A 144,179-nucleotide genomic window follows, 5' to 3' on the forward strand; every position below is an offset into this window, starting at 1 on the left:
ATCACAAGATGCTTTGTGTACATCTGGAGCAGGACCTGGAATCTGATTTTAGATCTTGACCTCAGGGAAAGAGTCACTGTAGTGCCAAGGAGTGGGAAATGACTAGTGGTTTTTATCACCAGTGGAATGGGAGAGTAAAATGTGGAGGCAGTCTAAGGAACTCAGGAAGCCACAGGAAAAAAACGACTGGATGCATCTAAATGGCTTAAGTTAAAAACACCCAGTTTTTACTTAAACTGGGTGTTTAAGTAAACACCCGGATAGTACTATCAGCACGGGGTGGGATTTTCAAATGAACCCAAAGGGAACAGCATTGCTTTTCCAGAAGTATTGCTTTTATAGGAGGTTACCAGTGTTTCCACACTAGTGCTTTTTCATGTAGCATATTATCACCTGCCTAATTGCAAATTCAAGAGAACAAATGGTTCATCTGAAAAGCAGATAGATGAAACTTATTATGTAACACCATTTGTGCAATGATCACACCCATAAAACACTGTATCAAAGGATACCCATACATTTAAAGACATATATTGAAAATATTGTGGGGTTGGATATTATGGAGGAAGGAGAAAATTAAAAAAAGAGAGGCCCTTGTACTGACTAAAGATGACAGTGCTGAGCAGTGAGGAACATTGAGGAATCTGGTTAACTAGACTCTCTGTATCCAATTTTCAAGAAAATTAAGAAAAAAAAAATGACTGTGAACAATAGAAAAGAAAGTACTCCAAATGAATCAGAGGTTCAGGCAAGTTTGGCCTTGGGGTGGCCCAGTCCTTATTCCACAGAGACAACAGAGGCCCAGTGAGAAGGAAAGTCCCTCTTGGAAAGTGCCATACTCTCCTCTATTCTCCCGCCACCTGCATTTTCTCTCCAGCCTATGTTTTCGTTTTTGTTTTCTTTTACTTTCTCATAGCTCTTGTTTTCTAATTTTTCATCACTGGCATGAAGCACTAAGCAGTAAGGTTGGCATTTGGTTTAAGAGAATGGCAGGAAGAGACCACATTGTTCTATTTTACAACATGTAGCATTGTCCTCTTTCTTGGATTTCTTGCCTTAGTAGTCAACATGCTTGGTACACAGGTTCATTTACTGTGTGCCAGGCACTGTGCCAAGTGCTTTACCTAAATCATCCCATTTAATCTGCATCAAAACCTCAGCGAAACCCATTCCTAATTTTTAAGTGACTAAATTTTGGAGAGGTTGTGTATCTTCTCTCACAACAGTGAACCATTAACATTCCATGGGTATTGCCACTCCAGTTGAGACTATCATGAATCATCAAACCAAAAGGATGTCTCTTTTATCAAAATGGGAGAAAATAAGAAAAATGCGCAAACTTTGGTTGCCATCCATGCAGACAGAACTAAATCAAGTTCTTTCCTCATGGAATGCCTGCAAAATATAACCATTCTTGTCTTTGGGATTGAGAATGTACTCAGACTCATAATTTAAATAGTCCTTCCATGGGACCACAATTGGGTACCACCCATTCCATCATTATTCCGGTGGAAATCCATGTCACTAAAATGTTGTTTTTAGAGAAATGGTGAGCAACAGGAGTGAGATGCTGGCAAGTCACTTCATGTCTCCTACTGTTGTTTCTGGCTAGCACTTTCATGTCTGTGAATGTGTGACTATATGATTGATTGACTGCTACCCAAGAATTACCTGCTCCTAAATGATTTCCATATTTTGTAGACTATAGTCTGTAAATATCTAACTGATGAGGCACCTGCCCATGAACCCAGTGAAAAATCTTGCATCTAAATGGCTTAAGTAAAAACACCCAACTGAGAGGTACTGTCAGCACAGGGTGGAATTTTCAAATGCAGCTAAAGGGAACAGCACTGGGTCTCCAGAAGCATTGCATTTACAGGAGGTCACCAGTGTTGCCACACTAGTGGCTTTGCATGTTGCATATATCACCTGCCTAATTTGAAATTCAAGAAGACAAAAGTCTTCACTTGAAAATAAATTAAGTCATGAGATACAGAGTAATCTTATAAATTAGCATTTTAAAAGAGAGTATATCTATGGCTCAGAATGTTTAATTCAACTTCCATGGCTTTGGTCTGTGGCCCGTCTTCCTCTTTTTTTCTTTTTTTTTCAATTGCTCTTTGCTCTTTGTTTGTTTGGTTCTTTTTTGCTTTATTATGCTGCTGCTTGATTAATTACAATACATGAATATACAAACACAACACAAATATATTCTCCCTGGCTAACTTCTAACTTTATATCTTTTATACCATGGTTACATTCTTCTAGAAGAAATGAATTATTGCTATTTGTCCCCTAGAATCCAATTAGGACATTCAATGAAATACCCTGTAAATATGTATATACTTGTGTGTATATGTGTATAAAACCCAATTCAAGAAAAAGTCTGGTTAATCTTCAGCTTGCAGACAAGGATTCATTTCAGAAATGTTGCACTCACAAAGTAGTTTCCAAACTTTGCATTCACTTTGTTTTTTCCTCTGATTTGTAGAATTCATTATGCGTAGCTAACGTCACAGTGATAAAAAAACTGAATTTTGACAACTGATGTACCATAAAATGGGAGCAAGTGTGAAAAAAAATCTTAGAAACACTAGATTCATGCTCTTGAATGTCCATCATGAAAGTTACCTCTAACCCAGTAGGATTTGTGGTTTCTATAATGCCAACATAGGGCTGTTGAAATCCTTCATGATTTGCCAGGCATTGCCCTAGGAGAAAGTTAAACCAAGACTTTCTGTAGGTAACATTCCACTGGTATGCATTATGGAAAAGGTGCCATGGTCTAGACTGCCCACCTTAAAAAGGTATGGGAATGTGTCGGGAATCTTGCTGTCTTTTCTGCAGTTGTTTTTATAGTTGTCAACCCCTTTCCATATGGAGTTTTAGGAAACTTGCCACTCAGAAAAGTCCTCCTATGAGATCTCATTGGAGACACTTCTTCCCTCTGAGCTTGGGTAGACATTAAACTACCTAGAAGTCCAGAAATTGTTTACACATTTTCCCAAAGGCTTTATCAAATGTCCTTCTGAAGAAAAGACTGATTTCCATAAGCCCACCAATGCAACCTTCCACTTAGCTGCTGGCAGATTGCCTAAACCCAGATTATAATAAGCCCATTAGGGTAGAGACATCATTTCTGTGTTTTCCCCTCCCAAAGTTAAATCATGTCTAATGACGTAATTATTAGCTAAGAGCAAAGAACCAGACCCCTCATTTACATCATGGCACTGGAATCTCAGCTGGCAATACCAAAATCAAAGATGACAGCCATGGAAACAACCAAAGTATCCTTTGATAGATGATTGGATAAAGAAGATGTGGTATATATACACAATGGAATACTATTCTGCCATAAGAAAAGATGAAATAGTGCCATTTGTGACAACATGGATGGATTTTGAGATTATTATGCTAAGCGAAGTAAGACAGAAAAAGTCGAGAACCTTTAATTTCACTGATATGTGGGATGTAAAATTGAAAGCAAAAAAGGAACAAGACAAAGAAACAAAGAAACAAAAACTGATAGACATAGACAATAGTTTAGGGGTTACCAGAGGATAAAGGGGGAGAGGAGTGGTAGATGAGGGTAAATGGTGATGGAAGAACTGACTCTGGAGGGTGAACACACAATGTGATGTATAGATGATGTATTACAGAATCGTACACCTGAAACCCATGTAACTTTACTAACCATTGTCACCCCAATAAACTTTAATTAAAACAACAACAAAATGACAGTCATTCAAGCTGCCTTATTCCTGGAGCACACAAGCACCCATGACTCAACACCTTTAAAGTTTTGATAGTTTTTTAAAAAGCTATTAACATTACACACATGATAATGATGGTAGTCCCTTAAAAAAAAAACTGAAAGCATTTTATAGCTAAACAATTTTATTGGCTTTTTGTGGAATAAAAAACACAAAACAAACCACCATGGTTAAAGGCCATAATCAGCGTCAACCAAATGAACCAGCCACTTGGTCACAGTAGCTGATAACAAACACTAGTGGATATTATTGCTTATAACCCAAGTTCATTTATATGTCCATTACTTTTTGGCAAGATTACAATCAAATGGGAGCTTTGGTTGTGTAAATTCAACTCTGACTACACACTGAAAACTCAACCTCTACCATTTTATGATGGGATATATGCTGATTCTTCCTGAATCTTGACATTTATTTTCTCAATCTTTCGCCTTTCTCCTTCCATTAATGACTTACAACCCTATTGACAAAAGAATTAAAGTACATGCATTTATAACCATCTGTCCCTACTCTACTGCTTCCCTCCCTTGTCATGAGAGGGTGATGCATTTCTGGGCCTCTGCAAACTCTTGTATCTCGTGTGTTTCCACTATTAGTAATAAATGCCCATCCATAATCTGGATAGATTTTCAAATGTATATGACTGTCAACATTGGAGTTGGGACTCAACTGTCTCTTTTCCAACTTCTGAAAGCTAGAAGAAAAAAAATCCACAACTTTTAGCATTAGTAAATTGACATCCCAACAGAACAAACCAGAGCCCCCAACATACAAGATCCCATGGTAGGTGTGGAGCTGTGGCCTTCAAATGCTCTGTATGAGTGCTGTAACGTTTCAATTTACAGAGAACAGGGATTGACTGCCTCTTGAAAGCTCCTCTGCTCAATACTTTCTATTTTAACACTGAAAACTCAAAATGACAAAGGGTCAGAATGAATTCACAATAGCACCATTTCCTAGACTCTTTGAATAAGATTCCTGTGTGTGGTGGAGAATGCAGGGACCCTAGACGACCCAGCCTCCAGCTTCATGCCTTCATAGGCCCCGCCAGATTTCAGCAGCAGTGGGTGGTCTGCCTTAGCCTAGTTCTGCAGCAACATGAATTTTCCCTGGGAAGAGTTAAAAATGTGTCTTATAAAGTGAAGTTGGCCACAGGTGAGAGACCTGAGGAAGCTTATTTCTGGTGGTGAGATGTAACAAGCCTACAGACGGTGGGATAGAGTTCAGGGACCCTTGCCCTTACCCATCTTGATTCAAGTCAGTGGAGAATCTGCATGCAGAAGCATGGCAAGATCAAGGAATAGGAGAGACAGAAACCCTAACACAGCCATCCAAACACCAATGCTCTTACGTTATCTTTTGTATTCAGGTCCACCAGTGAGTTTGCCCTGAATAATGCTGGGATTTAATAAGCCCTTCTAATGATTATAAAGATTATCCTCTTGAATCTAGACATTTGAAACAACAGAAGATTTGATATCACTATATTTTACATGGCACATATAACCATATAATTACTAGCACTTCCACGGCAAATATTGGAAATAAACATTCTTGGAGTTGACTTGGTAATTATTATACCAGTGTTATTCGGCAGAATAAAGATTAAACACTCCCTAACTTGCACTTTGGGGAATTTCATTCCAACTTTCTACTTCACAACAAAAGGTTATCGCTCTAATTATGTAATAATGCTCTGCGTTCATGTGGGCACAGAGAATCACAGGGTGTCTTCATGGTTAATTTGTGGCCTGTAAAATAAAGTAATACATAGTAGTTTCATTTCAACAAAATACAAGACACCGTATAAAAATATTTTTCAGTTTGGAATTTGAAACATGAAAGCTGGGTTTTCTTTTTTTCCTTTGTATAAAAAGAAATGAAATAATGAGTAAGGTTTATTAAGCCTTCTAACAAAAAAATATACATATAAGGAATGCAGTGAGCGTCAATTTCCCTTTTTGTCCAGGCTCATGGATGGTGAGCTTGTGCTTTGATCCCAACAAAGATAAATGCACAGAAGTGGAGGAAGATCAGTGCCTCAAACCTGAACTACATTTTATCTCTAATAATAAGACTAATTTTACAGTAGTGCTTTTAAAAGCGGTGTGTCGGATTACTGATCATTTTTTTTCTCTTCCTGCTCAAGCGACCGCTGGACTTGAATTCCAGAAGCACCACTTTCGTCTTGAGTAATGTTTATTTAGTGCAATATCTTCCTTCTCTCGTTCCCTTTTGACGCGCTGGTAGTGGTCTTCTTCTTTCAGGTACCACACAGGGGGCCAGCGGTGGCGCTCAAAGTATTCCTGGTTGGCTAGTGAAGGAAAGGGGTGGGTGATCACACCTGTTGTTCACTGATTGCCTCTATATGTTCTAGGTTCTGTGGTCAATGTTCACATAGATGATTATTATATATATCCTCTCAATGACCTGATGTGCAAGGACTATGATTAGGACCATTTGCAGATTGTGACAATGGAGTGTTGAGAGGTAGAGTTACTTGCCCGAAAGTCATGTAGCTGGGACAGAGAACCTGAACCCAGGGCCACCTGATTTAGAGTGTAAGCTTGCTCCTAAGCCTGCTTCCCCAGAAAAGCCTGAGCCATAACCTCAGCATATCTGTAGTAGGGCCTCCTGATCTCCACCCCACCCAAACCCCCAAGAGTGAAGTTCTCCAAAGAGAATTCCCAACCTACAACCCCTGTGTCATGTCATGGGAGGATGTGGCCAGCAGCCAGTCATCAGGACTTCTCCAGGAGCTTCTTATTGCCCATGTTCCTTCTCAAGGGCAAGGAGGGCAAACGCTTCAGTTAGGTGGTAAGCATTGGTGAATGGGGAGCCCCGCAGTCTCACCTGCAGATTTTGATTTGATTTCCTTGCGGAACTTGGAACAAACACTGTTGTAGTTGGTGCAGATGTGGTGCAAACACCAGGCAGCCAACTGGTGGGCGTTGTGAAACTGCAGAGAAGTGACCAAAAGTGGGTCAGACTCTATTATCTAAATTGGGGAAGCCACATAGAGGTGAGAAAATTAAGGGCCCATATACTAACTCAGTAAACATCTTGTTTTGACTTTGGCTATGGTTCTTATTCCAGCCAAGTATAGCATTTGGCACACCACTCCTTTATCCCTTGTGATAGGCGCACCAAAAATAATCACAGTAACAGATCAAGAGTTCGAAGTATGCCTTGCCCTCCCACCCTCCCCCGCCAGCTGGCCCTCTAGTGATAAGTGACTGTGGCCTCTGGAAGGCACCAGCCCACAGCAGAAAGCAGCGATGTCATCTCTGTTTAAGGAAGCCTGGGCAACGCAATACTCCGTGTCGCATGTCAGAGCTCAGCTTGCTGGGGCCAAAGATCTGAAAGGGGAGACTGTGGAATGTGTGCCTGTCCTATACCTGTCCTTTGGTTACATAAGCAGAGCAGGCAGTGTGGGCAGGGTGGGAGGGGTCTGAACACCCACCCCTCCTTTCTGAGCAGGTGTTCAGGGAGCTGGCTCTGATTCAGCTGTGACTGAAAAAGACCCAACGCTCAAATATTGACAACCCCCGTTCCTTCCCCAAATTTGGCAGGTCTCCTCATATCCCTCAGTCTTTTTGTCTGCATCCTTTCTCAGACATCCATTCTTTTGTTATTGCTCTTGAAGTTCCTTGGATCAGGCGCAACCCTGAAACTTACAGCCTGGCTTCCTCTGGAGCCCACATTGTCCTGAGTGAAGGCCAACGTCCTCAGAAACTAACCCAAGAAATTCTCTAAAAATCACAACTCCCATGTCACAGACAATTTTACCTGGTGCTTCAAACTTATTTTGATATTAGATTTCTCTATGAAATTAGGATTAGGGTAGTGGTGTACTGGAATTGGTTTGTACCTACCTGGTCAGGAGAGTCAACTGTGTGTGTGTATTCATTCCCTACTCTGAATTCAGGGACTTCACACTGTTAAAATTGGTCAGGTGGGAAATTTATACCATGGGAATTAGAAAATGCACAGGGACCCAGTTGTCCCCAAGCTGATTATTAAATACAAGGACACCACTGGGTTAGGGTCTTACAAATAAGCTAAGATATGGGAGACTCCATCCTAAACCCTTTCTCCCAAGGCCTGTCAGAGCTTAGTAGTAATCATATTATTTTCTTGCAGGGTTTATGTGTGGGCAGGGAGGGGAGGGGACAGCATGGGAACACAAAACAAACAGCCACAACTGCAAATGATTACCTGAAGAGGCCTGGCCCTATGTGAAATTCTGGATCATTTCATCTTCTATAGGAGGAATACTTACTGGAGAGAGCCCAAGTCACCAACTATCCCCCAGGCCTGTTTTGAAAGACCCCAAATTCCAAGTGTGGACAATCAATTTTGATGGGCGCTTACTGATCCTACGGCAATTGATGTCTCTTCTCAGTTTTTACTGTAACTGCTATCAGGTTGTTTTCATATTGGATTTTACTAATTGGTGCCTGTGTCTGTATAGCTCACTTGCCTTTAATTGCCACAAGGGCAGAGAATCCACCATTTGAATCTCATATTCTCTTGTCTAGGGCAGTACCTGGTACTCGGGGAGAAAATCTAAGCAATACTTGAAAGTTAAGTCAGACTGAACGGATTTCTGTCAAGTCATATTTCCCCTTTTTCTTTCTTGAATCTGAGCCATCGCCAATGGCCACAGTTGGAATGGCCTGAGTAACACCTGCTATGTGCCTCCCTCATTTCCCTGAGACTACCTCTTCCCCCTTGATTGAGAAATATCAATTTAAATGGGCTGACCTAAGACTTAGTAAACCACTGCCCTAACTGAGAGAGGGAACAAAGAAAGCCAAACCCAAAAGGCCAAATAAAAAACTGAAGAATTTGTTCTTAGTTCTTTCAGAGTGTAAACACATTGCCAATAAGTCTATGCCACGGACTAGATAATCCCACATATGAGTATGTGCCTTGCATTATGGGAGGGCTTCTACTCTTAAATGCTGTTTCTTGAACATTCTCTCCCACTTGATTCTCACAATAATCTATAAGGCTGATTGGGCATGAATCACCATCCCATTTCCTATGAATGAGGAAACTGAGGCAGAGTTTAGCTTTGTGCCTTGAGTAAGGTATTCAGTTACAAAGCTCAAGCTGCATCTTGGATGCTCTCTACAAGAACAGTGCAAGTGATATATTGGAATTATAGAATCACAATGTCAATATTAACAAAGACTGACTTTTGAAAACCCGAGGAGAGCTGCAGTGGGGCCTAACGGGACTTCATGGAATTCTAGAAACTGTCTGATCTTGGCCAACACATGCCTAAGAATTTAAAAGGGAGAGACAAAACCTTCCGCTAGGGTGCCCCATGTTGTTCTCCCACATCTGAAGCTGGTGCCTCAGGGGACAATGGGGCTGGTGTGGGGGTGAGGTCCTTGTTGTTTTTTCAAATGGACCGCGGCGGGGTGTATAGTGCATGAAACGTAAAACTCTCAGATCTTCTCAGTGTTCACAGGGGGCCTCTGTGACTCAGTGGTGACATCTTTATTTAGACAGATGCAACAGTGGCATGTTTTATCAGCATTAAATGAGCTGGTTGAATACACTTAAAAGGGAAAAAGCAAACTGTTACAAACCTGGGCCAACTCCAAATAAGAGAGCACTTCTCCATCAATGCCTATGCCACTCATGGCAGCCTTGGTCAGCTCCTGAACGGCGTGCTGCTCTGGGGAAGAGAGGGAGTAGGAGAAAGTCAAATTACCCTCTACAAGCCAGACATCTTGCCCTAAGAGTCTGGTCACCCAAGAGGAGAGAAAGTATGGGACATAGATCTGGCAGCCATCCAAATCGAATCGAAGGCCTGTTCTGATGTGTAATAGCCTTTCAGTACATAGAGTTTTGGTCTCCAGCCATTGCACCAACAGCTCTGGGGACACTTGGTAGCACTTCTGCAATAGCCAGAGTTCCCCAGATCTTCACTGTCCCTTATGGTAACTACCGGCCATATGAGACTATTTACTTAAGCGAATTTACACTTGAATAAAAATTCAGGTCCTTAGCCACAGTAGCAACCTTTAAGGGCCCAATAACCACGTTTGGACAAGGCAGACACAGAATGTTTCCATCATTGCAGAATGGTCTGTTGGACAGTACAGCCCTAGATGGTCTAGCACCTTCCTAGAATCCTCTAGACTCTCTAGTATCTTCCTGTTTGACAGTTTCCCCACTCACTTCACTCCAAATCTCAACACTCTCCGACAGTGGAGAGACTGAGTAACAGGAACGAATCCATATGGGAAATTAATAGTGTGAATGCATATGTCTATCTCAGCAGCTGCAGATGGGAGACATATTGTTCAACCTCTTAGATTCCAACAGTTGGGGAGACTGTCAGCCAGAAGTAACACAAATCCAGTTGAGAAAGCCATTTTTGCTTGGGAGCAGTGTCCAAGGCTTCTAAGCTGAATTTAAATTGTGGTTCTGAGACTGAGCTGTCTTTCCTCCATTTGGGCTGTCACCTGCCTCTGGGATTGACATGCATGGGTAGTCTAAGCCCAGCATTTCTAGCTCCTTTGAGTTGCTGTATTCTTTTTTCATCTCTATCATTGCACCTGTTCTTCTAATCCAATAAACTGTCCAAATCATACTTATTTCTGCTCTAGCTCTACACATTTGTTAGGCAATATGCCTCTAGCTGGTCAATAAGGTATCCAGATTTGAATGGTTTCTTTGGTAAATCCTTCCTCAGCTGGATTGACAAACAAGTGCTATTTGAAACTCAATTTCCCAGAAAAGTAATTGGGCTTTTTAATTTTAGGGAACTGCAATATTTCTTGATATTCATTCAACCCTTTGGCTTGCAAAGCATTTTCACCCCAGAAACTGATTTGTAAACACTATGTTCTGAACACTCTATACTTACACTAAATTGTACAAAGCAAACACTATAAATGATTAAAGTAATCATCTTAGGAAGCCATATATTAAATAATTATAACAGTTATAACAGCATTTAATAACACCAACATACAGAGAAATCTGTAGTTCACACAAGGCTTTTTTGGGTCAGTTTCTTCCATGCAGAAATCAGTCCCATGTTTTCATCACCATACTTAATATTTAAGCCAAAATGACACTACTTCGAGGTTGATCTCACACCTGTTCAACAACTTTGGCTCCAAATTACTTTTGACTATTTCAAAAAAGATCAAATTTATCCTCAAAGGACAAATACTTGTAAAAACCGTGAGTAGTCAAATGTTTTGGAACTGATACTTCTGGAAAAAGGAACTGCCCATTGTAGCCTCCTAGACGTACTGTTTAAAAGGCAATATATACTCATTTGGATCTATGACTTTAGGTGTATCAGTTAAAAACAGTTTTAAAAAAATCAGATGGCAATGCTTCAACTATCTCTTGCTATCTAGTCGCCGAAGGTGGCAGGTGAGGGGAGAACTTTGATTTCCTGTTGGTTGAGTAGAGTAGAAACTTGGAGAAATACATCTTTTTTCTGAAGACGTTGACAGAAAGTCAAGCACAGATGTGACTGGTTCGTTTGTTCATGCATTCATTTTAGTTTGTTTAATGATTCAGTGACTATTTACTGAGAACCTGATATGCTCATGTACTTTTTGTGTGCAGACGACAGGCCAGTGAACAAAACAGGCACTCTCTCTGCTTTCGCCATTAACAGGAGTCAACGCAACATAGCGATAAACACATAGATTGCTGATTGATACCACTGGTAAATGAGGCTGGAGGTTTAAATTAAAAAAAAAAAGTATTTGAATGCATATATTCTATTTAGACCTGCTTCAGCTTACCAACTGAACAAGTCTAGAAATGATGGTAAGATTTTATGAAGTTAAGCCAAGTGTCCCTTTTTGTAGTTTCTCCCAAAATGATCTTGACAATGTCAGAACATTTTCTAAAATAACTTTAAGAAAACCACTTACATAATGCTGACTACATGCCAGACACTGTTCTAGGAATATATATATATATATATATATATATATATATATATATATATATATATATATACATATATATTTATATATCTTAACTCTTTAGTCCTTATAACAGCTCTGTGATAGAATACTATTATCCCCATTTTAAAGAGAGTGAAAGTGGAGACACAGATGAGACACAGAGTGGTTAATTGAAGAGTGAGGTCATCCAGTTGGTAAATGGTGAAGTCAAAATTGGAACCCAAGCAATCTGACCGTGTAACCTGTGTTCTTAACCACTGCCTCCTATTGCCTCTTTCTCAAAGACTATGTCTGAGCACACATAATGGGGATCACGTGGACATGGTAGTTTTATTTCAAATTCCATGGTCCACACATAAGGCCGAGTGCATACAGCCTGGGCCCGCAGGGCCGGGTCCACGTATTACCCATCTTTATATTTGTATCACCTAACAGTGCCTACCACAAAGAAGGTGCTTAGGAAATATTTGTTGAATTGAATTGGGCTGTCGGATACATTTGATCTGTTCATATCATCCTGCACAAGACAGTCCTATATTGAGTGATAAAAAATTGATTTTTATTCCCTGGAACTCTTATTTTTGTTTAAATGGGATTTTGATCAATTGACAGTCAGACACTGCATGGCCCTGAGTCATCAGCCTTACCTGCAAGTGCGACCAAGTGTGGCAGGCAAAATCTGTTTGCCAAAGCAATTAATTCCAGTGGGTCCAGGTCCAAGTTAGGTGTCAACTGCTTGGTATAGAGATAATCCAATACCGCCTGCATTGACATCTTGTTTATGTTCGGGAGATACACCTGAAATGTTATTTGAAAAGCTAAGTTCTGATGAAGAAAGCAGTGGGCATATTTTCAGGCTATACTGCTTATAAATATTCCAACTGTGTGATTCAATATTGGTGAGTCTGGAACACCTGCTTTGAGACTGTGTATAGAAGCCATTCACTATTTATGGCTTTAAACCTAACAGTTTGATTTGTAGATGACAAAAGAGTGGGGCCGCCTGACAAAGCCTGATTTGGAATTTTTAAATGGCTATTTGGACTTATAAATCAGACAAATGGGCTGTAAATGTGTGATGACATTATAGTCCCTCCTTGCCAAGTACCTTATAATACTCTATTGTGGTGAAAGAAATCTCCTAGCAACATGACAGGTGTTAATGGGAGCAGCAAAGCACACTGTTGCTGACACATGATAGAGCCCAGCTCCCTAGGATGTCGAAACAGAGGACACATGGCCACCCTCGTTGCCACGGTGACTGGCTGGATCCCACCATTCTGTCAATATATGCGAATACGATATACACACTTCATCATTTTTCCTATGGCACAACCACATAGGTTCAGAAATACTGGAACACTATCAGGCATCAGTAGATTGAGAGAATCCAGAGAAGTCCCTTGCCTGGGACTTCGGGGGGAATAGTTGGTTGGCTATGGTGCACTCTCCCCTCATCTTCCTCCCGAGTACCTGTAGTGGTTGCTGGAATTTGCTAGAGAGCCAGGGAGTCCTGGCTGGCTGGGCGTGGATTCATGGGGATGTAAACTGTACAGCAGCTACTCTTCATTGTAGGTCTCCAACTACTCCCTGAAATGGGCCCTAATGTAGCATAGAATGCTGCCACTGGTGTTTGCTGTTGGAACGATGATGATTATAAAAACTAACATTAATTGAAAGCCTCCTATGTACATACAAGATACTGTGCTAAGCTTTCCGTACACATTATCTAGTAATTTGATCCTAGGGGGAAGTGATTAATTTTGCCACTTTACCGATAAGGAAATTGAGGTTCAGGGAGGTTAAGTTCCATATCCAAGGTCACACAGCTAGGCAGTAGTGACTGGGATTTGAACCCAGGGAGAATAATTCTAAAGCCTATGTTCAGAATTTCTGTGCAGTACTGTTAGGTTGGTGTAAAAGTTATTGCAGCTTTTGCAATTATTTTTAACATTTTAAACCGTATTTACTTTTGCGCCAATCTAATAGCAACCTTTCATGGGTAAGAAGCAAAGATTTGGCTTACAGTACAATAAAGCACCATATTTCATTAATAGTTTTTAAGAATTAGATTTCTAAGTTCAAAAGGATGAGCAGTTGTAAATTTCTTAATTCTGGTATTTGATAAACCTCTATACATCATATAAAGATATACATCTATAGTTATGTATGATTACATTTATATTATAAATCTAATCTCTCACGATATTTATATAAATCTATATATTTGTATCTATTATCTATCTATCATATATTTATCTATCACCTATCATCTATCTATCTATCTATCTATCTATCTATCATCTATCCATCCGTCCATCCATCCATAATACAGGGCTCATGGCCAATGCATTCTAGTGGTGTGGGTCCAGAATTGCTTAAGCTATAACAAATTTCTACACTATTCCCCTGCACAGCCACCAGCTACCTCAGACGGGCATATGCTTTCAGACAGAGCCTTCCCTTAATATATCAAAGGAAATGCCTAGAAAAATTCCTAGACATATTAAGAAAATTACTCCCCCTTCAGATATAGTCAACAAAAACAATGATGATTCCAGAAAGAAGGTGCATGAATTGTTACCATCAGTGATTTGACAAGTGTGGCCATTTCAAGTTTTTAGCACAACCTCTGCAATACATAGATAGAACTTAGCAAGTAAAAACTATTACTAAAATTATTTTAAAATAAAGAAGCCATTGTACTGTAATTAGTTGCTATTCCAGTGAATCTAACACTGATTGTATTTGTGCGTATGCTTCCCTACGTCTATGTTTATGTACACGTCCATTTATTTATAGAAACCCACATAAACTTGTTTCTATGTGTACGAGCACATGGCAAAACTTCATTTCCCCGGAATGGTGTTTGGATTGCTACAATTTTCTAGATAATCGAAGGTTAATTAAATTGTGAAAGTTTAAAATTCGAACAATTTTGATAGTGAAAGCACCGTGTACATTTTATAAAGTGCTATCAAGGGTCAATGATGATAAACATAAAAGTCCCAGAGCTTCCTGTGAACACCTGTTCTCTCAGAGATGGAGATGTCTGCTGTTTCTGAAAATAAGGGCTTCAAGGACAGGGCAAGAGGCTGGGGCAGGCCCAGGAATGTCACGAAAATGCTGTGTGACATTTGAAAAATCATTCACGCTCTATGACTCAGTTTCCTCATTTGTTACATGGGAGGGATTTGGAATAGATGACATTTAAAGCTTTTTCTTCTTGACTGAGATCATGGATTTTGATGACATTCAGATTACATTAGCATGTTTTGGTAAGAGTGTGTTCTAAATCATGGCAAAATGGACATTCTAAATTTAAAAAAAAAGTTGTTTTTAGCAGTAGGAGATGACGTATTCCAGCAAGCAAGCTCCACCCCAATACTCTCAATGTCTGGAGGGTTCTGACATTTGTAATCATTCGTGACCTGCTGCTTCCTTCTTGTTAACGATGCCAATATTTTTTTGAAGCAATGGCTCTTTTTGGCAAATAATGTTGGGACCTATAGAAGTAACGAGCAAATGAGAATAAACTAAAAACACTTTCAGAACATACTTATTTTTTCCCCATGTTTTTTTTTTTTAAATCTGTTTCTGTGATTTCACCATTCATAATTAACTGTATAACTATGGAGAGACAATTTTATAGAAGTTTTAAAAACATGATAAATAAAGCTACGTAAGAAATGGAATTAAGAATTTGCATCCTACCTGCTGGAAGTAGCTTAGGAAAAAAAAAAAGAGTAATAAAGGAGAATACAATGCTACCTAAACAACGTCCCATATTCCAATTTAGTTGGTTTAAAATTTTAATTGCCAAGATCAGCTCAGACTATTAGGCTTATAATTAGAGACGGTCTACCAGAGAATGAGAAAGGATTCTAGACCCAGAGCACAGCTTACTACAACCCCGGCATGCATTTTTAATGAACCACTTGCTGAGCACCTCTGGGGAGAGAATTATGCTTACTGCTATATAAAAAGTAATGAGAAAAATACAAGTGAAATAGTGTCTTCTTAAATATGAAATGATGACTAATGTTAAAGTAACATCAGTGGGCATATTTTATTCTTTTCTGGATATACGGGTGAATTTGATTAATGTGAAAATAAATAGGCTGAATTTTGTGGGGGAATCAGAGAAAATAGAGTTAAAATGTGGCTTAGAAAGGACAAAGCCCAAGTGCAAATATGGGCCTGGAGCATTTACTGAGTGATTGAGTGCTATTTCCTACCCCCGTAACCTCTTCTACCAAGCTTTGCAAGTTTGGGAAGGGAACTGGGGGCTTTGACTTAGGGCTTCCAGGGGACAAAGATCCTTAACTATTCATTGGAAAGAATTTAACAAGAGTCCTCTAGGATAATAGTCACTCACACTTCATGAACATTTCTGTGTTCTAGGCACCAAATTTGATGCCTTACACATGTACTTTCATGTCTTACGTGCCCTTTGAAGAAGGTTCTGTCATTATCCCCATTTTATAGATGAGGACACAGGTTTAGAGAGGGTCGGTCGCTTGCCCAAGGTCAAGCTGAAATTAGAGTTCAAAACTATAGAACTATTATAGTGTATACTGGAAATAAAGAGAAGGAGCAGGAGAGGGCAGGAATGTAAACTGCTCATGGCATTCTTCATATATTGGCTAGAGAAGTTTTGGCACAGACTTTCGGATGCTTGGTTCCAGGATCTTTGTCTATTGAGCTGGGTTGAATCTATACTTACCTATTATGAACCTTATCTACAGCTCTAAGTGGTGAGAGACCTTGTCTGTTATGGGGGAGTGCTCAACAGGGGGACACCTCCAGGAGAGGCTATTAAACACACACCTGTGCATTCACATTCGCTGCCAAGGTTTTTGTTTCGGTCATGTCTCCTGCACATTTTAATCTGGAGACAATTACAGTCCATTCTGGGAAGGGATAAAGGAGATTAGCATTTGCGAGGTCAGCTCTGACAGTGTCCCTTTGGGCCTGGGTTCCTGACCTTGATCAACTCCTCTCTGCTGGGTTAATCGCAGGGCCTCTGCAGTACCCTCAGCACACCTTTCAGTGAGCTGGAAAAAAGAAGAGCAGCAAGCCTCTGGGCTCTTTATCTTGAGATTATTGGAGTCAGTGAAATGCCATTTGCATGACGTTGTATTAATTGGTGGCTTCCTCACATTTTTTTTGGAAGTAAGAGGCAAAGAATATCATTAATACTGCCAACATTAAAATAAAGCTGACAGCCACCATTTATGTAATGTGTATGAGGTGCTTTGCAAGTACTGACTCTTACACCTCACAACCACACCGTGGGCAGTGATCGTGTTTTTCAGAAGGGGAAATGGGAATTCAGAAAGGTGGTCCCTTGCTCAAGCCACATAGATTGTATGTAGGAGAGCTGAGGGTTGAGCCCCAGCTGGACAGCCTTCACAAGCTGTAGTAGTCTCAGTGACAACTCTCCAAGACACCTTTGAGGACAGGAAAGACTACATTTGGTTAGAAGTGAGGACCTCCTGATTTAAAAGGCTGGTAGATACCAGAAGGGGTAATCAGGATATTTCCCACATCTTTTCCCCAAACAGCAGAAAGCTTTTTGCTGAGGGTTGGTTTAGGAGCAGCTGCAGTTTGTTCTGGAAGCAGGAGGGTGGCCTAGTGATCTCCACAGCTTTGGCCATCCCTGGCTTGTGATCCTAGGATTCCATTTCCCTCCTTGGGTATGCCAATGCAGACTGCTGGGTCACAATGGGAGTGCTCAGATTTCTGGTGTGAGCGCCCCTTTCGAAAAGTTAGCCATTGTTTTCTGTATTTCTCTTAAAAATTTGGAAAGGTGCTGAGATGAGCAAAATCAGCCTTCTAGGACAATAAACTTGATGGGGTGTCTCCATGGTTTTTTTCCCCCCAAAGATGGTCAAAAAATACTTGCAAAACTCAACGAAAATGCTGGTTCACCTCTACACTAAAGTTAGAAGTGCTTGAATGAAATTTTTCTTTTCTAACAGTTTATAAAAAGATGAAGATATAGGCTCTCCAAGATACAGCTTGCCCTGAACTGAGTATCCCTCTTTTGGAGACAAGTAACCCAGAGGCTTCCGGTAGACCTAAGCACTTTGAGAGGTGTGTTCAGAGGAGCAACCATTTGTTCCGTTACTGTATCCCCAACTGTTAACAAACCCTCAGAGAAGGCAAATTAGGACAGAGTCTCAGGGAGTGTTGTAGTTTAAGGGGACCTCAAGGGCAAACTAGTGCATCTCTCATCTTGCAGGTGAAGAAATTGAGGCACAAGGAGATGGCTTCTTAAGGTCCCACATCTGGTTAGGACCAGAGCTGAGCCTAGGATGTATGTGACTGAAGAAACATTTTGCTCTCTTCAACTCCTGGAAGATAGCCTCTGCCTCTCTTGTGTATGCTTTTGATAATATACATTTGCCCGGTGACATTTTTTAAAAGGTATAGCTGATCATGTTTTCAGAGAAGAGGAGAGCTGTGGGGATAAAAGGATACTCTACATGTAAAGCACTTAGGTTCTTACACATAACCAGTGAATAATAAATAAAGGCTCTTCATAATTGCAGCATTTAGAAGAGGGTGACCTGACACTCAAGCTATTTCATGGAAGTAGTTGAAGAATTGAAGTCATCTGGCTAATAAAACGCTTTATGCAAATACACAGACACATTTATAAAGATACCCCTTAGGCTTTTTAGAAGGCACATACCTCACTGTTGGCGCTTTCCACAAACGACCCCCCGAACATGGCAGCCATCCACTTGCAGCTACAGATCAGCAGCGGTTTGTGGGCACTGATGGCGCCATCATCCAACTTAAATGTCACATCTGCCCAAGGATTAAGGAAAGACCACCATGAGCAGCCTCGCCAAGAGTTCCACCTGTATTCATCAATCTACATCTTTTGTACTTTCTTTTCCATATCTTTACTTCCATATCTTTACTTAACTTGATTTTGTGTCAACTCCCACCCTGGCACACCCAATTCCCTCCATTTTCTCCAATAATTAAGCATTTAAAATTACACATGGGGTCACAACATAAATTCTCTGAACCACAACGTTCAGAGAAATATTTTCTTCTTCCTTATTGTGAATAATTTCAAACATACAGAACAGTGGAAAGAATACTACAATGATAGCTCATTTATCACATTGTTAATATTTTGTCATGTTTGCTTTAGCCATATATTTATATATGTGTAGACATTTTTTAACAGATCACATTGCACTTTATTCCTAGCTACTTTATTAAGAGTTTTCTAAAAATAAGAACATTCTCCTTGGTAACTATACCATAATTACTCCTAAGAAAATTAACAGTAATTCCCTAATATCATCCACTATCTAGTTTATATTAAAAAATTCCAATTATCCCTAAACTGTATTTTATAGCTTTTTTTTTTTCTTAAACAGAATCCAATTGCGGCTCTCACAGTGTATTTGGTTATCATGCTTCTGTAGTAAGGACAGGGAGATTTCATCAATTTAAGGTCCACTGTGTAGTTTGCTTCAGATTTGTATCGTTTTTTTCCATTAACTTTTAAGACTGCTTCTATACCATGATGGTCAATGTTTGGAGTAAATATTACTCATAAGCTTTAACATTTATGAACAGACTCAGTAACCACTTACTAAAGATGTATTACCATGCTAGGCATTAGGAAAGATAAAGACAAAAATAAAAGTATCCACATAAACAGAAGGCAAGAAGTCAAATTTTTATAATCACACACACACACACACACACACACACACACACACTCAGAGCACAACTTCAGAACAAAAATAGTACAAGCATGTAAGATAGTACAAGCATGGGTCTGTAACCTATCTTGGATATAGGCCAGCAGTGTGCTGAAGCAATTACGTAAGGATGCTGTGGGCAGCTTATGGCATAGTTATCAAAGACAAAGACAGAACAAGAAAAATATAGAAAGGCGTGTGAGAACAAAAAAGGAGAGGGGATGGAAAGAGAAAAGGCACCACTGATAGGAATGCAGAGGGTCACCAAAATTGCCTTAAGGATTTCAGTGGCTTCAGGACCTGAGGTCACAGATTTTTGTCATGGGTAATTGCTGAAGAGCCAGTGGACAACAGACTTGGTCAGGGAAGGGATCCCGAAGGGAACCTCTAAGCATTAAGCTGACTGGCTCAGGCTTGGGGGTAAGCTGACCTATCTTTGGAAGCACTGTGATACCATGGTACTTGAGGGGGAAGCCTGGGTTCAACTCCTGGCTCTCCCATTTACTGCCTGTGTAGCCATGCGCACATTACCTAACCTGTCTGTCCCTCAGTTTCCCCATCTGCAAAATAGAGATAATATTTAGCCCTTAAGTCTGATGAGAATTAAATACGTAAATACGTGTAACTTAAGTATATGGGAAAAATTAAGTACTTATACATGTTAGTGGCAGTTATCCTTTCCCTTGCTCATGTCTGCTAAGGTTTGATACAACACACCAAAGGTATCCATGACTTGGCAGTCAGACCCGCTCACCTGAGAACGTCCCCTTGCTGAGACACTCCTTTATCCGATTGGCCTTCCTGACGTGAAACGCTTTTGTAATCTCCTGGTTCATGAAAGCTTCCTTGTTCATAATGTTTTCTACCATCATCCTCAAGTCGAACATCTCCAGGAGTTCAGCGATCTGAGCCAAGCCCACCAAATCCTTTTCCTTTTCATCCAGCTGCCCGGTATAAAGAAACTGGAGCAGGGTCCGGAATGGGCCTGGCTGGACAGAGGCATCCATCTGGACCACAGTCACGGGGCCCACACGTTTTGAGATGGGATTGACTTGCATTTCCCTGTGCATGCCAACAAAGCCCTTACTCCAGCCTGACAAAGTCTGCATCTCTGCGCTGGAGCCCTCAGCTTCCAGCCCCAGCGTCTTCTGTTGGGATGGGTTCTGGCTTGAGGGCTCCCACAGATCAGCCTGAGGTGTCCTTGGGGTGCCTTCCTCCTTTTCCTCATCTGGGTCAACACTCAGTGCCTGCCCCTGGAAATCCCTGCTCTGCCTCTCCGTCTCACAAGCGCCTTCGCTCCAATTTGGGGTTTCTTCACATTCCAATAAGAAAAGATCATAAAATTTGGAAGAAGAGGTAGCGAGGTAAATTCGGTGTGCAAAGATGTGCTCCTGGTCCTGAAGGACGAACAGGACATCGGCACACAGAGGATTGTCCAGCAGGCAGGCAGCTTCGTTCGTCCCCGTGGAGGGACATTCTGGAACTTTGATGACCGGTGGAGGGGCCTTTGGAGGTAGGAATGGTGCCTGAAGCAAAGGTTTCTGAACTTTCTTTAAGTGAGATTTCCAGAACTGCAGGTGCCGGCGGGCAATCAGTGCTGCTCGGATTGCATTGTCAAACACATCCTTGACTCCAAACTGGTCAAATACGCTTGTTTCATAGTACGGTATGCCAAGTTCCTTTGCAACCTCACGGCCTTTTTCAGGGGGCAGAATATCCCCTCTCTTTATGGGCCTGAAATAAGATATTAAAACAATTATGATCAGCCTTATTTTAGGGAAAAAATAGTAACTGAGGTCTACCTAAATGCCTAATTGGCTTATACATTTAAAATCCTATTCAGGTTTTTAATAAGGCTCTTGAAAAATCTCCTACCAACCTCAAGTCTTTCAAATATAAAGGACTTATGACTACAGAAAAAATAAATGCTTTCAGTAGTAACCACAAACATCAGCCGTTTACTAGCTGTTTTGTCCTGGGCAAGATACTTAACCTCTTCAAGTCTCTGTTTTCACATCTGTGAAAGAGGAATAGCAATAATGAGTACCTATATCTTAAAGGACTGTTGGGAGGTTTAAATGTGATAATATGCTTAACATAGTACCTGACCCCCTATGCCTGATGCGTGTTAGCTCTTTTCATCAATACTGCCACGATCATTATCTTCTTTATTTTATGCTTAAATTTTGCTTTATGACTTTAAAATGAGTCCATGTTTGTTTTCTCATTTGAACCTCCCAATAACCCTATGGGTGTTATTTTTGTTCTACATTCTGAAGAAACTGAGGCAGAGAATATAAAGGGTTTGCCTAAGGTCACATTTGCAATTTGCTGAGAGACCCCTACTAAGCTGTTAAGAGTCTAGAACTCCCTTATTCTAGACTAGTTGAATGGTGCACATTGAATAGCTCAATAAACCTTCTTTATTAGATTCGTGAATCTTCTTTCATGTCTTCCCCCTTCTCTTTCACTGTCTTCAGTCAAAAACTCTTGACTGAAGAGTCAAGAGTCAAGAGTCAAGATCTTTTGCTTGGACTAGTGCATTAGCCCCTTAATGGGTCTTTCTTCAGAATGTCCACATTTTAGCCCATAGTTGTCACTGCTGCATGAAAAATCATTATATCACACAAGTGTGACTTAAACACAATTCTTTAAAAAAAATGTCCTCTGGTTCCACAAAGCTCACGGAATACTCTATATTCTTTAGGCTGGCACAAAAGGCCCATTTACAATCTAATCAAACCCAAGGAGTCCAAACCTTTGGAAGTAATACAAGCTGAATAGTGCTGTGATTATAATGCAACTAGGGTAAAGACACAGCAGATTCCTGAACATAGGTAAGATGTGCTCTGCTGTTACCCTCTTCACAAACACATACTTGATTCTAAAACATACTCTTAGGAATTGATCTTCCTAAGTATTTGGTTTTTAAGACCAAAGGTAATGTGCGTGACAGGCACTGGTCTTAGGAAAAATAATACTGAGTAGAATTCAGATTTGAAGACCTGAATTGAAAAGAGGAAAAACTGCAGAGCTTTACAAAGGTGGAAAGGAAATGTAGGGAAGAAAGTTTAACTTTCAAGGCTTGCTCCTGTGGGCATTTGGTGCTGCTCCTTGTTCCTGGGACTGACTTGAAAACCACTAACTGATGAAACTTTTCAAGGTTCAGCTCAAATACCACATCCTTTATGAACTCTCAGAACCCCTCTAGAGAAGGCCCTGCCCCCTCCACTGTCCTCTAGTGCTCTGTAACTCTCCTCCAGTCCCCCACGTGTCTATGATGGGGAGGCCTGATCATTTTAACCTATTCTTTCATACAGAAAGCTCTGAGGCCCAGGCTGGTCTCTCATTCACATATTCAATTCCTAGTCCATGTATTTAAGACTAGAAGGATCATGAAAACTGAACATGAAATGTTTCCAGAAAATGTATCCAAAACGTACCTAGAATCTCGTAAATTGTCTAAACAAAGTACCATTTGCTTGTGCTGTGAGAGTATAAAAAGTTGTAAAATTCTGCATCAAGCCTAGAGCAAACATTGAAGGAAGGTATCAATATCAGCATGCTTCTGAGCAAAACATGTAGTTAAACACATATAAAATTATTTTGAGGGAATATTGAGGGAGCATAGGTTTTTAAAACTTTTACTCCCCCTCTCCCAATCGGTATCCACATTTTATATAGGGTGAAAAAAAATCCTCCTTTGAGTTGAGTTTTAAACTTGTGACCCTTTAAAAATATAACCACTAGAGACATTTAAAAAACAATGGTGTTGTTTTGCAACTATAGATCTATATGAGTTTTTAAAGTAGGACATTGTCATTTTGGGAATGAAATACTCTCAGACATTGGATTGAGGAAAATGAGAAGATTAAAAACACTTGGATATGCGTGTTTGTAGGACCCTGATGTTCCTGGGGTCAAATATTGTGGTTGATCAGTATTGAATGTTAGTTAACATTATTATAACAATCATAATTGCAAGATGAGTTGCTAATGTTTTGTCTAATATTTTACAAGTTTCAGAGCCCTTTTCCACACACCATGTCATAGTTAGAGAATTCACTTCAAGCACTGGTCAACCATTTGGAAAAATGGGTCCCTACCTAAGAGGTGATGGTGAGCATGAGAAGCGTTCAGGACATACCCCCTCATGATGAATAAGCTAACTGAAAGCATATGGCAGGTTGATGGGGTCCCAGGACCATTGCAGAACAGAACTCTAGGCTACAGAGACATCTGCTATCTCTAAATTTTAATTTGGCCAGCACAGCTCAACACTGAGTCCCTTGGCTTACCTTGCTAAAGGGCGTCTGGCTCGATTAACAGCTTCGAGATCAGCATAGCGGAGATCTAGCTGGCAGCCAACTAGGACAACAGGTGTGCGCGGGCAAAAGTGTTTGATTTCTTGATACCACATGGTTTTCACATGATTTAGGGAATTGGGATTAGCAATTGAAAAACAGAGGACCACGACATCAGACCTAAAAGGGAATCGCAGAAAAAGCTATAATACCTTTTAATCTTTTTTATCATTATAGTTCCTCCCCTCTCCCATCCATCTAATGCCAATTATCATGTCACAATAAAAGAAAAAAAAAAGCCTAGCTATTAAAGTACATCTCAGAGTCATGCAAACAGCCTGATAAGTTCCCACATTCCAGCACCAACACAGCTTGAGTTCATTTTCATATTGCACTGCAGAATGCCTCTGCATTGAAAAGTTTCCAATGAAGCTATTTTACAGGATGGATGGTTACCCAAACTTGACTCAGTTCTGGAACCACAACATGCTGCACTATTTCTGTTCATCACGAGAAATAGTTCCAAGATAAAAGAAAATAATACAAACTGTCTTTTACCAGTTTAAACATGAAGGTGATGATGACTCAACCCAATGAGATAAAGTAAACAGTTTCAACATTACTGAAAATGTGACAGGTATTTGCTGTACAAGGTCGGCAAATACACAGAAGGATTTCTACCCTTCTTCCCACTTACGCACACATGTAGAGAGCACAACCACTTATCTGTTTCTGAATTTGCAGGAATTTTGACTCTTTACTAGGTATAAGACAAGAAGGTACTATTCAACATAAAACTAGCAAGAATTATATGGGTGGCTAATTAGATGAAAAAATGTTGGAAGCAGATTTCTTGAATGTTATTGATGACACATGGCAGGTATATGGGGAAAATAAAAATTGCTTTATAGTCAATTTTGACATAAAGATCTTCCATTTTTGTGTCATAACTTACCTTTCCAGAAGCCAAAGTACTGTTTTACAAAACAGTTGTTCAATTATGGTGTTTGACAGATAGCTGCTAAATGGTATCTTCAATCAGAATTATCAATCATGCTTCTAGGTTAAAATATGCTGAATGGTGACTTTGAAACATTGAGGCAGAAGAGTATAAAGAATAGGAAAAGTTATGCCCAAGGAGTCAAGACTATCTTGCAGTTAAATTCAGAAATAAACTCTTACGATTTTATTAGATGTTAATTTATTGCCTTTATTGTTTATGTAATGAGAAGAATCAAGTCGATGAATCAAAACACTTTCTTTTTAAATCATTAATGAGCTTTTCCCCTACATATCAATGAAGACAAACAAATATATCCAGGCAACCATAAAATTTCTAAAAATAATCATTTGCAATGCAGAAAACTGCAGGGTGCTTATATTAAATGTAATTCACAAGTTGAGTCTTTAAATTTATATATATATATATATATATATCAGACCACAGCCAATAGAGGGGAAAATCATGGGATTAAAATATTTACAAATCATAAAAGGAGGGCCTAGGACTCAAAGTAGATGAATGGATTAATCTGCATGTTGAGAATGTCCTTGAAATAAAGATATTAGCAAAGATCCTTGGACACTGGAAAATATAAAAATATAATATGTGTAAAGATATGCACAAATATATAAATGAAAGGGAAGCATGTCTTTGCAATTCTGATTTAGTTAGTAGACTATTCTGTGCACAGTCTTTACTTCTAATCAGCATAAATAACAGTACCCAGTAAAGCCAAGAATGCTTTGAATTTTACATTTTTTAGGAGCTGAGTTTTCTATTATTCATCATCCCATTTATATAGGATATCTGATGCAGCTCTGCTGTGAGCTTTGTCCTGATCATAAAATAAACCCACCATGAATTTCGGCACAGTGAGAATAATATGGCAAGATCTGAGGTTCTATATTATAGAGAAATAACTAAAGAAATGTATTCAGCACCTAAAAGTGGAATATTATGTATTTGTATAAAATGGTTCTAATTTGTGCCTTCTATTTCCATATTAAGGCACACAGCTATAAAGGAAATCATTCTCAGAGCTTAATTTATATGACAGACATGTAGCTAAATGTCAATTCCGTTATCTAATTTTATAATACAGCATGTGATGTTTTGAAATTAGAGCTAGCTCGGTTGCCAAGGTTACCATGATAACACTCCTGCCACTGAACACATACTAGCTACTCTCCAGATGACCTGTAAACAAGTACAGACAGGACCTTGGGGGGTTGGAAAAAATGGAATCTCCTGATGATAGTAGCACAATGCCATCACACAATACAGGACCGGAAGACCCGGCTTCTAACTATGTTGCATCAATATCTCAGTGTATGAAATGCTGTTGGAAAGCTAGAAAAATAATTCAGTGCTTTGTAAATGTTTTGTCTCAAAAGAATGATAGTTAAAGAGAAGAGATTGCACTACCTCTGAAACTAAAATAACTTACTGAGTCAAAATTCTATTTGTATCCTTGGAATAAAATTATTCTTTAATCTTAATGCACATTTAGGTGCTATGAGAATCTGTCCCCATTATTTTACATCGAAAGCATTAAAAAATATCATATTTGCTTAAATACCTTCGGTTTAACCCTTATTGATCTAAATATAAGTGCAAGTTAAGAAAACATTGTTGGGGGTGGCTGGTTAGCTCAGTTGGTTAGAGCATGGTGGTAATAACACCAAAGTTTCAGGTTCAATCCCCCCATGGGCTATGGTGAACAGCACCCTCCTTAAAAAAAAATTAAAAAGAAAAAGAAAATATTGTGTACAGATGATACAGAATCCTATCCTTTAGGCCTGAGTGTAGAACCTGGATGTTCTACCTGAATGTAGAACCTGGAACCTGATTTTAACCCAATGGCTGAGAGAAAATGGTTGTAGTGACAGGGACATAGAAAGATGCTGCTTTACCATGTTCTTCCTCATCTCAACATTCTTGTCTAATTTCTAATTCTCAACACATCTTTTGTGACACAAACACCTATAGAATCAAGTAACTTTTTTGAGAATGCCATTTACTCCCTGTAGATTTTGAGCCATTTTTCTATCCGGTCAAAGAAGGCACCAAACCTGCAGCTAAGAATATCTCCAGCTTTAGGCAGAATTCCAAGGAACTAGAGATATTAAATAACTTTTAATCAAAACATTCATTCTCGTGTGGAGACTGTTCAATGTCTGACAAAAGCTCATGTTTAAAAATGCCATTCCTACAAAAGATAAAAAGGCAAAAAGGAACTTCTATCGTTTTTACTTCTATGGCTCTGTTATAGTTTGTTTTGTTGTGTTTTTTTTTCACTTTGAAGAGATGAGTTTAAAAATAATTGGGAGGGGGAGGTGTGATGAGGACATTCTCACAGATTAGGCAGTAGGGTTAGTAGTGACCTCAGTGTTCCTATTTCAGCTGTAAAAAGAGTTTGATAGGATTTAAATGGAGTCCTACAGCTATTTGGAGTAGAAAGCACACAAATTTGAGAATGCAGAGACAAAGCATGGAATAGACTAAACGCTGAACTCCAGAACTTGAATGTTAAGAAGGGATAGGAAGAGGTTTGGATTACAAAGGATTTAAGAGTGTGTAGTCTTAGTTGCTTGCCTCTGAATGTTTATTTTTTGGAGAAAATGTGATTTCTGGTTCTAACTAGGGTACTAACACATCAAATAGTGCCCATAAAATAATGTTTTGATTAGTTAAGTAAAAAACAATCCAAAGTAAGTCTATGTGTTGAAATAATTGTTAATCTCCCATTTCATGGAGAGGTAGGAGGTGGGAAGGGGATTAGAGAAACCTAGTAATCCAAAAATGCTTGAGCTGATAAAGCCAACCTCAGTTGTATCAGTTTTTCTTCAGATATTAAACAAACAAAAAAACCACATTTTTTCCCAGTTATCTTTCAAGGAGAACACTGGCCAAAGATAGCATGTAAAAAAATTGGCGTAGATATTTGGATAACCTAAGGAGTGCATGCAAAGTTGGGACCAATTCTTGGAGGATTAAAGGAAAAAAATCTGAAAAAAGTGTATCTTATACACATATCTTGGCCCAAGCTAAATTTTAAACAGCAAATGCCACACATGTTCTCAAGGCCCGTCTTTATAATATCTACAATCAAATATAGCAAACTTGGTGGGAAAAGATCAGAGAAGCAACCAAGAGCTAAACTGTTTTCCAATCTGAAATACCAAATTCATCTTTTGAAGAAATGGTTAAAAAAGGGTAGATAATCAGTATCAAAAGTTGGTTATTAATAATGAGTTCTCTAAGTTCTTTCCTCTCACAAAGGTGCTGTCCACTTAGTTTGTCTTCCCTTTTTTAGTCCCATCTATTTTGTCACCATTGTCCAGCTAAGGAGCTGTGGGCCTTAGGTTTTCTTATCTGGTTAAGTGGAAAAAAAAAATTCCTAAATTCTCCTTTATCTAAGAACAAACCAATTTGATGGGCAATGTGAAGGATAGTAGCTTCCATCCAGTCAACCCAAGAGCTGTGAGTGGGACAGGCAAATGCTCGTCTCCAGGGTACCAGTTCTGATTGGGTGTCTTGCTGATGAACACTTGGTGACCAGGAATAAGCTAACAATTATACTGAATTGAGTCTTGCTTGGAAGTATGTCCTTTTTAAACAAATTTTAGGTCTTTTGTTCTATGATAGGATTTCACCTGTTTATATGTCACTACCACCTATCATCATTTTTTTTTTTTACCAGAGACTCCCATATCCTTTATATGGGTAGAGATCACGATCCCATTTTAATGGGTTTCTTTTCTTTGTCAACATATGTAAATCCCCTTATGGTGAAGTTTCATGAAGTCCCTGACCTCCACCTTTGGGGCTTCAAGCTTCCTTTCCCCCCCCCCCGCTGATAACCAAGGTAGGCTCTTTACAGAAACATTTTCAAAACTATTCATGTCAACAACACACCTTTCATGCACATAGTGTGACAGTGCTATGCAAACAGACAGATCGAAACAGCACAAAACAGCTGGGAGCATGGCAGAGGAAAGAGATGTGTCATGTGGCTTTGGGAATTTTTAGTAGGGGAGCAGCCCGGTGTGTATGAGATGCAGAGGGAGTGGTCAGTGATGGTGAACACAACCACCTGGAGAGGAATGGCTGTGTAAGCTCATACTCATGGAAGATGCAGAGGCCTGAAGGGCAGTGCCTGGCAGGGGTCTGCGGAGAGCAGGGCGGTACCATGCAGTGCCCTGAATGTGAGCAGACAAATCAAGTCAATACTTTACCAATAGCAGTGAGGCTTCTTAAGTACAGATGTTATGTGGGGAAAACTGTGAAAACACCCTGAAATATATCCAGATTTGGGAGTGATTAGCATGCGCAACTATTTCTTCCAAGCCCGTAACTGCATGTTTAGTAGGAAGCAACATTTTAAACCAGCCTTCCCCCACCCTCCCCAAATGGGACCAAAGCAATGAATGCTCTTAAGTGCAGGAAAGCCATAGCCACACCCCACCAATGCCACCAAACCCTAAGGTAGATAATACTCGAGTCTTAAAAATGGTTGGCCCTACCGTCATACAAATATAACAGGGGACAATGGCCCTACCCTAAAAGGTTGTTCGTTATCATCCAATGGAAACCCGCTATTTTTCACTTAGTGTTCTGTTTTCTGTACTTAGTAATCTACTTTCCCTTTAGCATATTTGTACACCTCACACAATCATCAGAAAAATTTAAATGCGTGTGAAATTGGGTGAAGTACAAGTAATTTGTTGGAAGAAATAGCATCAGCAATCTCATTTCATTCCTGGTCAATGGAAGCAGGAAGCATTAACATAAAGAAGGCTTACTTAACAGCAGAAGGTGAAATTGTGGTAATAAATTCCCTCCTTACTCCACCTTTCCTTCTCATTTCTCTTTGGCTTTCCCTGAAGCTAAATGACTGAGGAACTTCCTTCCTACACTGCTCGTGTTTTCCCCTGAGAGCTAGACTACTTGTAAATGTAAGGAAGACTCTGTCAGTTAGAATGTCAAATGGGAGCTCTCTGGAATTAACCTCCCTGACTCTTCTGAAACGAAACTGAATAAACCAGCAAGATCATTCTACCACAATAAGAAAGGGAGTTTAACCCAGACCTCTCAGCAATCCTATTTGAATCGATAAAGGTACAAGGACTTGCTAACTCCCTTATCCAGTGTCAGTAAGCAATCATTTGATCCTTTCTTCCAGAAATATGAACTGACGACCTACTGTGAATCAGGCACTCTTCTAGACATTGGGGGTACAGCAATTAGTTAAAGACACAAATTGCTGTCCTCATCGTGCTTATTCTCGTCCTCTTATATTGCAGAGGTAAACAGACAATAAGCAAGAAAAATATGTAAAATATATAGCATACTAGGTAGCGACAAGTGCTAAACAGGAAATAAAGCAGGAAAGGGGGTAGAAATATTGGAAAGCAGAAGTTGCTGTTGAAATGTGGCCATGGAGGGCCTTAATGAGAAAGTGATGTAAAGACCTAAAGGAAATGAGGGAGCTAACTTGCTGATATCTTGGGGGAGAATACAGTGGAAAAGGAAACAGTTAGTGCAAAGACCCTGAGGCAGGAGTGTGCCTGGGCTGTTTCCCTGAGGGAAAGGGGAGCAACAGGCTGGAGCTAATCTTAGAGGCAATGCTGGGCCAGGGCTAGGTACGGGGGTTTCAGGGGTGTCTAGCTCTTACTCTGAGTGAACTGATGATAGACCATTAGGGATTTTTGGAGCACAACGATATGATGTCATTTATGTTTCAGCAGGATCCCCCCACTGCTATAATGAGAACTGACTAAACGGTGGTGGGGAGAGGGTGGTCAGGTGGGATAAGGCAGAAGGAGGGGACCCGTTAAAATATAATAATCCAGAGGGAGATGATGGTGACTTTGGCCTGGGAGCAGATAGTAAGAAGGGGCTGCATTCTATATGTAAGTGGAAGGTCAACCAAACAGGATTTGCTGGTGGTCCAGGTGGGGGCGATGACCAAGGGGCATCAAGAATAATGCTCAAGTGCTGACGCTGAGCAATTCTTTCTTCCCTGTTCCTGGTATTGACATTTTTAGTTCAGCATTTCTAACACTGCTTAGCAAATAAAAAAGCCTTACAGATATTGGAGGATAAAAAATATAGATGCAAATATGTCTGCAGACTCGAAGTCTAAAAGAAATGAGGGTGGTACAGATATATTCTCTGTGTTTTAGATGATCTGGCATCACTGTAATCTTATGCTTAAATGCTTTAGTATGGAATCCATAAATTTCTGCCACTTCTAATTTTGTGAATTATTTGTATGCATTTACTCTAATGCATTTGTTTATTTATTTTGCACGAGCACAAAGCAGTAATAATTCACCTTCATTTGTTCACTTAATGCCCTCAACTATGGGCAAATGGATTTATATATTAATTTATATATGTGATTATTTTTTAAAATGATTCTTATAAAAATCTTGGAAATGATACCCAGAGAAGAAACAATCTATAGTTGGAAAAGTGTTATTATTGATACAAGTAATTCTCTGTTTAAGAATACTCACTCCAATAATACATTGCAAGAAAAGTTACAAATCCAAATATTTGGAGGAAAAAAGGAAGTTTTGGGGTTGTGGCTGATTGTGCCTCCCTCCTTTTTCTCCTGGTTTCACAGCTTATCTTTTCATTTGCTAATTCATTTAAAGAGAGGTTTGGCACCAGTGTTTCCCATTCATGTCACCTTCAGGTTGGCACTTGAATTGTTATTCTTACATTAAAAGAGCAAATATAAAATTCAACCCAGTGAAATAATTTGGAGTTTGTTATAATTTCTTTGTAAATGCCTTAGAAGATCCTGGCTTGTATAAGATCGATCATTAGATTCATGTGTTCCTTCAACTAACATTTATGAAGCTTCTACTATGTACCAGTCTGAGGCATTGGAGACACAGAGTAGACAAAAACCCTGTTCTAAAGATACTAAGAATAATAGGATAAGGGGAATGGATAAGAAGAAGACAAAGGAGCAATTTTCAAATAATGCAAACATGGCTGCAATAGAGATTTGCAAAGGTATTCTATGGGATCATAAAGGAGAGACACCTCACCTGGATTCTGAAGGTGACAGGCAGGGTGCGAAGAGTATGAAGTGGCCTAGAGTATGAAGAGGCTTCTGGGAATTTGTGACCCCCTTCTAAGTTCTTAGAATATTAGAGGTCATTAAGTAGGTAAAGAAAAGGTGGGCTAATGGCGGAATTTCTATACGGATGTAAAGCATGTTTGTGGCCTAGAGGCTACAGAGAACAGGGACCTATAAACATCTTGCTATGACTGGATCAAGAGATGGGGCTGGAAAGGCAGGCAGGGACTCAGTCAGAGAAACGAACAATCGCAGAGCCTCCTACCTTCGTGCAGCTGCCTAACCCAGTGAGGCAACACCTTGATCACTCCACTCTGCACCCAGTTCCCAACTACAGTGACGGGGTACCAAAGGGAGGAGGTCATTTATGTAGGTTAACGCCCGGAGGTTACCATTGCATTTTCTAGTTCCAGAGAAAACCCACTAAGGGAAACAAAATTGTTACTATTTGATGCCGACATTGAAAACTTTCACAGAATGTGGTGTTCTCTATTTGACTACCACAGGGTAGGTTGTCAGATGTATCTCCTTAGAAAAAGGTACAAACACGACCACAGCCAAAGATGTAGGCCACTTGGTCAGATTATGTTCCCCACATCTGAGGGTTCCATCTCTGGGAAAAGGAATCCCAGAGTCTGGGACAATTTGATAGTGTCCTATCATTAATTTTGAGGTTCTAGAACCCTCCCATTTCCCATATTCTGCTATTAAGAATCTGGTCCCATTTTTTTCGCCTAAATTCACACAAATGATTTATGTTTTCAGTGATAACTAACTTTAAATTCTTTAATTAAAACATATACTGTCTACCATGCAAATTTTCTCAATGTCATAGACCACTTTTGTTGCCATAAAAATATTTCTATGTAAAAAAACTTTATTGAGATACAATTGAAATACGCTTAACTTTGCATAGTGTTCAATTTGATTAGTTTTGATATACGTAAGAACCCCCGATATTATCATCCCAATCAAGATAATAAATATTTCCATCCTCCCAAAGTTTCCTTGTGTCCTTTTATAATTCATCCCTCCCTCCGCCCTCTTTCCCAGGCAACCAGTGATCTACTTTTTGTCACTATAGATCAGGTTGCATGTTGAAATAATTTTCTAGAAATGGAATCACACAGTTTGTGTTCCGTTGTTCCTGGTTTCCTTCACTCAAAAGCTCTTTCTCTAATCTTCAAGAGATTCCTCCCTTTTGGCTGAGGTTCCATGAAAAGCATCATGATAATTCCATGGCAGTGTTTACCGAAACATGGCCTGAGAACAACCTGTTTTATAATCATCCAGGTATTGGCTAAATTTTGCCGATTCACCTCTCTCTAGAGCTCTGACATCAGAATAGCCAGTGTGCTTAGGTATACTCCCATAGGAGTACTAGCAGTTTCAGTCTAACCTCTTAGGGAATAACTAGTCCTGTCCCTTGGTCCAACTAGCTGCTTTTCTTATGTCTTTCTACTGTTTTCTGTAACCTGAGCAAGTCTTAGTCCTTTCTGCCGTAGCAGTACAGAGGACAAAATATCTTTAACACATAAGTTGCAAGAATTTTCCTAGATCCCTTTGTACTACACATTTACAATGTGATTTGGATCACTTTTCCATAAAGGACATGCATTGCTAAATTTCCTCCCTTCGCTCCCTTGCTATCCATTTATAAAATCCCCCATCAAGGTCAGGTCTTGGGTGAAGAGAGTAAACACTTGTCTCAGGTGCTAAATTTAAAGAGGTGTCAAAAAACTCAGTAATACACATGAAAAATGTATTTTAGAAAAACAAAAACAAAATTAAAATGAAAAAAAAAATCCGTGATGAACAAAATACCAAAATTTTAAATAAAGTCGGGAACAATAACAGTGCTATACTGAGCCTGAGGCAGAAATAAAAAAAAATCAGTAATAGTGATCCCATCTTTTAAAAATTATTGTTATTTCTATTTTATTCCCAAGGTGAGTGCTTTACATGTATTCATCTCACCCTAATCCTGGCCCTGGTCCACCTCCCTTTGATATGTTTCTCTGCCCCCCAGGCTTTTTGCCATGCTGAAATAATCATGAGAATGTTACTTCTGGCTCAGGATTTAAAACGTACCCTGAACAATAAGAGATACTTCAAGACACTGTATCTAGATGCATTAGTTGTTTCTGGCTTTCCCCTCGCCATTAACCAAAAGAACAGCCAATCCCGGGCAAAGACAAAAACACTGGTCACCCATCGTCTTGAATTTTTTAAAGGGCCTCAACCAAGCATTCAAAATGGGACGTATTCATGTTGTATCTGATTACATGTGCCTTCAATGTGAAACTAGACCTGTCTTATCTAAATAGACGCACAGAAACCACAGCTCTGATTAATGTTATCATTTAAAACATGTACTGTACATGAGCTAAGAACATTTGAGAAAACTCAGGGTATAAGAATAATTTATATAATAAATGGATTCTAACTAGACTGAAAATATGCCCAGAAACTGTAGGGTGTAAGGGTAAGTTCAGTGGTTCCGCATGCTCACGTTCAATTTTGGGGAGAAAACATGCCACACAAAATATAGCTATCCCTTACTATCCACGGAGAACTGGTTCCAGGACCCCCATGGATACTAAAATCTGAGATGCTCAAGTTCCTTATGTAAAATGGTGTAATATTTCCATGTATCCTACACACATTCTTCTGTACACTTTAAATCATCTGGAGATTAGTTATAATACCTAACACAATGTAAATACTTATCAATAGTCCTCATACTGTATTGTTTAGGGAATGATGACAGGGAAAACAGTCTGTACATGTTCAGTACAGACGCAACCATAGTCGGCTCAACTACACAGTACAGCAAAACCATGTACATTTAAAAAAAATGTTTTTGGTCTGCACTTGGTTGAATGTGCAGATGTGGCGCCTGCAGATATGGAGGGCCAACTGTACTCAGGATTCCCACAAAATGTCAGGAAGTTCCCTTGAATGTATCATTTTTATTGAAAGGGAAGGGAGTCATGTTTCGCTACTTATAGATACATACAACGATTTATTTGCTGTGTATTAAAAACTTAAGAGAAACAATGGAACATTAGAGCTGCTGATAGGTGGTGAATGCTAATCTTCAGTGCCCACAAAGAACAGCTTACGAATTACCCTGCACCAGGAATAAATTTAAACTAAGTTTGTCATCAATCATCACTGGTGAAAGGGAAGAGAGAGACTTTGTAGGCAGACAAAACTAAAGGGAAAACTTCATTTCCATTCTCTCCTAGCTATCTGACCTTGGCCCCTTTCTGTGCCTGTTTGTTCAACTGTGAAATATGCCTACTTTGCAGGGTCATCACAGGAATGAAATGGGACAAGATTCACAGAGCACCTAGCCCAGGGCTGGCTCATAGGAGCCCTGAGGAAGTGGTCGCTGCTGTTATCACCACTACCTACGGCACTTTATTAAGTGTTTAAAGGCTTTATTGTTTGGAGGTTATCTGACCCTGAGATGGATCAATGATGGAGGTTTTTAAGGAAAGGAAACAATGTAATTTATAATTGTTTATATGTGGTGTGACGATAGGAGAAGAGTAGAGGGGCCCGGATGTCATACTGAAGGCAGAGCCCCTCCTATTTGCCTATATTTTCAGTGCCAGGTACCTATGCATGAACATTTCATTCTTATAATAGTTCCAGGGAAAAACTTTGAGTTGAGTGATTTCCCTTTAAAAAGAGTCTCTGTTCTTGCCAAAAAAAGAGCAGCTGATCACAGTCACGATTACTATGTACAGTTTCGTTCTTGACATTTTCAAAGATCCAGAAAAGAGCTTCAAAAGTTCATGCAAAAGTGGATAGAAAGTAGGTGGTGGAAAGAAAGGCTACAATAGCGTTGAAGTCATTCACTCGCTCCAGACAAGAAACAGTTTGACAGATTTGAAATGTGTTGTGTTAGGGTGCTGATGTTACTCTGCTACCTTTCATCTTCATTCACCTTCATAGAAAGACTGCTATCAATACTTTCTTATGGATGGAGAATTTCCCTTCCTGAAGAAAAGGGGTCCACCACATGACCCTTTGAAATCTCTTCTAGTTCTCAGCCTTTGTACACCTATGTAGCAAATAGACAGCCAGCTCATCAATGTGGGGTGGTTTTCCTGTTTAAAATGAGGTTGAGGAATCCTGGTATAGTGGAAAGAGTGGGAGCCAGGAGTCAGGTAGAGCTGGGTTTGAATCTGCCTCTGAAACTCACTATTGGGCAAATTATGGTCGGTGGTAAAAGAACACAACCATACTCAATGGCAGCATGGGGATAATCTCTGCCGCCTCGGGGTCCTGAAAGGCTTAACTAAAGTCATGTTGACAAAGCACCTAATATTTTGACTGACCTTTGATAAATCAGAGATATCCTTCTAGTTAGCTGAAAAAAAGGGGTTGAATAATTGACTTTAAAATCATGAAGAGAGCAATGACATTCAGGTTAGAGTTATTACCACGCTAGGAAAATTGCAAATTTAAGTTAGCAGACTGACACCCCCTTGGCCTACAGGATCCACTCTGCACACTAGAGCTTGTCCATGCCAAAGAATGTTTGAGGGGGAAAATTATTAACTAGCTAAGAAGCAGAGGAAACTGAAGGTGAGGTCTAAGGCATCTTGGTATGAATATGGTGTTTCTCACTGTCATCACAAGAATCAAATGAATTATTTCAAAAAGGTTCCAAAGTACATTTCCAAGTATAAGGAACACATCACACGCTACTGACTTGTAATTCACACCAAGTATAGCAAAAATATCAGTCAAAAAATAGGTTTGTAAACCGAACTGATTGTCAGAAACCATAATTAGGATTTTTCTCCTTTACAAATCATACGAAGGTAAAAATGGAAGTCATAAACAAATTAAACAGCTTTCACAGAGCAATGAAATGCTGTAGTCAGAGCCCAGTCCTGAATAAAAGAAGGAGTCTATTACTATCGGACTTTTCCACAAAACGCTAATTGTTTGGTGCTACATCAATAAAGTATTACATATTTAGCGTTTACAGAAAGATGCTGGAGTCCAAGACAGAATAGTTCTGGTTTTTGTGCTTTACCAGTGGTGGCGTCTGTGGCAGGACGCCTGGAGGCTGTGGAGAACTGGAAAAGACAGAGGAAATACAAGGTACAAACATGCGTATAAACGGAGGCCCATGGAGAGCTGGGCCAGAAACATGGGAGTGTTTCCTGAAGCCCCTCTGTGTCACTCCGACAATGAAACTTGGCTTGGAAAACGTGTCCTGTTTCCATCAAAGGGGGGAACTGGTTACAGTTGAGAGAACCAAACACTACAGACAAGGGAGCAGAACAATGCACTTTGAACTGATGGAATCACATGAAAGAGCAGCTTATTTTTGTTGGTGAACAAGCACAGGCATGACACAGAAAACGACTCCAGTTACATCAGGGAGCTGGATGAGGCCCAAGGTACATGCCTGTCAATATTAGATCTATGAAGGCCACTGTGCCATTAAATCAGTCCTAAGCAGGAATGTCATATGACAGCGAAGCAGCCCTTATATTACTGCAATACAAGTTTTACATTGTGAGCCCAAGTTAAAGTTCATTATTTCTAATGCACAGATTTCAAGTGGCAACAAACCTCTGAGCTGTTGAAACAGCCTATAGGAGAAGCTAAACCCAATATCTTAGTAAAATCATATTTCAGCCCATTGTTTTCACATCTTTTTAGAAGTGGGGGTAAAAATAGTCCTTTGAAATCTATTGTGTCTACCCTTATTTTGCTTAAAGTCATCATGTTATTATACTTCCTTAAAACCATAGATATTACAAATGTGACTGCGTAGTACTTACAAGCGTAGTCCTTACTTTTTTCCATGTTTGTGGAATAATTGGACAAAAGAAAAAACCAATATGGCAACTAAGATAAGAATCAAGAAATGGAAAGAGAAAAACCAACAAAGCAGGAAATTCAGGAGAAGAAAAGTATCTACGATGCTGACTATTACGTTCAAAAGTCCTTGTTAGCAAAAGTCCTTGTTATTATACATTAATATCAATGTTTGCCTTCCAGAGGCCTCTCTGAATCCCCTTGAACAAACTGGTCTAAATCACAGATTCTTTCAGTGTATGAACTACTTCTCAGGACGAGGGCAAACCCTTTCAGCCGTTTATTCAGTATTTGAGACCACATGGCTAAGTGCCAACAAAAGTCTGCACAGAGGCTTAAGAGAGCTACTGGCCTAAAGAAATAGAGGTACATTTCAGAAATGCTTATCTCAATACCAAGGCATAACTAATGTGTTTGGAGTAGCTAACTAATCCAATCCTGTGAGGTAACACGATGTTTGATGTTGTTAACCAGGGACCACTGAACCACGAGACCTAAATTCTAAACTTAAAATGCAATGTGGTGATTTACAATTAAGAGATAAGAAAATTTCTTTATCTGGAATTTAATAGCGATAACACAGTCCCTGAGAGAGACTTTGAGAGAGTTGGAGCCACGGAGACTATGTTGCAGTTATGGTGACGAGAAGTTCCAAGTATTTTAAGGCACTTGGACCATATTGCTATTCATATTAATGCTTCTAGATTAATCTTCCCTTTACTGGACTTTCCCTTCGTCATCCTTTTCTTTTTTTAATGCAAAATAGATATGAGTGCATCAGTTCATTTCATAAATATGCCTTCAGAGATATTTTTCTTTGTGTTTAAAAATGACCTTCAAATAAAAGTAATAGACTTTTTAGATAACAAAGCCCAGAGCAAATAACACCAGACTCCACAAATGTGGTCATGAAAAGACTGAAGAGACCTTCAGAAGTGGGGTGGACAAGTGCTAAAATAACTTAAAACACTTTAACAGAAGGCAAACAAAGCATCATTCAGGAAAAGAGCAATCAAAGCAGCCCATGGCTGAGGGCACAGGAGAATCCTCATCTAGTTAAGGTCCCAGTTTAACTCGCACTGGTTGTTTGAAGGAAAGTAATTCCTGGGAGGAACCTAGTGGCAAGGCAGACTGCTTTTCTTGACAACAGGAAATAGCACTGTTTTGGGAGCTCTTTTTCTTTTCTTAGACACAGTGCAGAACCCAACACATGTCAAGGCCATATGATGTGGTTGTTGTTGATCCATGAAGCAGCTGTGGATTTTGGAAAGGAAATTGTGCTCAAGTTCAACTGCAACGCAACAGTCTGGGTTTACCTGCCATATGCAAACCGCCTGTCTTTGTGATGGTCGCCAAAAGTGTCCCAAAGCCTGAGAGAAACACTCACTTCGTCAACCACATCCCGGGAACGCTCCAAGACCTGCAGGAAAGAGGGAGTATCCAAGCTCAGTATCATTCAGGAGAACAACGTCTGGGCCAGCACCCCTCACTGCCCACCTGACGCACTTCCATTCTCTCATTCCACCTAACAGGACTTGAGCTAAGTCCTAATTCTCTTCCTGGAATCACATGACTCAAACCCTCCTTGTTCAGGACACCACAGCCATACTCCCAAGTGTGCATTTTGCTTGTGTTTTCTCTTATGGCACTAAAAAGGTTCATTTTATTTCCAATGCACACATTATATCTCTTCCCTTTAAAAAGTCAGACTGGCAGTAGCAATGATGTACCCTGAAGGTTCTAAAGAAACTCTGCACATCCTACCTCCTGGCAGACCCGGTACTGGTCAATTGCCCACACGGTTGGGACATGGGTGGCCAGCAGCTGGTACTGCGTTAGCGTCGTGTTACATGCTCGGGCACAGATCAAGCGCGTCTTCCCCACGGCGTTGTCTCCCACCACCACGCACTTGATGGTTTCAACGTTGGGTCTTTCGTAGTCCATGTCAGTGTCCATTTATAAAGCTCTATAAGAGAGTGGACACCACATTAAAGATCCCCATGCTTTTCCAGAACAATCAAAGACATGAGGGGTTCAGGTTCAGTTTTCTCTTTGTCCAGGCACTTCTTCGGAGGTGCCCAAGCATAAGCATGAAGTCTGGAAGTTTATACTAAGCCTACGTGAAACTTGAGTTTTCTTTTTATATCTCACACAAGTACAAAAACACCGGATTGTTATTTTGACCCCAAACAGTTTATTCCAGTTAACATGTTATTTTCTCCTTGGTTTTCTCTAAACACAACCTGCCTACTGGAGATCCATCCAGATGAGTCAGGATGGGTGGCACACATTTATAGCTTACCCGCTACTCATGTTGACCAGTTAAAGAGAATCTTCACCTGCAGGCTTAACCTTAGACATTTGGGGCATAAGCTGCCTTGGCAACACTAACATCCATACCATCACAATCTTCCAATGACCCAATAGCTCTCATTGAAAAGCAGTTTTTTTATAGGTTCTAAGTTATCACGATGACTTAAGAGGAGATTCAAAAGTGCAAGCAGAAAGGACTACCTGACTTTAAAGAAGAGTAAACTGTAAGACTGAATTTTGATACATTAACAAAATTAACAATTGCTGTTTATTAATTTATTTTTATTTATCAAATTCACAAAAAAAATTTTTTCTCTGGAACGGCACCATAAAGCAATACATATTTTGTCATTCTCTTCCTTTCTGTGTTTTCATCAAGAAGTGTGGAGCAGTTGGTAAAGAATGATTTTACCAAGCTGAGGAACGACTTTGGAATCTTCCTGAAACCATCAAAAGAGGTTTAAAGGGGTTTTTGAGTGAGAAGTCAAGCGGAAGAAGGAAAGCTACTGCTAGCCCAGATAGGAATGTCCATAAACTGCAGAGCTTGTTGATTTGAGAAAAATGATCATTTGGATAACATGAGATTAAGAGTAGAGAGGGAGAGATAGAAGGAAGAATATTAAGAAGAATGCTTTTTCATAGTTAAGACCATCTGAACATGGAATTATCTTCTGTAACACCATCACATGAGGTGATAAACCAGAGGCTGGAGAACTATTTGACAGGAACGGAGTGGAGTGATTTAAGAAACAGATGTGTGGTGAGGCTAGGATCTTATCTGTGGTTTCTACACCATTGGAGAGGCTTAAAATAGGCAGATACTTGCCCACTACCTGGCAAATGCTGATTCTGAAGGGCTATCTTTCCAAAATCTTGCCTTAGGATTCTACGGTTTCACTAGTTCCCTATTTAATAGTATAATATGGCAAAAGCATGGCTTTGGCATTAGATGAATGGTTCCCAAGTACCCCCCAGAGAACATTTAGCAATGTCTGGAGATATTTCTGGTTGTCACAATGGGGTTGGGGGACTGCTACCTGCTTCTAGTGGGTAGAGGCCAGAAATGCTGCTAAACATAGTGGAATGCACAGGGCAGCCCCCCAACAAAATGTCAGTGCTGAAGTTGAGAAATCCCTGCTTTCAATTGATATGAGTTTGAATCTTAGTCTCCCCATTCTCTAGTCATTTGATTTTGAGCAAGTTATTTGTACTTCCTCATCTGTGAAGTGGGAATAATAGTACCAGTCTTCTATGGTTGTGAAGATTAGATGACCTGATGTTTTCAGTCCCTGCTGCCATACCTGACAAATGGATGACTTCAAAAATTATAATCACGATGCTGAAGGTGAATGGTTTCATTTCGTTTTTCAATTAAATTTATTGGGGTGACATTGGTTAATAGAATTATATAGGTTTCAAGTGAACAATTCTGTAATACATCATCTATATATTACATTGTGCGTTCACCACCCAAAGTCAAATCTCCTGCTGTCACCATATGTTTGAACCCCTTTACCCTTTTCTACCTCCCCCCTTATCCTCTGGTAGCCACTGTGCTGTTGTCTGTGTCTATGAGTGTTTTGTTTGTTTGTCCTGTTTGTTTGTTGCTTTCAGTTTTATATTGCATACATGAGTGAAATCATATGGTTCTTGACTTTTTCCATCCATGTTGTCACAAATGGCAGTATTTCATCCTTTCTTATGGCTGAGTAACATTCCATTGTCTATATGTACCACATCTTCTTTATCCAATCATCTACTGAAGGAAATTTCAGTTGTTTCCATGTTTTGGCCACCATGAATAATGCTGTAATGAACATAGGGATGACATATGTCTTTACGATAAATGTTTTCAAATTTTTCAGGTAGATACACAGAAGAGGGATTGCTTGGTCATATGATAATTCTTTTCTTAATTTTTTGAGGAATCTCTATACTATTTGATGGATGCCTTTAGATAACAATAAAATTGAGTCAGGTGGAAGACCAGACAGAATTAGATGCAAAATCATAGACTTAATAATCACAAAGATCTATAAAAGGGATACATTTTCGTAGAGCAATTAAAGGGTAATTCATTGAAAAACAAAGAGCTAAATACAAATGGAGCATAGCTGACTTTTTGCAAAAAAGGCAGAAAAAATTCTGGGTAGGGAGGAGCATATAGTTAACTAAATGATAACAGAGTTAGAAAGGTAGGTTAAACATTTTTTAGTGGGCATTTCTAGATTGTAAAATGAAAATGATAATGCTTCTTAATAGTCTTTGATAAGTTTCTGGTGATATTACCATGGGGTAGCCTGTGCCAGAGAAACAGGCTCCATTTGGAGCCTCACAACTCTGGAACCTGAGATACATTATTTCTAATGCTCTGGGTGGTGGAAAACCTTACTCTTCTGAGAATAAATTTTATTTTATTTTGTTTTGTTTTAGATAATTAAAAGTCACAGAGAGCCAATCCCTAAAACTTGAAGAATGTGTGAATGTAGTCAAAGTTGCGATGTAACACAAAAAATATAGAGTTGGTTTTCTTGTTGGCTTGCAAACTAGCTCTGATAGCAGCCCCCAAAGAGAGATAGTACCAAACAATTTGAATCATGGCATCATAGGAGGAATAGCTGTGTAGCTATTACAGGAGACTGTTTTAGAGGGACAAAAGCCTCCTACTTTTATATTAAGGCTACGAAAACAAAAGTATCATTATTTATTTATAGACACATCTCATGCTAAAAAGAATTTCTGTGTCAAAGGTGAGAATAACATCTCTGGGTCCTCTAATCTCTAGCAATCTGCTCAAAATGAAGTAACTGCCGAAGGTGGTGAAACTTGTGCTAAGGGGACAGCATGGAAGGAAAATAAAAGGCAGAGCAGAGTTAAATACTCATCACCAAGACCACTCACTTCAGACATGGACTTTTCAGGAAGGCTTTTCTGTATTTTCAAATACTGAAGGTCTTTCCTTTTGGGTAGAAATTAATTTTGTCATAATCAAAAAGCAATTTAAGGGTATGATTTCATACCCTTCACAGCCTAGGATGCAAATTCCTGTTACACGTGTATTATTGTAAACTGATTGTTCATCTGTTACACATAAATAAACATTAAATTATGGTAGTAATTATGAAAGTATGCAATTTTCTCATTCTTTACTTGTTACAGGCTCTAATTTATTCATATCTAGCACTCTTATGTTGAATGAGCTCTTGGGACCATCTGGATAATGACTATCTGGTTTCTGATTTTTTTTAGGCTGAGAGTAATAAATACTATTCATTGAATGCTGTTAATAAATTTCACCACCATAAATCCTGAAGATCTATGCAGATACCCTTTTGCCTTTAGATAAACATCTGAGGAGGCAAGGAAAGTATCAAAGAGAAAGCTAGAAAGAACTGGCACTGATAACCTATTACTATGGCAGATTTGTAGTCTTCTTACCCAAGGCTGACTTGAACTTCATATCATATCATACTGAACCTGCAGGATATAGTTGCTGACAGTTAAAATAACTGATGAAGCTACCTGCACACTTTGGAAGTCAGAAGTGGTAATTTTATTTAAAAATAGTCAAGTGAACGAGACAATGTGGAGGCTGGGAAGTGAAGGACCTGGAGAGGTAGTGCAGGGTGGCTGCAGCTCTGAGTGCTGGTGCCTGCCGTGTAAGGCTGACTTAGAACTGTGGCCATGGTCTTCTGGCCGTCAAGTGACCCCATCTGGCTTGATTGGCCCATATCTGCCCATGCTGTCATTACTATCATCTCCTGGACTTGAGGTCCCATTCCCCACCAACTCAGCTTTCTCGTTGTGTACACAGGATGATGTATCCCACACCCTAGGCTCACAGTTTCTTCCCCTCTTCAATGCTAGTGACCTCTGCCACACTCTACTTGGGCCACTCATGCTTTTGGTCATGTGCTGGATATTGCTGTCATCCAGAAACATTTTACCTCCTAAATTTCAAATTTCAAAATCCTACCATCTTTATAGCTTATCCTAGATGAAATATGGCCACTGCAGCACCGCTGATCAGGAGATGGAATCTATTTCCCTTCTGCTTGAATTTGAGCTAGGCTTGTGACTGCTTGGCCCAACCCAAAAGAACGTGGCGGTGATGCTCTGTGAGTCCAGAGGCCCTGCACCTCCACTTTCATGCTATTGGGAGGCTGTCCTGATGTCATCATCTAAGGAAGCTGGGCTAGCCTAGCAGAGGATGAGAATTCACAGTGAGAACACCTGAGGCAGCCCTGCGGATGGTCTCACCAAATGCCATATAGTGTGAGGCCATCTTGGATCTTGTAACTCAGCCAACTCTCCAGCTGAATGTAACTTTATGAGGGAGCCCAGGTGAAACCAGGCCAGGAATCACCTAGCCAAATCTTACAAAATCATGAGAATAGATTGTTCTTTTAAGCCACCAAGTTTTGGGGTGATTTGTTGTACAGCAGTAATTAACTGAAACATACCTTATGAAAATCTCCAGCACCTTGACTCCTCCATTTGAAAAAAAAAATATCAGCTTGTAGACCCCATATGGATGGATGATCTTTTCCACCAAGTGTTGATGGATCATGCCACTTTCCTCATAATCACCTTTAACACCGTGGACTACATGTTTGGTAGGCACAATAAGGGTCCCTCAAAGATGTCCATGCCCTTATTTCTGGGATCTATGAATATGTTCTGTTATATGCCATGGGGCAATTAGGGTAGCAGATGGAATTAAGGTTGCTAATCAGCTGACCTTACTAAGAGGAGAGTATCTTATTTATCTGGGTAGGTGCAATATAATCACAAGGGCCCTTTGCACGTGGAAGGAGGCAGAAGGTCAGAGTCAGAGAGAAATTTGAAGACGCTACACTGCTGGCTTTGAAGATGGAGGAAAGGGCCAAAAGCCAAAATGCAGGTGACCTCTAGAAGCTGGAAAAGGTAAGAAACAGATTCTCCTCTAGAGTTTCCAGAAAGAACACAGCCTGCTAAGACCTTGACTTTAGCCCAAGGAGACCCTTTCAGATTTTTGACCTCTAGAACTGTAAGAATAAATTTGTGTTGCTTTAAGCCACTAAATTTTTGGTAATTTGTTACAGCAGCAATAGGAACTCAATATTGCATGATTTAGCCAAAAAAACAGCTTCCCAATTTCTAGATGTTGTTTGCTACCTCAATGTCTTTATACATAGCATTCCCTCTGCCAACTCTCTACCATTCCTTGTCTGCATGGCAAATTCTATTCAGATGTTACCTCCTTTAAAAAGTTTTTCTAACAGCCCTGCTTCCATGCAGACTAATTTACTTTCTTCTCTGTACCAATAAATGGTTATAGGAGAAGCAATCAGAAAGACAAACCACATACAGACTCATACTATCCTATATTAGCAAATCATGGAATGGAAGTTTGTGAACTTTTTATTTTTCCTTCAAAGTGCCCATTTTATGCACTTAATAAATCATCAAGTTTTCTGGGGTGTTGCTATGTACTGACATGTTTGGTATATACGACTAAGCTTTCTCTGACTACCCACCCTGGTCCATAGGTCCCCTCATTAGTGGCTCTCTGCTAGGGCCAACCATGGGCAAAACACTGACATAGCCAGATGTGACCTTAGCTGCCCTGGCCTCCTCTTCAAATCATTTCCCTTCCTACGGTGGTATCCCACCCCCACATTTAGTCCTTGACAAAATGGCCTTCATGATGTCCTGTTCCTCTCTTAAGAAAGAGGCTCGCAGGAAGTGTCTCGTACACTCACTCCTTCAATGGCACTGTGGCTACATAATGGTCAAAGAGTCTTGCCCCTATAATTCAATAATTCAGGGGCACTGTGGCTGATGAAACAAGATATTCCTGCTTGCTCCGGAGAGGAGCACTTTAGTATAGGAACATTATTTGAATTCAGGTGAGGGTGCGAGTCTCTTCTAACATTAGAAATTCAGGTATTAGGGAGGGTGGGCAGATTAATTGCCTCCTAATTGCTCTGAAATCACCCCACCATCGAACTATGCCACTCCTTACCATCATTTTGGCTTTGTTTCTTGTTATGTTTGCTGTTTTAATCAAGGCATGGTGAACAATCTGCTTAAAGACGAAAATCTAAGACAAGGGGCCTTTGCACTTTTAGCCCCATTTGGCTGTTCATAGGGAGATTGAACAATGTTACTGCACAGCCACTAAATCTTCTTGTCCTTTAGAAAAGTATATAATCTGAACATTAAGAAATAATTTAACTTGGTCATTAAAAATACTAGTGGAACCAATTTTAGTGTATTTGAAGAGTTAGCTCTGAAAGAAAAACTGAGAAGTTTATATTATGGACAGACACAAAAGGGAAATGTTAAGAGTTGCATAATAACTATAGTCAACAGCCAAGTTTCAAATGTGCAGATTTCATTATCCTGAGCTCTTAATCACCAGTCCTAGGCAGGCAGGAACTGCTTTATGCATAATACAAACATCTCAGCTGCAATGGGGAATGGGTCCAGAGCTGGGAGAGACATGGGCTGGGCTCCCCGAAATCAAAACTTCACAGAAATACAGTTCAAGGATAAAACCGCCTTTCATCATTCAAATCAACACTTTTTTTGTTTTCAACTGAACGTCTTGATTAAAACAGAAAAGAGAAGAGATTAAGTAACAGAAAGGACTCTGCATAGAAGCTCAGGAATACAAATAATACAGAGGTACTTTTTTTAAACATCCAGTCATTCTCCTGCCAGAGCCCTGTGATAATGGAAACCTACACAAGATCATGTTCTCTCTCTCTCTTTTTTTTTAAACTCAGGGTCAGTAGGGGAGGTGAGCCAGGATTAGAAATAAACTTGCTATCTATCCACTGCCCTGAATAAACGCTGCCCCAGTTGAAAAATAAAGAACAGATAAAACATTATCTTAAAATATGCATAAAAATTCTAGAATGGTTTCAAAACCATCACAAGTAAACTGTGTGCTATGTTCTGAACACACTGGTCTACTTCCGGCTACATATATGCCATGTGACCTCTCCTTTGACTTTGCTTTTGCCATTACTTCAAACAATCTCATGCCCCTGATCCAGCAGCTGGAATTGTCCTCCATTTTTAGGACTCAGGCAGTTTTAATTAGTCAAAGAAATATAGCCTGAATGCTTAATGAGTGCCAGGCCTTCGGGTGTACAGTAGTAAACAAGCCAGGTAATGGTCTTGCCCTCATGCACCTCACAGTCAAGTGGGGAGAGACAACTAAACAGGTAGTTAGTACTACATTTGGTAAGTTCCTTGAAGAAAAATGAAAGGTGTTAGGAGAGAAAATAATGGGCGGGAGGCTTGCAGGGAAGACAAGGGAGGCCTCTCTGAGGAAGCCCCATTTTCCTGCTCTCTGAACAATGAGAAGGGCCCAGTCATGAAATGGGAAAGCAAGTAGGCTGGGAAAAGATAGCATCAGGGAAACTGGTGAGGGGGAAGTTTAGAAAGGCAGGCAGGGGCCAGATCATACATGACCTTTTAGGCCACAGTCAGGGCTTTGGGTTTTATTCTAAATGAGAAAAAAATGCATATAAATAAATGGCTTTATTCTCACTTCAGTGAGAAGCCACTGAAGTAGGCAGAGGAGTACCAGGTTCTGATTTGCTTTGTAAAACTATCAGTGATATCCCCGAGATTGCTGTGTGGAGAACATGCTGTAGGAAATGTGAGCGATGTCAGAAGGACCAGTTAGAAGGATCCCACCTTCTCTGGGAGAGAAAGGGTGGAAGCTTGGACCAGGGTGGAATCAGCAGAGATGGAGCAAGTAGACAGAACGCAAGGGACATTTTTGGGAGAAGGTGCAGTGAAAATATGCTTCCTTTATACTGTCTCCTAGGGTTTGTATCAAATTTTGATTTGTAATATTGACAATTATGCATATATGAATATCACTTTCATGTCACCAGGATTATAAATTTTTGACAACAGAGAATGTTATTCATCTTTAAATCCTCAAGCTTTTCACAGTGCCTTGGCCATACGCGGCTTTCAATAGATATTTGTTAAAGAGAATATGAAAGTATAGCCGTTCCACCTTCCTTAGGAAAACATCTACCTGGGGCTGGCAGAGAACTTACACTCGGCTATCTCTGATGACTGATCATTAAGTCCATGGCCTCGAAAGCAGCAGCATGTGCTAAGCCTGCAGTCGGTGAGAGGAACACCTTGAGGGACATCTGTGTGGCTCATCATGGGAGCGGTGTTTGACAGATGGCATCACACCAGCCATGGCTCCCCATCAGGAAGAGCATCAGTAACTATGAGAACCACCAGGGACTAAGGACGAGGCCCCTCCACCAAACAGGAGGGTGGGGGATGGGGAGAGCCCTAATATACACAGACAGGAGTGGTTAGGGCCAGATTTGATTTAGAAAAATAAAAAAAAGAATGTGATCATTTATTGTACTCTAGCACCTAGAGCCAATTTATGAATCTTAACAATATTTACATATAAGGGTCTCATAAAGTTCTCATACACTTTTAAAATTTAATGTCCTAATTCAAGGGATTCCTAGCCCTTTTTGATGAATCATGACTTGGCTGGAAAAGAAGGGGAGAAGGGAGGTATATGTCCCCACTAAATATAGAGAACAATTTATAATTGAAATGACAGTGAGTCTTGAATGAGGGATTTCAATCTATGCCTAAATAGAATCACATCACAGGAGGCAATTAGCTGGACTTCAAGGCAAGACAGCATTGAAAGAACAGATGTCTTGGATCCCCCTCTACCCACGTCTCACTAAAATTAACCTTGTTCTACACAGATAGCAGACTCCAAGACAATACCAGAAGCTAAGGATAAGGAGTAACCATACACTAAAAATTGGGAGGATTTCTGCCAAAGTGACTTCTATGGAGCCAAGTGAAAAAGGCTCTGAAGACCAGCAGACTGACCATTTCCACACAGAACAGAGTTTGCCTGGGAAATAAGCAGGATGCCCTTTAGCACAGATGCCGGTGATATGCAGTGAGGAGAGCTGGCCTGGCTTGGGATAAGGGTAGGTTGTGGAACCACTGGAAAGCCCTTAGTAAACCAGCAAACTGGTGTGAGCAAGGAGTAGCCCCAGTGACTGCCCCTTGCTTAGGAGGGACCAGATAGACATCACCGAGCACGGACAAGACTCTTTGTTTTGTTTTTGTTTATTCCAGCCTGCTCAAGCAGCCCGTTTCAGTTTTGACTCTACAGTAGGAGTGACATTGCTGTGAGAGGGAGTGGGGTAACAGGGTGCGATCTCTAAGACTGAGCACTAGTACGTGTGCAGTGATGACATTCCTCAACATTGTCCTGATCTTACCTTCCAAAGTTCTCAACCCGTACTATAATGAATAGTTTTGCTTGTCCACTCAGGAACTGGGTGGGTTCCTGGGTCATTATAGAGCTCTCTATCTTGGTTTTTGACAGAGCCTAAGGTTAGCCAAGCATTTGGAATATACTTCAATTTTTTTGGCCAGCATGAATCCTTTTCATATGAATGGAGTAAGCATAGACCGTGCAACATACGGTCTATTAAAAACCCTGATACATAGAAAGGACAGCAATTAGCTAAAGACATAAAGGAAAGGTCTACTGAAGTAGATATCCTATAAGAAACAGCAGAAGAAAAATTAAAGAAAAAATGTGCTCCATTTACTTGATCATGCAAGAAAAGATAGTTTGAGTATAAAAACTAACAGCAGATGAGGCTATAAGTAGGCAGATTACTTACTCTCTCTAAGCCTCTATTTCCTTTCTCTGTAAACGGGATAGTTTCTTCCCACACTGGGTTGTTGTGAAGATTAAATTAGATAATGCTTGTAAAATACTTTAGTCACTGTGCCTGCCATCAAGTAGATGCTCAATAAGTCGTACCTATTAAGATTGTCAATATTTAAAATTATGTTTACGTTGAGCTTGTAATAATATAGAGAAATGCTAATGTTACACTACTAAGGGGAAAGTGCAGGATAGTAATCTGAAATATAATTGATGAAAACTACATAAAATAAACAAATATGTGTAACTCGAATAAAATTGGGCCTTCCTCAGTCTCACACTTGAAGTACCATCTTAGCACAATGACACATCTGACTTTTAGAAAACCCTGAAAACCATACGGGTATTTAACAATAGAGAGGTATGGTTTACATAATGTCTCAGTATCTTGCAGCAAAACTCCTAAGAAGAGTTCCACCTCTCGTGGCAACCGCTCATATCTGTCTGACTCTCAGGACCCCACAGCTTTTCCCTTCAGCTGCTCCTTCCCCTCTTACAGTACCAGCCAGTTGCTCTCTGCTTCTCTTAGTTGCATTTCTATCCATTGTTCCCCTCCACCAACTAAATGGCTCTTCCTTGGGACCCACCCCTTTTTTTTCTGGGAGGGGGGAATGGGTGAGCATCAATATGTAAATGTTTACAATTTAATAATTTTGTCTCTGTCATCTGAAGAGAAGCAACAGCAATCTTTTCCTCCTGCAACAATATATGGAGAAAAAATGGAAGAAAGACACAAAACGAATAACAGTGATTGTTGCTGGGTAATGGGGCTATAACTAGTTGCCATTTTTCTACTTTCCTTTGGTTTCCAAATTTTTTACAGTGAAACTATATTATCTTTCTTTGGAAAATTGAGATACAATTCACATGCCATAAAACTCACCTTTTTAAAGTGTACAGTTCAGGAGGGGTTTATTATTATATTTACAAAGTTGTACAACCATTTCCACTATCTAACTCTAGAACATTTTCATTATCCAAAAAAAGAAACCTTGTGCCCGTTAGCAATCATTTCCAATCCCTCCACCTCCCATCTCTGGAGGCCACTCATTTACTTTCTGTCTCTATGGATTTGCCAATTCTGGACATTTCTTATAAATGGAATCATACAATATGTAGCCTGTTGTGTCTGTCTTCTACTCAGCCTGCGTTCAAGTTCATCTACATTGCACATATATTAGTACTTCATTACTTTTAAGAATGTTTATGGCTGAACATTCTTAGATGTATTATTTCTATAATGGGAAAAATATTTTATCATTTAAAAAGAGTAATGAGTGTGTAAGAATAACCCCTACTTGTTATTTCTCCTGAGTACACTGATGTAATCCAATAATAATAAATGACTTTGATAATCTATAAATTATTTTTAAGAACCATATATTTACAAAGTATAGTTAGCTTATTAAACCTGTCTTTTTCTTACTCAAACTCTCAACTGGAAAACAACAACATAGGAATCTAAACGATACCTTGCTGAGTATCAGACAGAAATTGAACCAGGTAGAAAGACAGCTGTGGATACACAGGGTACACACATACAATTTTATCTCAAACAGAAGATGAAAAATTCTTGGCTTTTACATTTTGAGTGTTCAAAGGGAATCCTTATAATAACTGAAATGAGAAATTTTAAGAAATCATTTGGAAACATAGCACATGAATTATCCTGTGGCAATCAATTATGGTTAAGACATTTTAAGCTTGGATCAATATAGTATAATTCAGCTTTACATTCATTAAGAAGAAAGAAATTCCAAATTTGCCTGTGTGCATACCGTATATGTATATGTGTACCTACCAGTGACAAACACATAAATGTTGATGCACATTCAGTGCAGGAATTTATGTTATAATCTTTACTTGGAAAGGCAGAGTCTACATAATTTCCGTTACAAGGGAGATAGGTTGATCAAAGCTGACTGGAACTAACTCGTGTAAAGTAAGGGTTCAGTGAAAAATCAAATTCTATAAATGAATGACTTACCTAGGGCATAACATTTGAAGCATTTCAAACACACTGAAGGTACAGTGGGTAGTGAACAGAAGCAGAGGGTTTGTGGTATTCTTGATCTAGGTGCTAGTCACAGCTATGCTGTTTGCAAAACTTCAGCAGACTGCGCACTTGTGATCTTTACACATTTCTCTATGTATGTGATACTTCAATAATTTTTTTAAAGTTAAAAAAAATAAAGCAACAAAAGACCCTACACATTGATTTTGGAGGGCCTGTAGTCCTCACGTGGGTAAGCCCTAGCTAAGGGCTAGATCAGGAATTAATAATTAAAATATTTGTCAAGTCTGTAAAGAGTCAAAGTTGTAAGTGCTTGTTTGAGAAAGCTAATAACTAGTCTGCTGAATAGACATGCTTAAAAATCCATCCTTATGAATAAAAGTCTCTATAGTGTTTTGTAGCAACTTGTACATTGAAAGCATTCTCTGAAGATGTCAATGGGTCAGCTTTTGTAGTACCAGAGAGACCACTTGCTGTGAAACCTTCAGATATGATGGCAATCAAACAATTGCATTTAATCATTTATGGGACTATAATATGCCAGGTAGGATTAGGTTATGCTCTGACTGAGGCAAATGAAGAAAGCTGTTTCCCCCCTTCAGGATGCTTAGCGAAGTTAGACCATCAATGCAAAAGTGCTGGTGGACAAAAACCAGACTTTAAAATCTCATATTTTATTTAAGCTTACTGCCTGACATCAATATATAGATTCTAGCTAATATTTTCAGGACAGGTTCCTATACCTTCCAACTCTAGGTAGAAGTTATTACATGAAAGAGTGTACATTTTTAAAAAGCGGGATGAGGAGCTATTTATGGGAATGTAAAATAATGCCATTATTCTGGAGTGCAACAGGCACTTAAAGCGCTTTAAAATATCCATAAATTTCATCCACTTATAAGACTTTATTCCTAGAAAAATAATTAGGGTATACAGAAAGATTCCATTAAAAAATGTTTATCATATCACTGTGGAAACAAAATACTGGAAACAATTTTAGAAATACAACCACTACAGATTGGTTAAACAACAACAACAACAATAAATGTCCATATAATGGGAGAGTGTGTACCCATGAAAAATGATTTATAGGAGTACATTTATTGTTATAGTTAGATGTTCATGGGAAATCATTAAAGAAAAAAGATTACCAAAAAAATTACAGAGCAATACCATTCCTTAAAAATTATGTGCCTAAATATACACAGAAACATTTGGCACAGATACATTAAAATATTAATGCCAACTAGGATTATAACTGATTTTAATTTTTTTTCTGATCTACATATTCCATCTTTTCTATAATGAACACATGTTCTTTTATAACAAATAAGTTTTTACAAAAAAGTGAGAGAGGGGAAGTAGGAAAACCAAGGAGTAGAATATTCTTCTTTCATTATGTGGAATTAATGTCTACTCTTGACCTTCTCTCTGCATACCCTGAGAGCTTTATGTGAAGTGCCTTTCATATGGTAGGAAAAAGCCCTGCTGCTTCTGGAAGTTTTCTTTCAATTCTGAGCAGCCATCCCACTCATCATCAATATCATCTTGGAGCCCGGGGTCATTCAGCTTCCTTGACTTCCATCAAAGACTCTAATATCTCAATGGGCACAAACACAAAAAACTACACAGCCACTTGACCTAGAACAATGCAGCAAGGATACACCTGCTGAACACTAGATGTAGGAACAAGCCAATGGGAATACCTCTCACTAATCTTTTTAGATCAAGTCATCAAACTTTCACAGATTTCAATTCCTTTTCAGAAGAGAGTCCCTGGTCTACTTCAGACAAATAGATTTTTAAGATTAGAATCTGAAATATTCTAAGGGTTCACTGTTGATTTTTGTTTGATACACACAAAGGGAAACAATTCTCCTTCCTTGAAGTCTCTTTCCAAGAGCTTTAATGATCTGCTGCCAAATTTAGCCTTGGCTGAATCTCTACCATGTCTATTATTCCTCCATGCTACTGATGTGAGGCCACATCTCGCCCCCATTTAGAGTGCACAAGAGCAAATGTCTTGATAAAAGGGCATTGGTGGACCTACACCGAAAAGAGCCAGGAGAACATACTGTATTTACTACATGGAAGCACTTACTTTCATGGCTTATTGATTCACACAAAAGCATCAATAGTGTTGGTCATACGATGCGAGAAATAGAAAAAAGGAGAAGTTGTAAAGAAGGCAGTCAAAAGACCAGCTGCTTATTAGAATCGCTGGGGGATTTATTTTGTTGTGTCTTTTGCTGTCTGTACAAGAATGTTTTTGGCAGCATTATTCAGAATAGCCAATAACTGGAAACAACCCGTCAATAGCAGAAATGATAAATGAAAAAGAAATTGGGGTTTATTTATACAGGAATACTATGTGAGGAATACTACACAGCACTAAAAATGAATGGACTACTGCTACATACATCTCACAAACATAATATTGTGGGGGAAAAGCCAGACACAAAAGAGATTTCATTTACATAACAGCTCAAAATCAGGCAAAACTAATCTATGGTATTAGAAGTCAAGATAGCGGTGACTTTGGTTGTGTAGTAACTGGACAGGGACTTAATAAGAACTTTCTGGGTGTTGGTGATGTTCTGTTTCTGTATGTAAGTGTTGGTTATATGGGTATGCTCAGATCATGAAAGTTCCTTAAGTCATATACTTATGATTTGTGGGTTTCGTTTACAAAAGATTCACTTCAAGCAAATGTTTTAAATTCAGATTCCTGGGTCCTAATGCAGACCTACTGGGACGGTAGGCTATACATTTCCTGGGGTGTTCCAATGTATAGCAAAGGTTGGGAATCATGGACCAGTGATCTGTATCTAGTGATGTGCTGGAGCGAGTCCTGATCAGCCCGTGAGAACCAACCGTTAAATTTCTAGGGTTTTTGCATGCCTGTTAAAATAGAGTTAATATTAAAAATTAGATTATATAAAGTTTTGATTAAATAAATTATACTAAAAGCAAAGGTACAAAACTCATAATTTTCTATGTATTTTCCTACATTTTACCGTTATCTACATTTTTGAGGTTATTGATGCCAATTTTCTCTGTATGGTGGAACTACTACATAGTAGTGTGTTATGGTGTGTTACTGTGCCAGCTCTTCCCAGCTTTATGCTCAGTCACAAGGAGAGCTTGAAACTGGCAATAGTGGGAGTATTTACACCACACAAATTGTCAACCACTACACAATAGTTTCATCGTTCTGTTAATTATCTTGACCTACGAAAATGATTAAAAATATTAATAATGTAGATTAAATTTAAAAGCATGTTATGTGTGTAGCTGTTACATTGTGAAAAGTACACTTAAGGAAATCTACTTACAGTATTTGAAAGTTATTATCTGGTTCAGCAAAGCAGTCATTTATATCTTTGATACATGAATGCAGTTCTGACGTATGTCTTTTCTGGTTCACTTTTGTCTTACTCATTAACATAAAGGAAAACATCAGCCAACATTTATATGGGAATTAACCCCTTCATCAATTGTGACATAGGTAGGCTATGGATAGAAGAGTTCAGCAAAAAGCAGCAAGCATTCTGTGAAACCCAATTGGCTATATGGGATTTACAATAAAGAGTATTATATATTTTATTATTATTTGTAAATTGTATGCTACACACATTCCTTATGTCAGTAAAATTTCTAATCAACCTATGTATGCACATAAATGCATTCTTTTTTTCCAGAGAGCTAGTTGATTAGCCAGTACAACTCTGTCTACATTCCTTCCATGTTTAAGATTCCATGAGTCTCTATTAAGAAACAAGCAAACAAAATAAGGTGGGAGTCTTATGGCCTATAAGACATGAGTGTCAGCATAGGATATAGTAACACCTTTCCTTTAGAACCTCACCATGCAAAATGTGGTCGTCAGACCAGTGGTGGGGGCATCAATGGTGCAGCTTGTGAGAAATGCATAATTACAGGTTTTACCCCTGAACTCCTGAGTCAGAATTTGCATTTTATCAAGATGCCCATGTGATTTGTATACACATTAAAGTTTGAGAAGCACTGCTTTAGAAGTAAACTCCTTGGTAGGAACTGAAACTTATTGAACCAATTTGAGATTAGTAATAAGGTTAGGGACAATCTAGCAATGCATGATCTTTAAGCATTTCAAACCAGTTTAGCCACTTCATAGCACAGGGGAAAATATATAATCGCTACTCCTACACCTTAAAGATATATAATTAAATATATAATTGCTACCCCGAGACCTTAAAGAAAAGGACACATATTTCGCAATTTGCATTTGTCAAATATTGAAAGGGAAACTGGACCCCTAGGAAAATAAAGGCTATTCTAGGCCACTTGGATTAATAATTTAAAAAGGGAAACAATGCACAAGAAAGAAAATAAATCACAAAAGTAGCTTTCCTCTATGTCTGTGATGAACAGGACATGTTGCCAAAGACTTAGTTCCAAAAATTCAAAGCAGAGCAGCAAGTGCCACATGACAAAGTGTGGCAGCTGGGGAGAGCAGTGTGACGAAACACTTCCCAGAGATGTAATTTAGCCCAGGGTAGTTATCAAGTGCTGAGGGTGAAAGGGGGAAATTGTAGTGCTTATGCTTTTCCTACCAACATACCAGTCAGAACAACAGGACAAAAAGAAAAGACAGCTGGTGCATGGAAAATACTCAATGCTAGAGTTAATTGAAATGATGGTAGGAAAAGTGTCTCATATTTTGAAATTGAAAGCAAAAAGGTTCTACTGGCAATAATATTCTCTGGAAATATTTCTTAGTTATTTGGTTGAATATATTGTAGTTGCTCTGAGATGCAAAGGTCTATGTGGAAAATACGTCAGATACTTAGTGTCCTGATGGAAATAAGAGCTGCAGATCTGCAAAAGGAGCTTGGTTTTTGTTTGTGGCAGAAACTGGAACAGTAAGATAATTGAAGTAAACTTTGGTAACCCCAGAATGTGAAGAAAACAAATGTAATTGCGACCGGGCCACTGGTACCCAGCAAGACTATCGGGCCTGTTTTAGCTAAAGAAAAAAGTTTACTATAACTACCCCTTGCAATATCAGAATTTAAATGACTCTAGTACTTTCAGAGGCAAAATGATATGACTGTCCTAATGTGTTTTAACATTTTCCCTTGAAATAACCTAGGAAAGCTAAGAAGAGAATGAACCTTTATTGAGCACCTACTACAGTGTTTCCCTGAAAATAAGACCTAACCGGAAAATAAGCCCTAGCATGATTTTTCAGGATGACATCCCCTGAACATAAGCCCTAACGAGTCTTTTGGAGCAAACCTTAATATAAGACCTGGCCATATTTTCAGGGAAACACGGTATGGGCTTGACATGTGTGATTTTATAACGTCCTCATAATTCTCTGGGAGAGGTGATACTGCCCCCTTTTACAGATTAGCAAAATGAAGTGCAAAGAAGTATTTCACCATGTAACATAGGTTAAGAAAAAGCTGGAACTCCACAGACAAAATTAAAAAGCTTCCTACTTGATTAAAAGAGATTACTCAACAAAAACAGCTTGGAAGGGATCAGAGTACGGGGTTGTTATGTTCTGAAGGAGAGGGAAGGCCTGTTGTATATCAGGGTCAATGAAAATAAGTGAAGCTTCTCCTAGTACCCAACTTATCTTTACAGAGCTGGATCCTCTTATCACCCATTTCTGGATGTATCTTAGGTTTTAGAAGTATTTCATACTTGATAGTTATAATTGTGGCAAAGTTGGAGGGGTTAGAAGACTTGGCACTTTTCAGGCAGTGTTATGTAATACAACCGAGCTGTGGGCTGAGAATTGGAAACCTGGGTTCAGTTCCAGATGTGTCACTTATAAACTATGAGAGTGGGTGAGTTATACCACTTCTCTAGATGGCAGGTTTTTTTAACCTACATGAGGCTGGATTAAGTATCCTTAAGAACCTTTCTGGACACATGATTCAACCTTCCATGACTCAATGGTTTAAGATTGTGACTTCCATCAAAATATATTAGAAATGACCTGAAGCGTTAACAAATCTGTCCAGGCAGGCCTGCTATGTGGTTCAAGTTACGTGAAAACTTTTTTTAAATCACAAGAATAATTATTTAACTCCTATACTCTACCATCTGCAAGAATAACCTGGAATGAAATGACATAGTGTGTTTTTTTCCCTAGGCATTCCTTTAAAACAAATATACATGTGTGTACACACACACACACACACACACACACACACACACACAAGTTCTTAGACAGATTTCGGTGCAAACCCAAGCTCTGACTCCTATTAACTTTTTGACTTAACATATCTGAGTTCCATTTTTCGCTTCTGTAGTATTGGAATTGATAATGAATATTAGCCATAATGCAGTAAAGTGTCTGCATCTAGTAGGAATTGGTCATTGTTATTCCAGCGGTCATTAGGAATTTAAACTATGATTGGTTAACAGTTCAAAGGATATTTCTCCAGAGGGATGGAACCTGAGATGGTAACCTCATTAGCACTGGGAACTTGTCATTAACCGTGCCTATGCAATAAATAAACTCAGGTGCAGAATGGAGAAATGTAATTGCTTTTTCTGGACCTATAGGCATCTCTCTCTTTCTTTACAAAACTTTCTAATTCACGGCTTAGTGGATAAAACCTTATGAAAGACATGCCAACGTACTTGACAGGATAGTTGGAGGGACTATTTGAGGACCAGAGTGTCCCTGGACATTTGGAAAGAGTGGCTATCATACCCACATTTCATGTCAGTGTTTTTATTTGTCCGTTGCCCATTTTTCTGCCCTATGTGCACAGGAACAAAAGATTCTAGGAAGAGGAGGAGGTGAACTTTCTTTGTTTATAAACTAAAAAAAACAAACAATTCTGTTGCTGACATATAAATAACCAATCCATATATATCCCATTCATGTGAGTGACTGCTTTTTGTCCTCTCCACCAAAGCTTTCCCTTTCTCTCTGCTCATTACCCACTACTCACACTCTTCCACTTCTTGCCCCTTTCTACATACACTACTTTTTGTGACTTATTTTTTCTTCCTTTTCCAAGTTTGTTTTTTTTATGTGTGTTGTGAGGTTGGTAGGAAGCCTGGGTGGAGAAAAGAAGCTGAACTTTACACAATAGCCAAGATATGGAAACAACCAAAATGCCCATCGGTAGATGACTGGATTAAGAAGCTGTGGTACATTTATACAATGGAGTATTACGCAGCCATAAAGAAGAAAGAAATCTTATCATTTGCAGCAACATGGATGGATCTAGAGAACATTATGTTAAGTGAAATAAGTCAGAAAGAGAAAGACAAGTACCAGATGATCTCACTTATATATGGAATCTAAAGAAAAAACTATGTGAATGAACTAATCAGAGACAGTTTTGGGGACGCAGAGAAAATACCGAGAGTGGTTAGATGGGTGTGTGGGAGGGGGTTGGGGATAAGGGGAAAGGTGAAGGGATTTGGAAGCAGCTGGTAACCACAAGATGGCCTCAGGGTTTTTTTTTGAAAATTAATTTGGGGAAGGTATTCTATAATGTTGTAAAGATTTTGTTGGGTATCCGATGGACATGCGTCCTATTTGGGAGACCACCTCAGGGATACTGTGGATACCTGATCATGGCATTGTACATCAGAAGCTAAACATTAATGAATGCCAACTATAATTTTATATATATAATGTGATGGTTCAGTGTGAGGTCGGAGGGATAGTGGATGGGGGGAGGGGGGTTCACAGTATGAGGGATATAAATGATGAACGTCTAAGTATTACCTTGTTTTGTACACCTGAAACTAATAAATAAATAAATTAATTTAAAAAAAAAAAAAAGAAAAGAAGCTGAACACCTGTACTCTTTGAAACCTATTTCTGAAACCCACGTGAGGCCTTCAAATAATGAGATTGAACTGCCTATTTTCTAAAAGGAAGACCAACAGAAAGATTAAAAAAAAAAAAAAATCCTACTTTCTACAGGTAAATTTCCTGAGCAAAAAAACAGTGAAATTTTAAATGTTTCCAGCCATGTTTTGAGAGAGTCAAGTATATCAACCAATGCCTTCTGAAGTTTAAAAGAGCAAGGAAGTGACTGCTAATTAAAATATTATTAGAGATATCATATGGATTCTAAGGTCTGTTTGGTGCTAACATGATGTGATTCAGAGTATAATTTTACTCATTAAGTAATTACAGGCTGTAGTTGCTATATTGACACACTTACGACATACCATTTTCACAGCTAACCAAATATCAGTTAATGCTGAGCTCTTAATCTGTAATGGGCTCTTCCGAGTATCACAGTTCTCTTATGATCTGTTTTGTAACGAATGATACACCATATAACAACTTTTACTGGACAAAGCTGTGCTAGGGAAGCTTATAACAACCCCTTAAATGCTTAAAAGTATCTCAACTAATTAAACTTTTAGGGCCATTAGCTGGAGTTGATGGTATCAGTACATTAAAAAAAAAGACACATTAAGCTTTTCTTTAGTAATCTGTTCTCCATTTTACTTTTTATAATAATTATCTCTTTGTATAATACTCCCGAGAAGGATTAACAACTCTTACAAATTCTACAAAAAGTAAAGAAGAGAAGGAAGAATAGCTATCGACCCAGGCCAAAAAAAAAAACAAAAAACAAACAAACAAACAAAAAAAAATGTCCTAGTCTTTAACTATTGGCCACTTTCAAGACTTTGGCTGAGATTTATCTATTATGTATCCAAATCTATTACATGGCACATTTCAGACAAATTGAGTTTCCAAAAGGAATACAGTACTTTTAAGCATACTGCCAGATCATAATGCTTTCTCAAAGATGCTGTGCGGATTCAAATAGCTCACAATTTTGTTACAATCCTTTTGAAGCAATAACACTTTTGAGTTTGAGATACTGTAATTTAGTGGTTCAAGATGACTGCATAATCTCTCCCTGTTCCTTGAAATTCTACATTCGGTCCTTTCTTTAATTCTTACCCATTTATCACCTATTCAGATAAAATATGTACTGAAAATTGTTTTTCCATGCATACATGGAATTACAAAGTAATCCCACAGAGTGGAAAATGCTGAACTTCTCCTAAATGCATCATTGACCTCCCATTCAGCCTTTTGGTATGTATGATCTTGATTTATTTGCCAATTTTTCACACATGGATATTTACTATCTTGTCTTTTAAATCTATTTGTAAGATCCTTAAGACCAGAGAGCCGTCTGACAAAACCTTTCTTAAATCTTTGACCATGTCATGCTAGAAAGTACACATGAATACATATTATGTCAGAGTTTTACTTAAAATAAAATTTATTCTTTGGCAACAGCTGGGTAATTGAATGCTATTACATGAGCTGTAATTACCAAGTTATCTTTGGTAAATCACTTAACCTTTCTTGGCCCATTTCCCTACTGGAGAAGAATTTGTCAACTAGTGATTTTAGGTTTTAGAGTAAGATAGAACTATTTTTTTTTAAAAAATCCTATTTCTTCCACTTACTAGAACTAAGAATTGAACATAATATCTTACCTCTCTGAATTTCCAATTCCTCATCTGTTGTTTGGGGGATCAAGAGAGTGGTTTTATCTCACAGAGTTTTTTTTTTTTTTTTTTTTTTTTTTTTTAGATACAGAATGAGAACATAAATAAATGTAAAGAATGCAGCACATTACCTGAACTTTGGTTCATGCTCAAAAATGTCAACTATTATTATGTTAAGTTTTTTCTAGCTCTAGAGTGCTAAGATTAAGATAGAAATAAAACTTTAATTATCAAGTACCCAGATCTCCAGTATCCTCAGCTTTTCAGGTACCAATTTGAGCCCCTCCCCCCAAAAAAAGTCTTATAAAGGACAAACTGATTCAAGATCCATTTTAGTGCCCTTTTACCAAATAGAGTAAATAGAATAATTTTAATAATCATGGAACGTATGAGCTTCATAATTAAGTCCATAAAAAATGACAAAGACAAATTGTGTTAAGACAAATGACTATGAAACCTATTCTAAAATGCATGCTCAGAATTCGACATAAGATGTCATTAACTTGTGGTCATGGGTTTGCGTAAAGACACTAACCTGGCTTCCTGGAAGTGAAGAACAGAATACACTGCTCACAGTTGGACTTACCTACATAAAAGAAAGAAATACTTGTAAATCCTGCTGCTTGCCAGAAGCACACGGGGAGCTAGTAACATTTTCAACATATATTGTTTTCAATCTGCTTTACTTTTGCTAAGTGCTAGTGCTAGATTGGCATTTCTTCGGGTCAAATAAATTCTGAAATAGCTAGGTTAACATTTTGTAGCATTTGTGAAAATACATGTCTGAGCATTTGGGATGTTACCGAAAAAAAAAAAGGATTTGGCCACAAACCCAAGGATGGGAACAAGGAAAATCTTAAAGGCATTTTATAATACAGCAGCCATAGAAGCAGACATGCTATTCCTCCAAAATAACATTTTTATACAATATTATCATAAGCAAAAGACCAAACGATTCTGTTTTATTTTCTATTAAAGTGTATTTGAAAAGTTCATACGTTGTCATTGAATCAATGACATCAAACTACCTGCGATTCTATTTCTACCTCTTGATCACACACAACCTTATGTAGTTTAATTTACATTACCTTCAAAATTTGGGAAAATAACAATCAACGGGCAATTTTAGAAGACTACCGACCATGATTTCATTGCTTCCTAATGCTTTTTTGGTCTTCCACATTGGGACAAACTGGTTAAACCCCTTTCCCCCTAATATGTCCAAATATAATCAGGAATCTCAGAGGAAACCTTGTTTAGTATCATCATTTACTGCCCACTCCACCTGCAGAGTAGTATGCAGACATTATTTATATTGAAAAGAACTTGTGTTTATTTTCCAGCAACCAGTGACTCTCTGAGGCATATACAAAGTTATTGGAAATGAAACATAATTCCAAATTTCTAGAGTGTTGTAAACAAAGTTAGTGTTTGTTTGGAAAAACTTAGAACTTGCCTGAGAGCAAACAAACACAGCCTATTGACTATTTATATCTGCTGATAGTGAGAGAACATTATACAAAGATGAAAACTACTGATAACAGTATTTTTGCAGTTTAGAGAGGATACACAACACAGTGTAGAATATGCAGCACAGCCGGGTTGGGGTGGGGGGAACCCCAAACTAGTGAAACTTCAAGTTGAGCATCTGGCTGGAGTCCAACAGCTGTGTGAACAGCACAGGTTGGGGGAAGTTCAAAGTCAAAGCACCTCTTCTGGTCTTCCTAGATCTTCCTAGGAAGGTCTGGGTGGCTTTGTGTACATATCAACCTTCATGCATTTCCCCCACCAGCAAATGTGTACAGTCAGCTCAAAAGGCACAGCTTGTGTGCTGACGTGCAAAGCCAAGTCAAAACCCTGTGCTTGGCGCTCCCTTCTAACTTTCTGGCTTGTCCAAGTCTAAATATTGACATTGCTCCTCAGTTGAGATGTTTGATACTGCTGAGGATAGAAACAGCACAGCTAACAGTAGGATCTAATATATTTTTACATAGTTGTGCCTTCCTTCCACTTCTTTTTTTGGAGACGAGGTTGGATTCCCTTGTCTGCACACCTCCCCCCTCCCCCCACCCCACTGTTCTCCCCCAAAACTGAGCACACGGAGACAAGGTAAGGTGTTTTGCAAGCCCCTCACGGCAGCTCCTACTGTTGCCACAGCAACTCACAACAGACTCCGTAGACACTAGGTTGGGGGTGGGAAGCGCCAAACTGTGGGTTGACCAGTCAACTCTCATGAGGGTGCAAGCGCCAAGGGGACTAGCGTATCCCCCCCACCCCCCTTCAGGGCCTCCGGCTCCCTGCTGCTGTCCTTGCAAAGAATATAGCCCTCTTGTCAGCGCAGCACCACCCCCTCCCTGGAGCAGCCAGCCCGCTAAGGGTGCCTGTTGTTCGTTTTCTCAGCTCCAAGTTAGGGGTGCGGCTGGGCGGGCGCTCCTAGAAATCTCTTCTGTTTGCCTCTGATGTGAGGGTTCCCGGCCTTGCGGAGAGGCGAGGGCGCCTCCTACGGTACTGGTAACTCTCTCTCGGGACGCTGCTGGCCGCGTGGCGCGGTCGGGGCCCCCACATGCCACCCGCGGGGGCTGGGGCTGTGGGGGCCCCGCGGAGGCTCTTCCGAGAAGAAGTTTCATACCATAGCGCACTCACGACACAGAACCTACCCTGAAGCCAAGCGAGACGCGAGCTCTCTCCGCCTTCAAGGGCTGGGGGGAGCGGGGGGGCCCCCCGCCACTCAGCAGCAGCCACGACTGCGCGCGGTCGCGGGTGTGCGGGGCCCCTGAGCGCGGCGTGCCGCCCGCCGCCCAACTTTGCACAAAGGCAGCATGGCACTGCCTCGCCTGGCGGGCTCGCCCGGCGCCGCGGACGCTCTTTCCTGTACGGGGCGAGAGGGGCTCGCCCCTTTTCATCCCCCAGCCCTCCCCTTCTCCTCCGGCCCCCACCCTGCTCCCAGGCGGGCCAGCTTGGCGGAACGGAGCGCCCGGCACCGAGCTCCGCCGCGGTGGCGGCTGCAGCGCGCACTGTGACGTTAGCAGCCTTCGAGGCTATTTATATCCCCACGATTGGATTTCATTCATGAAACCAGGGCCTGGTGTGTCTGCGCGTTGGGGAGCTGGTGGCGATGGTGGCTCAGCTTTAAGCAGATCCGCGGGGCCGCGGCTGGGGGGGCGGATTGTCCGGGACAAACATGCGCAGGGCACAGGAGACCCCGGCCCTTCTCCCGAAGGGCTGGGAGGGGAGGGTCGGGGCGATTTGTGTCTCAGCCCCATCCCTGGCGTTCCACCCATTCCCCTACAACTGCTGGCCCTTTGTCCTCTGGAAAACTAAGTTGGGGCACTAACCGGCTGGGCAGCCCGGCTTTCTTCCCCCTAGATGCTGACCGGCCGCGGACTCCGAAGGAGGACCTTGGCTTTTGTTTCAAAAGCGAGCCCAGCTGCTGACTAAGGGCTGCGCTAGCCCAGCCTCCTTCTCCGCCGGGTGGCTGCACGTGCTGGCTGGCTCCCCCTCTGAGTTACCTTCTTCTGTGACTTGGCTTTTGGGATCCTCCTCAGAAGGCGTAGGACTCCCCCGCTGCCCTCCACGGAGTAAGGAAGCGATTTTCAACCTCCACATGGCTGAGAGAGGAAGTGAAATGGACTTCTGGCCGCTCATGGGTGGTCATAATCCTTATAGCAGCACTACAGTCCATTCCTCCTCTGTGCCAGGATGGGGTAGTTTTCACGATTCACATAACAAATACTTAGAATACCTGCAGTACGTCAGGTACCCTGTCAAGTTCTGAGAAGGTGACACTGAACACAACCAAACAGGGCCCAGCTCTCAAGGAGCTTTCAGTCTGCCTGCTAATATTAGTGTGCCATAAATCTCCTCACTGCCAGCCTATAAAGAGGCAACTGGGGAATAATGGTATCAATGTGCTCAGCTACCTTACGAATTTATTCATTCGATAAACCTTCACTGAGGAGGCTGTGTACCAAGGGCTGGAGATACAAAGATGGTGACAATGGGTCCTTAGTCCGCAGGGAGTTCTCAGGTAATAGTGCTGGGGAAAAGGTATTGAAGTGCTGGGGAAAAGGGAGCCAAATTTTATTGCTCCATATTTTATATCTCTTTTTGCCATATCCCTCAAGAAATGGAACATCGGGAAAACTAAAACAAACAAACCCCTCTGTCCCTCAGTTTCTTCCAGGAAACCATCTTCCATTTCCCAGATGGAATACTTACTTTCCCTTCCCAGGCTCCCCAGATGAGTTTTAGTTCACTGAATATCCCTACTCTTCCGGGCAAGTTTATATTCCCTTCAGAGTTAAAGGCTTGCTTGGTGCTCTCTGAATCCCCCAGAACATAGTGAAATTCATTGTTTTTACAAGGAAAGGTATTAAGGGCGATCTGCTTTGTTTAAGCCATCCTCATTGAACTGTCTTTGGAAGTGGAGTTATCAGTCCCTAATCTTTGATACCTGGAAGAAAAGATAGTAAAAAATCAAGTACAGGGGTCCATTCTAAGAACTTCCAGACAGTTACATGAGAGGGTGATCGTTCACGTGTCACAAAACTGTCTTCTCTTACTCTATTTAAAAGTGTTGGTGTTTTGAAAGGGTTAATCAATATACATTCTTTTCAGGAACACATTTCTTGCGAAAAGTTTATTAACCCTGTTCGCTCCTAGTAATCATTCCTCTTCATTGCAAGCTATTTCTTCTCAAACTACCCTGGGAACAAACAAATAGGGTAGAAACTCCAAAGAAATGGGAATCAACATGTATTGCAGCCATCATATGTGGCAGGCAATGGGCTAGGATGTTTAAAACATATTCCCTCAATCTTTACAACTGTTGGGGTAGATGCTATTATTAGCATAATAATTTTGTAGAGGAGGCAACTGAGGCATGTAGAAGTAAGCAGTTTTCTGAGATTCTGACAGTTGCATTTGCACCTGGGTCAGCCTGTGCAAAGGCCTTATTTTATCACTAACCTGCTTTTTGACATCCTGCTTTTCCTGAGTTTCTTTCATTTTCTCAGTTATAAATTTTAAAAAAGTTAAGCGGCATGTTTAAGAGAGGCAAGTAGTAGGACCAGGAGGACACATATACAAAGACCCCAGTAATCAGACTACCATTCAGATGTTGCCTACCACCTCTAGGGGGCACTGAGGCTCAGAGGCCTTCCAAAGGATACTTGTATTACAGGAGTGAACAACAAACAATCATCATGGAATTGTCCAGTTGGATGCCTAAATCTGAGGGAAACTGACCAGAAATACTTTCCGGAAAAGGAATTGGTATAAGTGGTAATTTAGATATGGCAGAGGAAAAGTCACTGTTTTAACAAGTCCTTCTGAACTAGGTCAGTGATTTGAGAAAAAGATTGCCACAATGGTAATATGTAGCTCCCAAATTTTACACATGAAATCCTCGATTCTGGAAAAATTGGAGAAACTGCAGCAAGGAGTACAAGCTCTATTTTGCCAATAAGAAAGGAGAGAACAGGAATAATAGCAAATGATCTCCAGATCACTGCCATGAATTTACACCAGTTCTTGTTATTACTGCAAAATAACCGACATTTGTATGCTACAGTTTTGCTTGCTAATAAAAACAATACCATTTGCTTTTAATAAATATAAAATTGGTATTTTGGCTTAATTAAACCAACACTGTTTGTTTAAACACTTTTAGGATTATATTACACAAAGGTGGGTATAAAAACTTTTGACTAGCTTTAATGATAAATGTTTACCAAAGGTATAGGATTAAAAAAAATTCCCATAATCAAGATAGCGAACTGTTCCATTTACACAAAAGCAGTTCATCATGCTACCTCTTTGTATTTTTATTCCCCCACCAACCATTCATCTGTTCTTCATCTCTAGAGTTTTGTCATTCTGGGACTTGTGTTAATGGAAATATACAATATGTAATGTTTTGAGATTGATTTTTTTTTTTTACTAAGCATAATGCCCTTGAGGTTCATCCAGGATGTTGCATGTATCAGTAGTTCATTCCTTTTTACTGCTAAGTAAATTTCTATTGTACCAGAGGATGTCCATCCATTTACCCATTGAAGGACACATGAGTAATTTCCAGTATTTTGCTATTATGAGTCAACTTCTGTAAACGTTTGTATACAGGTATTTGTGTGAACATAAGTTTTTATTGCTTTGGGATGAATGCCCAAGAATGCAATTGCTGGGTCATATGCTGAGAAACTGTCAAACTATGTTCCAGAGTGGCTGTACCATTTTACATTCCCACCAGTAATGTAGGAGAGATTTAGTTTCTTCCCATTCTCACTGGCATTTGGTATTATCATTTTTTCCCCCTTAATTTCAATTGTTCAATAGGTTTGTTGGTGTGTTAATTTGCATTTCTCTAATTGCTAATGATGTTGAACATCTTTTCACATGATTATTCGCCATCCATATTTCTGCGAAAACATCTAGTCATGTCTTTGGCCTGTGTTATAATGGGATTGCTTATATTTTTATTATTGAGTTTTGAGAGGTTTTTCAAAAATAAATTGTATAGAATTTTCAAATTGCAGATTAAATATTAATACTACCTCAAGATAACTATTTTCAATTCCATCACTGTAGTTCAACCTTTCTGTTGCCATCAGTGTTATAGAGAATATTCTCAGGTGCTTAGGTAAAGCATACTTAAATACTTAACGTAAAACTCCTATAGATAGGGTCTTTCCGGTATTATTTTATAAACTTGCATTTCCCTGGTGGGTAATCAACACTCAGATAATAGTTAACACGTGGCGGCAGCCCCAGGAGTCGAGGTCGGGCCTCTGCGCAGGTGCGGGCGCCTCACCCAGCAGCCAGCTTGCTGGTGACTCAGGGTGCTCGTGACTCAGGTACTGCAGCAACCTTCTCCTGAGAAGAAGCCCGCTTTGTGTAGTCCATCTCTTCCCCCTTGGATTCCCTCACTGGCTATTCAGAGGATATTATCCTAGGTGGTCAGTGCAGGTGTTACAGAGAATTTCATGGACAACTACTACTAGGGTTTGAAGACAGAGAAGAGAAGAAGCTCACCCTTGCACGTATTTTTAAGACTAGAGGTGTCTGGTAGCAAGATATTGAAAAGCAGCTGTTGGAGCGGATTCTGAGACTGAACCTAGCAGCTTTCACAAGAGCCAACAATTTTAACGGTACTCTAAAGATGAAGTGGCTGGTGATACAGTCGACATGCTGGCTCACATTTTTGGATTTGCTGGCTTTTCAAGAAACATTTCTGCACGACAGAGCAGAATAAGGCCTCTGGGCGCTGAACTTAAACGGTGGTTTAGTGGCGACTTCCTCGTACAGATCATCTTGCACGCCAGCTTTCCAGAAGAACTGGATGGAGCTCCAGCTCCCACTCCCACGCAGTGGTCTGGACAGCGCAGGTCCCTCACTAAGGCTGGGTGCGGCTTGAGCCAACGGTGACAGAAAGGTAAGACTGAACCTATTCTGGGGCTTCTCATTTAAGCTAAGGATTGAAGTATCAAAAAGAAAGTGACCTGACCCTCCTGGGACCTCTGTTTCTCCAGAAACACTCTCTTGTATTCAGGAACTCGAGTACTTCCACCAGAGCTACTCTCAGCTCTTAGACAATTCTGCGGGGGGGAGGATGTCCGCCATTTCATCTGGGGCCCCTTCCCCAGCTTTCATGTCGTTGCTATAGCAACAACATGGCATAACCGACCATCATGAATCCTTTCTGTTCCAAATACCACAGGCAGGCTTTGCATGAACTTTTGTTAATAGATCTTTCAGTTGGGTAAGAATGAAAACCCTTCAGCCCAAGTGTCTCAGCTGTGTGGGGTTTTGACTACTTAGGAATTTATCTCAGGTGTTACTCAAACCAGCTCTTTGAGATCTCTGAAGCGCCTATTTTCTGTCCACTGTTCTGGGGTAATTGAATGATTCTTGGCTGTGAAATCAACTGAAAGAGATGTTTTTTACCTAAAAATTAAAAGTGGTCTTGGGTTTGTAGTCAAGTTATCACTGTCCATTCTGATATAGCTTCTAGGAGAAGTTTTCAAAAAGATCTTTAAAAGAATTTATCGTAAAAAATATATTTCAATGGGGCTTATATGTATGTATAGATGAATACATGAATACTCAAGCGAATCTAATGGATCCAATCCTAGAATTTCCATGATTATCCATTTAAAGATAGAAGCATTAAATACTGTGTGCTTTTTAGTTATTAGTTCTATGGAGGCAAAATGCTTTTTACTTTGGAGTTCCTTTTTACTGAGTACCAATGGATATGGGCTATGAACTGGAAATAGACAAAAAGGTATCCTTTCCTTATAGCATGTGAAATATATTTGTGCAGGTTTGCATAAAATCCTTTCTGTATGGATTCATTCATTAGGTTTTCTTTTGGGGTGGGGAAAGTTTTGTAAAAATGTGATTTTGCAAGCTCCACAATTCTAACTACATTCCTCTTCCTGTCAAAATCTCTTATCGAGATGGTGTTCCACTAGTCCAGCTTAGTATGCGTAAAAGTGTAGCAAACCGCGTCTATGGTCATCTGTCTGGCTTTGTTTAGCATGGTGTCCCTAATTGGAAAACGTGTGTCACAACAGCCTAATACACATTGTGTATCTTTGATGTTTTTAAAGTAAAAACATTCTATACTGGGAAAAAATCTGTATGTTAGAGGGAAATGTGTTCCACGAATGAGCTACGATCCTAATATTTGCAAAATGCTAGACTTCAAATTCACCTAGTTGAAAATAAATGACAAGATTTATGTGTCATAGCATGTTTAAGGCTATCTTGCCTGACCAAATGTTTCATATAAAAAACACAAGCCTGTGTTTCTCTTCATGAAACAAGTGAAAACAAACAAACAAACAAACAAACAAACAAACAAACATTGAGAGAGCATAGAGTAGTGGAAAGAACAGGAAAATGGGATTGTATTTTGGCCATCCCACTAACTAGCCATGTAATTCTGTGCTACCATGTTTCCTTGAAAATAAGACTTAGCCGGATGATTAACTCTAATACATCTTTGGAGCAAAAATTAATGTAAGACCTGGTCTTATTTCACTATAATATGAGACTGCGTCTTATATAATATAAGACTGGGTCTATAATATAATATAATATAATATAATATAATATAATACCCAGTCTTATATTAATTTTTGCTCCAAAAGATGCATTAGAGCTGATTGTCCGGCTAGGTTTTATTTTCGGGGAAACAGGGTAGTTTAGTCCATAGCATCTCAAAGTTCCATATATAAAATGAGGACAAGAATAATAACTTTCTAAAAAATTCTTAAGAGCACTAAATGAAATGATGTTTGTGGAAAATAAGTCTTGTGAAATGTGAAGCTTTATACACACTGATGAATGTAAAAATGGATTCATTATGAGGCCACTTAAAAATACTGTGCATCACAAGGTATCATTTGATTTGGGAGTCCCAAAGATCAATCATATAGGAACTATATCATACCTGCAACTCATCCCCCAAATGCTGACTCTAAGCATTATACATAATAGACTCCATCAAATTTTATCTATAAAAAAGTTTAGTGTTTGAGATTTGAGGTTTTTGCTCTGCCAGTGGCTTGCAATTTCTGCATTTTCTCCCATCTATAGAAGTGGGCTAAACTACATGCAGAAACTAGAAAAATAACCCTCACACACACACTCACACATATACACAAAGCTCATTTCAGAAAAATAATTACATCTATGTTTATATCATGTTTTTCTGCTTACCAAACATCTCTAATATACACGTCACTTAACCTTCATGATAACCTTGGTAAGTATTATCTCAAATATGAGGGATGGGGAAATGAAGTTTTCCAGAGGGTAAGTGACTTGCTCTCTGTTAGCAGAGGGGGCCCAGAATTCTACTTAACCCAGCATTCTAACCCTGATCTTCTGATCATGTGGAAGTAAATATTCTGAAGTAATTTAAGGCACAGTACAGTAACTCATGTATAGGTACCACTTCAAAAGTAGTACACATTTTTTTAGAAACTCCAATGTCCTGGAAGGAGGCCTACCATTCAGTCCCCAGAAAACTCAATTGTAAGGCTTTTCCTTAATTGACATCACTCCTCCTTTCATAATGGTTCCTTATCTAAAAGCACAGAGCACCTGACTTAAGAACATCTGATACAATGCACACTATTGTAGTCTCTCCTTAGCTCTGTAAATATTTATATTTACCTTAATATTTCACATGACCTGTAATTTACCACTTGGTAAACTCCCCTGTATGGACAAGTAGTTGACTGCATCACTAGTGAGTGATAAAAGCAGTTAAACACGTTAGATTAATGTTGAAGGAACATAATCCTTTAGATTGTGAACATCAGCTGATGACTCCTACTTCCCGTCACAGCACCAGTCTCAGAGGAAACTGAAGTTTTGCTGAAAGACATGGAAGTGTCATTGTGTTTTCATCCCCACCGTGCCTTGAACAACAGTATGGGCAAGAAAGCCCCTAGGAAATGGTTTTAATAATGGCAAATGATAAAACCTTCATAAGACACCTTCGTTATAACTTCTTCTAGTTGCTCATGTATATAGGCCATCTATGTGGCTTACGACAGAACTGCAATTTTAAGGTAAAACTAGGCTTCATGATTGTATTTGTTCCACTGTAGTCACTGCCAACATTACACTGACCATCCATGAAAAGGCACTTTGAGATCACGAAAATGTTTTGCAAAAATTAAAGTGTAATAACCAGGAAAGGTACCTAGTGTGCATGGATAATAGTAATAAACACCAAGATCACCACCTGACTTAATCTATAAGTATACTAGTTAATATTTAGTAAACACCCACAATGTGTGGGACAGGATGCTAAATGCTTTCACTCTCACATTAACTCATCACGATTACTGGAAAGTACCACTTGAGGAGGCAGAGGACCAGAAAGGTCAAGTCACTTGCCAGAGCTCAAATATCTATCTAAATATTATTTGTAGGGAGCTCCTCCATAGGGAAGGATTCTAGTTAGCACTTCATGTTTACCACTGCTTGTTCATTCAGTTAAACTAATGCTGATTACAATGCATGATATCACATTGTGTAATTGGAAGATTGATGGGTTATGGCTCCTCTTAAATTCTGATATCAGACTCAGATATACTTTATATTTCAGAAACCTCAGGTAAGTTAAACGTCAAGTAGAATTGAAGATCGCTCATTTTTATGAGATGACAACTTCAGCATTCTCAGGTCCTTGACAAGCTGGTTAACTAACACCTGTGGGTCATTTGTCTCTGAGTGATATTACCTCACCACTACAATGTCACAGAAAACTAATAATGTATGGAAAAATGTACAATGCAATTTCTAATTCACTCCTTGATATTTCCTTAAGAAATTAAATTATTGCTTCACTTCCTAATGAAACAAGTGGTATACTACAATGCTTTCACCTTGTGCCATCAATGTCAGGTTGATGAGATAAGAGGGGAAGGATATGCAGAAAAAAATAACTCATTTTAACAGATGATGTGATTCTGAAGTATGATTTAAATATGTGTATATGGGTAAGGCAGGGACTTAGGCTCATACTGAGTGTATCATTCCCAATTACTCAAAGAATATTCTTCAGTGCTTAAATATCCACATTTATCTATAAGGGAACAAGCTAGACACATATGAACTCATTCATTAAAAAAGGGATGCTTCTTTCTTTTTAATTCTTGGTCAATCTGAATCCTTGTTGAAGACCATGGGTCCCTCACTCCTTTCTCTAAGTTACATGGTATCTGAAGGGGCAATGGTATTTGTGTGAGATGGATATTAAATATGACACTGAATAAAAAGCTGTACCTAAGTGACTTTTTCTTAGCAGTGTTCAATACTCCAATCCAAACAGTACCTATTTTTAATAGTAAAGGTGATATAACATTACTGTGAATATAAATACTTCTTCTGCTTTCTATAAAAAGGAACCTATCACAGCTGTTGATCTCATGAGGAGTGCTGCTTTTCCTGTGTGAATATTGCTGGGCTTGGTGTTTCTTCTCAATAACACATTTGAGGTGGCTAATGCATTAAAAAAAGCATATATATCCTGAACAATAGTTTATAAATAGAAGCACATAGGCACACAAAAGGCAGTCTGGAGTTCTCTTTAAATTTGTACTCTTGAATAGTATATATTAATTAAGGCACTGGAAAATACTGAAGTTCCTTCCGAAGGATAAATGAAATATTAACTTATATCCAGTATAATTTAAATTTGTTTTAATGTGTTTTATTTTATTGTGATTTCATTAATTAAAATGGTAAAGTTACCTAACTCTATAATTTAGAACACCAGTGCATCACTTCTTCTTCTTTTTTTTTTTTTTTTTTTGAAATTGGTATTTTCTGGCTCTACCAAATATGGTAAGCAACAATAAAGTCAGCCTGGTTGTGAGTCTAGAGTCTAGACCATTGAGTTAGGTAATGAGTTAGTTAACGAGACCTCAAGACTGACTTTTACCAACTCCTTGTGGGGAAATTTCCTCAGGCAAATCAAGTCACTTCTTTTTAAGGTTCAGTTTCCTCGTCTGTAAAATGAAAGCACTCAGACAGGAATAAAAAAATGTTTATTTCAGTCTAGAGTTCCAGAGGGATTATACTATTTATGTTGAAATTATTATAAAAAGACCAAAGATACAGGGGTCCCAAAAAGCTCTTCACAGTTGTGTTACTGTGAAAGATTCAAAAAACACATTCAATAAGCATCAAATGAATTCTTTCCATGTACTTATTACTATGCATAAAATAAGTTGAGTTTCATTAATTACTTACCACTGGCTTCCATTTGGCTTGGGGTTAAGGCTGCCAAATGAAGTACAGGACACCCAGTTACATTCAAATGTCCCATGTAATATTTGGGACATAGTTATATTAAAAAATGTTCATTGTTTGTCTGAAATTCAAATGTACTGGGTATCCTGTATTTTTATTTGCTAAATCTGGCAACCTGGTTGGAAAGGGTCAGGAGAGGGGAGAAAAACTGGATGGAAACAGGAAAAAAGCATCTTTGGAATTACTAAATAGTGAATTTTCTCAATAGAAAAATATAAAATAAATTAGTCAAAGAGCATTTCCCAAAATATATTGTGTGGGACCAGTCCTGGGTGAAACTCTGTTAATAAAGGGGGATCCTCCTTTATTTATTCATAAATGGTCAAGTAAGTTTGGGAAATGCTTTGTTGTTTTAATCCTCTTCTTAAAGTTATGTTTCGTATTGAAAGATTACTCAGGGCATGTATATGTGAAAGGAAATTATGCATTTATAAGAAGGAAATAGTATTGTGTTGAGCTGCCCTTATTTATTTGATTAAGTAACCCTTGTCTGTGATCTTAGAATACTCATCAATAATCCACAGTGTTCCACTGAACACACTGTGAACATCAGAGTAAATAATACAGAAATGGTGTACTGATGGATCAGTCACTTCTAACAACTTAACATGGAGGCTTTGTTCTGATTGGATAGCCATGTGGGTCTTTGTGGTCAATTATTCAAGGAGTAGTTGCCACAGATAATTGCCAGCTATACCAAACTACAGATAATTGCCAGCTATCATTACATAGCACAAATACATTCATTTAAATTGCCAGTCCAGTACATACCAGCAATGCTGATTATAAAATAGTGTAATTAGTTAGAGTAGCATAGAAGCAGTGACCTAGTATTAGAAAGCATACTCTTAGTCTAAATTTGTGGTCTACAACTTGTCAGTGGTAGACTCAATATATTGAGTCCAGTGTTTGACGCAAAGGAAACATGAACCCATATGTGCACCACACTTGTTTGTTGTTTGAAAAAGAGTGTCAATATTTTGAAAATTAAGTGTGTGCTAACATGGTTGATGAGGTATTTTTTATTTGAACATGTTATTAAATTCATAACAGTTTTTAGCCACCCACTAATTTTCTCCATGAACAATAACGAGTTGTCATGTGGGATTCTACAGAAGTTTTACAGTTGGGCCTCATTTTGTAATAAGTTGGTAATACTCTTCTGAGTGACATTAACTGTTCCCAGACAGTTTTGTACAGTGGTGTAACCACTGCTAAGTCTTAGGAGTCAACTGCCATTCCTTTCTTTTACTAGCCTCAAAACCAACCCGAATCAAATGCTGATTGATACTGAGAATGCTGAAAGGCAGGTCCCAAATAAGTAAGTGTGTGTGTGTGTGTGTGTGTGTGTGTGTGTGTGTGTGTTTGGGGAGGAACCCAATGTTTTGGGATAATTGCAGATTTAGTGGTCTACTTCTGAATGACAGAAAGAGTTCAAGTATTGTTAATAATTTGTCCAATGGTAACAACAATAACAATATTTACTGTTTACTCTATGGCTAACACCTTGCTTTGCATGCTTTGTGTCATTTACTCCTCATGGCAGCCTCATGAGATACTGTTGTATTCTCCATTGTACAGATGAGGAAGCTGAGGTATTAGGGAGGTTAAGTCACTTGTGCAGTATTCCATTCTTAGGAAGAGGAGTTGAAGGACAAACATTCCAAGTCTAAACTCAAACCCATGTTCATAATCACCATACAATACTGCTGCAAAGTGGAAGGAGTAGACACCACTGAGAGTAGACACCACTTGTGAATATACTCTCTGTGCTTTGACAAAACAGACACAGACCCCACTCTTAATTGGGTTACAAAATCAGTAATTAGGTCCTCAGAACATGTGGTTAAAAGACTCCGTACAGGGAACAACAGGGCTAATGCTAAACTAAAGGCGGAGGAAAAGTGAAGCACCTCTGAAGGAAGAAGTCACAGGGAACTTGACTTGATTCTATTTTTATATGCATAAGGTTGAAGCCTGAAAACATTTAGTTTTGTGCACAGTGTGTTATAAAGAATGCAAATGCAGTCCTAAGTTTTCTGAAAAAATATCCAGTATAGAAATGTTAGGCTCTCATTTCTTTTAGAAACCAAAGTTTCTCAGCTGGCCCTCTCGCAAAAGAAACTCAGCTGGTTTTAGTTTTTAAAAGAGATTGGGACCTTGATATTGCAGAGGAGCTCATATTTTTTTTTCTTTTTATTTGATGAGTAAGCATACTTGGAGCTATAAGGCAAAACTTTGAATTACATCATTGTGTAGAAATGAATTTCCAAATGTTTTTGTTTAGGAAAATCACAAAATACCAATCACAAACTACATCTTCAACAGAGAGGACAGAGTAGAAATTTAAAAAACAAAAAGACTTGATTTTTACAATTAATATGGAAATATCATCACCATGGTAGAATGTTACATTGGTGGCCCTCAATGAATCAGGCCTCCCAGAGTTCCTGCCTGTGGGTGGTCCTTCCTTGGAGAGACTGGCCCTATGACTTGCTTTAGCCAATACAATGTGGTTGAAGAAAAGCTGTACCAGGTCTGGCCCAAGCCTTAAGAAGGCCTGGCAGTTTTTGCTATGCACTCCTGAGGAAGCCACCCACTGTGTAAGAAGTTGACTATGCTGAGACTGTCATTCTTAAGTCTAGGTAGGTTAGGATTCTCTTATGGAGAGACCCTGTGGATGAGAAGCCAAGCCTCAGAAACCAGCCTCAGCTGAGCTCCCAGCTGACAGCCAGCACTAACTTGCCAACCAGATAAGTGAACCCATCTTGGAAATGGCTGCACCAGTCCCAGCTGAACCAGCCCAAGTTGATGGCATGTGGAACAGATGGGCTGTCTCCACAGAGCCCTGCCTACGTAGTAGAATTCGGAGCAAATAAGTGAAATGGTTGTCATTTTAAGCCTCCGCGTTTTGGGTTAATTTGTTATACAGCAATACATAAACATAATTATACTAGATCTTTCCCCCTCCCCAAAATTTGTTTGGGAGGAGGCATTCATTTATTTATTCATTTTATAAAATGCCAATAACTTTACCATCTTCCCTTTCCCCCAATTTTGCATTGGTAGAAGCATTCATTCCTTCAACAAATGTTCGCCAAGTACTCCTGATGGGTGCTGTTGGACCCTAGATACCCAAAGATGAGAAAGAGACTCAGAAGAGCTCTCAGTCTAACAGAGGAGACAGAAATACTGACACACAAGATCTGTCTTGTGTGCTAGAACATTGTGTGATGAGCGCAATGACAGTACAGATAAAGAATCAACTCATTTTGATGGTGTTTGGGGAGGGAGTCCGAATCTTTCAGGAAATGTACTAGAAGGGACATAATTTGTGTTGAGCCTCAAGGGGTGAAAGGAATTCTTTCAGGTGGAGAAAGAGAGGCATGAAGGAAGTCATTCTGTGGTGAAGGAGAGCATTAGCCAAGTTCTGACAGTAGAAAAGAACACAATAGTTTAAGGTAACTAAAAGTGGTCTTGTATGGCCATGTACATAACAGAGATTATCCCCTCTCCAAGCAGACAGAAGCCTTGAATGCCATTTTAATGAATTTGGCTTGAGGGCAAGGTGAAGCCATCTGAATGATTTTTAAAAATTGTACCTAAATGAAATGTAACTTACCTACAGTAAAATGTCTAACATCTTAAGTTCAGTGACTTTTAATGTATGTAACTACCTTTGTGACCATGACCTGGATCACGATGAGGCTAGTATAACACCCACGACAAAACCTGACAAGGACATCCTGAGCCTAGACCCACATATCCTAAACAAAGAGTCACAAATAAAAATACTGTTCGCAAAGCTTGCAATCTAACACCTCAAGGCGAGTGATTAGGAAGGAAAAGTTGGTCTAATGTTTAAAAATCATCAAAAAAAAAAAAAAAAAAAAAAAATCAATAGCATAAATCACTATATTAGTAGAATAGAAAACCATATGATTATCTCAATAGATAAAGATAAAGCGATTGATAAAATTCAATACCCATTCATGATAAAAACCAAAACAAAACTTTTATCTGAGTGTTTAAAGCAAGCTGAAGGCATGACCAGATCACTGCTGTTTAGTATAGAAGACTCTTTATGAAGGAGTGACAGTTCTTGGAATAGGGGGCTACAGTATGACATTCTCTGGGAAAAGTTTCCAGAGATATGGGAGAAAGTAAAATCCGCAGAAATCCAACACTACCATTTGAGGAACTAGGCCAAATGCTGACTGCCAAGTAAGCAATAGGTTCACTCCAGACCTCTTTAAGAGCTACACAGATAAGCAAGGACTTGGGGTCCATTAAAAATGTGATTGCTCTATACATCACAGGCAGCAATGATAATGGACACTGCTTACATGTCTCGGCTGCTTTATGCTGAAATGGAAATGAAACAAGATAAAAAGTTGAATAGTTTAGGCCTATGGTGATGGCTCATGGCAGTAAAGATAACAGGTAGAAACCTGAGCTCTGGTTTTGTCTGGGCACACAATTATCCAGCTGTGTGTGTGCCCTTTGGAAAGACAGGTTATCCCTCTGAGCTTGTTTCTGTATTTACAAAATAAGTGGATTAGAAGAGATGGGCCTTGGAATGAGTCAGACCTGGGTTTCAATCCTGGCTCTGTGCTTTACCATCTATGGGACCAGTGCTTTACTTTCTACATTTGTACAGTGGAAAGAAACCTCAAAGTGTTTCTCTGAGATTAAATAAGATCATGTAAGTGGAATGTTGAACACATTCACTGCACATATTGAACACTCAATAAAGGTAGATGTGATTAATGTTTTTAAGAATTAGCTAAGGCTCTAAAATGCCATAACGATAAGCTGTAGACTGGAAATACTAATTTGTTCTGACATGGAGATTGGTAGGTGTTGTGGAAAGCTTTGAAATTCGGCATACTCTGCCTGTCATCACAGGTGGTACTATAAGAAGCTTGATAATTTTAGCAGGAAGGAAAACAGAAGGGTAGATATTCCTTCATGATTTAATCTTGGTAATGTACCAATGATTTCATTACCATGTGCAAAAAAAAATCTATGATGACATTTCTCATACTCTGATAAGTACTAAGTGAAAATTTTAATTAAATGATGTGTCCATAGAATTTCCATAGAATGTAATTAATGTGACAGCCAGAGCCTCCTATTGATTGCGCTGGTAAATTTAATCAAATAGTAAGTTTATCTAAATAATCCAACAGAGTCTGACGTCTACAGTCAGACATGTGGTTTTGCCAGTTGTAAATAAGCTGCTCACACGAACAAAGTACACCGTTAGAGAACGGGAAATTTAATCACCTGCATTTGCAACAGAGCATATTGTATCGGATAAATGACTGCTTTTTCGGAAAGTCATACTTATAGTACAGACTTTGAACATTTGGTTCCACCGAATATTTAAATTGGAAATGCTTACAAGAGAGGTTTAAGTGATAGTAATTTTGTGTCATGCCCCCACCATCTAACGCTTTCTTGTTTGTGGGGAATCATAGCCCAAGTCACAAAGAACTTGTAAGGACTGCCGTTGGATTACATCTTCTGTGGCCTTTTGGGCAGTACTGGCAGCGTGGCTACCCCCACGGGCCTGGGTCCTTTGGTGCCTGTGGCCGCTACTCCATTGCTTCCCACATCTAATACTTAGGAAGCTGTCATTACCCCTTCAGGAAGATGCCGTGTCATGGTCATGTTCACAGGGCTGAGAGCAGGATTGTGGAGTCTTTCTAAAACTTCTTCCCCTAGTTCTTCCTTATTTATTAACTTGAGCTTGGGTTTGTGGGTAGGGGACTCTGTCCTGTATTCAAAGAGTGAAGAGTGTTTTGACACAGGCCCTCTTTTTCTTCTACCTTTCAGCCAACCAAAGGAAGAAAGGAAGGGTGGCCCTCATTCTCAGAGCACCCTGGGGTTTCCTGGTTACTTCAGTAGGTCTTCCAGTGATGTTCAAAAGAGACTGCCCTGCCATGCCAATTATACTCAAAACAGAGAGCTCACACCCCCATTGGGAGCATGTAGAAAACCTTGTATCCGATGAAAACACACAACGGTGAGGCAAAAGCCAGCACAGCCATGGGGTAGTTATAAAACAAAATAAAATAAAAATTAGGGGCGTGAAAGCCCATTGTAGAACAAAGGCACAGTCTAGAGACGTACTGGCGAGAAAGTGCATTTCTGACAGGCAGTGTGGCTTTGGAGCTAGACACGCCTGGGTCAGAACCCTGGCTCTACTGCTCACGTGTGTACTCCGTGATTCTGGAGGCATTATTTAGTTGCACTGGGGCTCTGCTTCCTCCTCTGCAAAACAAGAACCCGTACATTGAGTACATTGCCTGGTAATGTCCATAATAATAGCACCACTGTGCATATGTTCCATCAACACACAAGTCGACTGCTTCGTATAATAAAATGAATGCAACGACGTGGTAAAGACAGCCTCACTAGCATGTTGGGTAGATCTAGACTCAGAGTGAGGAGACCTTCTCTGAGACCGATTTTGGCACTTTTCAAGCTGTGGGACCTTGGGGAGCTCCCCTAGGCTCGCTAGTTCTCAGAAATATCTGGAATGGGCTTAACTACGCCCACCTAGGATCAGCATTGCTGCGTGTGGAAGTGCTTTTACAAGCTATGCATTCTAAGTGAGGTAGCTTATTATTCTATTAATATGTTATTTCAATGCTATGTAGTGATTGCTTGTAATGTTTTTTAAAGAAACTGGCCATTTTCCTGCCCTTTTATTATAGATCCATTGGTAGGACTGGCATGAGTGGAAACTTTCAAAATGAGCCGCGTGATGAAAAATTCCTGCTGATAATAAAGGTTATATGCAGTTAGTGGTCTGCAGTTCTTTGTTGGAACCAACATTAAAATCATCTCATTATCTGTGACCTCCAATATAACTCTTCCCCAACAGAAAAAGAGAAACTTTCCTACAAAAGGTAATATATCCAAATATACACAATTGTTATATTTTCCTTTTAAATATAGCTCTCAGAAATGGCAGAGGAATGATTAATGTTTGACAGTAGCCATTTTTATGGGCTCATCTCAAACTGCAAATGCAAAATAAAGTCAGGAGTCCAAATTGACTCTTATACTTACTCTTTCAACAAACATTTTTTTCCTTTTTTTTGCCTTTTAAGGGGAATTTCAATACCTTCAGGAAGGAGCACATTATATAGTGTGTTTTTTTTCTTCCCCTCATAAAACGTCTTGTGTAAATGTCTAGGTCTTTTTCAAACAGTCATAATTTCCTGTTTTCTTTTAAAGACGTTTTCAACTTGACCAGCACTTAGAAGCTTATCTGTCCTTTGATAAAGTCTAAAGATGATTTACGGAAGCCCTGGAACTAACAGTGGGCTTATTCCTATCTGGGCAAATAGAAAATAAAAAATACTAGTTTGAAAAATCCAACTGTAACAGTTTTCTTCCCTTCCTAGATTGGTCCTGGCTTTATAAATATTAACTTGTACCCTGACAATACTGATTCTGCTACTTTAATTCTTTAAAGCAATGTCACTTAAAATATCCACCAGTTTCAACAGACTTAAACAAACATGTCATTCCTAATCTAGAGTAAGACAGTCATAAATGATTACCAGTCATATTGTTAGGACTGAAAGTCCATTTTCTAACATTCCAATAAAATCTTGATTGCAGTGCAGACCACAGCTACAGATATGATGGGCAGAATTCCCCCAGGGAGTATCGCAAATGTGTATAATTTCCAGCCCAAGCCATCTGCATAAACAAGCAATCACATCAAAAAAACCGTACCATTTGGTTTGACCAAAAGTTATCGCAGCAATGTGTTCTCAGAGCCACTCATGTATATTATCCTCTGCTGCATACAGAAAACCCAAATGGCTCAGCAAATATTGACTGAATTATAATTCTGACATCATTAATCTTTTTCTTCACATATTTGAGGTTTGCATCTTTCCCCCAATTTCACAAGATGAAAATGAATAAAGAAGTTTAATCAGCAAATAATCCAAATACCGTAAAAGAGATCCCAGAAGATAAATTCACAGGTATTATAAGAGGCTTTTAGGGCAGCTTTACCAAAAAAAACGCTCTTTTGAAAATTGCACCCTTTGCATAAAAATGTGTGGGAGCAGAATAAAATATTTAAATAGCAACATTAACTAAAAAAAGAAAACCTCAGCATTAGAAAAGCACACATTTCCTATTTAGGAAGCTTCCTGCGGTTTGTCATCATCTTTAAAATATAAAGTTATGTGTTCTGTTGGAGCGGGACAAGGATTTTGGGCCTCCAAAAGAACTCCATGACATTTGTAAAAGGAGTAAAGGTTTTTGTTACTTTGCTACCAACATTTGCAACTAGTTGGAAACATCCTTATATTGAGCAATTTAGTATCACTTTCTTAATTATAAGCTCCCTGCAGTGGTTTCTTTGTTCCTCACATTACCAAATGTGCCTTGGAATACAATGGTTCTTATACATTAGGTAACTAGTGAATGACTAAGTGAATAAATTAATAGGGATTCAGTAATACTTTGGATTGTTTCGAACCAACTAAAGGAAAACAATAACTGATTTATTTTGCCTTGACACATCTTATCTTTTCCCAGCTGTCTCACATCATTTTCTACTTCAAAATGCATGAAAAATGAGTGAAAAGAATCTAACTACTGTGTGTGTGTGTGTGTGTGTGTGTATTAAGGGATATACACAAACATAAAATATAATCTTCATATAATGTTCTTTCAATCTCTGTAAAAATATACTTCATGTATGTTCTTTTCTAATATTTAGTAATTTTTCTAGTTAGGTACTCAGAAACAAACATACCACTGCCAACTTGTTTATGGAAGACAGGTCTGTGAGAAATGGTGAAGGGACTGGAGTGAAGGTTGACTCCAGAGAGGACTCAAAGTTAACGGAAAATCCTTTCCTGTGTTTTGGGCCATCACTGCCCTCTAGGGGACACAAGGCAAATAAGCAAAGTCTCTCAAGCTTCTGTCAGAAATTTGACAAGACTTTGGAAAATTATCTGGTCTATCCAACTTCTATTAAGAAAGACAAACACTAATTAAAATTACTTCAGGGTTAGCTGTATAATACTACAAAAATATTTTTAAAATAAATTTTATTGGGGAATATTGGGGGACAGTGTGTTTCTCCAAAGCCCATCAGCTCCAAGTCGTTGTCCTTCAATCTAGTTGTGGAGGGCACAGCTCAGCTCCAAGTCCAATCGCGGTTTTCAATATTTAGTTGCAGGGGGCGCAGCCCATGCGGGAATTAAACCGGGGAACCTTGCTGTTAAGAGCTCCTGCTCTAACCAACTGAGCCATCCGACTGCCCCTCCAAAAATCTTTATATTGCAAACTTTTCTAGGGTCACCTAATTTAGACTCTCTCAGCAGAAAAAGTTCTTTGTTTTGTTTATCCTAATGTTCCTGCAGCATTTTTCACATGTTATTTCTTGTCCTATTAAGGAACAGCTGCTTCCTATGACTAATATGTTAGTCACTGTTTAATACTTTCAGGTTTTAGCTTTTAATGTTCCAGAAACCAGAAACCCCAGCTTCGTCAGTCTTTCTTTATACAGTCAATTTGTACAGAGGAAAATATACAAACATTTCCAAAGCTGCCAAATTGTTATTTATTTTTGGACAAAGAAGCTCCACTAATGTGAAGATCAACTTGTGTTTTTTCCGCAGTACATTCAATTTGAAATCCCCTTAGGTCATTCAATCTTCTTTTTTATGTATAAAACTTGGAAAATGAAGATAATATTGTACTCCTACTGTATAGGGAGAAATTAATTTGCTCTTTCATTTCTAAAATTTTAAAGAATTTAAATTATTAATACTAAAATGAAGTTTCTGGAAGTAAATATTCTACCTTAAGAGAAAATTTCATGATTTTAGAGTGATATTATGGAAGAGTTATTTATAAAATCTCTATTTGTTTATGTAACATTTGCTGAGTATTCCATTACTCATAAGCTACTACATTAGCGTTCCAGGTGTTCAATGCAACTTGCCATAGGTATTTCAGTGTTACATTTTGCCCTATATTTAATTTTATTCAAGTATTATTAAAATGCTTAGTTTTCATGTATATTATCTATTAGACTTAAGTATCTTGAAAATAGGGAATTTATTTTGCTCATCTTTGTATTACCAGTATCTTGGATGATTTAATTTCTCAAGCCTAATAGTGAGAAGTCCTATAGTTGTGTGTTATTACTCTCAGTTTATAGATAAAATAAATTATCAGCAATTTATAAGCTAGCATGTAGTAGAGCTTAAACCCAAGTGTGTCTGTATCATCAATATTATGATTTCTCTATGCTATAGTGCGTAGCATAGTACTTGGCGCGTAGTAGGCGTTCAATAAATATTTGCAAATCAATTAATTGGTGTGCTTTTCCCAAGTAGTGTATTCTTTGCTTTCATTTTCATATCTCAAGTGTTTCATAAAGTGTTTGGCATATAAGAGGTCCTCAATAATTAATTATTGAATGAATGAATGAATGGATATCTTAGGATGTCTCTTTTAAATATTTTTCATTACCTTAGTTCTAAGTATATATTCATAATGGTAGAATAAAATCTTAATACTAAATGAGACAAGTGTCTTATGAACTACAGTCTTGAGAGTGGTCTCTAACAATGGTCCTGGAATTCATTTTCCACTAACTTTAGAACCTCTGATAGGTGATGGATCTGCCTTGGTAGCAATTTCATTGTCCAAAAATTTGAGGAAATAAATAGGGGAACTGATATTGCAAAAAAATCAAATTCTTACTCACAAGGGTGAACTGGTTGTCCATGTGTCAGTAACAGAGATTTTATAGAACACAAAAATTTAGTTTAAAAACTGTGATGGGGATAGGAGGTCTGAAAAATATCAGACAAAGATGGAAAATTTATGAGAACAGATTTTTAGAAGTTCAGGGAACAGATTAGAAGAATTATGTAGCATGAAAATTTGAAAGGGAAAATGCCTTGGAAAGATTGAGAAGTTTGCACAAATTCTAAATGTACTCCCAAACCGCTTAATATCTGTTTTCTCTGATATTAGGATTGTGAGTAAGTTCTTTGAAATGTTATCTTCGTATATATTTAACTTGTCTATAAAGTGGTTTTCAGATGATCAAAGCAATTCTGATTATATTATCATCTAAAAAATTAAACAAAAGTTACTTTAAAACAAGCAATTTTTACCACATAGCTGCACGTAACTCTGATGTGAAAGAAAGTTGGAAACTATAAAAAAGAAACCACTGTGGTGGTTTTTATATTACTTTCTTTCCAGTTTCAGTGCAGCTCTGCTTCAAGTAACCCATTTATTGCTTCATTCATTGAGTGTATGTTTACTGAGGAACTTCTAGGAAGCAGCACTGTTCCAGGCACTGGGGACACCAATGTGAACTAGACAAGGTCCTTGTCATTAGGGGGCTTATGTTATAGCAGGGGAGAAAGAGAGCCAGCAATTAAACAAGGCATATCTGTAATTCCAGGCAGCAGTGGTGCTTTTAAGAAAAATAAAGCAGGGTCAGAGGACAGGGGGGAGCAATGTGAAATGGTAGCTTCACACAGGTGGTCTCAAAATCCTCCTTGAGAAGGCAGTGGTGCTTCATCAGAGACTGGCATGCTATGGATTGGCTTTGGGAAGATCCAGGTGAGGAGCTATCCAGGCAAGAGGATAGCAAGTATAAAGGAAAATCCCCAAATGATCTGAGATCAATTAAAGAAAAAAAATCTCTGGATACATGCTTTTGTTTGTCTGCTTTTTAAGGTCAAGGAGTACGATAATCCAATAAAAGATGGACCTGCAACGTAAAGGTGATGGTGACGTTGATAGATGAGAGAGAGAACAGAATTGTAAGACTTCTATTTTCTTTGTATACGTCGAGAGAATGATGTCTGGAATGGAAATGATAGACTACTATTGCTAAAAGGGAAGAGAAGATGAATGGAATAGAGAGTGTAAGAAGATGCCTACATTCTAGATGCTTTCAAGGGTTCTGGTCGGTAGGAGCTGTGTCCCTGGCACCCTTTTTTTCATTCCTTAGAAATGATTGCAGTCCTGGTACTAAGAGACAATGCTGGTGTTTTTATAATTATTTTGAGTAATCTCAATACATTACAAGATTTAATGACATGTAAGATTTGGTCACCACCTCCTACTTGTTATCTTTAGAAGTTGTTCCACCTGAAATTCCCCTGTCCTTCTGGCTTACAGTTTCTGAAGGAGGCTGATGAAGGAAGAGGTGCAGATTATATTATGCTAGTGGAAGAGGGGCTAGGTCCTAAGAGAATTTGGCCCTGGAGGAAAAACTAGGAAGCAAAGGGACTCCATCCTAGGGGCACAGAGGGATGAGGCCTCCAGGGACTGGACTGGAAACCTCGCCTCTTTCTACTCCTCCAAAGCACTATCACCTTCCTCTGAGGTTCTTTAATGCTCCCACACTTTTCTCTCCTTCCTCCCTGTATCAAACAATTCAAATATGGCTCCATCGGAGCCTCAACAAGAAAATTAGTGCCTAAACTGTCTCTGAGTGTAACGCAAATAATCTTTCTGGAAATCTGGGGAACGTTATTTACAACCACAGAAGATAACTTGGAAGGATGCTCAGTAGGTGTGGCATGGGGCCAGGTGTGGGAGTGCTCCTTTGCGAGGACATATGCGAGTATAATTCCTATTGCAGAGTATTAAAATATGAATATAACCACCAAAATATCAAGTTTTATGTGTTTTGATTCTTAAAAAGAGCCGGATACCTCTTATGTTTTAGACATGGCTAGGTTCTAGGGACCATGAGTAAGCTGAGGTTCCTGCTGCAAATGAAACCTACTGAACCACTGCTGAACATGTTTGAGGAATTGCGGAATGCAGGAGAGGTGTCTATGAGCAGAGGATTGGCAGATGTGGATGCGATTTTAAAAGTGGGGAGGGAGGCAGTTTCTCTAAGCCTACCTATCAGTGAACCTCAAATCAATGATGTAAGGCTCACACTGGGCTCCAGGTGATTCACCAAGGAACAGATCCTATAGATGAGCACCATCTCCTTCTCTGAAGGGGTTGCGGAGCTAACCAATGGGGGTAGTTAGCACATCTGGACTTCTCCAGGATATCTGCCAGGGCATCACATAGCATCCTAGTGGCTAAGGGGGAAAAAATAGGAGCTAGAAATCAAGGGTATTGGCAACTTGTTGAATTACCATACCCAGAGGACAGCCATGAATGATCAATGGCTGTCTGGAAGGACATTTCTAATGGTGATGCCTCAGTTCTATTATTGTCAACATTTTTTAAAAAATCAGGCATTAGAATAAATACAAAGTATCCTAGTCAGATTTACCCATGATGCAAGTTAGGATTTCACTTAATGGTTAAGTGACATGACAGAATTAGAATACACTCCCCATTCCAAATTGAAAAAAAAAAATGGATGGGATGGAACACATTTAATGATGTAACATTAATGGGAATAAAATAAATGTGAAGTTTATGGAGTTCCAAAACAAAAAGCTAAAAACCCACCTATGCAGGTATAGGATGTGGTACATGTGACTTGGCTTAGATATTTAAGAAGCACTTAGGAATTTCAAGTGTCACCCTGATATAGTTGCCCCAAAAGGAAATTTAGTGTTTGGAGAAAGGCAGTGCTTGGAATAAGGATATTGCTAATTGTGTTTTATCCTGTGCAAGTCAGATTATACTCTCAGTTTGAATTAAAAGAATTGGAGCACATTCAGAGGAGCTTGACTAGGGCGTTGAAGGAAGGAAACCAAAAAGAATGAAGGAGCATTGGAAAGGAGATTGTTAGTATCAAAGAGAAAGTAAACATTTCATTAGTCCAAATGTTTACTTCTAGGACCAATAAGTGGAATTTGCAGGGAGACATAGTTTGATTTAAGGACTTCCTATCAACTACAACAGTCTGATGTTGGGAGACCGAGGGATTCCTATTATCAGCAGGGTTTCAGTGTCACTTCAGTCATCATAAAAGTGTAGGATGGGATGGTCATTCATTAACTTTAAGTCCCCATTCAACCTTGAGAGTCTTTAGTTCTAGAGTTGTTTACTAATCATTATTGTACAATGACATTGACTTACCTTTTCTGGGTCACGTTTAGGCTGTGCTTTTAGGAATTGTGGAAACAGAGCAATAGGGACCTTACAATCTCTTCCTCTACCCACTGTGAAAGCCCTAGAGAGCAGATTACAGCACTTCATATTTTCCCACGTCAGTTCTTGATATCAGCAAGGAAAGAATAGGCAAACTGGGGCGACTGTTTAGTTAATACATACAAGGCCAACTGGCTAACCCCATCATGTGAAAACTGCATTTCCCGTGTGGTCTCCAATTCTGTGTGGTCCAGGGCTCATTCAGTGCTGTGACTGAAGCTTGTTGTCTATCTGTGCTGTCATTCAACAGAATGCCATTATGATCAGTGATCATTTGGCTGTAATAGTCAATATCAACCTTTCTCTCGGTGCTATAATAAAAAATAGGTGGTGGTCATTGACAATTCTAATGACTCCATTGCATGAAAAATGTTTCCCAGTTTTGAGTACAGTGAAGTTTAGGTGATGTGAGTGATAATCACAGTTTATACAGAGGGTGCCAAAAAAATGTATACACATTTTAAGAAAGGAAAAAACTGTATTAGAATTGTAATACAATTCATTTGATTAACGCCATCTTTTGAGCGAATGTCATACTATACATTGCTACCGTAATTCAATTCAATTCAACTTCGAAAAGTAATACATAGATAACATCTCTTAACATGTGTACATTTTTTTTGGCTCCCCCGGTATTTGGCACAATAAAATGCTACCTTCTTTAGGTATGTAAACCCATTATTTCAACCATAACATATTCAATAGACAAGGAATATTAATAGTAACATGTTTTCTTTTTCTTTGCAGTGCCTTATAGCAAATATTTTCTGATCAGTATAATTCAGATCTATATTGAATATTAATTCTATATTTCATGGCTCTTGGTAATTTTCTTAAGTTCAATGGTGCACATTTACCTAAGGAACTAATAAATTTTTGATAAAAATAGTTCACTATGGAACTTCAGAGTCATTTTTGACCCTAGAATAATTCTTTTTGCACTTACAGTACACACAATAGAAAAGCTACCAAACAACATGAATTAAATGTTTTCTAATAATACTAAGCTCAGAAAAGAGCTTACGTAGCATTTTTTCTGCTTGCTTTACATTTATATTTGTGTCACAATACAAATAGTGCTTTTACCGTCCAAGATTAATGCTATGGTTTTGTATGTTCATTCTGTATCATCCAACCTGCAGTTGGACCAAACAACAACAAAAATAATCAACTGAATTTTGAACAACTCATTGTAAAAATATTCATGAACACTCAAAGTCAATATCAAAAAATGTCCCAGAATACGTTTATAAGTAGCTCACCATTTTTATTTTGATAAAACTTCAGAGAACTGTTGTGATGATTCAATATAAATAATATACATAAAGCTCTGTTGGAGATTAGCTCAAAGTACGAGTAGCTAGTTTTTATGGGACACTGTTATCGCCATTATTAGTAGCAATTAATAACAATATTAGCACCTGAATCTAGAGTCAAGCACAGCCTCCATTTGGTAAACGAGAAGTCTGTTTTTCACTTTTTATCTAAAATTTTCCACTGGTTCAAAAACAGCTGATTAAAAGGTAATGAAAACTAATAACCTAATTGTGCCTCCAACTATCGTTATTGGCTTAGTACACAAAATCAGTAGTGGTGGTTTAAACTTCAAGCTCAAGGACTGCTTAATCTACTGCTAATCGTCATCAAACAGCCTTGTCAGATGTAATTTGCTCTTTGAGGACCCTCCTCAGAAGGTAGCCTCATTTGGAAGTAAAATGTCCACTGATGTTAACAAAGCTCTCCTGTTAAAATAAAAACAATCATGGTATAGAAAGCGAGAAGGATTTTTAGGTTTAAGAAAGTAGAGTTCATGAGTCCTTTAACCATGCCAATAGGAGTAAATGTTTCTAATGCAGAGCAACAAAGGCAAACCTCAAGAAATAAATTGCATATTGTTACAAGTATGTCTGCTAATTTTTCTTTTATGATTTTCTTTGGATTTTATGATTCAATATGCGCTGCCTCGAATATAAATGTAAGCGATTGTTAAGAAATTACTTCCAAGAAAACAAGCAGAGTCTGTCCTCCATTAAAAGGTTTTTGTGTGTTAAACGCTCTCATATCTTAAGGCAGATTTGATTTTGGTGTTTGGAGAAAATGAGATGCTAGTAGCTAAGATTATCACAAAATCACAGGGCTGGGGGATCATCGAGAGGTCATTTAGTTCATCTTCCTGTCTCCATTCAAAATAGCATCCAACGGAGAAAACTGTTCTTCCTTTTCTTGAGAATTTTCAGCATAAACTGCTTTTGAGCCTTATCTCAGCTAGCCCGACTTCATTTTTGAAGGAATTTTGAAAAAAAATCATTTGGGGTTGTATCGTACAAACATTGGAGCTACAATGAGGAGGGCAACAGCCTTTGGGTTTGATAGTCAAAAGAAACAACCCTGACACCTGCAAACATGTAGGGCACACTGAGAAACACTGACCTGGAAGAAACCTGGAGACCTGGGAGAATGGGGAAAAGAATATCAATTCAAACCAAGCATTAAAAGAATGAAAATCAAAAAATAAGAAAAATTGTTTAATATGACATTACTTGCAGAGGAGAAAGTTTGGGACATTTTGGATGACACATTAGAAAGAATTTGTCCAAAGTGAGAAGGTATGCTGAACACTGAAATTAATTCCTGTTTAGGGGATACAGGGTCAGTCTCCAGCGGTAACTTTTTCTTAAAGAAAAGCTTCTCATGTTTTAACTAGTTTAGGCAAAATGGTTTACTGGAAGATGGAAGGATGACCTCATTAATCTAAATGACTTAATAAATGCCATTTGATACCTATAATTCTTTAAGATGAAAAAATAATCTCCAGAATTTTTTATATCTCATGAAGTGTAGTACTCCTAACATCTAACATACGTAGTCAAAATCTAGAGTATTTTATCTGTACATCACTAAATTTATAACTAGTTAGGAGTGCCCTCACCCCTATTCTAAACAGCTCCAGTTAAATAGACTTCAGACCTTTCCAGATTACTTTTAGGTAAATGATGTAAATGTATATACTTGGAAACAATTAAAACTGTATTTCAAGTAACAAAATGTAATCAAGGGAACTTGGTTCATAACTAATTCTACAGCTAGACCAAATAAAGGGATGTAAATAGACTAAAAATCAAATGAAACTGATTGATAAAATAACTATATATTTTTTGCTTTTCCAATTGCCTGATAAGGAGTATACATTGAATTCTTAAGTTCACGACCAACAAATGTCTTTGTGTTGCATTCATTTAAAAATCAGACTCCAAAATATATGTATTGCTAAATTACCGGACAAGGTTTCTCCACATGTTGGTGGACGTAAGAGTGCCAGTTACAGAACATCCATTTCCTGGGCGTCAGATTTGGGTTTTGAATTGTTGAGAAGAAATAGCCAATAGGACTGGTGTTTATTTTCCAGCAGCCAGGGAACTTTTCCCTGCTTCTCCTAGTCAGGGCCTGTGTTGCTTGTAGTAGATTCAAAGACAAGACACAGTTTAACTGAAAGGATATCTGTCAGACCTGAGTTTTACTCTCATCTCTGTAACTTGGCTTGGTGAACCTGAACAAGTAAATTTGTTTCTCTGAGGACAGTGTAAGGCCATCATTTGTTAGAAGCACCAGTCCCCTTTCCCATGGGTTGAGGAAGGCGCTGTGATAGCACTTATGGAGTGGCTGTATTTTATAAGCAAATATAGATGAGAAATAACTCTCTAGTCCCATGTTACAGAAATGGAACTTCTATCTCTGTATGTATGGCTGAGTTTTATCACTTCAAAATTATCTCACTGGCTATATTTACATTAATTACAAAGGTTTCTTATAGTAGAATGCCAATATATTAATTGACAATAAGAAATCATCCATTGAGCTAATGAGTTATATTGACTGCTGTATTTTCTCCCTATAAATACAGATATGTAGATATAAATATAAGTATACGGGGAGAAGAATTATAATCAATGAACTGATTACCAAGTGAATCTGAGTTCAAAATCTGGGAAGCAAGTTAGAAAGTGTAAATGGCTAATGTTTCAAAACCGAGATAACCTATTGGAGTATTCTATCTCAGGGTTACATTTGCTAGATGGTCTGGAGACCTCTGTTCTTGGGCCAGGATCGTTTTACCTTATCAGGACTGGAAAGACCCATATTTGCCTCTTTGAAATTTCCTTTTCTGAGCAACTTCTGCTGGACAAGAATACTTGCTTGTAACAGTTTTTTTTTTTGTGTGTGTGTAAGAGTTTTAAAGTTATATGTAGACTCAAAGCTGAAATTTTAAGCTGAAATATTTTTTATTAGTTAGCATGGAAATACTAGGTAATAATTGTGTAAATGCTGTACTGACTTTGTCTGGAAGTGAGATTGAGTTTCAGCAACTTCTCCATATGCAGTTCTGAAAAATGAGGAGTACTTGATTTTATGTAAGTTCTTTCTTTAAAAAGAATGCAGTGTTTTTACTTAGTATGAACATTATTTTTCAGTTTTTCCATATAAGAATCCCTCCTTGAAATGTTTCTTTGGCAAAAGCTAACAGAATTTATAACAAGATGACAATCAATGAAAACAGAAACACCATAATAATGGATTCTGGGATTACAAGACTGAGAACCTGGGACTCAAGCCCAGTGCAATGTTTGCAATAATGGGACGTTCACTTGTATCTCATGTTCTATGAGGGACGGTGGGAAATGAGGAAGTGTAAAGGAGTCGTATCTGGTTCTCTGCCCATTTAGTTCCTTGTTATACCAGAAAGTGATATAAATTCAGTTTTCCTATAAGGCTGTGTAAGGACCTGGAGTTCTCAGGAGAAAATGATATTTCCAATTTAGAAGCTGCAATATGGGACAAATAAATGTGAATGGGAATAATAAATGCTGTAGAAAAAGTGTTGGACTGGGAAAAACCCTGGTGTATTAGCTATTGGAACAATGGCATTTAAAAAAGCTGCAATAGCATTAAAATTGGGTATTTTATTGAAAGGATTTTTAAAAGGATGAAATTTGTATTATTTCATGTACTTAATTTACACTCTGATGTGTGAAATGTTTTTCTTTATGTATTTTTTTCTATTTTTATAACAGAGAATAAGATGTCTCAAATCTCCCAATTTATATTTAAGGTATATACATATCCTGTTTCCCAGAAAATAAGGCCTAGCTGGACAATCAGTTCTAATGCATCTTTTGGAGCAAAAATTAATATTAGACCCGGCATTGCATTATATTATATTATTATATAATATTATAATTATATTAATATTATACCTGGTCTTATATTATAGTAAAGTAAGACCGGGTCTTACATTAATTTTTGCTCCAAAAGACGTATTAGAGCTGATTGTCCGGCTAGGTCTTATTTTCGGGGAAACACGGTACATATCTATATCTGTCTTCATTATGTGAAAATAATCCACAGTGCCCATTTAAGGGTCAAGAATATATAACTCTGAGTAAGAAAATTTGCACACTGAAATGCTGATTCCTTTTGTAACTGATCTCTAAGCTAGAAGCCTGAGGAGAATTTTTCAGTGACATTCCTCTGTAGTGATGCTCCTTGTTTTAAAAAATTCATTTTGAAAACTTCTATGCCCTAAATAGATACCATGTAACAGATCCCATAGTAAATCATGCAAATTAAGACTACTCTTTCATGGTGTCTTACTGGTAGATCTGATGTAATGGAGTTTATGTTTCAGTATGTACAACATTTTTAATAAAATTATTTTCATAAAATTCTTGTCATAGCACTTCCTGGATCTTTAAGTATTCTCCTGATTTCAAAAATATATTTTAATTTTGAAAGAGCTAATTTCTGGATTCTGGAAGAGTTTAAATACACACACGATGTGTTTTAACTCATCTGCCTTTGACAGCTAACATCAATATTTAAACAGTATCAGAAACTTTTGCATGTGAAATTAGGTCAGGAACTCTCTGCAATGATTTTTTGTTGTTGTTAGAGGCCCACTTTAATCAGAAATAGCATCAAGATGAATAAAATCCAACCATTTGATTTGCATTCAGAAATTCAATTGTTTAAAATACTGTCTAATAGAAAATTGTGTGTTCAAGTGAGGTTATGGTAGAAAAAGAAATTGTTTTAATATCTGCTTGATTGTTTTCATAATGGAAATAATGTTTAAGCTAGAAAATAATGGATCAAATGACTGTTAGTATTTTAAAAATTCAGATAATCTGGAGAGTTGCAAAGAAAATAAAACCATCCATTATCCTGCCACTATTCACATTTTTGATCAGTGCATGTCGCTATGTAGCTATTCTTTTTGTAGAAATGAGATCATACTAGATCTACTGTTTTATAATTTGGGTTTTTAAACAATGTAACATTATATTATGGTAACTAGATGTCAATAAACAATTCTACATTGTACATTTAAATGGCTGCACAGTACCCTAGCATGTCATTTATTATATATATATAAATATTAAACACCTACTTCATAGCAGGCATAGTGCTACGCACTGTCGGACACTCATCACCCACTCACCCTCACGGTCCCTGCCTTCATGTGTCTTACAGTCTAGTGGAGGAGACAGATACTAAATTATCATAAAAATAAAAATATAATTTCACTTAAACAGGAGGAAACAGGATGCCATGAGAGCATCTAATGGAGGTTTCTGAGCCTGCCTGAGAGGATCAGGAAATGGATGTACTGTCATTTAACCAATTCCCCATTGATAACATCTGGAGAATTATAGGACGAATGATATGATGTAAAAATTTCCCCCTCACTTAAAGAATATGCAAACTGAGAGAACAGGAGTCCTGCAATAAGTATGTAATACATCTTTGGTTCAAGATATTCTTTACACTTGCAAATAACCCTTGAGCTGTCTATTCTACCCCAACCCCCTGCCGTTACCATCTTCTCTTTAGACTCAGCCATGCAATGAATTTTTTAAAAAATCTTAGTTTTATTGGTTAAATTTAAGAGTCTTGCAATCAATGTTAATGAAGGAGAATTATGCATAATAAATTATCATGAAAAGAAAGCACATTTCTAATTAATTTAAAAAATTGACTTCTAAAATGACTGAACTTTTTGGTGCTCTGTCCTCTAAGTTACAGGATTAGAGCAGTAAAATGATGTTAGGAGTATTTGAGAACCTTGGATTTGAAGTGCCAAACACATTGAAAGAGGCAGTTTTATTTACAGCTCCATAGAGTGCAATATACAGAAATATTGCAAACGATAAGTTTGCAAGGGATGGTGCCCTTTTTATTAAACCTTAATATATCACTTATGTGTGGTTAGTTATACCTCTCCACACAAGCAGTCACAACAATTACCTTACTGATGCAAAAATTGATAAAGAAAACAAAAGAAATAAATGAAAGCAAAGAAAAAAAAAAAGGAAAGAAAAAGAAAAAGAAAGAAGGAAACAGGCAAGACAGAAGCCCCACAATCCCAAGTTATTCTGTGGGCAGATATAAATGATCACAGTTGTTTATCCTTCCACTCTAGCCAAATGTAATTATAAACTTTTTGGTTCTTTATTTTACAATTAAGATTTTAAACTCTGAAAATCTCAACACGTCTTTTTAGTATCACTGGACGGGTGCCACTTGGTCATTTAATAGAAAAACCATTTCTCACCCACATAAGAGGGGGGTGATGAAAGAGGGATGGTTGATTTAAATACCGTAACTCGGAATTCACTGTGATTTAAAATCTCTGACTTAATGTTGCATTAACTACTGGTGGCTGCTTTACTGCCTTTAAAACATGCATATATAATTGGATACTGTAATGCTTTGCGGGTAAAATAAATACCAACTCACACTAAAATAAATACTTTGCATGATAAAGTTCATGTAGACATAAATTAATCATTTACCAGTTAACCAATATGCACAGGAAAGAAATAGATCACTTATTAAAGGTTGCCTCATCTATAACAGGGGAAAAATAAAATGCTGATATATTTTACTGTGTTGCTGTGAGGGAAGATATATAAAATTATTGCTAGCAGTTTATAAACCATAAAATGCAGTATGAACATTAAATTAATAATATTTGTACTAATTCACATTCAACACTGTCTGCATTAAATATTTCTTCCCCCCCATTGAAGCATACAGATCACCAAGCTGAGGCCTTTTACTTAATTTTTAATGGTGTCTTCGGAATTCTGCCAAACATCACAGAAGTTACCGGTTATGGTAAAAACTTTTCAGTGGCTCACTCCCACGATTTCTAAGAAAAAGTTCTTGGTTGTTCACATGCCCAGTCCCATTTTTAAAGTCTTCTCCTCACTGGGCTTTATGTCTTTCCCTTGTATAGGCATAATAGTTATGAAGGGAACATGGGTTTGAAATTTTTAATCAGGCAGAAGTTATTAACATGCTCTGTGCTTGGGTTTCTTCTAAATTATATGTTGAAATGGGGAAATAATGGTAAATTGGGGGTGGGGGGTGCGTTGGGTCTCTGCATATTGCATCAAACTGATCTGCAGGGTAAATTGTCTGTGTCCGGACAGCAACCTGGCTTGAAGCAGCGAGTCTCAAGGCCATCATGCTGCTCACAATGTCACAGGCTTTACAAATAAATCAAGCTTCTGTTTCTAAACCCACATCCAGAAACATTGTTCAAGGGCACAAGGTAGAAATAAGCAACCTAGAACATAGTGCCGATAGTAGTCTACTACTACGTGTGTTTTGTTTTTTTAAGGGAGTCTTATTATTTAGAAGACCAACTTGTACAAAACCTGTATTCCACTCAGCACATTTTTAACATTGTCAATGTCCCTTTGACTCTCAGTGATAAAACACATCAGATGTTTCTCCACTTCTTTTTATAGGGGCTGTTAATATAGAAATGCCTCCTCATTTCCCACTATGAAATGATAAATGACTGACTGGAGATGTCTGAAATATTGCCAGATCTCCTCTATGTATCATGTGTCGCCAGTAATAATAAACAGTGACTAATCTTTGGTCATGAACTATATTTATGGCTTTCTTGTCATCAGGAGGTAGGTATTTCTTGAATCAGGTTTAAGGCTCTAATATTTATGCTAGGAACATGTGTGCTAGAAAAAAGTATTCCTAGGTACATGGGAAAACAATCCTCTCATTTTCTTTCATTTAACTATTTATAGAGCTTGGCATTTCCATGTATATCTGTCTCTCTGTAGGGTTCACCTAGGAGTGTTTTGATCAGGAATCTAATTTATCCCAATCAGTTTACCATTTGGGTGATAACAGTCTCCTTGTCTAATAAGAAAACTAATAGGGAAAGGACTGTACCTAAAAATGCAAATTTATCACAGTTAAACCTTATCAGTGATCAAAAGGAAACACAGTGTAATTGTTTCCTTTATCTCCTAAATCCAACTGGGGGTGGGAGGAATAAAAGTTTTCCTAAAGGAACTATAATGGCAGAACACCAGAAGATAAAACTAATATAAGACAAATTAAGGCTTTGAGGGAAATGAAATAGGGTCGATAAGGGTGTAATTCTATGTAATTCAATTCAGTTTAACGGAATAGGAAACAGCAAGTGCAAAGGCCCTGAGGCAGGAACATGCCTGGTATGCTGGCAGAATTGTAATGAAGTTAGAGTGATTGAAGTAGAGTGAATGTAGGGGTTAGAAGGGGATATGGTGGTCTTGGTGGGCTGGATGATATATGACCTTGAGGACCACTGTTAGACTATAGGTTTTACTCTGATTGTTGCAGGAGCCGCTGGAGGATTTTGAGTCAAGGAGCAGAATGTTCTGACCTATACTTTATTTGAAATAGACTGTTAGCACGGTAGGGGGAGAGGGGTGGGGTGAAAGCAAGGAGATAAATTAATTAAAACGAAAAGTTCAGCTTTTCTCTCTGCATAAGTTTAATGAATACAAGCCAGAAATTAATAGGAGACAATAGCTCAAAATCACATGCAAACACAATGAAGTTATAACTACACAAAACTAAAACGGGTTGGAAGATAGAATTCAATAAAGCAATCAATTTCATTACACAGCACCAAATGGTAAGTGTGAAACATTTCAAACTAAGGTCATGAACAATCAGTGCTTAAAAGAAATGACTATTAAGGTTTTGGAACTTTGAACATCTATGATTTAGGAATAGGTGAAAAATCTCCCTCTTTTATGTGGTGTGGGTTGTGGAATTAAACAAGTGCCTATTGTGAAGTTGAGATGGTCGTCTCAGGTACCTTTCAATCCTTTGCTTCTCAGAAGTTGGAAGTTGGGGAAACTTGAGGAGTTAAAAAGAAAGCAAACCAGGAAAAATGAAAGGAGCCATAGCTTGGATTAATCATGTTTTTTTGGTCAAATTTAAAATTTTGAATGATGGGAAGATTAAAAAAACGTTGAGTCTTCTCTGGGGAACAAAAAAATGGAAAAATAAAAATACTGACAAAATGTGAATTTAGCCTTATAGTCAGCCTTCCTGGCATTCAGAATTATTAGGTTATGAAATAAGAGCTCTCTCCATTTCTCCATGGCCATTTAAGTTTAGAGCAAATTGGACCTGAAAAAGTGTCAAAATTCACAGTAGGAGTGCCCACTCAGAGTGCCATTTCTTTCTCTGAAGTAGGTTACTACATTCACCTAGGGAAATTTGTATTGAATTATAATTAGGTGGCTAATTAAAAAGTGGATTATCAACTATATTAAAATATGCCAGAGAGATGTGCACATCATTCATTCTTTAATTTAGGAAATCCACCTTTTCCTTAAAAAAAAAAAAAAATTCTCACTGGAAAGTTTCATGTATAATATGCACATTTTCTTTTTTCTTCTTAAGTCAATTTTATTAAAGTAAGTCTAAGATTTTTTTTTTATTGAGGGGATGGATGTAATTTGAACCTCTACTGCTAATAAAAATTCCTACACATCATAGTTATTCTTTATAGTGAGAACTCATGGCCAGGATAATGACCCCAAGGTGATGCAAGGTCTCCAGAAGAAATAATACTAAAAATAAAAATAATAACTGCTACCATTTATTCACTGCCAATGTATGTCAAATGCTACCTGCCTCATTTAATTCTCTCAGTAACCCAATGAGGTAATGTTATGTCTATTAAACAGATGAGGAAACTGAGCTTAGAGAAGGCAGGAAAATTATTCAAAGTCACACAGCTTGAAGGTTATAAAGCTGCAATTCAAACTCAGGTCAGTTTGACCTCACAAATTTTGTGTTAAGCATTTTCTATCCTTAAAATGTTTTGACGTTAAGCTAAAACTTTATTGTTGCATTGAACTGGTTTTGAAATTGATAGTATTCATGTACCATATAAGCAGTTAGTCAGAATCTTATGTTAACTGGACCATATTTCCTAGCCACGTATCCAAATACGTTTGTTTTATAAAGCTGATGATCTTCAGGCAATTCCTGAGCCATTACTAACAGCAGAAGTTAAAAAGTAACAGTCATTTGATGCCATAAGTTACTTTTTATTTGTCTTTTCCTATTTTCTTCTAATTTCTGAGAAGGTACAGATTAAATGATAGCCCATGAACTTTGGTATGATCCTATCTCTGAGCCTTCTAGACTAGTCAAGTATTAAATGTTTCAGTCCATCCCGAACTTAAAAATTGGCCACCCCAAGTAGATGACTTAGCAGGTAGGCATGACCACGCTGATATGGGCTTACTGAATTGCGTATATGGTAGTACTCAGTTCTGATAGCATATGGGTGATTTGGAGTTCCTTTTCAAATAAATGATGACAACAATAAAAATGTCATTAGACTAATATTTTTTGAGGGCCTACTGTGTATCAGATACTGTGCTCATTACATGTGTTATTTCATTTTACTCCAGGGTTTCTCAGTTTTTGGTCCTATTGGCCTATTGGGCCAGAGACTCTTTGTTGTGGGGGGCTGTCCTGTGCATTCTAGGAAGATGAGCAACATTTCTGGCCTCTGCTCCCCAGTGGTGATAGCCCATACTATCTTCAGACATGACCAAATGTCTCCTGGTGGGCAAAATCGCCCCCAGTTGAGAAACTGTTTTATTTCCTCAACAATGCGAGGGGTCAGTACTATTAGACTAATAACATTACTAATGAGGAAACTGTGGCTCCAAGAGGTTTAAGTACAATGCCTACGGTGTCACAGTAAATTACAGAACTGGAATGTGCACAGATGCCTGCCTCTTGAATGCTTTTGTTCTTGGGGTTGAAACTCACAACTGAAGATCTACCCTCTTTCCCACCCTCTTTACTAGTGTGTCTCATCAGACGGGTGGAGTGGTAGGAAGGAAGACAGGGTGCTTATGATGTAATGCACAGAACTTTTATTCTATTATGGTGTTTTCTTTGACAGATTAATTCCATTTTTAATTGGAGTTCTGGAAACTAATGAAAAAAAATTACAAGTGTTAGATGGTCTATTCTCAGGGTTTTGAATCTGTCTGATTTAATTCTAACCAATTAGCATGCCATTATGGAGGAGTATTACATTGAGAATCAATATTACACTAAACACTAATATTTTATTCAGTATTAAAAATTTATATAAATGGTAATACAAGTGCTTTATTCCTACTTTCTTTAAATGAGGAGAAGTGCTTCCTCAGGGCGATTCCAGCTACAAAGAAAATGATATCTTCTTAGGAGACTATTGGTATTATGCTTTACATAGATCATTGCTTAAATGAATCAATAAGATATAATTGAATGAAATTTGTTTATTATAAAGTATATGAGTTTTTCAGCATATCAAAAATTGTTTTCCATTTTATACCTATATCTCATGTTAAGATGATAACAAAAGTACTTTATTGTCCAATACTGCTAAAAAGGATGAAACAACTGTGATACTTATCTTTATTTTAGGACATCACCCCTCCCTTTCCAATCCAAGAATCCAATCTTTCTCTCTCTCTCCACTCCTTCCCTCTCCTTTTCTGCCTCCCTCTTTTTTTTTTTTTTTTTTTTTTTTTTTTCCCATTTGGTTACTCTACTTTCTTTTGATTCAGAGATAATCTTAGGGTGGAATTTGAACCTAAACATATCCAGACTCTGCATTTTATGACTTCTTTGCAAAAGAGGAACTAATAAGTTTAGATAAACTAAACTAGATAAACATCTAATAACCACCTAGAAATAGTTCAGTTAGGCATGACTTCAAAACTGCATTTTATATCTACTTTCCAAATAGTGCCCTGTGTGCCTTTCCCAGCATCTGGCCTTGCTATGCTTTTTGATTTTAGACTCTGGGCCCACTGCAATGGATCCTCCTTACTGGCCCCTCCCTCCATCTAGCCCATTCCCCTGCTTCCACTCTTCTAACTTCAGTAGCTTTTCCAAGCTTCAGAGCTAAGGTAGCACAGAAAGATTTCCATAGTTTTGATCTAATGAAGCACTTAACCATTTCTATCACTTAGGCACTTTATTTCCCAACTTCTCAAATATTTGAAAACTATGAGAAAACTATACCTTTTATAACATCTCTAGCTTTGTGAATTGTTATACTCTGTTCCTCAGTATTAGAAGCATTTTGTTCCATATTTTAGAGATCTCCCAATTAGGTTGGCCAGATCAATCAGTTAATATGCACATACCTTGAAAATGCTACTCTTGGAAAAAGGTTGCTTAAAATTCTAAAGGCATTATTGGAAGTTAAAAATTGCCATGCAAAATCAAAGCAAAAATAATTATTGAATAAATTAAACTAACTGAAAAATTAGAAATTGGAGATATGTTCAGCATAGCAATCAACATTACAAATAGGAAAATTTAAAGTTAAAAAAATAACATTTAATGGGTTGACTTTTCTAACATATTGATTGGATTTAATTAATAAGCATTTTATGCATATGGCTATTCTGAAAGTTCCTTTAAAAATGAAAGACTACTGCCTTAATGAGAGGTATTATTACATGAATATATTTGAATCTGTCTTATGAAAAATAGAACTTGAGAATTTAAAATGTGTGCATAAAATGCAAATGGATTTAATTAACTGAAAAACCCATAAGACAGAACTTCTTCAAATAAGCAATTACTTTGGGGACTAATAGTGTAAATAGGATCCTGATTCATTAGCAAAAATACCCACATGAGGAAAGGAGCAGCAAATTTTATCCTTTAAGTTATTTATGCACACATGGTAATATCTCCTTAATTTAGGGCTTCAGTAAATTTAGAATCTGTTGATAATTTGTTTATGGGCTGGGCTGAAATTTACCTTTGCTTTGCAAATACATTTATTTATCGGTAGATAATATATGGTGTTTTAAACATTTATTTTCAATCTTATGTACACTTTTGAGATGCAGAATAAACTATTTTCAGTGAACCTGAGGCACTATACAAACTCCTACATACATCCAATCTATATGCTAATAACAAAATGTTCATATGATTTATTATAACAGGTTTCCTTAAGGATTTCCTCTTTGTAATGTTTTGTTGAAGTTAGTATATGTAGTTTAAAGTAATAAAAGCCACATTTGTTTATAAGTTATCTATAATTCAGCCTTCTCCCAAATTCAGATATACTCAGCTTCCTAATTCTTTGGAATAAAGGAAATTTTTATAATACTCCCAGCTACAAATATAGAGAGAATTCTTGTTTTAAATATGTGTTAAAACATACAAAGAAAAATAAAATGCAATAAAGAGTGAAAATAACAAGTGTTTTGTGGGTGGACAAAAGAAGGTGAACTGTCTCAAATCATTTCAAGTCCTTTAGGCACAATACCCTGGTGAAAGAGCTCAATAATGTGGAACCTCAGTTATGTGGCCCTTTCTTAAAAAGCTAATGGTGCTTTCTTGGGAATGACTCAGTTCTAATCACTTGAAAAGTGATAGTAAGTTTTTCCAATTAAAGACAGACAGTGCCCAGGCCAAAAGGGGTGGATTCTCCAAACTACGGCATCTGGGACAAAGAGACATGCCACCACACAGCAATCTGGTATTTCTAAATCATCCTTCTATGTGGCCGTGACTTTTAAGAGTCTACATGTCAATTGTCTGCACAGGTTGCTACTGGGAAAATTAAAAAAAGGGAAACCTCAGGTAAAAAGGAGTCAGGAGGCCAGAAGGGGGAGCCCTCAGGCACTACTGCTCTATGTCAGGGACGGACCCCAACAGGAAAACTTGTCAATTCCAGACCTCAATAGGAGTAGACATATGTACCTTGCAAATCCATACTGTTTTACAACTCCAGCAGGAAGAAGGAAGATGTCCTACCTTGCCCAGCAACTCACCCAATAAGAAACGGTCATCACCCTGAACTCTTCGCTTTCCTCCAATTGTCTTTCATGCAAAACGACCCCCTCATAGTCCTCCTTTTTCTCCATAAAATAATGTTCCTCTCCTTCACTTGTTGAATGTGCCTGTAGTTTTTGCTGTAGCATGCTTGTCCTGAATTGCAATACCTGCTATTCCCAAATAAATCCACTTTACTGGTAAAATAACTGTCTGTTTATTTTTTAGGACCACATTACTCTCCAAAGAATTTAAAATATATATATAAAATGGGTAGAAGAGTTATGTTATTTTAATGACCAAAACCCACATGTAGGTCAAAATGACTCCAATTCTAAACCAGGTAAAAGACATTAAGCTAGAATTTTTAAAAAACACAATTGAACTAAAAAATGGAGTATACCCTTTATTAATGAAACATTCTGAAGAAAAATTTGGATATTATTCATAAGTCATGCCATCTTCACATAAGAAGCATTTCCATTTCTTTTATAAATATTGTGAGAAAATTAGATGGAGGGGAAAGTAAATTGTTACCCAAATTAGTAGTTACTTACCACACGAAGGAGGAACAGAAGCTTCAGTTCCATTTTCATAACTTAAGAATACTTGATGAAAGAGGCTTCTTTCATGTGCTTCTTGATTGTTATAAAACCTGGAGATACAAACATAGACTGTTTCATCATCAAGAAGAAAACTGCTCAAACAACACTAGTTTCTTATGTCAATGACTGTTTCTCATTTGAATGAGAGCTGTCTTAGCCAACCATATGCCATTTACCAATCAACCAGTTGCCCACAAAAATTGGAGCAAGAAAGGCTAAAATGACTACTTCTACTAGAGAAAGAAGTCCTGGGGTTGCATCCCACTCAGTATTTTTCTGAGTGGACTTTAAGTCTTTAACGCCATTGAGGTTCAGTTCCGTCTTTTCTTGGGTGGGAGTGATAATACCAGTTATTCAGTGGACTGTTCTGACGATGAAAGGAGATGACATGTAGAAAGACATTTAGTTAACAGTAAAAATATTTAATTTATTAAATATTTAATTTTAATAAATAAATTTAATTTATTTATGCCCTGTTTCTCTTAAGAATTGGAGGCAGCATCCAAAAGAAAACATAATGAAATGGGAATAAAAATAAGGGAATAAGATTGAGAGTAAAAAAGGAGGAAGTACATATGGTACTATGTTGGTCAGCAGTTGAAATAATTGAAGTTACAATTTGGATTTGAATTTCTTGATAATTTAGGTAAAGGGAAAACATAATTTCCTCGATAACTCCTAGTATTTGGAGAAAATATATTACTTCTCCCAAAGTCACCAAGTATTTTATTTTTGATATTAAATTCACAGAAAAATATTTTCATGTAAAACATGACATAGAGAAATTGAGATAGAATGGACTATCCTATTTAACAAGAGTAGGCCTGACTACCTACTTTAAAAACTGAAGGACCTGACAATACATTTGCTTGGCGGTAGTTCTTATTGCTAAAAAACTTCTAGAGACAAACCTGAAGCTTGAATTAGTGAAATCCTAAGTATAAACCTACTAATTCCCAATTACAAATTATCCAGCTCTCTTCTCTTGTTTTGCCTTCCTAACAAACACACAAGGGGCTTCTTTATTTAAGTCATGTTCTCAATAGAGGAGGAATTTCTGAAGTAAGTCACTGATTGCTGGTGATTCTAGTCAAGTTGTTAGTCATTAATAAATAGGGGGCAGAGCTGTAAATATGAAGTGTGGTATAGTACTGATGTGATGCAGTACTGATGTGATGCAGTACCGATATGATACAATAGTGATGTGATGCAGTACCGATGTGATGCAGTACTGATGTGATACAGTAGTGATGTGATGCAGTACTGATGTGATGCAGTACTGATGTGATACAGTAGTGATGTGATGCAGTACCGATGTGATACAATAGTGATGTGATGCAGTACCGATGTGATGCAGTACTGATGTGATACAGTAGTGATGTGATGCAGTACTGATGTGATGCAGTACTGATGTGATGCAGTACCAATATGATACAATAGTGATGTGATGCAGTACCGATGTGATGCAGTACTGATGTGATACAGTAGTGATGTGATGCAGTACTGATGTGATGCAGTACTGATGTGATGCAGTACTGATGTGATGCAGTACTGATGTGATACAGTAGTGATGTGATGCAGTACTGATGTGATGCAGTACTGATGTGATGCAGTACCGATGTGATACAGTAGTGATGTGATACAGTTCTGATGTGATGCAGTACTGATGTGATGCAGTACTGATGTGATGCAGTACTGATGTGATGCAGTACCGATGTGATACAATAGTGATATGATGCAGTACTGATGTGATGCAGTACTGATGTGTTGCAGTACTGATGTGATACAGTAGTGATGTGATACAGTTCTGATGTGATGCAGTACTGATGTGATACAGTAGTGATGTGATACAGTTCTGATGTGATGCAGTACCGATGTGATGCAGTACTGATGTGATACAGTAGTGATGTGATATAGTAGTGATGTGATACAGTACTGATGTGATGCAGTACTGATGTGATACAATAGTGATATGATGCAGTACTGATGTGATGTAGTACTGATATGGTGTGATACAGTACAGATGTGATGCAGTACTGACAGCTGCACTGCCCAATTCATGGTACAATTCCAAAAGGGAAAGGAGGACAAAGGGAAAAGATACAACTAAATGATTATATAAACTAAACAAATCACAACACAAAGACTCTTCCTTGAAATGTCATTCCAATCTCACAAGACGCTCCTCTCAACTTTCTTCTCTGGTTCTTCTTTCTCTACCTCTCCTTATACGTGAGCTTTCCTCAAGGTTCTTCACTTGGCAACAATTTCATTCACAGATATAACTTAAATAATATCTTTTTAAATATTTTTCTAGATAGGTGCTCATCTCCATCCTCTCCTGAATTTGCTTTTCTTTCCATACATAAAATCTCTCTGACTTGAATGCTTCTTCTCCATCATTGTTCCTCCCCACAACATACACACACATCCAACTGATTATGGCCACTTTGCCCACACAAAGCTTTATTCCCCTTTTACATTTCCAAGGCCATTGTCGTATCAGAAATGTACCATCTATCATTGACCAGTGAGGCAATGGCCTCCCATTTCATGTCCTCCCTGCTTCTAATCTTCATAATTTCCCAGCTTTTCTGATGATCCCAGTTTTCTTCATGAACCTCACGTTTCTCCACTTTCTTGCAAACTTCCAACAGTCTCTGTAGGGCCAAACTTCCTCCAGTCTCTGTAGGGTCAAGTCTAAAACTTCTCAGCACAGCTTTCTAAGATCTGAGACCAATATATTTACCATTTTCCATGTGACCTCTTTAGTCATACTAAACCATTTCTCCTCACTGTCTCTCCTCCCTCCAAAAGCTGTTTCCTGCCTCCATGACTTTGGTTACTAGTCTTCTGCTGTCTGAAAAGCTGATTTTTTTAACACCCAGTTCAAATACCACCTCTTTGAGGGATCTTCCTGAATTCTTGAGTAAGAATTTGTTGTACCCCCCTCTACATACCCAGGGACGCTTAACTCTACCCTTGGTACAAAAAAAATCACATTTACAGCACTCTGGCTTTATTTTGTACAGCTGTATACAGCAGTGCCAAGAGCACTCAGAAAGTTTATAATCTAGCTACGGAAGCCCTGCTGCATTTACATTTCTGACTTCCACAGCATAATATCAATGTTTGAATTTTATGGATGCTCTATAAATAATTGAAGTTTAGGAGATTTTAAAGACACCATTCTAGAAAATGCTTCTGAATAAGTGACAATATCAAGACTAAGACTGTTCACATTTAAAACACAAAAGGAATGAAAGGAAAGAGGATGAGAGAAAAACCAAGTACAGGTGGATGTGTTATTTTTCTCTTTGATTTGAACAGAAATTTGATCATTTTATAGAAAATTAAGTAAGGGTTTATATCTGAGGAAACATGTTGCATTTGTTTTAATGAAATAGACCACAAAATACTTAGTCACTCTGCATTTGAAATTATCACATGAAATACAAGATCTCGCATTAGAGATGGAACATGCCTTCCGGAGCCTGTCCCAGTACCTGTCACATGTAAGGTTGTGTAATATTTGTTGAATGAGTAAGTGCTTACTCATCCACTAATCTCTCTCCCAGCTGTGCCCCCCAATCTCTCTCTTCCTCTTTGTAGCCAAACGAAGGCAAGTAATCCCCGTTGCGTCACTCTCGTCTTTCTTTTCTTACCTCCCTTTCACAGCTCATACCCCATTAATCAGACCTCTGCCTTATCACATCGCTGACTGTGCTGAGATACTAACTTCCACTCTGTCACCCTGGGTGGACTCAAACTACTGTAGTGTAGTGGATGCAGGGAGACAAACTAAGGATGCAGTTCACCTCCCAGAAGTCACTACGTAAGAATGTGCTCTGAGACATTACAGGCCATGGCCTTCTTCCTCCACACAGTGACGTCAGCACGTGGGTGAGGCCAGTCCACACTGCTTTGTGAACCTTTGGTTTATTTGCCCTGGTCATGAGAGTACCAGGGTGGAGGAACAGGCAGCACTGTGCTCATGAAATTTCTTAGTGTCAGGTTCCCATTTTCTTCCCATGTTAGAATTCAGAACCTCAGACTGTTCTATGCTTAAATTCCACTCTAGTTCCACTCTTCCTCGTGGTCACCTCGTGGTCATGTCGAAATGACTTTCCTCTCTATCATGCATGCTCCCCACGTATCTTCTTGAGATCTATGTGAGATGTGAACTTGTGAACTATTCTCAAACAGGCATAAGCACAGATAACACTAGTTACAACTCTATGTCCTGTACATTTCACTTAGTGATTTCTCTGTAATTCAAAACAGTTCTCTCCGGATCAGGGCTCTCCATTCTTGCTAAATAAAATGATCTTCTACATTCAAGCCAACTGACCACTGTTACCTACCTGAAATGAAATCCTTGTGTCCCTGTCCCCGATGGCCCAGCGACCTCCTATTTCTGTTTTCTATATTTCCTTTTATTTCTCTTGCTGCTCGTTTCATCCTTTGCAAGCTCATCCCTCACTATTTTATGGATTCGAAGTCCTCAAGACTTTGGTCCTAGTGTTCTACTCTACCACTCACTTTACCCTTTCTCTAGGCAATCAGATCCATCTGGGGATCATACCAGTTATATCCAGACCTGTGAATGTGAACATGAGTCAAAAGTTGATAACCAAACCTCAGAGCTCTCTGACAAGCTCCACACCCATCGTCAAACATCTGCTTGCTCTGTCTTGTGGTGCATCTAAGACTTTTAAACTCAACACGTCCCACACTGAATTTAGCATCTGTCTTTGCAAAGCTGTTCCTCTTCCAGTAATCCCTGACACTTTCTTAGAAGATGGACCATCAGTTATATCCCCTGTACATCTCTCTAATCCACTTACTTTTTAGAAATCACCAACATCTCATCCTTCCTCCCCTAAGGCAAGCTACCAGTATCTCTGCTTAAAAATTTCAACTGGTCTATGTAACTTTTGCCCCTTGCCAACCAATAGTCCACCATGTAGCCAGAAATATATATATATTTGTATTTTTTTAAATTAAAGTTTATTGGGGTGACAATTGTTAGTAAAGTTACATAGATTTCAGGTGTACAATTCTGTAATACATCATCTATAAATCTCATTGTGTGTTCACCACCCAGACTCAGTTCTCCTTCTATCACCATATATTTGATCCCCCTTACCCTCACCTACCACACCCCTCCCCCCTTACCCTCTGTTAACCACTAAACTATTGTCTGTGTCTATGAGTTTCTGTTTCTCATTTGTTTGTCTTGTTCTTTTGTTGTTTTTGGTTTATATACCACCTATCAGTGAAATCATAGGGTTCCCTGTTTTTTCTGTCTGACTTATTTTGCTTAGCATTATACTCTCAAGATCCATCCATGTTGTCACAAATGTTCCTATTTCATCTTTCCTTACCGCCGAATATTTCTTTGGAGATACAAAATTGATGATGTAACTAACTACACCCCTCCCCCCAAAAACACACACAACAAAAACAAACCTACCTTGTCTTTCTTATTGGTCCTAGGATAAAGACACGTTCTTTGATATGGATAAAAAGCTTTTCATGGCAGTGGCCCTGATTACATCTCCATACTCAAGCTGTTTGCTCTGTTCCTGGTACTCCAGCTGCTCGGCTCTCCTTTCCTTTCCATTAACTCTGTTATCTTCTGCTTTCCATACATCATGGCTTTCCCATACATTATGCCTTCTGCCTGTACTCCTTGTCTAGTGGGCTGCTATATAGCATTTAGATCCCATTTTCTAGAACCTTGTATTTCTGTTTTGTAGCCTTTAGAACAGTTTAATTTTCATACTTATTTATGCCGTTCTTTTATTGTCTGTCTTCCCCATCAGCATGGAGGCCAAATGAGGGCAGAGAATACCTGAAGCCATTCATTGTATCCTAACAATGTCTGGCGCATAATGAGTTCTCAGAAAGATGACTTTACTGGAAGCCTGAGTGTATGAAATGAATATGAAAATAAACATATAAATTTAGTGAGAAAAATGTACTCTGAGCCTAGATTTAAAAAATTCTAAAGATAAGCATAGTATTGAGATCAGTAACAAGAGCATTGAGAGCTTTTAATGGATTTAAGAAAGTCAGAGAACTTCCTTTCTCACCCAGAATCAGCAGTGCCTTGACGGGAATAATACTGATTTTTTTAAATAAAAAATTTCACCTGGGCTGAAGCAACTGATTTTTGCATGTAAGAAATATGCTACAACAGGAAGGCAGTAGTTTTCACCCCTATTCTTGCCTTTTTTGCCACTGTATGTATTGAACAAGAGTCACTGCAAGGAGACGTAGAGAGGATTAGAACCAAAGACATGCTGGGTAGGCAAAGCAGAGAATAAATTTAAAAACTAAACATTTAAGTTTCTGGATTGTAGATGTTCTGCCAGGTATGCTTTTTGATATCCTTGCCTCTAAAATCCATGTCATTACATGAAATATAATAGTTTCTGCTTCCATATGGTGACTGAATTCTAGCAACTGTATCAGGATCTCAACAGATAGATGAAACGAAAATTGTGCATAAGTGTTTTTCCCTCAGTTACATTTCAAATACAGACACCCCCACCCCAAATAATGAAACACAAATTTTGCAAATTAGAATAGTGTCAGTTATAAATGTACTTTTGCAATTATGAGAGTAAAAACATTCTACATTGAAATAAGAAATGCCATCTGATTTCGATTTAACACAAAGGGGGAAAACCACATTCCATTTAAGAATGACAAATAAAGCTGTCAATGTGATCCATTTATAGCACCTCAGAGAATGCCACAATTCCACATAATGTTCTGAGAAGCTGGTTATTGTATTTGCTCTCTCAAATAGAGAAGGCGGACAAGTCCCCGATGGACAGCTATCTAAGGAAACTAAGGTTAGCTGGAATAACTTGCATTAGTCAACGTCCTAGGTGCACAGCCCCCTTCAAGGGGAGAATGAGAGCTTCAGACATTTTATTTAAATAGTATGCAAACATAGAAAGAGCGGAATGCTACAGGGACTGGTGGGGGGGGGGTGAAAAAATTGGGGAAAAACCTTTGTGTTCCTAGTACATCTCCTCAACCCTCCTCCCCTGACTTTTGGAAGGCTTTACTGACCTAATGAGGCCTCTTTCTGCAAGGCATACTGCTAACAAAAATTACAGAGAGCCTGAAAATCTTCATTATAAACATCCAAAGTGTTAGTTATTTTTGAACATTTTATTATGGGTTATTGCAGGCTTAGGTACAAGGGCACTTGCCAAAAGCAAACATTGTAAATATAACCTCTATTCCTTATTACTATACTCCAGCTTCTTTCTTTTAAGAAATAGTTTGCTATATATATATATATATATATATATATATATATATATGTATATGTATATATATATGTATATATATATGTATATATATATGTATATATATATGCACATACATATATATATATATACATATATATATATACTACATATATTCATATATCAGTATATATAAAATATGACCCTCTACAAGGCATAACTGATTTTTTCTCCTCATTGGCTACTAAAATCTGAGAACAAAATTTGTTACTATCTTCTAGCAAGAGTGTTGAATTTCATGGCATACATTTTGAGTATGAATCTTTTTCCTGGCCCCATCTTATGATCTTAGCCTTATTTTTTTTCCTTTGACTCATTTCCCTTACTTATTTGAAATATATTTTATATTGCTAAGCAGTATATATTTTTATTAGCCTTTTTCTATGAGCCTAAATCTTTTCCAGCATATAAATAAAATATACAACATTTATATATAGCCTTTCTTTTTCCTTTGGAGGGTTGCAAAATATTCCCAAGGCAACATATAATTTATTACCATAAATGTATGAACATCAAGACACTGGTGTTCATAGTAATTAGTTTTTCTTTGTGATATTTAGCTCAATATTTCAGTCAGATTTTTTCACTGTTTACACATACACCTTTAGGGCTAGGTTTCCTAGCCTGAGGTCTCTGGACTGAAAAAATTTTTTTGCATGTAAATTTTTATTGAGGAGTTTCATGATTTTAATCCAATTTTAAAAGGTGCATTTCACCCAAAAGATTAAAAATTACTGATTTACAGTGGAATAACCCCAGAAGATCAGATCTTTGTTTTTTGACATTGAACTAATTGACAAAATATCTGTTGATTACCTGTGAAGTTCCTGGCTCTGTAATAGATATTTAGAAAACAGCAGTAAAAATGTAGACTTGACCTCTGACCTCAGGATACTGCTAGTTCAGTGGAGATGAGGAAAGACAAAAAAAAAGATAAAATAATTGGATGGTAATAATACACAATAACAAAATAATGTAATAGAAAGTGAATGAGATTGGTGGTCAGGAAGACATCTCTGAAAAGATGTTATCTTAGCTGGGCCAAACAAGATCAGAGGGAAGAGCACTCCCAGAAAGAGAGAGACTAGCTAACGCAAAGACCCTAATGGAGATACAAGCTTGTTACAATCTACAGCTCTTCTAGAAAATATGAATGGTAGACATCCAAATACATGTTTCAAATTCATTTTTAATATTTCAGTCTAGAAATATCAGACTAACGGTATTTTGCATGGAGGTTAGGTATATTTTTCTTATTATTATTTTCCTTTTTTAAAGTTATATTTCCTAATGTGAAGGAAAAGTATCATCAAAAAAATGTGATGTATTTTATTATCCATTAAATTCATGTATTAACTATTCGAGTCTACCGTCCCTAAGGCGCTGTGGAAGATGTCATCAAGATGCTCAGCACAGACCAAATAAAATATAACTTCCATACATGTAACCGTAATGTGCCTCTGTAACCCAAGTAAGTAGCCTGAAGAGCCAGCTTCTGCTGTCTACCACTGCAAATGACCCTGGTGTCCCTAAGAGCTCTGGCAGCCTGGAATCCATGGAATGAGAGTGCTGTATCACGATTATACATATATGGTTTTTGCTACAAGGAAATAGATGCTTATCATAACTAGTAAACCAGTGTTGGTCATCTCTGCTATTTTCTAGATTCAAACACATTGAACTCCTCCTCAAATATCTTTGTTTAAACAAATCCTTTTAAGAAAAAGGTGTCCTCGTATAGTGCTTGTGTGACTATAAATTGGTATAGCCACTGTGGAAAAGAGTATGAAGGTTCCTCAAAAAATTAAGAATAGAGCTACGCCATGACCCAGCAATACCTCTGCTGGGTATCTACATGAAAATTTTGAAAACACTTCTTTGTAAAGATATATGTACTCTTATGTTCATGGCATCATTGTTCACAGTAGAAACAACCAAACTGTCCTTTGACAAATGACTGGATAAAGAAGATGTGGTACATATATACAATGGAATACTATTCTGCCATTAAAAGGATGAAATATTGCCATTTGCAACAACATAGATGGATCTTGAGAGTATCATGCTCAGTGAAATAAGTCAGACAAAAAAAGGACAAGAATCATATGGTTTCATTCATATGTGGGATATAAACCAGAAAGCAATAAGCAAACAAAACAAACAAAACTCATAGACACAGATAACAGTATGGTGGTTACCAGAAGGGAAGAAGGTTTGGGGAAAGATGAAGAGATTAAGGGAGTCAAATATATGGCTATGGAAGGAGACTAGACTTTGGGTGGTAAACACACAATGCAATATACAGATAATGTATTAGAGAAGTGTACACCTAAAACTTATATACTATTATTAACCAATGTTATCCCAATAAATTTAATTTAAAAATCCTCTTAGAAGAAATGTGGGAAAATTCAAAACATACCAAAATTATCATTGGATCTCAAAGTGAGATCTTCAGACCATTTGACTGAGAAATTACTAAAGGTGTTTGTTAAAAATGCGGTTGTCTGGGTTCAATCATAGACCTATTAATTTGGAACTGTGAAGAGTGGCTCCAAGCAATCTGCGTTTTTAAAAAGACTTCAGATGATTTTTTATGCTCCCTAAAGTTTAGAACTGCTTTTTTTATGGGATGTAATACTCTAGCTAGGATTACTCTCTGAGGAAGAAAAGTTACTTTAGTCCTTAAAAACAAGCCATCATCATTTGGAAGTTCAAAATATCAGTTATCTTTCAAATGTATCTTGAATCTATCACACTAGTATTAAACGCTCAGCACTGTAGATTTTGCATTTGGAGCTCCCAAGCATTTAAGCAGAGTTGGTAAACTAATGATAGGTATTAAAAGGCTGCCTGATGGATCATTACAATAGTAAATGAGTCACAGAAATTTGGAGGCCGTTTGAAATTTAAAAATAAGATTAGCTGAAGTAGGATATTCTGCTGTGTACTAATGCTGCTACTCAGGATTGGTCTGGGAAACCTAAGGCTCTTTGGAATTTCTGAAAGAAAGCAGCATTGTCCAAAGCTCCCTACCCCTGTTGATTAGAAATCTCAGGTGGTCCCTGAGATTTCTGATTCTTGCTGAAAAGAACGCAGCTCTGGAAGTCAGGAGGCACAGGTTCTATACTTGAGGTTCTGTTTTTCTGAGCGTCAGTCTCCTCATCAATAAAACAGCAGTTTAGATCATTAACTTGTCTCTAAAGTATCTTCCAAACCCAAGTTTCTGTTATGTTTTGAGGTCAGTTTTCTCTGCTGTAAAATTGGGGGGTGGGTTGGACAGCGTGCAGTGCATTTTGCATTTGTGCAGCGTGCATTTGTCCTGCGTGTCCAAGGGAAACCCCACTGTCTCCGTGGTTATAATGGGATCCCCATTCATAAGTCAGACTCACTCTCTCTACTATTGTAAGACTGATGGCACTTCATTTAGGTTATCCTGAAAAAAAGGACGATATATAGGCACTTGTCCTTTCTAAGAGATAATTATTCATTCATCGTATACTTATTGATATCTGACTATGTGATATTTGTCACTGTGATGGACCCTGGGAATACAATAAGGAAAAAAGTCAGACAAAAAGAGCTCTGGCCTCAATCTGATGGGGGAGTTATGGGGAGAAGATAAAAACAACAACCACATTTAAACTGACATAAATAAAATAACTGCAGTGTATAATCAGTGTTATAAGGAATCACTAAGGGCTAAGACAGAAAATAATATGGCCTGAAATATAGGAAAAGTCTCTTGGAGGAGGTAATATTTACTTGCACATAAAGGAAGATAAAAGGTAAATAAGGGAGGGAGTTGAGGAAAGGGCAAAAGATAGCATAGTCTGAATCATGTGGGAGGAGCAGTTTATGTGCTTGGCAACCAAAATCCTGGAACAGTTCCTTCCATCTCTGAGAGAGAATTTAATCCAAAACTAAAGAAAGGAAATAAGAGGCCCAGAAGGTTTAAGGGACTTATCCAAGGTCAAATGGCCAGTTGGTTAATGGGAGACTCCTCTACACTTCAGTCCAGAATGCGAATCCTTCTTAGGGATCACAGTGTATCAGGAAGTGCCAGAAGGCCTTGGTTCAAATCCTGCCTTTTTTGACTCATAAACTACTCATCTTTGGGCAGCAAAGCTTCTTGGAGACTTAGTTTCCTCTGTGTGAAGCACAGATGACATCTCTACTGCATTGGATTGTTACAGGGATTGAATGAGATAATGAGGCAAAGTGCCTGGTATATCATGGCTGCGTGATAAATGCGAGCCTTTTTGATTTTTCGCCTAATGCACTTTTACCCATACCAAACTGTTGGAAAATAAGTAGCGCACAGGTTAAGTTACTTGGATAAAGGGAGTGGTGGCAGATGGGGAGTTCTGGAATACTAGGCTGGGGCATATCTATTAGCAGCTCTCTATCTGAGAGTCCTGGTTGGAAGAAATGAAAAGAAAAGGCCATTGAAAGTGGGAAGCTGTCAGGGAAAAACATCCTCTAAATCATGGTTTTGCTCACCGCTTAATCTGCTAATGGTGAATCTGGAATTGTTTTCATAAAACAGAAAGTGCCAGCCATAACAATATTTGTACTTCAATTAACATATAAGAAACAGGTTTTATTCTAAGAGGCCAGTAAACAGAAAAATGACACATTTCATTAGTACATACACACAAAGAGGAAAATGTGATTTTAACATGTCACTCAATCCACTGGGAACAAACTAATTCAATTATCTGCAGGATATTAAAATGATTACTGGTGCTAAAGATGCTTGAAAACCAAGCCCATGATATTGAAAGAATGAATAATTCATCCAAGTAACTATGAGGACTTTCTTCATTGTCTGTGAACAAAACCACAGATTGAACTTCAGCCTTAAAAACACTAAGAGACCAAGAAGCATATTTTATGGATTAAACAAGACAGCAGCTATAAGGCTGTTCCACGATACTTGTTGGCCCTACCTGTAGACTCACCGAAAATGTAAGGGAATATTTATGGTTCAGGCACACACGAACCAGGGCTGAATATTTCTGTTTCAGGTGTTCACTGGGTCCCTTTCCCCTCAAACCATAAGGTAAATGTCATTCCATATGTAGCTTTTTGAAATGCTGCTTACTTTATGATTCTCTGCCAATGGTGCCTTATGGGAGAAATTTTATTTGAAAGTTTCATAGGATGCGAACTGAACTCATTATTTTACTCCAAACTCATTGTTTAATTGACAGGAAACATGCATTCTAAATCATCTTGTATGCATGGCAGAAGCAGCTACATAAATTTAACAATGGGTAGATTATTACTATTTAGCATATTTATGGATTTTATATTTGGGAAGCATTTTACAAACCTTTTATTAGTTAATCCTTATACTTCTGAGTGAGTCTGACAGGTGGTAAGCAATGCTTTAGGTTTTAAATTGCCAATATGTGAGAACTTCAGCGGAGGAAAAAAAGTCTATAGCATTCCTTCATGCTCCAAACTTGCCTAGAGGGCATTTCTGATATCTTTTTCCACTCACTGGAGACCAAGGCAAGAGGCCTGGGGAGTAGATTGGACCCACCTGAAACGCTAATAATAAAAAGGGGACATAAAGGGTACATACTGGGTTCTGTTCTAGGTTGGTTGGCCAATTCCAGAGGAAACCTCACAAGACACTTAGGATATGACAGGATTCCCAACAGAGACACATCCCAAGATTATAACACAAAAATAAAGCACATACCGAAGGAGTCAGTTTTTCTAAAACTGTACAGTAAACTTCGTTTTCAATTCTAAAGATTCCACACCTGCTGGACTCACATTACCAGTTATTGATTCTCTTAAAATGCATGCATGTATATTAAAAAACATAAAACCTGATTGAAGCTAAGAGTTTGTGTTTTTATATTATTTTTATTTTTTGAAAACTCACAAGTTTTAAAGACTAAGCTCTCTTGAACACCCACTTTCAACTTTTTAGAATGGGAGAGCAGAGCAAAGAAAGCACCTATGGCTAAAAGTCTCATTCTTGACCGAAACCTTTTTACAAGCCTGGGACTTTCAGAGCTAACAAACCAAGAAAAATCAATTACGCATCACCTGAGGGCTGGACCCGAGGAGCTGCAGATGCTGCACCTGCGTACTTTCTGAAGACTCCAGCCTGGACACGTCCTGCCCAGATTCTAATCTCTTCTGATTGACAGTTACTCTACCGTCGTGATCCCGCAGACCCCGCCTCCACACTGTGTGTGTGTGTGTGTGTGTGTGTGTGTGTGAGAGAGAGAGAGAAAGAGAGAGAGAGAGAGAGAGAGAGAGAGAGAGAGAGAGAGAGAGAGAGAGAGACAGAGATTGAGAGACAGAGAGAAAATGAGAATGAATGAATATGTATATTGGGGACAGTTAGGCAGGAGGGCTCAGAAAACACCCAAAGTATTTTGGAAGCAAGCACCCTCTAGCTCCCTGTGCATTCTCAGCAGCTGGGCAGCTGTCAGGAGGTCACTGTAAGGTAACCAGGTGGTCACCTCCCCTTCAGGGGTGCAAAGGCATTCTCCGTGCCCTCGCGTCTCCTAGATCTGTGAATAGGAGGGTGGGGGTGCACAGAGAGACCCCCCTGACCCCTCCCACCCAGGCGTTCCCCCCTACCTGCCGCGCGATCCCGCCCCGCGGTGTGCAGAGTCTACCTGGGAGCACTGGAGTCTCGGGCGGTGGCTCTCGGTCGGCCTGGCTGCGGGGCTGGTGTGTGGGCTTTGTAAAGCCGCGGGGCAGAGGTGCGCATGCCGCTGCGCCAATCCCACACACTCTCCCACCTTGGGCACCCACCCCCCTCCCCGCCACGTCCCCCCACAAGCGTCCCTCTTGGCCACCTCACTCCTGCCGGCCGCCGCCTCCCCGCGGGGCGGAGGCTGTGGGTCCCTCCCCACCCTCGTGGCCTGTTCAGGAGTCATCCGGGCGGGGCCCTGGAGCGGAAGCTGGTCCTGGAGCCCTGGGCCGCCTCCGGACCCCCAGAGCTGGCACCCAACTTGCACCGGCCTCTCTCCTGGGTCTCCTAGCCTTTGTCGCCCCTAGTGCCTGTGACCCCGCCCTTTCCCACGTAGGGCCAGAGGGATCGCGCCCCAGTCTCCGTGTCCCCACACCCCCTCTGGGATTTATGGTGCGTCAGGAGGGGGTGTCTCCTGCAAATGGAGGCCAAGTCTGGGGAAAGTTTCAGGCGGTGTCAAGGGTCAGCCTTTTCTTGTAGGAATGTTCTCTAGCGAAGAGATGGAAATTAAAATGATTCCATCTTTGGATTCTGCTGACATGACAAACTGGGTGTTGTCTTGTGTGGTTTATACAAAGACTTCATCAATTACTGCAGCCTTCTGCACGTTTGCCTTTCAAAACCCCAGTCTACTGAGATTTCAGTGTAAGGGTTAAAGGGACTTAATTTCTAAGTAAAAATTAATGCTAGAAAGCAATACATTATGTGTTAACCTCTGTCCCAAACTCTAAATATGGTCACCTTTGAATAATGCAGTGACCAGGATTACCTAAGCCAGTCACTACCTTGCACCTGCATATCTTTAGAACTATCCATCTCTTTACTCTTCTTTTTCATTTCCCCTGAGATATGAAGGAGAGGTGAAAATGAAATACAACCAAATCGATTTGAAGAGATTTTAACAGCTTGTATAAAAGTTTATGGAACAGGCAGTCTGCAATCATTGAAAATAAGATTCAAAAATTATCTGTAGACCTTACTGTTCAGTTTTACCATTTTGCTTGAGTTTGAATAATGAAGGGCTAGTGGTATCAATTATTTTTAGCAGAAATAACACTTTCATAAGAATTAAGTAGTTTAAATATTATGGTTATGATGTCAGATCAGAGTAAAACTTTAGAAGAGTGTGTTAACAAGCTGATAGCATAAGAGACACAATGTTTCTTCGGAGTAGTAAAATTGGTTTTGTCTTAGAGTTTAAATAATATGAAAGGATAAGCTAGAAAACATTATAAAATCTTTACAGTCCTATCTATCATCTAATGAAAATATATCCTTTTCAGCATCATCCCTATTTCCTTCAACAGTTTCTAGTAAGATATAATTTCAAGACTGCTCAAAGCAGTGGACATTCATTCATTCTTTAAAGTATTTAATGAGTGCTCAAAAAATACCTCGCACTGAGTTTGGTGCAGATGCTATAAGGGTGAACCAGACAGATGGCTACAAGCTGGACCTTCCATATTCTAATGGGGGAGACACAGCCACTAAACATAAGTGAAAACATAATTCATTGTACCTGAAAAGTTGTATGTGGAAGTATGAGAGACACCCTCCAAGTGGTGTGATTTTTAGCTTTCTCTTTTGTTTTGATCCCTAGAATTGTTCATGCTGCAAAGACTTTTTAATATTTTTGGCTATCTTTTCTTTCATATCTCATATCTAACCCATCAGTAAATCCTGGTAACTCCATCTTCAGAAGGTGTTCCAAAACTAACCTTCACCTCTACCACTCTTGCAAACCAGCATCACTCATTCGAATTTGTGAAAAAGCTTTCTAAACTTGTCTTCCTGCTCTCCATCTTACCCCTATGGTTTATTACCCATAGAGAATTTAGGGTGACCCTTTGAATGTATAGGTGTTAGCTCATGTCAACCTCTGCTCAAAAACCACCCAGTGGTTTCCCTTTGCAACAACTCAGGCTTGGCCTTAGTCAGCAAGGCTGTACTTGCCTGTCACCTCGCCCCTTACCTTCTCTGTCACTCTTCACTCCCACACCTTGCCACAGCCTCGCTGGCCCACTGACCTTGCTGCTGTTATTTCAACCCTCACACTACTACAGGCTCTTGGACTTTGAGCCTCTTCCATTAAATACTTAGAGGCCCACTCCTCAGTTACATCAGATACGCATATACTGAATATTTTTAACTGATGGAATATCCAATCAGAAAAGTTGAGAAACACTGATTTGTATAACCAGTAGTAAAATAATTTATTAAACCCCAAACCCTGGTCCTGAAAGGAAAGAAAAAAAATGAAACCAACTTTTTAATCAGAGACTACCTATTCAGCATATGCATTACCCTGCATCTTTTTATATCTTTCTTCTCTTTTCTGTCTTGATCATTACACAGTTTCAAGGGAAATAAGAGAAGAAACCTTTTTAATTTACAATGATGTTTGGCAGAGAAGATTAAACTACCAAAAAAAAAATAAAATGGAATTTGGTGTGTACTTAGGGGTGTTGGTTACCCTGCTCTTCCAGTTTTGAATTAATACATGTGGTAATAGTATGACTTTATATTCATCATCATCTTTAAATTAGTTGATTTTTCTCTTACAATAAAATGTATTCATAGAACCTGGGATTTGAAATAATATTAAAACACAGTCAAACTCTTCTCACTGCTCACTGCTACGAAAGGTTTGCCCTACTTTTTTTAAGCTTTCACACTCCCACCCACACTCTGTAACATGTCTGTCTGGAGGATCGATCTGTGAATTTTTTGTTATTCAGCCACCGACATTGTGTAACAATTGATATCAGCCTATCTGTTTACCGTGTTTCCCCGAAAATAAGACTGGGTCTTATATTAATTTTTGCTCCAAGACACACTAGGGCATATTTTCAGGGGATGTCTTAATTTTTCCTGTACCATAATCTATTTATTTATTAAATATACATTTATTCAAATACAGTCATGTCATCTTCTCTGGAACATCATCATAACATACTAAATGCCTCCGTCTCACTGACGATCTTAACTGGGGTTTATTTTCGGGGTAGGTCTTATTTTCGGGGAAACACTAGTTCTTTTTTCATGTAGTGGGTGAAGGGAGACTTGACTGCAGTTCATTGTGTGAATGGAGAAGACAAAGCTCAGGATACCAGAGGGCTCGCTTGTGCTCAAACCTCTGGATCCTGGCAGAGCTGAGACTAGAGTCCAAACCTCGGATTTACCATTCTGAGTACTTTCCACTCTGATATGCTGCTTCAGCATGAGTTTGGAGAGAATGTTGTTTTTCTTTGCAAGTATGAGTTAAAGTTTGGCTATGCCTCATTTTACCTAAATATATGTGTGCGTCAGACAGCCTAGGGTATTTGAATTCCCCAAAGATCCCTACCTCAAAGGGTGCTCACGAAGGAAAAGGGATCATTCTCTCCTAGAGATTGGTTTATTTTGCAGTTAATAAAGAGTGAGAGGAGGCCTTATAGATTATTTTATTTTTCTCCTTGCGGGTCACAGAATTGAACTCACTTCTAAGCCACTGCCAGCTACCATTTTCCCAAATAGAACTTTAACCTTCACAAAAAATATTTTGGTAATACAGTCGTAATGAAAAAGAAAAATAATAAGAATATCAGTAAGAGGCAGGCAGAGTGCTTTAAACTACTTGGTGGAGATTATTGGTTACTACTTAGCAATGATATCTAATAGTTTGGTAGAAAATTTTCAAGGAGAGTGATGGAAACTTAATTTTCTGAGGTATATAAAATAGAACCAAATAAAACAGTGAAGAATGTATTGTAAAGATTATCTAGTTGCCCAGATGGCCTTTTCTTAGTTATAGCTTTTATGCTTCTAGAAATGTGTGTTCTTTATTCTTCTATGAGAAAATAAAGATTTTCTTCTTCCCAGGGGCATGAAGTTACTCTGCAGTTTAGTTGTTAAAATACGCTGAATATTTTTTCTTTGTTACTTCTAGGACACTCATATTTATTTTGGAATACACCTTATTTCCTGTGTTTTCTCCCTACATTTGCATTTCTGGCTCTCGACTCCATATTTTAAACTTGTTACATAGATTTCTCATGATATTCCTGCTACACTAGTTGGTATTAGATTTTATGGCATGGATTTAAGGAAAAAATTGCTAAGATTTGGTTATAATCTCATCTCTCTAATTTTGACACTCCCCCTGCCTTGAACTTGAAAGCTGCAATAGGGTAGAATATTTCTGAAACAAATTTGGAAATTTATCTGTAGTTCCTACAAATGTGACTTGTAAATTCTGTAACAAAATTCTTTGCAAAGTTTCGTTTAATTTTCTTATTAACAAAGTCTCTGAATTTGTGCAGTTCATATTTTTACAGTACTATACCTTCTGAGTTTTATTTCAAAAGAAAACATTGGATGGTAAAATAACATCTCTGTAACGTATGTCCAGATGGATTTTATATAACGGCACTACTTTTTTTCTTCCATAAAAGAAGACAAGTTATAAGGATTGTATTCATTTCTCTTTCTCAATAGGCACTGCTTAATAAAATTATTTTATGGTTGCAATGTGTTCATTTTCCACCTATAACATGCTTTGTGAGTAGAAACTGTAAAGCCTGAAATTTATTGCAGGGGCTATCTTGAATTCTAAAACCATAATTTTGGATTGCCAATATGAGAAAGGATACGCGTATTTCACCTTGGGAGAATATTCCTAGCTTGAAGAGATGACACCCATAAATATAATTAAATATTAGTAAATTAAAATCTGATCCCTCATCTCCCATGAACTCTAGTATTTCCTGTAATACCATTGATTGCTGAGGGTGCAGAAAATCCATTTACTTTTAGGGTTTAGTGCCTTGGCTTTTTGGGGTACCTTGTACATTCATTTCTTTCTAATATCTCTTTCCATATTCATTGTTAAAAATGATGCATTCTCTGTGCTTTAAAAAATTATGTTAAATATACGGTGATGGAAGGAGAACTGACTCTGGGTGGTGAGCACACAATGAGATTTATAGATGATGTAATACAGAATTGTACACCTGGAATTATGTAATTTCATTAACAATTGTCACCCCAATAAATTAAAAAAAATAATTATGTTGTAATCATATCACTTCCTTCCTCAAAATGTGACTCCCATTGTACCTAGAATTAAACTGTAATTCTTAGCATAAGCAAGTAGAGCCTGTAGGTCTTGGGTCTGCCTACGTTTTTCATCTTTTCTACACATCTTGCCCTGAGTCACTAAGCTCAGTGACATTAGATGACTTTTAGTTTCTTGAAGACAGCACACTCATTCCTGACCTTGCTCCTGTGAACTTGTGATTCCCTCATTTCTAGAATGTCCGTCGCCCAGATTTTCAAATGAGTGGTTCCTTTCCAATGTTTCTTGCCTCATCTAATGTTACCACCTGCCCCTCCTGTCATTCTCCATCACTTTAACCTGCTATTTTTCTTCATAGCACTGACCATTTTCAGAAATGATATTATTTGTTTACATGTTTATGACATGATCTCCATTAGAATGCAGTTTCATGAAATTAGGGACCCTGTCTGTATTATTCACACCTGTGTTATTTAGCACAGAATGTGGAACATAGTAGGAGCTCAGCATTTATTTTTAGTGAAAAAAAATTGATGCAGCAATAGTATCAGCAGTAGTTAAAAGCAGAGGATTTAGATCTGTGATGATTAAATCCTGGTCTCTTGCCATTTAACTTTTGTCAAGTTCTTTGGTTGCTTTGATCACAATGAGGTGATAAAAATATTTATCAATCAGATTTGTTGTGGGTATTAGTTGAGATGGTGTATACAAAGCACCTAGCATATGCCTAACACATGGGCAATTGCTCACTAAATAGTAGCTATGATGTTTTGTTTTCTTCCAGAAGGGAAAGGATCAGGATGGGCAGGAGGCCAAGTACACTTTGAATCCTGTGTGTATGCCAGGGGTCAAAAGCCAGAAGCACATTCTTTTATCAAGTTCAAAAGAACAAACATCCAGAGTTCGGAATTTGGGTAGAGCAGGTGAGAGTAAGAAGCAAGGAAGAAACAAAAGTAGAAATCTTAAGACAATTGCTGCCAATGGGATTGGGTGCCCTGAGTGTGTTTTTATTGGTAGAGTTGCACATGAGTAACCCTATTTGGCTTAAAACCCCACAAGCAAGGCTAGAAACTGATTGTGTTTGTAGTTAAACTTATATTACTTTGTTGGTTAATATTTGAAACTAATTTTGGATATTACACGTATCTTGTTCTAAATAATTAAGAAGAGTCTGGTTTTATTATTCTGTAAAATATCCTTTTATATGAATTATCTTTCCAATTTCATTCTGAAACTTGAAGGCCAAATAAATATAATTTGATCACTTGATTGTAGTTGGTCCTAAGTTAATATAGGCACAGTACAGACACTACCAAGTATTGGACAAATGAAGCCCTATTGAAAACAGTTTGGTCTTTGATGGTTAAAAAATGCACAATAAAAAAAAGGAATGGTGTAGTAATCATGGGGAAAAAAAATAAAACTTTGTTAGAATTCCTTCCACTTGTTTATGACTTTGCTCTGCATGTTGAATCAGATTTGGGTAGAGGGATCAGGACCAAACAAAGTATCTCCAGTGCTTGGGCCTCCAAAGGTTTTCACCCAGTTCTCTCTAGACAAGTTTTAGAACACAAGATTGAAGATTTTAGATCTGAAATGTCAGGTTCCAGTTCCAAATTTTCAGCCTCAAGCCCTAAATAACTTTTCCTTAAAACCAAACCAAACAAACAAAACCAAAACCACAACCAGAAACCACACAATCATTTTTTTTTTTTTTTCTGGAAGGAGTGTGTATGGTGGTAATAGTGGGGAGAATGTTATGAGTTTTAAATTTTTGAAAAATCTCTAAAGTAGAGAAAATTTGAAGAATTGGGGGAAAAAGCATATTCTAATTCCTGATGTTATTTTAGAGTATTTCCATTCAATATTTTTTTCTATGCATTTTTATAGCCTCGTAGTAATTTGTGAAGCAGAGGATCTGAGGGATAATTAGGTGTTTTGGTTGTCTTTGAAGATAATAGTAGTTAGGATAGATTAGGTTAGGATATTCTGTGGTAATAGACAACCCCAACCTTTCAACGCCTTGACAAAATAAAAGTTCATTTCTTGCTCATGCAAAGAGCCAGTGGTTGTGGGTGACTCTTTATGGCAGTTGTGCTCCATGAGGGTGACGTGTCAATCCACGCTCTTTTGATCTTGTGGCTCTGCAATTTCAATGCAAGTCATCCCTGATGGTTGCAGTGCAGTAAGGGGAACCATTTGGGCCTCTTCCTTTCTTCAGCATTGAGAAGTGATACTCATTTTTCCTGCTCACATTTCATTGGCCAGAACTATTCACATGGTCCCGCCTAACTGCAAGTGCATAGAGAAGTGAGGTTTTTTCACGTACCCTGGAAGGAGTGAGGCACGTGATATCAGTGTAGACTACCTATGTCTATTATTCCTTGGAGTTAAATTATTTTCAAAGCAAAGGCTTTAGCTCAGAACTTAAAATTATTCAAAAGATGGCCTTGACACATGTGTACAGTGATAACTGGTAGAATTGGTCTATTCAAGCATAATTGGAGACTCAAGGATTGCACTAAAAAAAAATACATCCTTATGGTAGATGTGACATAGCCAAGTATATTTTCATAATGCCATCTTCCTTATGTTCTTTAGCTTCCTTTAGAAAATTGGTTCTGGGTTTACTATTTTGTCTAACCTCCACACTTTTGCATTGGCTCCAAAAAGAGTAGTAGGAGATGTAGGCTATGCCATTCTGCTGTGTACAATGCTCCCCTGAATTCAGAATACGATGTCATGAAAATCCTCAGACAATTAAGCTGAACCTTTTGAAATTACTGATATGTAACCAATTTTTTTAACTTGCAAAAGTAGCAAATTTATATGGCTAACTTACAATTAATAACTAGCATATTGACATTTTCCTTATTTTACCCATTTGTCTTGATGTAACCATAATTTAGGTCTTCTAATAGAATCTTTGATTCATTTCAAGTAAGGAATTTTGTATATAGAAGTTTGAATTTTCAGCGTTATTGTTTTACAGTCTTCTCAACCATGACCAAGTGATACACAACATGACAAGTGGTTAGTTTTAGTGAATTATTTAACAAGTTAATTATCCACAGTTTCTTCAAAGCATGTTGTTTCTCCTCAGGTCAAATTGTCCTTGCATATCTCTTAACTACATGGCTTATAGTAACGAAAGGTACTTGTATTTCAGTCTTTAGTCTAACCCAAATTCTGTTCCTTTATTATAACATACCAGGGAAGCTTAAACTGTCATCTGAATTCTTTTGTTATGTTTTGTTGTTGTGTAACATCCCTGAAAAATGGCATACTATGTTACCTTTTCTCCCAGTTTACCTCTTTTCTAATTTTGAGTATAACTAAAATTTATTGAACATATGCCTTGTTCCCAACATTATTCTAAGTGCTTTACTTACATCACTTAATCCTCACAAAAACTCTCTGAGGGAAATATAATTCTGTTTATTTTATGGATGAAGAAAACTAAAGATGAATGAAATTCAGTAACTTACTCAAGGCTGTGTATCTGGTAGGTGGCAAAATCAGTATGGGAATCTGGCTCTGCCTTTTACAGGCACCAAGTTCATAACCACTTACCACATTACCCATTGCCCTTCTCTTTCAGTTTCTTTTGAAAAGCAATATGACTCTTAAAAAATGTACTCTTGGAAAATAACCTTTGTACCTAAGTATCATTACTATTACAATTGAAGTAATTACAATTGAAGTAGACTGGAAATTTTAGTAGACTGGTTTTGCAAACTAAAACAGTGCTGTCATAGGACTGAGAAGGTCTGAGTAAAAGGACTTCTAAGTGAAAACTGAGTTATTGGTCCTGATCTAGCCACCCAGATTTTCATGTCATAAATAAATAGGCTAAGAAAACTTAACCTTTCTTAAATCTAGGTGTTGTGAAACAGGTGTCTGTTTTATTATTTTCATAATTAAAAACAGACAAAATAAACAGAACCATCCAAAAGAAAAGCCCTTTGAGGGCACATTCCATAGTACACCTCATAGGGTCTTGAATATGACAAACCCTCAATAAGTTTTTGATGTGTAAATATAGCAATGGCTTTGAAATGAATCACAATGCATTGTTTTGTTCTAAAGGCTATTTGGGTGAATTCTCATATTCTCAAAGTACTTATTTGCTTCCCAGTGTAAATATTTAAACTCTTTAGGTTTCATATTTTAAACTCAAGGAGTATTTGGCTCCTAAGTTTCATATAATTTTGGCTTCAGATCATAACACCAGGAAATACTTCTGATTTGTAAGCTATCTTTATTAAGATAACATTTTAGGCATATTTTCTAAAAGGCTCATAGAGTCTTTAAACTTTCAGAGAGAATGTGGTTTCATACCTATTTTATGCACATAATCCTTATGAATGTGATACTAATTGCACTAGAGCAAATGGAATATAATAAAGGAAACAATGAATATCAGATTTCACGTATTTGCTTTTTTACAAAAATCAATTCATAAATGGATGTAATGTAATGTGGTACTATCAAAATCTTTGTGGTTAAATTTACTTTTAATCATTTTTACTTTATTATCTCTGGCAGCTAGAAAATCTTTGTTTAATCTTTGTGAAAAGAAATTAAACTTTAAACCTTACAGACTAAAAAGAAAATACTAAGATACACACAGTTAATAAGCTTATTAGGTATAAAATTAATCAGTCAACACTAGCAAATTCACAGAATACTATACTGATAATTATACAATACCTATATATATTATGTTCCTACTTTGATAATTTTGCAGTAGTAATGAGTCATTATATTTTGGATAGCCTATAATTCCTATTGCAAATACTTCAATTTGCACTCTCTATATACTTCTGATCTTAAGACAGAATTTTAAAGTATCTTGCTTCCATCGTTAAATGGTAATAATCCACCACTCTGAGTGATATGGAACAGCACCAGATTATTGACGCCCAAACTTGAATTGGGAGAAATAATTATACAAATCAAAAATTATGGTATTTTCCAAAATGAGCAGGTTCATCCTCTCCCTCAAAACACAATAATCTGGAGGGAAATGTTCTGGATTTCAGTTCTAGCTTCATCGTATATTAGCTGTAAACATTTGAGTACTTATTTAACCTGTTTAAATCTTAGTTTTTTTATCTGTAAACTAGGGGTAAAGTTTCTACCTGATTGAATCCTTGGGGACATTTAGATGATCTATGCTAATGTACTTAGTGCCAACACAGTAACTGACATATGGCAAGTGCTCAGTAAATCTTAGCTATTATTTTTATTGACATGAGAGCAATTTTTTAGGAGTAAGAGATTATCTGATTCCTTTGAAGTTTATATAGAAATAAATATTTCCATGTTGATTATGTGGGACCTGATAAAACAGATAGTAAATACAATAATGGTGTTTTTAATAATTATGGTTTATCGGTAGCATTTATAACAGTAATATGAAGTATTGCTTATAATAATGAAGATCCCCATGAGCAAATCATATTTCTAATAATGAGTATAATTATAATGGATTGATAGCATACTTAGAATTGTGATGACTGTTTAAAAAATGAGTTAGAAAATATTAACATATGTATGTGTTCATATAGATTGTGTATGCCAATATGGAATTGTGAATGTGTGAAAGTTATGAAATAACAATCAAGAAACTTTTGTTGCCTGAAAAAGAGAACTGCATGTAGGGAAAGCATCACTTGATCAGAGAAATGTATACGCATGCCTAAGAACAAGACATCTATGTAAATACCTGAAATCACAAGATAATAATAAGTCAAAAGGGGGCACAACCTCCCACCAGGAGTCAATAATCTGATGCTATTCCATATCACTCAGAGTGGTGGACTATTACCATTTAACAATGGAAGCAACATAGACATGATTTGCATGCAAGGCAAGGGGAATGCTTTTGCCACACCACAGGATTTCATGTAAACTTGAAACCATGCAAATACTACAACTCTACTAGTATGACTTTTTTGGGGGGAACTGCAACTGAGGTGTAAAGAACTCTTCATGCTTTCTCTCCTCTGTGAGATCTTAGATTCTATTAGACCTAACTATATTATATTCATTATGAGCTGACCATATATGAAAGAAAATAAGTCACTAAAAATGAGTGATTGTTATAGGGGTGTCATTTTGAGATTCATAAAGAATAAAAGAACAAAGAGTCAGAATTTTATCATCAAAGATAACTTGTTCCAAACCTTTTCCATGAAAAATTGCTTTGTTACGGAATGTATCGTTTACTTTATAGGGCCACTATATATTGAAACTACTCTCCTTTAATCAGATAAAATTGATGGAAAACCTCCGAAGTGCAGTGAATTGGTGCAGCATTATGGAATGAGTCAGGCACAGATCTTGCTCTCAGAAAGCTTATGGTCAAGAAAGGAGGTGGAGGGTGTAAGATTAGGCAGGAAGAGATCAGGCTATAAGAGATGTACTGGGAAGTCTATTATTCTGGAAACAGGCAAAATACATAGAAGTGCTAGCTCTTCTGATGAAGTTCAGGATAATGATCTCTGGGCTATTTACAGAGATAATGTAAAACACATACACTTAAGCTCTTCTTACTATTATGCTGTGGCAATCCATCCATTTGTCCATATATCAAATATTTATAGAATGTCAGCTCAGCCTGGCACCGGGCCTATAAAAATGAATTAACCTTTTATGGGCTTCACAGTGTAGTAAGGGAGACATCACATTTTACTGTAGTTTATTTACTTGTCTCAGTGCTAGGCCTGACATTCATGCCAGGTGTAAATGAGATGGAAGTTTAGGATATAAGCATAATAATGATTAAGGTTGGCTTAAAATTTAGCAATTTAGAAATGTAGAGTTTCAGATCTTTGGGCTCATGAAATTGACTTCCTCCGTTTTGTACATGAGGAAAGTTTCAGAGGAAATAAATGATTTGCTCAAGGTTACATGACTTATTGGCAACTGAACTAAGAGTTGGACCCACCCCTGTTTTTTCAACTCTACTCTGCTCCTCTTCCGATTAAGTTCGCTGCCTCAGGAAGGTTAATAGTTAATATAAATGTTTTATATAGACCCTGAGCCAAAGAAAACATGCACAAATTGCTGTTTAAAAAGGAAATAAATAAGTGATATAAGCAGCTTGATAGCAGGTACCAGATTAGAAGCAGATTTACTCTGCAAAGACCAACATAGGAATTAATGCAGCTTTATGAAGATATCACCTTACAAATTAGAGTCTTCGATAGTCCACATAACTTTGCTGTGAATGCAGAGAGACATTTTATAGGCAATTAAAACATGGAAAAGTTGGAAGCAGATTTATAAAAGCCAAAGGGAAACTATCCATTCCTAAGGAAGGGTGAATATAAATGGAATCTGAGTCCTTTGCTACCTAGCATTCCTTGTGATAAGGCTGAAGTAGGCTTGTAATAAATTAAGGCTCCTTTTTGGCTTTTTGCTTTTTTTTACAAACAGAAAAGGGTAGGTCAGTGTTCAACAAATGCTACTGAAATAATATTTGGACTCTAGGATAGTCTACTATAATAGAACATTCTAGAAGCATGGCATATACTCTGCCATTGACTAGCTATCGACTTAGGACAAGTTACTTCACCTTTCTGTGCCTCCGTTTCCTCACTGATACTATGAAATATAAAATACAAAACCACTTAGGAATCGTTCCAGCTTTAAAACTGTCTTTGCAATAGATAATACTTGCCTCTTCAGAAAGTACAGCCACAAATGGTTAGCTGAGCTTTGTGTTCTACTTAGTATGCATTGGTAAATAAAGTTGCTGATAACTAGGAATAGAAAGAAAAATGATAGCTCACTCATTTTAATGAGAATGCTGAAAGCATATGTAATGGCTTATTATTAAAGTGTTCCACTAGTGGAGAAGTTGGAAATATCACAATAAAATTTTTCAATTTTCCATTTCAGTAACTTTATTGAGTTGCCAAGGCATATAACAACAGCCAAAGTTGATACATTAAATGTGGATGTTTAAGAATGAAGTTAATATGAGATATTATTGTTTCTCATTTTAGTCCCTTTCTGCCAACCTTCTCCAAAGTTACATAAATCTCCTTCCTTATTTATTGCTAAAAAGTGTCTTACCATTTCTGATAGTTTGAATATATTTTTGCCTAATTCTTTATTCTTGTGTTAAAGTAGTAAATCACTATAGATTTCTGTTGCTTCACTGCCAAGTGTAATACAATGTCAATATTCCCTTGGTTTCCACTGAGTCTGTCTTCTGGTTTCTATTTTCAGTTTATAATCCTTGTGTCTATATTTGGTAAAAGTCTGCTTATGGTTTTCAAATGTGATGTAAGGCAATCTTTTAACAAAATGTTTCTGAGTGGAACCTAAAGCAATCTGAATTATTATAATTTTAGATATATGCTTCCCGAGAAGGCAATATAATGCCTTTTTAAAGGACAGAGTCGCTATTTAGTTTCAAATATTGTTATATTTTATGTATTTATTCTACATTTAATGATATTCTCATCCTTTTCTTTGATGCTAATGTTACTGGAGAAGCTGTCTGCCTCCTGACTCAGATTCTGTCTTTGTGTTTCCCTGCCAGACAGATGAAATTTCTTCTCCTGGGCTCTAGCGCCTGTTTTCTGCATCAGCTGTGGCCCTTCATCCTGGCCACTAGGGGACCTTGGCTTTGATCATATTCCAAAGATCAGGCAATTAATTAACATGAGCAATATTATTAAGAAATTACACAAAGAGCTCACAGTCGGTCCTATTATAACCCACGTTACAAAATTTATACCTTAAAAAAATACTGAGTAGATGAGTATGATCCACAAGGAGACATGATTAGTTAACTCTAAGGATAATCACCGATGACCTGAATTTTTTGCTAGTATTTGGGGATGGGTCAGCTGTATTGGCAACATTCTTCAAAGAGGCAATGTTTTCCAGTGGGCCTCAGTGGTAGCAGCCCTGGAGATGGTTTTGTTATCATTGAATTCCATCAGTGGTGGTGGGGGGGAATGGTACAATATGACTAACATGACTTAATTTAGAAAAGGAAAGCTCCTTGCCTCTAGAGTGGAAGAAACTCCCACTGGGGAGTAGAAGATGTAATCAAATTGCCTGGAAACCAGATGTTATATAAAGAGTTTATGGATGGGTTATACAGAAAGTGAACTATTAACTATTTCTCTTTGGATAGGGCATGAGGCTCAAGGGGAACCACACAGTCACCCTTCCTCTCCCATTTACTCCTTCCATTTTAGAACAAATACTTAGAAGAGGAAGTGCAGATGGAGGAGGACCCAACTTGACCTGGCAGAACCTGTTTGGAGATAATAGCCCTAACCTTTAATAAGATCAGCCTTAGGGGCCGAGATGGGCAGAGACCAAAACTACCATTAAGGGCTCATTTTTGTCAGCCTGTGTCATGGAGATCTGCTTCCCATGAGTTTACTGTGTGATTGGTTTTCTAATTAGCCTCCCAGCCACATTCATGACAAGAGTCTTGAATCAAGGGTCCTATCATCTCGTGTTGTGTTATTTTGCTCAAAACTTCTGCCTGGAGAACATGCACCTTTCCTGAGTCTGACCAATAATACTAAGTCCATCCTCAGTCTGACAGACATGATTTTCATTCAATATGTAAGAAATGTTTGTTAATCACTCAACTGTGGTACAGTAATTAGAGATGCAAAGGTGAACAAAAAACAGCCCCTATCTTTGAGATGCTTCCATTCTGTCTAGGGACTAAAAAAGGTAACTAGGCAATTATAATACCGTATTTCCCTGAAAATAAGATCTAGCCAGACCATCAACTCTAATGCATCTTTTGGAGCAAAAAATTAATATAAGACCTGGTCTTATTTTAATATAAGACCTGGTCTATAATATAATATAATATAATATATAATATAATATAATACAATATAATATAATACAATACAATATAATATAATATATAATGTAATATAATAATATAATATAATATAACATAATACCTGGTCTAACATAACATAACATAACACCACATCACGTCACGTCACGTCACATCACATCACATCACAACACAACACAACACAACACAACATAACCTAACATATAATACCTGGTCTTCTATTAATTTTTGCTCCAAAAGATGCATTAGAGCTTATAGTCCGGCTAGGTCTTATTTTCGGGGAAACATGGTAGCATGTAAAATAATGGAGGTAAGTAAGGTCAAGTTTTAAGAACACATTGGAGGAAAACTCACCACAAACAGTCTAAAGCAGAGAAACTTGCTTTGTTTCCATTTTTAAAAATTACTGTCATGGAGACTGCTATAGTTGGCTGACCTAGTTCATCATATTCCAGTATATCTTAGATGTTTGCTTCCATGGCTCTTAGACCAGTGAATAACGGTCTATGCAATAGTCACATACCATGGAGTCTTCCTAGTCCAGAGTTCCCTTAGTTCTACCCCCCCTTTCTCCTTGCCATAAATGATTACATTGAGTATTGAAAACGCCTCGGTAACAGCCAATCATACTTTCTTTCCTGAGAATTTGAAAATATGTGACTGGAGTCATGTAGACGTGATGCAAGTTGGAACTTTAACCTTTAATGGCAGCCTCCTGGGAGGGGATCCTCAGGCATCTGCTGCTACAATTCCCCAAATCTCAGCCCCGTTCTAAGACTTGGCTTTTCATCATCTTTAGTTCTATAAGAAACTCATGTGTTCTTCTAATAACTTTTTAATGCTTAAATTATCCATTTTTGTGTGCTTGTAGCCCAAGGATACCTATGATGTGTTTGTATATTTATCTAGTCATATAATCTAGGAAAACACATTATCTATACTCAGATAATTCACACCAATTGTTGTTATTAACTGCAAATGAGGAACGAGGGATGTGTGTGACGTCTTACAACTTTATCTCGCAGCCAATAACGGCAGAATTGATATCCTCCTGGTTTCTGGGTCCAAAGGTCAGCTAAAGGGAGAAGTGGTGTCAGGACAACTATCAGAGCTTTCTCTGTGTAGAGGGCCTCTACTCAATTCAAAAATAAACTCAATTCAAGAGTAAAGGATCTTTGGGAGAAGAGGACCCAACCCTCTTGTTTGCCATTCCAGTGTTTCTTAGCAAACCAGGGCTCTCACTCTTAGTTTCTGAAACTGATGTAGCACGGATGTTGGCCTTAGCTGCTCCAGGAATCCCACCCAGACTGACTCCCTGTCATGCTAGTCAGGTTCTGCTCATTTACTGGGAAACGTCTTGGTCTCCTCTGAATTCTCTGATAGTGTATGTCTTTCATCTATGCACAGTGGTTCTTCCTATAAAGTGATGACTGTCTACGGATTTTGATATGATTCCCTTCCAAGATGATGCCTCTTAAATCACTTTCTTGCACTACAACTCGTGTGCAAGTGGCACTGTCCTTTACCTAATCTAGGCTACAGAATACCACACCCTAACAATGGTGCAGCAACTGGACTGCCACTTATTCAGGCATCTTAGTGTTTTTACATAAACTGTTACACTGGAAAATTTCTAACTACCCAAATCCTTTACATCCGGCAAGTCTTCAGTCTTCCTCCACCAAGAAACCTTCTGACACCACATCAGGTCATAGTGATTACAGTATGTAATTTTGAAATTTATGGCATTTAAATATGTATCAGTAGTTTCTAAAAAAAATAAATTTGAGGCCCTTTCTTGATATGAAATTGTATATGAAGATCTGCTTTTTCTTTTTACAGAAAGTAAAAAGCAAAAACAGAAAAAAAACATCAAGAGTGGAGGTGGTAGCTAGGATGGTGGATTTGGCTGAAGCTTCACTCATTTGGTGCTTCTCTTCTTTTCTGCCACACCCTTGAGATCTCCCTCTACCTGAACATCTGGGGTTACCTGGAGCACAGTTTGCAAATTACTGGTCTCAATATCCTTCATTTAGTATTGAATCAGTCACTGTTTCCTTCGTTTCCTTTTTCTTTCTTTTTTCTTTTTTTTACATTTCTTGAACTTCATCCACCTTATTACATGTTCCATGGTTATTTAATTTTCCAAGTATATGATTTGAGTTCCCCAGTAGACCGTAATCTCCTCGAGCATAGAAAGAGTATCTTATTTTAGAGAGGACGCAAATCAAAATCTAAATAGATTAAGTCTGTGCTCAGCTTGTGAAAAGGGAGCTCTGTCAATACTTATTGATCGACCCCTAATTCTGCCTGGTCTCTAACACTCCAAAGAGGAAACCCTTCAGGACCTGAACAGATAGTAGGTCTAAGCTGCCCAGTCAGGTGATCCACTGGGCTCTTTTATGTAAGGTCAAGATACTGAAGCCATGCTGCGGACACTTTTCCAAAAGTGCCCTCAGGCACAGTGATTCAGAAAACACTGTGTTCTTCTCACTGATGACAGTGTTTACTTGATACAACTGGACTGATAAAAGACTCATAAAAGACTCAGAGTATGGCTCCACCTTTTATTCCAGGTGGGACTTTCATGTGAGCAAAGTTTCAAATCACAGAAAGTTTTAAGTCCTTTCACAGAACACTTTTCAGTACCCAAGAAACCAGAAAGGAAAAAAAAAAAAAAAAAAGGAAACCAAGCCCTCTTATCAAAACTAGCAATGTGACTAATTATATGGAGAATGAATGGGCAGTATTATGTGCAACACTTCAATAGTCAGCTTGGGATGAAATTTTTCATTCTGTTCATTGGTGTTACCACTGATGAATAGCCAGCATGACTCAAAAAATATATTTATATCCACAGTAGTTGGCTGACTCATATGATTGAGTGTTATTTATCCAACATACGCTATCTGATGATGGTTGTATTTTTCAATAACGCCTTATAATCAGAAACCACTTGTTTCTCTCAATGTGAATTAAATGCTATATAAAAGAAGAATAAGCTTCTATAATAACTACTGTAAAAAGAGATTTCTTTAATTAATATCTATTTTAAGCTTTGACTGGTTATTTAAATAAAGTTAAAACTAGCTTGAGTAAGACTCTTGAAAATATTTAATGGAAAATGATTATATAGTGACCTAGTGTTGCTTAAAAATATCTTCATACATCTAAATTCTAGGTAGCACAAAAGACTGGTATCATTCCAGAGGAATTACACTCTCCTGGCCTTTTGACAAAGATTTCTTGGCAGAATTTTCAAATCCAATTTTTATTATTAATAATATAAGGTATGCATATGTTCTCTTCTTCTGAAGAGAGTCTCTGTGCATGTGAGCTTACTCTGCTTCACAAGTACACTATACAGGAGAAATGAACAAAGATGGCTGTGATCCTTTTACAGCTGGAGCAGCTAAAAACAAAAAAGTGGATGATTTGCCAGTCACAAAAGGATTGGGTTGAAATAAAGATCTCTGGTCTTCTACCCAGTGCTCTGTCCACCAGCCATGGATTCTCAGTCTTGATATCCCACCGACATCACTTCTTATGTATGAGACACACTTCCATGGATATCCATGGATCACATGACTTTCGTGGTGTGTGTGTGTGTGTGTGTGTGTGTGTGTGTGTGTGTGTGTGTGTGTATGAAATTCCACAGGGGATAGATATATCAGAGTTTTGGTAGGGGTTACTGAGGATAGTTTTAAAATGCTACAAGAACAAAGGTCTTAACTATTTGAAAGTGATGGGTAGAATTAATGTATTTTCTGTACTTTTTAAAAATATTTTCTTATATACTTCCATCTTTCTCTGGAAGTCCAGAAATCTTTTACTTTGGAAACTAAAATGCTTCCTCATTAGACGTTGACTGTTTCATTAATATGAGTACAGCGAACCCTTTGCCGTATTGATCGCTTTGGTTTGGTTCAAAGCCAGCCTTCAACCTGATGAAACCCAACCTCTCTCCTGAAAGATTAGGTTGGACCTAGCTCCTGCTGTATATTTCCCCATACCCTTGAAACAGCACAGCCTGGTCCTCTCCTGTCTTCTTCCCTTTCTGTTCACTCCTTGGCTCCTGGCTGAATCAACCACAGATTTCCCATGTAGCAATGATTACAAGGTATTCGAATCTTCCTGAGGAGGTGGACTGAGGGTGAGGGAGGATAAAGAGAATGTGACTCTGTCCATTTCTATGACAATGAAGTGTCCTTTTGCTCAAGACATGCCTTGGTGGGATATAGAGACTCTAAAGGAATATGACTGGATCCAGAAAAGTGTAGGAAGGTAGAAGCAGAACTGTGGTGGGAGGTGGTCTGGGGATAGGGATGGTGAACAATGGGGGGTATCACATTCATTACTCCCTACCTCTCAACTTCCAGAGGAAAAACCATTTGTAACCACCAGAACGATGATAGAATCATCAAAACTGCATGCAATTATTTGTTCATTCAACGAATATTTATTGAGGGCTTACTAAAGCACTAAAGTTAATAACACACAGTGTGTTGACAATGTGCCAAGTATGTGGAAAGCTTTGCACCCATTATTTTATTGAATCCTTACAATAACCTATAAAGTCATTATTTGCAGATGAGGAAATTGAGACACAAAGAGGAAGGATACAATGTCTGAGGTTGCACAGCTTGTAAGTGGAAGCTGGATTTGAACACACGTTGTCTGACCCCAGAGACCCCCATATGTAACCACCACACGCCATTACTAGGGACCCTACACTGAAGATACTCCAGAAGGTAAAGACGATACCTGCCTTTGTGAGACTTCCCTGAGGGTAGGATGGCCAGTTGTCCTGGTTACCTCGGAAATGTCCCAGTTTTAGCATTGAAAGTCTCCTATCCTGGGACACCCCTCAGTCCCAGGCAAACCAAGACAGTTGGTCACCAATACTACTGAGGCAAACCTGTGTCTCCTGCAGGCATGGGGAAGCTTGTCACAACGATGTCCAAGGGATCGATGGCTCCCCTGACATGTTAGTTCTGCAACGCTCATACTGAAGAGGGTCAATGGCATGGAGGAGCCCTATACTATTAGGAGGCCATTTTTCAGCCCTCCTCGCTGCCCACGAGGATGTAAATATAACACAGAAATGTGGCTCCAGGGCAGAGAAGACTGAGCATGGAGAGGAGTTAGAGGGAATATTTTCTACTCTCTCCTATTTTTCCCCTCTCCTTCTTTCACAGCGTAGCACCCACTTCTTTCTCCTTTTGGATATTTCTTGTAAGGAAAGATTTCATTGCTTAATATTTGACTCTCTCTCGTGATAAAGGTGAGTCCTGCTCTAGCTACCTCAACATATACAGATAGAGATATATTAAATGACACTAACTCTGGACATGATTAATTTCTACGACGATATCCTTTAGTGCAGAGAAACATAAAATACATTCTTCCCTAGCAGTGATTCTGGTTGCCACCGACCATAAGCACAGATTTAAACTGATGGAAGCTTTGAATTTTACATCTGTTTTACATCTGTTCTTTTCCTTCCTGTCATTCATCACATGCCTTCTGTTGTGCTTCATTATAGTCTGAGGTCCTCTGTCCTAGACTGTAAACTCCTCGAGGGTAAAGACGATACTGGTTTTATTTTTCTCTAGCGTTTATTATGTGTTCAGCCCTAAGTATGACATATGGTATGTATTCAACAAATAGTTCTTGAATGAATAAATAAAGTCTGTTTCAGAGAAATAATAGCGTTTAACTTAAGTTCAACTTTCTAGGTTTGCCTTGTGGAAAAGCAAGAAAGGAAGAGCTTACAAAGTAAAGTGTGGGATCCTAAGCCGTGATCTGTAGGTTTTTCCAGTGTGTACAAACAACTCACATTTATTGAGTGTATGTTATGTGCCAAATGTGTGTGTGTGTGTATGTGTGTCTGTGATTGTGTATGTATATTCAGGGAACTAGGTGAGACTTTGGGTCAGTTTATATATATGTTATGTGTGTCTAGATATCTATAAACAAAGGCACAAAGAGATTAAATAACTTGCCAAATTTTAAGTAGTAAGTGATATGAACTAATTACTGACCAGAACTTAAACTTGGGAAAACCTGACTCCAGATTTTAAGGACTGTGGAGAGCTGTCCTTTCTACACACTTTGCGGCTAACTTTGTGAGTGTGGCAATCTGACTTCAGGCCATGCACCAGATTCCTTATGAGGCCAGTGATCAAAATGGACAGATCAGGAGGTACCCTCTTCCATCCCTGAAGGACTCCATGTGATTATATAAGCTATTTGTCTATTCTCTCATTAATGAGAATGGTTTTGGCTCAAATAAAATGTATCTTGGCATTCATGTTTTCCACATTAGTCTTTTAGGAAATGAATGTTTTGTTTTTTTTTATGCTACTATGAAAAGCATCCAAAGGCATAGACTTGTTGACAGTGGCAGAAAAAGGGAAGTTTGGAACCATGGGAAAGAAAATGAAACTACTGATATGGGATTATTATACAGTCCCTGTGATTAGGACCTCAATTTGAGCTACATTAAATGTAAATACAAAATTTTGATGGAGAGATCAAATTATATATTAGTTAAAAGAGACCCCAGGTGGTCATCATCCCTGCTTAGTTCTTCTCTGAGCTCCTATGAGCTAGTGTCCCAGTTTTTTATGAAGCTGATCACATATCTTCGTCTTGGAATCACAAGTCCCTGAGTGACCTTGTGGTTGATGCTGCCCTAGGTCCCCAGTACCTTTGGCAGCAAATCATGAACTTGCTTCTTCCAGCAGTCATAAAGAGCCCAAGTAATAATACAGCGCTGCACTAAGGGGTGACATATATATTTTTTTTAATTCTAGTTTTCGAACGTCATAACAGAGCTCTTAGAAATGGAATTGGATGCATCAATGCAAGAGACAATTCTCTGTGATGAGCTTTACTCAGTCACTGACAGGCTCATTGACTGTTTGTGTTTTGGGGATGCTGTACTTTTGGAGGGGAAGCAGCTGAAGCAATCATAACAGCAACTATAGCACATATTAAATTTTGTCTGCTAATTGCTATAATAACATAAGTGGACTATTCTACTTGATACACTGGCTAAACAGTCTTAAATAGGGCGAAAAGTAGGCAAGGCAAAAAATGAGTAAGATTTACTAGAAGCAATATAACTTGAAACCTCATAGGAAATGCTGAAAAATTTGATTACTAGTATTTAAATACTTTCTGAATGTTATATATGTCCATATTTAGATTAAAGCATTCCATGATACTTTACTTTTGACATTATTTCTTAAAATGGTGGTATAAAGAACAAAATCAGCCAACCAAAACGTTCCCTAAATCTTCAAAATCTGTTAAATCTCATCCAGTACTAATTGCTGTAAACTTATAAATAGTTAAGGGAACAATTTTTTAGGTAAACTAATAAACTTGGTGAATCAACTCTTTGCTTAATTGATTTTTCAGCAAAACGAATTTTTGAGGACAAGCTAGTTTCCAAAAGGCCTCCTTTTCCCAGCTGCCATCTGAACACATGTCATCTCAAAAGGGCATTGCATGGGAACTACTAAAATTGTATGATATTACCAACTCAGGAGAGACTTAGATAGCTTTCCTTTCAGCCATGCTGACAATTGTTCCCTCCTGATATGCCCTGTGAAGGAAGGATGTGGGCTTTCTTTTTTATTAAATCTTCCACACAGCTTCCTAGTATTTCCTTATCGCTGCTTGGTCCCTTGGATGCCCTTTCTTCTCTCCAAACCTTGCTTTATTTGTTATATTAATCTAATTCTCAATTATTATTTTAATCTAATTCTCAATTAATTTCTTTATATCTCCTCCCCATCTTCAATCTATGACCACACTCACCCATCCTGACAAACTCATTTATTGGTACTGCATGTTCTCACAGCCACTCTTCAAGCTACTTACTATCCTGTTTCTCTCTGAATCTGAAAAATACTTTTTAATATTCACCACGTTGATTAACTACTTCTTACCAAATTTTCGAGTAGTTGTATTTGGCTTCCAAAATTCCATTCCACTTCAAGGAAACTATTAAGATTATCAACAGTTTCTTAATTTCCAAGTGTTGTGATCCCTATTGGTCAACATTCCTAAAACCATCTATGCAGCATTCAAATCTCCTTTCTTCCTTTAAGATCTTTCTCACACAGTCCTCTAGCCTTCAGTATGGCTGTCCTTTTTCAATATCTTTTGTTGGGCTATCTTCCACAGTTCTCTAATATAGATTTCTATATAAATGCAAGTGGGATTATTGTCATTGATTTATTGATGCTTAAATTCAAACAAGAGACTGGAGGTTTGTTTTCTATATCAAGAAGAGCGCATGTGCGAGTGCACGTGCATGTGCACACACACACACACATTCACACACACACACACACACACACACACACACCAGTAGAACAAGCAAGTCACTCAGAATTCTGCGTAAAACTCTTCTCCTGTGCTGGTTCCTGGTTACTTTGGCAGCACTAGAGAAGTAAGCAGGGCCCTGGGTTCAGTAAAGACAGGGATATGAGAAGGCAAGCTGTCAGATTCCTGGATTCCAGACTGTTTTGGGCTGAATTGTGTCCTCTTCCCCAAATTCATATGTTGAAGTCCCAACCCCCAGTTCCTCAGAATATAACAGTGTTTGGAGACATAATCCTTAAAGAGGTGATTGAGTTAAAATGGGGCCCTAATCCAATCAGGTTGATGCTTATAAGAAATGGAAGAGACGCTAGGACGTCTGTGCAGAAGAACAACTGTGTGAAGAGGCAGCAAGAAGAGGGCCATCTGCAAGCTAAAGAGAGAGGCTGCAGGAGAAGCCAATTCTGCCAACACCTTGGTCTTGGACTTGCAGCCTCCAGAACTGTGAGAAAATAAATTTCTGTTGTTTAAACTACCTAGTCTGTGGTAGTTTGTTTTAGCAGCGCTAGCAAACTAATTAATACATGGAGGAAGCTAAATTCCTGGATAATGAGTTTGACACCTCAAAGCTGAGAGGCTTACAGGTAAAAGAATTTGTACCATAATAAGGTATTTCTGCTTGAAGTAAGAAAAATCCTTCCTCATGAATATTTTCCACCAATCAGGATGTTGGACTTTTCTATTTTCAGAAGAAGAATGAAGTAACTCCCCTCAACATGCTATTTGCTTCTTTAGTTGGAGCCACTGGCTATGTATAACCTACACATAAAGAGAATTCTTTGTGACAGTGATATAGCAAATTTCAAAATGTATTTCAGCAAACAGCTAAAAAGCAAAGCGAAACAATACAAAAAAATGCCTGATGTTTGAAGCCCTCACATCCCTTACTCCAGAAAAAAAATTATGCAATTCAGACAAGTTTCCTGCATCAGGATTTGTGCTAGCTTCAACAGAAGATATACTAAAATTGGAATCGGGTTTTAAATTGGTTTCATGACAAAGGCTATAAATTATACTAGGTAACTCAAATTATTCATGAGAGAGAGGAGATCTTGATTTATGCACTAGTTTTGTGTAAATTTCATTTTTGTAAAGTAAATCATTTTCCCCATTGACTCACATTACAATCTGAGATACGCTTTATCTTCTTTTCTGAGTAATCTTCAGTTGACAGAGGCTTTTTGACTTCCATGCAAACATTTAATGACCTAAATGCAAGCACTTAAATGAAGCATAACTATCTACAGAAATTGCAAGACAGCCATGTATTCGTCCAATGCACCCAACTAGCACTTAGCGAAGGCCAACTCTGTGGCAGAGACCCTGGATTCAAAGACAGGTACCCCCTAGCTTCAAGATGCTTACTGTCTTTGGTAGGTGGAACAATTCTTTTGAGAAGCAAATAATCAGTCCTCAAATGCAAATGTCCTGTAATATGCATATAATGGATGTTCTTAAAAATTGTATAACACTGCAAAGAATCATATCATTGTTTGCTCAAATCTATTCTAGTATACATCAATAAAATTGATGTTGTGTATCACCAGCATTTCCATGCTGGAATCCATTGTGCTTTCATTTTAAAATGTTCATGGAATCACATAAAATTCTATGTAAAATCAAATGTATGTGTGCACGTGAATTTTTCTGGGAAGAGAGTTCATTACTTTCATCAGTTTCTTAACAGGATCTGTGATCTTAAAAATGATTAGAATAAAAAGCAATGAGTTTATTGTCTCAGTCCAGTTTCCACAGGTAGTAGTATTCTTTTGAATCTAGCTTTACTACAAGCAAGCAATTTTGAGAAAATAAATTACAGTTATTAGAGAAGACTCATGTCTATACATGAAGCATTTATTGAGCACCTAACATGTCCATTGCATGATAATAGGCTTGGCAGGGTCAGTAGGCAATGCTGAGATAGAACTGAAGAAGCTGTAGGTTTTATTATTATTTTTAATTGGCTACTAGCCTTGTGGTATGGGGATGGGTAAGACTAGCTTAGAGGGATAGGGCCAGGATCGACAATTGCCATGAACAGCTAATAGCTCCATTAGAGACTATGTAATATTTGTGCAGAAAGTCCCATTAAGCATAGATGGCCAGTTATGTAAGGGAATTTTTTAATATTGTGCTGGCCTGTGAGTAGTAAGCAAGTTATTGACTTAAAATGCTTTAGTGTATGGAAAGCATTACTAACAGAGAATATTTTCCATTTTCTATTCATGTTTTTCCTCATTACTTCTCTTGGGCTAATACTGTTTGGACACAATGAACACATTAATAGCACCCACCCTTGAATGCGCTTTAGAAAAACACAAAGTATTTATTGATTCTTTATGGGTTTTTATACCTAATGAAAGCTAGTTAGAATCAACAACCTTAACAACAATGTGTTGTATTCTCCCTGCTGCTAAAAAACAGCAGGAAAATATTTTTTAAGCAGCAGAGTCATGCTGCAAGCCAGAAGTAAATGAGCACTTTCCAACAATAAGATCTGCTAAATTACTGCATTTATATCCTTTCCTTAATCCCTATTATGAAGATCACACAATGAAGAATATCTCTGTATAATGAAGACTGTTGCTAACTCAAACACGATAGTACAAAGCTGGATGCCATCTGTTAGAAAAATGTTGGAACCTCTAATTTTACAATTGTTAGGAGCCCATCATTACTTTTCTATTTATTTAAAATATATATTTAAAAACCTAATGCT

The 144,179-nt window shown here is 38.2% G+C and overlaps 1 protein-coding gene across 21 annotated transcripts; it reads right to left on the reverse strand.

Annotated features, from left to right (window-relative positions):
- Positions 1-3,426: 3,426 nt before the first annotated feature.
- RHOBTB1 (Rho related BTB domain containing 1) lies at positions 3,427-118,417 on the reverse strand. 21 transcript variants are annotated; one of them, XM_081075364.1, is made up of 12 exons: positions 118,072-118,417; positions 104,043-104,140; positions 61,847-61,897; positions 39,491-39,692; positions 39,043-39,146; positions 23,766-23,951; positions 20,222-21,201; positions 18,432-18,550; positions 12,379-12,529; positions 9,377-9,465; positions 6,627-6,732; positions 3,699-6,087 (listed from the first exon to the last, which is right to left on the reverse strand). In XM_081075364.1, the coding sequence occupies exons 4-12, from the start codon at positions 39,680-39,682 to the stop codon at positions 5,918-5,920; spliced, it is 2,097 nt and encodes a 698-aa protein (XP_080931490.1). In that variant the 5' UTR covers positions 39,683-39,692; positions 61,847-61,897; positions 104,043-104,140; positions 118,072-118,417; the 3' UTR covers positions 3,699-5,917. The 21 variants fall into 21 exon arrangements, with proteins under 21 accessions (XP_080931503.1, XP_080931490.1, XP_080931507.1 ...); XM_081075381.1 differs by having other exon boundaries at positions 118,034-118,279; XM_081075383.1 differs by lacking the exon at positions 118,072-118,417 and adding an exon at positions 117,491-117,548.
- Positions 118,418-144,179: the final 25,762 nt, after the last annotated feature.

Source organism: Rhinolophus hipposideros (genome assembly GCF_964194185.1).
Source record: "Rhinolophus hipposideros genome assembly, chromosome: 15".
NCBI lineage: Eukaryota > Metazoa > Chordata > Mammalia > Chiroptera > Rhinolophidae > Rhinolophus > Rhinolophus hipposideros.

What these genes read in the sequence shown, in the direction of transcription:
- RHOBTB1 (XM_081075369.1), bottom strand. Translation starts at nt 39,682, where the DNA reads ATGGACACTGACATGGACTACGAAAGACCCAACGTTGAAACCATCAAG. An exon ending in GCCAGACGCCCTTTAGCAAG is followed by an intron (nt 21,202 to 23,765) that starts GTAAGCCAAGGG and finishes ATCTTATTTCAG; the next exon opens with GCCCATAAAGAGAGGGGATA. An exon ending in ACACTTGGTCGCACTTGCAG is followed by an intron (nt 9,466 to 12,378) that starts GTAAGGCTGATG and finishes TCTCTTCCCCAG; the next exon opens with AGCAGCACGCCGTTCAGGAG.